This window comes from Ovis aries, chromosome 13, assembly GCF_016772045.2.
Source record: "Ovis aries strain OAR_USU_Benz2616 breed Rambouillet chromosome 13, ARS-UI_Ramb_v3.0, whole genome shotgun sequence".
NCBI classification, from domain to species: Eukaryota; Metazoa; Chordata; class Mammalia; order Artiodactyla; family Bovidae; genus Ovis; species Ovis aries.
In genome coordinates, this window is record NC_056066.1 from 6144173 (window position 1) to 6288351 (window position 144179).

General features: G+C 41.4%; 1 long non-coding RNA gene across 1 annotated transcript; it reads right to left on the bottom strand.

Moving 5' to 3' along the window:
* Nucleotides 1-36326: 36326 nt before the first annotated feature.
* Nucleotides 36327-82940, bottom strand: LOC121816292 (uncharacterized). Its single transcript, XR_006055805.2, has 3 exons — nt 72020-82940; nt 71172-71271; nt 36327-66940 (listed from the first exon to the last, which is right to left on the bottom strand). It is a non-coding gene; the product is annotated as an uncharacterized LOC121816292 (long non-coding RNA).
* Between the last annotated feature and the right edge of the window lie 61239 nt (nt 82941-144179).

Sequence of the window (144179 nt, forward strand, 5' to 3'; positions counted from 1 at the left end):
TCTGCTGCCTGGGATAGGTGAGAGAAATCTTTCCAGAAGATAAAATCTAAGCTGTACTTAGATGAGTAGATGTATGATATAGAGAAGCATCTCAGGCTGCAGCTAAACAACTAGAGAGAATTCTCTGGTTGTTCAATTAGGCAGAAGCACAGGGAGCTTATACCGCAGCAGGAGGAAGTGAGGTCAGAGAGCAGGCAAAGCCAGACTAGAATCTCTAGGCAGTCTACACCACGTACAACAGGAAGCTCAGGGAACTCATGGGCTCTGCTTTATCTGCCTCCTACTTCAAGACGGAGTGAAAAGCGGCAGGGGTTCAGTGTTCCCCAAATTAGTCTGTGCTCAGGGGCCACTGCATTTCTGAAGTTACCTGACATGTGCATATCCCACCAGCCTACAATTACATAAGCTTTCAATTCAGGAGCTAATATCAGCATGCCACAGAGGGGCTGGAGAGAGAGAGAAAGGTGTTACTTTACATGACCACTTTTCAGTCACCACAGAAAAACCAGCCTGGAAACTAGATTTGATGAATTTTAAAAACCTATAAGACAAAAATTTTACTTACCTCTAATTTTTATCTTTTAGTCTACATCATAATATTCACTTTTTGGCTGAAACTGCTGAGTTCTACAAATTATATTTTTGCAAATCATCTTTAAAAAAGGAATAGTTAGCACTTTCAACTTAGGATCTACCCAATGTAAAGCCATTTTTGTAGGTCCCAGATTTTAATCACCATTTAAACAAATCTCTATACCCACACTTCAAGGCAGATTTACTTAATTGACTATCCCTGCTAAATGAGCATGTTTTCATATGTGTGTATGGATTGTGCCCTATACTTCACTGGTGTTCTTCTCAGCACCCAGAAAAGGGATCTTTTGCACATAGTAGGAATTTAATAAATTTTAAAAATGAAGCACACAGTGTTCCAAGTGAAATTAGATAGTTGTATTGAGTTAAATATATGACACCATCTGGATCCATAGTTGGCCACACAGGTAGACACTTTGATGCTCTCAATTACCTGTAATGAGAAGAGGGCTACTTGTTGTCGCTGTTTTAGTCACTCAGTCATGTTCCACTCTTTGTAACCCCATGGACTGCAGCTTGCCAGGTTCCTCTGTTCATGAGACTTCCTAGGCAAGCATACTGGAGTGGGTTGCCATTTCCTTCTCCAGGGGATCTTCCCAACCCAGGAATTGAACTTGTGTCTCCTGCATTTTCAGGTGGATTCTTTACAATTGAGACATCTGGGAAGCCTGAGGGCTACATGAGGACTTGCCAAACCAATTTCCAAACTCTTAAACAGGATTAGTCAGTCCGTCAGTTCAGTCACTCCGTCATGTCAGACTCTTTGCTACCCCATGGACTGCAGCATGCCAGGCTTCCCTGTCCATCACCAATTCCCAGAGCCTACTCAAACTCATGTGCATTGAGTCAGTGATGCCATCCAACCCTCTCATCCTCTGTTGTCCCCTTTTCCTCCTGCCTTCAATCTTTCCCAGCCTCAGGGCCTTTTAATGTTATCAAATCTTGTTGCCCCAGAGTCATATTCTCTCCCTCTTAATTAAGTTTCAGGAGGAAGCTTTAAAGAGAAAAAAAAAAAATTAGAATCAGAAACAAAATTAGAAACAACCCAACCACCCCAAGAGAGCAGAGGCTCTGACTTCCAGTATACTATACACCTCATCATATGATCGCAATAATACATCAGCATACTAAGTGACACACCCACCAATGCCACAGCAGTTGACAGTTGCCATGACAACAACTGGAAAAGTGCACGTATGCTAAGTGGTTTCAATAATGTCCAGCTCTGCAACCCTATGGACCATAGCTCACCAGGTTTCTCTGGCCATAGCATTCTCCAGGCAAGAATACTGGAGTGGGTTGCTATGCCTTTCTCCAGGGGATCTTTCCTACTCAGGGACTGAACTTGGGTCTCCATTATGACAGGCATATTCTTTATCATCTGAACCACCAGGGAAACCCCACAAAAGTCCATACAAGGACTGAGAAGAAGAGTTGCATTAGTTCCAGGTTCAGAGCACAACCCTTTTCTTGGTAAGTCATGAATATTCCTCCCACTCTTTCCAAATTTGGTTTCTCTTGCCCTATTTGGGTTGAGAAATTGATTTGCAAACTGGGTTCTAACTTCTCCATTATTTAGCCATTGAATAAACCTGGTGTCAGTTCCAGACTCAACATCAGTTTTGTTACTGGCTTTACAGATCTGATAAAGACAAAAAAAAAAAAAGAAAAGAAAAACCTCCTTGGCCAAGACAGGGGATCTTGGCCCAGGTTAGCACCAACTGGGTCTGGTTGACCAATTCAGTAAAATGGAGATAGATTTTGTGACTGGAAAATAACACTTTGCAAACCATAATTGTGACTTGCTTTTTCTCAACAAATTACAATCAACATCCACAAGCAGCTGAGTGTGGCTTCAGTAAACATAAGGACGTCACAGAAGAAAGAGAAGCTAACCACAGTGTAGTTGTCTCCAGGTACTGTAGCCACCACCTCCAGTGAGTCTGGACACCAGCTGACTGTTACAAGTCCAGTTAAGTGACCACTTGAGAAGCGATTAAGGATGGCTGATAACTCTCTCTGTGTAGTCCTGTTGAGCTCAGTTAATGCAATTTTTTTTGGAATTAAAATCAAATTGTAGTCTGTCCATTAGGAGATAGGAAGCTAATGTACTTTAACACATTTGTCTGCCTGCTTCCGTCACCCTCACTTGCCGTCTTGGCAGAGACGCCCTTGTGGTGACGGGAAAGACGGCATTTGTTGCTTCAGGCACTGAGTTCAGACTAAATGTCTCTTCCTTTGTCCATCAGGCTGCTTTCATACTTGGAAAGAGCTCTGCCTTAAATCTGTTCAGTTCTCATTTTCCTCTTGGTAAAGACACTGTCTTCTTATTCTATGTCTCTCATTAGACTGTCATCCAAAATTTATACTCATTGTTAACAGAACCAGTGCTGTCTCCTAAATCTTTTCTCATGAACTACCTTGTCTGGTAAAATGCTGATAAACTTTAGGAAAAACCTTAAAAGCAAAAAATGACCCATTGCACTTCATTATTTTATAATGCAGTCGTTATATTACAGTATTTATTATAAAGTTACTATAGCTAATTACATATTTCCAAAGGGTGTCTTAATTAAGGAGAAAATACCATGGTTTTCCACATCAATTATAATAAGAAATGATTGTGAAGATTGTGAATAAAAACAAGTGGTCAAAACAAACAAACAAACAAAAAGTGGTCAAGAACCGGTGCTAAAGCTTGAAACCTTTACAAATGCTTTCATACAAATGTAAATTCCTTGTAGTAGAGTCTATCTGAATGGTCATTAAAATAATGTGAACATGGAAAAAGTTATTACCTCCAGTGAGTAATATATCTGTTCTTGATGCCTCAAATTATGTTTAGCTTTGACTACTGTATGTAGAAAACACTTCTCTACTGTTGTAATGAATATAGCAATTTAATTAGAAAGCATTATTTCAGAAAGAAATTTGATTTGCGAAATTTCCAGCTGTATTAATGTGTTTCATGTAACTCACAGTAAGATCTATAGTTCACTGTAACTGGTAGCATTTGTTGTTTGCTTAGTGTCCTAGGCATTATACATGTATTATTTTGTTTGTTTTTGCATCAACCTGTTGAGGTAGGTTCTATTACTACTTTGCCCATTCTACAGGTGAGTATATTGAGATACAACGGTTTGAATAACCCATCAAGGATAGCAAGTGGCCATGCTGATGACCCCTTGCCCCTCTTTGTTGTTCTATTTCAGGCATTATATAAAGAGCCAGTTTGAGAATATTGAGGTTGGACCATGCATTGGCTGATAGGAAACACTCCAGCTGTGCTAAGATGATCCCATATAGTCAACAAGCACTTTAGAAAGTCTGGTGACTGAATATGAATGAGCCCTTAAAACTTTTCTAATAATGCTGTGCAGAGTGATTCATAAAAGGTCTTATCTAAGCCTTGATTCACTGTTCTTCAAGGATAAATTTTCATGATGGATAGAATCCATTTTAATCTAAAATACCAATTTTTCTGCCCTAAATGAGTTCAATGGGTATCTCATCTCTGGAAATACTTGGTTACCTAAGAATGTAAATTGTAATGCCCCTGTTAACATTCACTGTTGTTTGGTGAGTGGCACATTTAAGATCATTTTTCTACTTGAAACTGGATCCATCCATCAAAATTTTACCTTGGGTTGCCAAGTTTGAAAAGGTCATGTGATATCTCATCTTCTTTGGCTGTGAACACATAAAATAAGTGTGAGATTATTCAACTAGAGTAGGCTTCCCTGGTGGTTCAGTCGGCAAAGAATCCACCTGCAATGCAGGAGACAAGGGTTCAATCCCTGGGTTGAGAGGATCCCCTGGAGAAGGAAATGGCAACCCACTCCAGTATGATTGCCTGAGAAATCCCATGGATAGAGGAGCCTAGTGGCTACCATCCTCAGAGTCTCAAGAGTTGGACACATCTTAGCAACTAAACTACCACCACCATTCAACTGAGTAACAGAATTCCCCAAAGAGACGGGGGTGAAGAGCAGATCTTCCATTTGCTCTTACAGTATCTTTCAGCTGGATTTCCTCCTATAATTTCCAACATATTACTCATTTCTTCTAGCTGTAAAGACTAATACTCCATTCAAAACAAATGCATATCTTGTCATTTTTCCACTTTACTGACCACTGACCAACTCATTAACTATTCACCTTAGACTCCATTCAAATGAAAGATTTCCATATCAATAAGGAGTTACTCTATTCCTAAGAAATAGAGTAAAATGAGTGATATGACATGCCAAGCCTGTAATAGGACTGGAGATGAAAGAATAGGGCCCTAACATGGCACCTTCTGAGGTCAGACACAAAGAGACTAAGCTGGAGTCCAACCACATGTGCTTTAACTTCTGAAAAGTTAGTTTGATATCTAGTCTTGATTTAGTCATTGTGTTTTCTCTTTTGTATACTGTTTTAGACAGAAAGTCACAGGCTAGGGATGTTAAGCTACTAAAGAAGTATCTAGGAATATAGAACTGAAAATGAGCTGGTAAAAAAAAAAAGAAAACACATTATTGCTTCGAGTCTTAGTAAATCATTTCCCCAAATTGTTCTAAATTCTATGACAAACAAGCAATACTTTTGAACCAGTGTTGTTCTCTTTTCTAAAAATCTATCTAACATTTTAGACTGTGAGTAGCTAAGTAGTCTCTGACTCAAGGTGAAATTACCTTCTGTTAGCCTTGACATTAGAGCAGTCGGAGGAAGGAGGCTTCATGTTCTGCAGTCATCCAAGAAGGAAGACAAACCACTTGGTTACCAGCTAGACTCTGTTGTAAAAATTATCATCTTTGGTAAAAATCAATTAAATGCAAGGCATTTTAATTCACTATCTCTAGTCCTCATGGCAACCAATCGAGTAGGTATTATTATCACTGTCTTAAATAGAAATAAAAACTGCAAGAGATTATATGTGCTCCACATCCAAAAGCTAGCAAACACTGAAGTCAATACCTGAAGTCAAGTATTATTGGTTCTCAAATCCATGCTCAGTCTACTACTAACTTTTAGGTTCTAGCTTCAATTTAGAGCACAGTTTAATGAAATGAAATTTTCCTGGAGCCCTAGCATGATAAAAAGTGAGGTGGTTCAGGTTGAATTGAGAAGAGAACATGCGGAACCTTATTACTGAGATCCCTTCCCCATCTCCCACCCTCTCTGCAGAAACTTCAGTGTTTCATGGGAAGCCAGGCATTTGTGGAAGCTCCCTGTTAGGTCTCCTATCAGCAACATCCCCACCATAAACATGAGCTTCCTCATGCATATCAGCAATCTGGCACAGACTCAGAGGCCTGTAGGTTCTCCCAACACAATCTCCCCACAACTGTAAACACAAGTTTCTTTTTCTCCTCCTACCATGAGTTTTAAAGTCATAAGTCTTTATGGATCAATGTGGCTATTTCTCTTTTGGGTTTTAATTTCTGATTCCAAATTCTAAACTCAGAATGGTAAGAAGACTATTACTGAAACACCATGTAAACACAATTGTCCCTCCCACACTGTTGGTGGGAATGTATAACGGTATAGCCACTAGGGAGAATGATTTTAGAAACTAAAAGCAGATCTACCATACGGTCCTGTGATACCACTTCTGGGCGTATATCTGGATAAAACCACAATTCAAACAGATACATGCTTCCCAATATTCATTGCAGCACTGTCTACAGTAGCCAAGACACGGAAGCAACCTAAATGTCCTAAGTGGATAAAAATGATGTGGTACATATACACAATGGACTATTACTCATCCATGGATAATGCCATTTGCAGCAATGGGGACAGACCTTGAAGTAAGCCAGACAAAGACAAGTATCATATGGTATTCATTACCCCCAAGAATTCATGTCTTGATTTATTGGCCTGTAGTGTGAAAAGCACATTTCAGATTTGCATGTGATATCTAAAAAAAAATGATACAAATGAATTTATTTACAAAACAGAAGCAGACTCACAGACTTAGAAAACAAACTTATGGTTACCAAAGGGAGAGAGGGGAGAGGGTTAAATTAGGAGGTTGTAATGAACATATAATCAACAAGGATCTAATGTATACTACAGGGAACTCTACTTAATATCCTGTAATAACCTAAATGAGAAAAGAATCTGAAAAAATAATAGATATGTGTATATGTAAACCTGAACTGTACACTTTGCTGTACACCTGAAACTAATATAACACTGTAAAAAACTAAAGGTCTTATTTAACAATCTGATACAGCACCTAGAAAGGTGACACTATTTATGTTTTTGTACACTTTACATCCACATATGGTGTATATATATATATATTACATATATTTGAAAGTATAGTACATGCACACTCAAATATAAAAAGTGATATTAAACTCCCTTATGTTTCTCTGTGTGTTAAATATGAAATTAGAAAAACTATCTCTTCACTAAGAAATTTTCCCCTGGCAATGCTGCTCAAGGCAGAAAGATGTTATTTTAAATTCTTCTCTCATTAAAAGAAAAAAGAGCTTCTTCAAAGCGTGTGTGTATTTATACCAGAGCTTAACTGGCATTTTCATCGTGGTGTTTATGAATCGTAATATAGTTTCCCTGCAGTTTCTGACACGCTCATTAATTTGCTCCCAGCGGCTGTTCATTACCAACATCACAAGCAAAACCTGCTCTCTCCACGGGCACTGAGGGTCCACCGGAAACGAAGCAGGCAGGGCTGCAGAGCATCTGAGAGCTGAGCCGGCGACGTCACCTCCTGCAGCAGGCTGAAAGAGAAGAGAAGCACCAGAGCCTTCCAGGGGCCTCGACGCCCTCTGAGTTTTGAGCTGACATGGAGCAGTGATGTCCCGAAAAGGACGGGACTGTGCTGTCTTAGTGATGTGCCTCCTCTGATCAACCTGCTCAGGATGGATTACTGCTACAGTTTCAGACTTTCCCCTGCCAAGACGACTTGGGGACCTGCCGCTTCCTGTGCTGACTTCTCCTATCAGTGGGGAGTTCTGCTAAAACCTCTGAGACGTGTCAGCCAACCAGTGCCACAAGAGACAGAGCCTCACTGAAGTTTGCCCTCAGAAAGTCCTATTTTTGAAAAAGCTCGGTGTTTAAACAAGCTGGCTTGAAAAATAACAAAAAATGAAGCATTGTCTGTTAATTCTTTGTGGTTGTCAGCAGTCCCCTGGGCCCCTAGATGAGGCCACACAACACCAGACAGTCTTAGATGAACAGAATTTCACCTTTCATACTTCATTTTACTGTTTGTGGAGCTGTTTCCATCTACTCCACACCGGTAAGGTCATTGGGAAGCGTGGATGAGGCAGGACAAGGGGAATGATTTGTCAGGTTCACATGAGACCATGCATGTGAGGGACACAGATCAGAGGAGCTCAAGTTAGAACCCTGTTACACTGGATAAACCACTTAACCCTTGACCTTGAGATGTTGCATCTACAGAATTAACAAGTTTCAGGATTAACAGAAGACCACACGGTCCTTCTGAATAGCAAAATTTGAATGTGGTCCACTCTTGTTCAATTCTAAGGTGAGATATTGATAGAATATTAATATATTAATATAATGTTAATATCTAACGTATTTGGTGATTAGCTTAGAGCAAAGCTGGAGGGCGGAGGCCTAGTGCCAGGTGCAGACACCAGGAGGCCCGCCTCCTCCAGAGCTCACCGGGAGGTCTACAGCGCAAACTCTCCATCACCTTCTCATTGAGGAGATTCCACGGTACAGATCAGGAGGTTAGAAAGAACAGTGAAGGGAGCTCTTTCAGGGGCTCATCCCAAACAGGGGGGTCACCTTGAACTCCTCTCTCTTGCCTCACGTCCGGGCTGTCTGCAAACTTGGTCAGCTCTATCTTCAGAAAATCCCAGCTGTTCACTGCCTCCACAGCTTCCCATCCCAGTGTGAGGTGCCATCATGTCCCCTGCAGCTCTGAAGAGCCTTTGAGTCAGCTTCTTGCTTCCACCTTTGCTTTTTCCTGTCCATCCTCTTCGCAGCAGCCAGACCCATCATTGTCAAAATGTTAAAAGGTATGTCATCAGCCTCCTGCTCAAAAACCCAGGTTGCTTTGGGCAGAGTAAAATTCAAAATCCTCATCACAGCCAGAGGGACCTTGATGACCTGGTCCCAGGCCACCCCCATGAAGACATCTCCTTCACTTCCTACCAGCCCCTCTCCCTCTGCTCCAGGGGCATTGGCTACTTCACTCTTCTGGAAATATGTACACACACATGATCCTGCCTTTCTAATCAGAAAGAACAAATCTGACTCCATATTGGATCTCTTTTGTTTAAACTTTGTATTCTATAGCTTGTGTTACAAGAACATTGCCTGTAGCTTGAAATACACAGGATAGCCCATTCTCACGGCTCTGACCTTTAAAGGTATAGCAGTTTTCCATTCATACAGAGATATAAAGTTGCAGAACAGAGAATAACATTTCTCTTATTGGGGTTTACAGGAACATTGTGACTCAACTTACCTCTGTGGACAGCTGCAAGAATGAAAGAGCCCAACACCAAGACATTTACTGCAACCAAACACTCCCCTTTTAGTATAAAAGAAACCTGAACTCTAACACTGGTAAGATGGTTCTTTGGGACATCAGTTCACTATCTCCTTGGTCTTCAGGCTTTCTGTATAAAGGCACTATTCATTACCCCCAAGAACTCATGTCTTGATTTATTGGCCTGTAGTGTGACAAGCACAATGAACCTGGGCTCAGTAACACCTTGGAGCAGTTTATCTGTTTCCTCTACTAGAAACACTCTTTTCTGGGAAGCTCCAAGAGTCCATGTCCTCCCTTAGAGTCTTACTGAAATGTCAGCTTTACAGAGAAGTGCAGCCCTAATTGTAAGAGTGTGGGTACATGCATGTACACGTACGCATGCCTACATGCACACAATGTATGTTCACCCTCCACTCCTTACCTTCTTTTTCTTCATACACTTACTGTCACCTTCTATATATCATTCATTTATTTTTCTACTGTCTGTTCCCACCTCCTCCCTCAATCAGAATACAAACTTCCTAAGAGCATAGTCTTGATGTACTTGATTCATTATTCTATTCCCCTTGTCCAGAATACTGTATGATACATATCACGTGTTTAATAAATTCCTATTGTAGAAATGACAGCATGAATGAATTATTTCAGACACTAGAAGTCATAAAAGTCATGAAGCTGTTTTTAAAAAAAGTGATTCCTGTCTAGAGAATATCCTTTGCTAAAGGATGTTCTCTAGACAGGAAACACGAAAAGGGTGTATAAACTCAAGTTCAAAACAACAAAGTAAATGCCAATGGGATCACCCTTATCAATAATTACCTTAAACGCAAATGGGTTGAATGCCCCAACCAAAAGACAAAGACTGGCTGAATGGATACAAAAACAAGACCCCTAAATATGTTGTCCACAAGAGACCCACCTCAAAACAGGGGACACATACAGACTGAAAATGGAGGGCTGGGAAAAGATTTTCCACTCAAATAGAGACCAAAAGAAAGCAGGAGTAGCAATACTCATATCAGATAAAATAGACTTTAAAACAAAGGCTATGAAAAGAGACAAAGAAGGACACTACATAATGATCAAAGGATCAATCCAAGAAGAAGATATAACAATTATAAATATATATGCACCCAATATAGGAGCACCGCAATATGTAAGACAAATGCTAACAAGTATGAAAGGGGAAATTAACAATAACACAATAATAGTGGGAGACTTTAATACCCCCACTCACACCTATGGATAGATCAACTAAACAGAAAATTAACAAGAAAACACAAACTTTAAATGATACAATAGAACAGTTAGACCTAATTGATATCTGTAGGACATTTCACCCCAAAACAATGAATTTCACCTTTTTCTCAAAGGCATATGGAACCTTCTCCAGAATAGATCACACCCTGGGCCATAAATCTAGCCTTGGTAAATTGAAAACAAATTTGAAATCATTCTAAACATCTTTTCTGACCATAATGTAGGAAGCTTAGATCTCAATTACAGGAGAAAAACTATTTTAAAATTCCAACATATAAAGGCTGAACACCACGCTGCTGAATAACCAACAAATCACAGAAGAAACCAAAAAAGAAATCAAAATATGCATAGAAATGAATGAAAATGAAAACATAACAACCCAAAACCTGTGAGACACTGTAAAAGCAATGCTAAGGGAAACGTTCATAGCAATACAGGCATACCTCAAGAAACAGGAAAAAAGTCAAATAAATAACCTAACTCTACACCTAAAGCAACTAGAAAAGGAACAAGTGAAGAACCCCAGGGTTAGTAGAAGGAAAGAAATCTTAAAAATTAGGGCAGAAATAAATGCAAAAGAAACAAAAGAGACCATAGCAAAAATCAACAAAGCCAAAAGCTGGTTCTTTGAAAGGATAAATAAAATTGACAAACCATTAGCCAGACTCATCAAGAAACAAAGGGAGAAAAATCAAGTCAATAAAATTAGAAATGAAAATGGAGAGATCACAACAGACAACACAGAAATACAAAGGATCATAAGAGACCACTATCAGCAATTATATGCCAATAAAATGGACAACATGGAAGAAAGGGACAAATTCTTAGAAAAGTACAACTTTCCAAAACTGAACCAGGAAGAAATAGAAAATCTTAACAGACCCATCACAAGCATGGAAATGGCTAATCAGAAATCTTCCAGCAAACAAAAGCCCAGGTTCAAACGGCTTCACAGCTGAATTCTACCAAAAATTTTGAGAAGAGCTAACACCTATCCTCCTCAAACTCTTCCAGAAAATTGCAGAGGAAGGTAAACTTCCAAACTCATTCTATGAGGCTACCATCACCCTAATACCAAAACCTGACAAAGATGCCACAAAAAAGAAAATTACAGGCCACTATCACTAATGAACATAGATGCAAAAATCCTTAACAAAAATTCTAGCAATCAGAATCCAACAACACATTGAAAAGATCATACATCATGACCAAGTGGGCTTTATCCCAGGGATGCAAGGATTCTTCAATATCCACAAAGCAATCAATGTAATTCACCACATTAACAAATTGAAAAATAAAAACCATATGATTATCTCAATAGATGCAGAGAAAGCCTTTGACAAAATTCAACATCTATTTATGATAAAAACTCTCCAGAAAGCAGGAATAGAAGGAACATACCTCAACATAATAAAAGCTATATATGACAAACCCACAGCAAACATTATCCTCAATGGTGAAAAATTGAAAGCATTTCCCCTAAAGTGAGGAACAAGACAAGGGTGCCCACTTTCACCATTACTATTCAACATAGTTTTAGAAGTTTTGGCCACAGCAATTGGAGCAGAATAAGAAATAAAAGGAATCCAAATTGGAAAAGAAGAAGGAAAACTCTCACTGTTTGCAGATGACATGATCCTCTACATAGAAAACCCTAAAGACTTCACCAGAAAATTACTAGAGCTAATCAATGAATATAGTAAAGTTGCAGGGTGTAAAAATCAACACACAGAAATCCCTTGCATTTCTATACACTAATAGTGAGAAAATAGAAAGAGAAATTAAGGAAACAATTCCATTCAGCATTGCAACGAAAAGAATAAAATACTTAAAAATATATCTACCTAAAGAAACTAAAGACCTATATATAGAAAACTATAAAACACTGGTGAAAGAAATCAAAGAGGACTCTAATAGATGGAGAAATATACCATGTTCATGGATTGGAAGAATCAATATAGTGAAAATGAATATACTACCCAAAGCAATTTATACATTCAGTGCAACCCCTATCAAGCTACCAATGGTATTTTTCACAGAGCCAGAACAAATAATTTCATAATTTGTATGGAAATACAAAAAACCTCAAATAGCCAAAGCAATCTTGAGAAAGAAGAATGGAACTGGAGGAATTAACCTGCCTGACTTCAGGCTCTACTACAAAGCCACAGTCATCAAGACAGTATGGTACTGGCACAAAGACAGAAATATAGATCAATGGAACAAAATAGAAAGCCCAGAGATAAACCCATGCACCTATGGACACTTTATCTTTGACAAAGGAGGCAAGAATATACAATGGATTAAAGACGATCTCTTTAACTAGTGGTGCTGGGAAAACTGGTCAACCACTTGTTAAAGAATGAAACTAGAACACTTTCTAACACCATACACAAACATAAACTCAAAATGGATTAAAGATCTAAACGTAAGACCAGAAACTATAAAACTTCTTGAGAAGAACATAGGCAAAACACTCTCTGACATACATCACAGCAGGATCCTCTATGACCCATCTCACAGAATATTGGAAATAAAAGCAAAAATAAACAAATGGGATCTAATTAAACTTAAAAGCTTCTGCACAACAAAGGAAACTATAAGCAAGGTGAAAAGACAGCCTTCTGAATGGGAGAAAATAATAGCAAATGAAGCAACTGACAAACAACTAATCTCAAAAATATACCAGCAACTTATGCAGCTCAATTCCAGAAAAATAAATGACCCAATAAAAAAAAAAAATGGGCCAAAGAACTAAACAGGTATTTCTCCAAAGAAGACAATCAGATGATTAACAAACACATGAAAAATGCTCAACATCACTCATTATCAGAGAAATGCAAATCAAAACCACAATGAGGTACCATTTCACACCAGTCAGAATGGCTGCTAACCAAAAGTCTGCAAGCAATAAATGCTGGAGAGGGTATGGAGAAAAGGGAACCCTCTTACACTGTTGGTGGGAAGCAAACTAGTACAGCCACTACGGAGAACAGTGTGGAGATTCCTTAAAAAATTGGAAATAGAACTGCCTTATGACCCAGCAATCCCACTGCTGGGCATACACACTGAGGAAACCAGAATTGAAAGAGACACATGTACCCCAATGTTCATCGCAGCACTGTTTATAATAGCCAGGACATGGAAGCAACCTAGATGCCCATCAGCAGATGAATGGATAAGAAAGCTGTGGTACATATACACGATGGAGTATTATTCAGCCGTTAAAAAGAATACATCTGAATCAGTTCTAATGAGGTGGATGAAACTGGAACCTATTATACAGAGTGAAGTAAGCCAGAAAGAAAAACACCAATACAGTATACTGCCAGGAGCCAGCACAGGAGATCCCACCCATGACAAGGTCATGCAGGACTCGAGGGAATCCCTGGGCCATCCGACCCATGACAAGGTCATGTGGAAGAGTCCTGATGAGCAAGTCCTCAGGACACGACGGATCCCCTGGACCTGCTCGAGCATCTACCCCCGAACCAGAGTCTGTCTGTCTTACTATTTTATGTCTTTCACCAGCTCTTCTGACAGTAGCAGGGGGCTGTCTCTGACTAAAAGAGTTAACTTAGGGCTCTAGTTGATAAATCTCCTGGGCATGAAAGGAGTGTTTCAAACCCTCTGTTAGCATTCTAGCTTACTTGGCAGATTTATCCAGACTCTTGCAACATTGTTGAGCCTATGCTTGCTGCCAAGTTCTCACATCCCTTATCCATTGTGTTCCTGGGAGTGCATATAGTTAAGATATAGAAATAGCAAGCAGTCACTTTAACATTAGCAACATTAGACTTTGAGTTAATAAGTTCTTTCTTTGCTGTAACCTGCTGAATCTTTGCTCCATAAAAATGTAACTCTGTACTTTAAGGATGATGCAGACTAAGAATTTAAGAAGAAACTCTTTAATGGAAGATTATTGTTCTGGCTGACCAACATTTATCAAAAAGAGGTCATGGAATATCAACAGGCCTCCGGAACAGAAGATGATGTACAGAGAATAAGACTCTTACAAGAAGGAACCTGATATTGATAAAAGTTATTACTGATAGAATGTTGAGTTGACTCTGCATTTTTCACCTTGCTGTATGTATAATCAGGGTATAAAAGCCCTGAAAAGAATAAAGTAAAGGGGCCTCGCTCACTGAAGCTTGGTCACCCCGTGTTGTCTCTTTCTTTATCTCTTTATCTATCTTTCTTCATTCACCGACGTCATCCATCCTGAGGATATCCCTGGACTCTGCTGGGGCTGGACCTCGGCAGTATACTAACACATATATATGGAATTTAGAAAGATGGTAACGATAACCCTGTATGCGAGACAGCAAAAGAGACACAGATATATAGAACAGTCTTTTGGACTCTGTGGGAGAGGGAGAGGGTGGGATGATTTGGGAGAATGGCATTGAAAAATATATAATATCATATATGAAACGAATTGCCAGTCCAGGTTCGATGCATGATACTGGATGCCTGGGGCTGGTGCACTGAGATGACCCAGAGGGATGGTACAGGGAGGGAGGAGGGAGGGAGGTTCAGCATGGGAAACACGTGTATACCTGTGGCAGATTCATGTAGATGTATGGCAAAACCAATACAATATTGTAAAGCAATTAACCTCCAATTAAATAAATTTATATTTTAAAAGTTTTTTTTTTAATTGACTAATTTACTATAACAATGCAGAAAGTAGACATGACCTTAGCCAGCAGGTCCCAGGGTATAGACAGCCACATTAACCTTGATGTCACAAGAACAACTCTATGTTATGTAGCTAAATCTTCCACTGTCAGGTAAAGAGGCAACCATGACCCCTACCCCCACCCCCGCTGCCCATTAGAAAGAACCACCGCTTAAGATCATTAGGAAACAACCAGGCTAAATTTATATGCAGCCTATGTTCTACTCCATGCTAGAGTTGATACTTTTCTGGACACTTTCCCTGAGATTTCACCCTCCTGCTTCCTTAACTATGTCTCAGGCAGCAATTTCATGCCACACAGAATATGAATCTAACAGGTGAATTTCCATCCTAGGGACAGTTCTCTTACTACTGATGTGGAAGAAAATGTAAACAAGGCTACAGTAAAGTCTTCCTTTTGAGGCTGAGAACAGTCAGCAGAGAAAGCAAGAGAGAATTGTAACAAAAAAAAAAAAGGCTATTTGGGACATGGAAAAATAAATAAACATCCCTAACTCATTTCTTTCAAAGTTGCATAATGTTCAATAGAATGTATGTATCATAATGTATTCAGTCTTTACATTGTTGATCATTTTTTTCAGCTTACTTTTCATTCTCTCCCTCTGCAAAGCTGCAGTAAACAATTTGCTGCTGCTGCTGCATAATATCATTATTTTCTTGTGCTTTTATTTCTGTAGGGAAGAGTCCCTGAAGTGGGATTTCTTGAGCAAAGGGTAGCAATACTTCTGTTTTCTAATTTTTGTCAGTATTTCCAGTTTCCCCAAATGTGGTAGCAATTTACTCTCCCACCAGAAATATATCAGAGTCTCCTCTTTTGCCTCCCCCTAAAATCTTACCGTATGAGATTGCCAATGTGATGACTGAAAAAAAAAGGGCTATTTCAATTTTTGATTACATTTTTCCAGCATGTGTTTGAGCATTTTTTCTAAATTTTCTGACTTTTTGCAGATCTTCTCCTATTTACTGGAATGATTAATCTTTCATGTCAATGTTATCAATTGAAAGAGTTATTTGAACAGTTGAGACTGTACTCTTTTCTTGGAATTTGTTGTAATTCTGTTAGTAATATACAGAGAGTTTGATTTTTACTTTACCAGTGCTATGTTTACCATACTGTTTTAGAAATACTTATGTAGTTAAATGTCTATTTTATGATGGCTTCTGAGATTCCTGCCTTGTTTGAGAGTGCTCCATCATCCCAGAGTTGTAAAAATATTCTCCTACAGTATGTTCCAATACCATCATATTTTTATTTATGTCCATAATGCATCTGGAATTTACATCATGTATAGAGTCAGGAAGCGATGTCACATGTTCTTCCACATAGGTAGCAATTATTACAGTAGGATAGAGTCAAAAACTATCCCAAATTAAAATGCAATCTGATCACATGATAAACTTCCAACTATAAACCTAGATGCAATTTCTGTTTTTTTTTTCCTCAGGTGTGCTGATGTAAACAGCTCCCCTGAAAGCCATTATGATCACCTGAAATAAGATGTGTTTTGCTGACAGAATTGGTCAGATATGGGTCCACATACTTTGTCAAATTTTCAGGCAGCAGTTCTCTTACTTTAGTTGAAGTTTTCCACTAATTCAAGCCCCCTGATGAGACATCCATTGGACCCTCACATGCACCAAACACACTCCTAAATAATTTTTATAGATTTCTTCTTTTATTCTTTATATTAACCTTATAAGACAATTATTACCTTAAAGCCCATCTTGCATATTTAAAAAACTGAAAACTAGAGACATTAGTTGTTCAGGCTTACAAAGATGATAAATATTGGGGCTGAGATTTGGAGCTTACAGTGGTATTCCAGCGTCTGTGCTCATAACAGTGGGACTCTATCAACCATGCACTTTTGCTGTTGTATCTTTTTCACCTTTTTTACTTTTTAAAAAAATTAGAGTATAATTGCTTTATAATGTTGTTAGTTTCTGCTATCAAACAGTGTGAATCAGCTATATGCGTACATAGAGTCCTGCCCTCTTGAACCTCCTCACCCCAGCCCCATCTCAGCCTTCTTAGGTCATCACAGCGCTGAGCTGACTATGCTATACAGCAGCTTCCCACTAGCTATCTATTTTACATAGGGCAGTATACCTTAGACATTCCACTTATCATAATACAGAAGGTACACAGTGACTATCTGTTTGACTGGGTGGAGCTGAATTCTTCTCCCATAGCCCCTTAGAATAAATTTGGCTCCATCAACCAAGGTTAATGAAGGCCCAAATGGCCTCTGCTTTGATCATGTGCCTGCAAAAAATTCCATCAGAAAACAAAGTATGAGTGGAATATAGATAAAAAAATAAGTGTTCAAGACCTCATGATTGGACTAAAAAAAGAATAAAACAATTTTTTCATGCTACAGTCTTCTAGCATTTGGAACTAAGAACTTGAAATGAGTTTGTTTCTTGAAAACAATGACAATTTCAAAACAAGGTAATTTCAGGAGCTGCAAAGGAACAGCCATAATGAGTTTGGCTAGAGACTATTCTTCTCACCCGGAAATGATTGAAGACAAGGAGATAACCTCTCATTAATTCCTTGTTAACTATTTTAATCAGGATTACATCACTGTCTCTCTCCCAGCACAGACAGTTGCCAGCAGGTTTTGGTGATCCAATCCATTAAGCTGAACCATGGAACGGTCTGGACAGAAACAGAGGTCACGTTTACGCCCCCAACCCCATCGCAGGAGCCATATTTGATGAAAATGTGACCCCCCCCCCGCCCCATTTCTCACAGCAGCAATTTCTATTTCCAGTTTATTGCCACACATTCCTCAAAAGCTGGACACAAATGACTTCTCGTGTCACACAAAGGCTCACATGGCTGTCCTGTGGCTAAGAGCAAGAGAGCTGTGCCAGGAGTCCTGGCAGGCAGACGCCAGCAGCTCCTATCTCGGGATCCAGACCCATTCCCCACCGGGCAGAGCCTGCCCCCACTCCCAGGGTGACGGAGTATCCAGCCTCCTCAGGTTCACCCCTCTGGGACAGACACTAGGCCACGTCCACCGGCCAGGGCTTCAGGAAACCTGCTGCGCTTGTGTGAGGGGCAGAGGTCATTCTGCAGCCATGAAAACCACCAAGAGAGAACAGAGCCATGGGGCTTGGGATTCCCCTGTGGTCAACACTGCAGCTCTCATTCAACTCGAGTCACGGCCCTGCGGAGACACACCTCTTCCCGATTTTTAGTGCATGTCGGGTGAACAAGACCCATGCTCCTACTTCAGGCTGCCACACATGACTGGGGACCAAGCAACCGACCGCTGTGGGGACCGGCTCAGGGACCTGTGCACGCGGCCCAGTCACAGCCAATGAGCTCCACCTGCAGGGCTTTCGGGCAGCCACATGGGGTAGTAACGCCCAGCCCCCCTTCAGCTCGCACACCCGCCGCCAGCCGCCCGCTGGGAACAGCTGAGGAGTCCGCATCTCCAATCAGCTGCCTGCTGCTGCGTGTGGACTTGGCTTGTTATCTCACCTGTCTGGACCCCAGTTTCTTTATTTATAGTGTAGAAATATTCTAAGTGTGGGTCTCACATGGAAAATGTAAAGATTAAAGAAGTTACTGTGTGTAAAGTAATAAAATGTTAAGTAGCAAATTAAAAGCTGATTGAAGTGTTGTCTTTCTTTTTTTTTTTTTTCCTTCCCCAGGATCTTCTAGGAAAGAAATTCTCATCCTTTTCCATGGGATTTGAAGCCTGGAAAATGTACGGTCTAGAAGTGTCATTTCAACTTCAGGAAGCAACTGTCTGAAAATAAAGCCTATGTGGAGTTTCCTAATTTAAGAAAACTTAGGAGAGTGAAAACTGGTCCTGCTGATGTCATTTGAGGCTCAGATCAAGCTGTGCCTAAAGCCAGCCCTTTTCCATGGCATTCTCTTTCTCTTAAGCGGGTTTGATTTGGTTTTTCAGGTAATTTTACCCTAACTCTTACTTGCTTTTCTCTGTGGGGTGCAGCTGTGACTGTTTCTGGCTTTGCGTTCTGTGTGACTCAGTGGACCAAAGCCTAGGAAAGAAAAGCTGAAGGTGTCCTTCATGCTCATATAAAGCTACAGTGCCTGAAAGCTGATTCAGGAGGGAGTGAACTTTTGCATATACCCAGAGTTGCCGGGATCTCCATTCCTTCAAGTTGGAAGAATAATATTTCACAGCATCTAAAATTTCTACATGAATTGGCAGGTGGGCAGAGTACATACTGATGAGATTAAAAGAAGTAACCTACAAGGAACAGCAAAGCCCTGAGCCCAGATGTTCACCTAGAGGAGCATAACTGTGGACAGTAATGATACGCAAAAAGCACATAGACACTCAGATGGTCTCAGAGGATGGGGAGAAGAAGAGGTTGCCAAATCACCTTTGGATTGATTCAAGGATCATGGCACCAGGAAGACACATGTGGATTCATATACATTGCTTTTGAGTTGTGGTGCTGGAGAGGACTCTTGAGTATCCTTTGGATTGCAAGGAGATCAAGCCGTCAGTCATAAAGGAAATCAACCCTGAATATTCATTGGAAGAACTTTTGCTGAAGCTGAAGCTCCGATACTTTAACCAGCTGATGCGAAGAGCCGACTCGTTGGAAAAGACCCTGATGTTGGGAAAGAGTGAGGCAAAAGGAGAAAAGAGTGACAGAGGTTAAGATGGTTAGATAGCATCACTGACTCAATGGACATGAATTTGAGCAAATCAGGGAGATAGCAGAGGACAGAGGAGCCTGCCATGCTGCAGTCCTTGGGGTCACAGAAAGTCTGACATGACTTAGTGACTGAACAACAGCATGCATTAATCTGCTCAGATACCCAGAGATGTGCTAGAATCCCAACATCAGCCTACAGAAATCTATCTTGTCCTTCTTTACCTTTCTGAGCTACAAGTGGTTCCATTTTCAGACCCAAATTCACTTTAAAAGTATCATTTTTAATTTCTTTATTCATGTGGTTGCTTTGACCAACAATATACACACATGAACATACACACACACACACACACACACACACACACACACATCCCACTCTTCTCTGATTTCTAAATATTTTAAGAAATATTTCACCTTATTTGAATCTCAAATAACTTCAGCCTACAGCATTCTGCTTTCCATGAAATTTCCTTTCCATGAAATTCCCTTTCCATGAAATTCCATCCATTAAACTAATATTTCTCCAGAAACGTGTGTGCTAGGTCCTGTTTCTGCAGACACTGGAAGAACAGCAGCAAAAGTACAAGATCTTGCCCAACAAAATGATGGTAGTGCTTAAGGATTTCCTCCATCCTCTGCAACAGAGAGCCCAGATTGGTAGCACTAGTCAGTTTTCATGGTGTAAAGACATCTACTATGGCCAATTTCAAACTACTGACATAAGTTGCTGAAAGATGGGTAGTAGTATACTGTCATGTAATATTTCAACTCTAAAGACACAATAAATACAAATAACATCTAGAGCATGAATAAGAATGTTAAAAAGCAAGTAGAAAATGATAAGGACTAAGTATTTATTTCCTTTGTTTTCAATGTAATTTATTTAATCATGAGTTCATATACTTTAATTTCAATAATGGCTGTATTTCAAAGCCAGCTCTCAAAATTCCTGGAAATTTAACAGGTGGCTCTCATGACCCAGTACAAGCTGGATACAGCATACCACTGTCCCTTCTCTATTGGTACATGTCTTTTAGAAGATATTTGAAATAAACAGGCAAACAACTGCTAAATAATTAAAACAACATATAAAATAAATAGGCATTAAAATATATGATGGTATATCTGAATCTAATATAATGTTATGTGTCATTACGTGTGTTTGCTGTGTTTGCTCAGTCATGTTCGACTCTTTGAGGCCTCATGAACTATAGCCCTGCAGACTCCTCTATCCATGGGATTCTCCAGGCAAGAATACTGGAATGGGTAGCCTTGCCCTCCTCCAGGGATCTTCCCAACCAAGGGATCAAACCCAGGGCTTCTACATTGCAGGCGGATTCTTTACCATTTGAGCCATCAGGGGAGTCTGGTGTATGCCATTGTATATCAGTTTAAAGTAATTGATAAATAAATTATTCTTTCAGCATATTAAAAAGGAGAGATATCACTTTGCCAATAAAGTTCCCTGTAATCAAAGTGGTTTTTCTAGTAGGCATGTACGGATGTTAGAGTTGGTCCATAAAGAAGGCTGAGAACCAAAGAACTGATGCTTTCAAACTGTGGTGCTGGAGAAGACTCTTAAAAGTCTCTTGGATTTCCCTGTAAGGAAATCCAGCCAATCAACCCAATCCTAAAGGAAATCAACCCTGAATATTCACTGAAAGGACTGATGCTGAAGCTGAAACTCCAATACTTAGGCCACCTGATGCAAAGGACTGACTCACTGGAAAAGACTCTAACGCTGGGAAAGATTGAAGGCAGTAGGAGAAGGGGGCAACAGAGGATGAGATGGTTGGATGACATCACTGACTTGATGGACATGGGTTTGAGTAAACTCCAGAAGACAGTGAAGGACAGGGAAGCCTAGCATGCTGCAGTCCATGGGGTTGCAAAGAGTCAGATACAACTTAGCGACTAAACAACAGCAACAACAAAATATATCTGATGACAATAAGTATTGTGTTGGCCAATAAGTTTGTTCAGGTTTTTCTGTAAGATACAATGAAAAATGAACTTTTTGGCCAATCCAATATTATGGGAAAAAAAATCAGGATAAAGAGATATGGAGCATCAGGAAATGGGAGTTTATTTTAGGTAGAGTGAACAAGAAAGACTTGTCAGAAGAATGGCAAACCTTTTCTTAAATCAGTAAAGGAGTAAACAGTGTGTGCATAGGCCTCGAGGGAGAGGTAAGTTTCGGGTATTCAGAAATAGCAAAGCTAGTATGACTAGAGAGGAGTACACATGTGAAGGGTGCTAAGAGAGGCAGTTGAAGAGACAGTCAAGGTCTTGGTCACATGCAGCCTTGTAAACCATGAGAAGGAATTGCCCTTTCAATATGAATAGGCCGAGAATCCACTGGAAGGATGTCCAGTGGGAGTAACTATCCTAGTAACCATGTTGTTCAGTTCAGTCGTGTCCCAACTTTTTGCGACACCATGGACTGCAGCACACCAGGCCTCCCTGTTCATCACCACTGGCTCAAACTCATGTCCATAGAGTTGGTGATGCCATCCAACCATCTCATCCTCTGTCGTCCCCTTCTCCTCCTGCCCTCAATCTTTCCCAGCATCAGGGACTTTTCAAATGAGTCAGCTCTTCACATCTGGTGGCCAAAGTATTGGAGTTTCAGCTTCAGCATCAGTCCTTCCAATGAATATTCAGGACTGATTTCCTTTAGGATGGACTGGTTGGATCTCCTTGCAGTCCAAAGGACTCTCAAGAGTCTTCTCCAACACCACAGTTCAAAAGCATCAGTTCTTTGGTGCTCAGCTTTCTTTATGGTCCAACTCACATCCATGCATGACTACTGGAAAAACCATAGCTTTGACCAGATGGACCTTTGTCGGCAAAGTGATGTCTCTGCTTTTTAATATGCTGTCTAGGTTGGTCATAGCTTTTCTTTCAAGGAGCCAACATCCTTTAATTTCATGGCTGCAGTCACCATCCACGGTGATTTTGGAGCCCCAAAAATGTCTTTTACTGTTTCCATTGTTTCCCCATATTTGCCATGAAGTGATGGGACCAGATGCTATGATATCAGTTTTTTGAATGTTGATTTTTAAGCCAAATTTTTCACTCTCCTCTTTCACTTTCATCAAAAGGCTCTTCAGATCTTCTTTGCTTTCTGCCACAATGGTGGTGTCATCTATCTGAGATTATTGATATTTCTCCCAGCAATCTTGGTTCCAGCTTGTACTTTATCCAGCCCAGCATTTCACATGATGTACTCTGCATATAAGTTAAATAAACAGGGTGACAATATGTTTAAAAAAAAAAAAGGCAAAGACAAATAGGTAAAATTATTTTAATTATACTTAACCTAGTGTTTCCAAAATATTCTTATTTCAGCATTATTATAAAGTTGGGTCTTGACAAATATTAACTGAGTTTTGAAAGAGAAATACATCTTTAGCTACTTTATAAATGATACCCTCTTTCCTTCATGCAGAGAATTTCAATTCTCTGCAGGGGGTGTCAATTCTACCAGTTAATCCTCATTGGAAAACCTGTATTGATTTTATTCAATATATTTGTACCTCCAGATTCTGTGAAACACTTCAGAGGTACTATCTTCTGCCCATATTGTACCAAAATAATGCAGTTAGCAGTAATAAAACTCTGTCGGGGGGAGCACAAAAGCATTAGGCACTTTTAGCCCCCACAGTGAAGCAGGCGATAATGGATAGTTAGATGTCCCTCGGTCTCTGATCTTGGCATAATGCCCCTCTCTTGGGGTTCCACTCTCTCAGGGTCTCATTGGAACACAGCTCATATGTGGCAGCCTGAATCCTGCTTTTATGGTGTATGACAGCAGATGCTTAACTTAACAGCCTCTTTTTTCTCTTCCTTATACAAACGCAGTGCCTTGGCACCCATCTTTCTATTGAATTGCTGTCAGGTAAGGCTTTGCCCAAGGTCAACATAACAAGACCCTGCCAGCTACCACAGCCAACGTTAATATATTCGGAGGATTTATGTCAGATTCCAACTGCTAAAGATTGAGCTGATAATCGTAGGTATTTGGCGGAGGCATTAGCATTTCTGTCTGTGCAGATTTCAATGCCTTATTAACTTTTCTGAGAAACGTTTACCCAGTGGGGGAAAGTACTGAGTTGAGTTAGGGATTCCTCACTGCCCACCACAGGCAATGTCATAGAAATCTCTATTGCTTTCTGCATGGAGAAATTAACCAGGGTGGCACATCGTTATGGCTCCTAATGAATATGAATACCCAAACATGAGGAATCCAAAAATCATTAGAGCTAGAGAGAAAAAACATGCTTCCAAGTATGATCCCTCTGTGGAGGCACTCAGGAATGATTTTCTTGGAACACAGTGAATGATGGTTTTCTGTATACTTCCAAAGAACGTAAAATCTGGCCCATTCTCCAGAATGCATACCAATAGTAGCTACAGGATAGGCTGTCTTTGGGAAACTCTCCATTTAAATGCAAACAGCTACAAAAAGAAAACCAAACTGTGGATAAGTAATAATTCAGAAGAAGGCCTGAGGCAAAGGAGTTCACAGAGGTCAATTTTTTTTAATGCATTTTAACTCTTTGAACAGAAATACAGAACCCTTTTTAAGTACCAGAGATGAAAACTGATCACACTTGGTTTTCTGACTCCCAATGTGCTCTATGATTGGCCTTCCCTGGTGGCCCAGACAGTAAAGAATCTGCCTGCAGTGCAGGAGACCTGGGTTAGACCCCTGGGTTCAAAGAGCCCTGGAGAGGGGAATGGCTACCCATTCCAGTATTTTTGCCTGGAAAATTCCATGGACAGAGAAGCCTAGTGGGCTACAGTCCTTGCTTTATGATTATCAAATGATGAAGCTTATGTTTAATTCTAGCCCCTGAATTCTACCAAGGAATTAGAGGTAGCTGCTACAGTAGTAATTTTATGGTCAATAAATACATGACTCTTCTTGGGAAAAAATAGTTAACTCTTTTCTTAATAATGTCAAATAACCATCCATTACACTAGAAAGAACTAGCGTACTTGAATTGGCACCTTTTGGAAGGTGGGTACTTATAGGTCACCAGCTGACTCCCTCAGTGGGGTTGTACATTCCCTGATGAACTTTATGCCTCATGAGACCCTAAGCTTCTAGGAGATGAGAGTAAGAACTATCTACCATGTTTTTGTATCCTTCAAACCTCCCAGCACATTGCAATGCCCAGAGTTAATCCTCTCAAATAAGTCTAACAGAATTACTGTTATCATGAAATTTCCATTATAGGCATTGTAAGAAACATAGATCAGACTTTTAATGATTGAACATTTATTAAAGCCTCTTGTTTTCACTCACACTCATAGTTTCTTTTTAAAAAAAATTATTTTATATTGGAGCATAGTTGATTTAATAAGGTGTTCGTTTCAGGTGTAGAGCATGGTGATTCAGTTATATAAACACATGTATCTATTCCTTTTCGAATTCTTTTTCCATTTAGATTATTACAGAATACTGAGCAGAGTTTCCTGTGCTGTGCTTGTTGCTTATCTATTTTAAATATAGCAGTGTGGACATGTCAATCCAAAACTCCAACACTCATAGTCTTCATTCAAGATTTCTATTTAAGATCCTGAGCCTGTCTGTGAATGTTTTCTACCCACCCGTTGTTGGAGATTTTGAAGGATATAAGGAGTTGGCTGTTCTTTGCCCCAGAAGTATAGCCACTCAGAGGATGTCTTTAGGAGTTCACTCAGCTCCTTCTTTTGTTAAAAAAGAAAGAAAGAAAGAAAAGGCAACTGTGAAAAGCCGATACTTATTATATACTCCTACCAAATATAGAACTTTAGAAATGTTACTCTGCCTCTAATTTCAACCCAGCATTGCACAACATGTAAAATATATTTTCTTCTAATATTTCAGATTCTCTTAGGAACTCTGCCTTCCACTTCATCAAATGCAAATTGAATCCCTATTATGAGTAAGGCATCAGAGATGTTCATGGCAGAGCCCCAGCCTCATAGAGTTCGTCATTCAATGGAAGGAACAAGGCAAGAACTCACGTAACTTGTCAAAGGCCATTTGACAAAACACTTTTCTGAGCAAAAGAAGACTGACTCAAAAATCTTTTATATAAGTCCATTAATGTGATGTTCTAGGATAGTCACAACTAATCTATGGTCACACACACAAAAAATGAGAGCAGTGGCGTCCTCTGGGTACAGAAGTGACTGGTTAAAGGCATAAGGTACTTACTATTTTGGAAGGTTTGGTGGTTACACAGTGGTATGCATCTGTTAAACTCATCATATTATCTACTTTAGATGGGTGCCGCCCATTGTATGCAAATTTTACCTAAAATAACCATGAATAAATATGGAACTCTGGTTAATGATATGCTACTGCAGTATTTAGGGAGAAATGTGCAAATGTCTGCAATTCTCTTTGAAATGCATAGAAAATAAGATGGGTTGATGTATGGATGCAGGATGGATGATGGATGAATGGATGGTAGATATATGATAAATCAAATACCATAAAGTATTAATGGTAGATAGTAGGTATAATATAAGAAGCTTCACTATAAAATTCTTTCAATTTTTCTTCATGTTAGAAAGTTTTAATAATAAGTATTGATGGGGGGAAATAGCTTCTTATATGAGGAGAAATTGACAAATGTTTCTTGAAAAACACATGAAGGATTTGAATGGTAGAACATCAATAAAGAACATCCACCTCTGAGTGAATAACAAAAGCAGAGGGCTAAAAAAGTGACAAGCATGGTCAGGAAACATGAGCTTGCTCACGTGTAGAATATAAAAGGAAGAGATGGAGCCAGGAGGAGTGTAGCTGAGGTCATACCATGGAAGAGTTCATGCCAAGCTGGGAATCATGAATTTCTGGATGCAGTGAACAGCCCCTGTTGAGGTCTTCTGAGCAAGAGGATCAGGGGGATCATAATTTCCATTTAGGAAGGGGCTTGAGTAATGCAAGAGGAATAGGGGCAGAGAGAGTCATTGTTGAGTGATGGCAGTCTGAACCAGAAAGGAAACAGGAGCTAGAAACGTGGTGTCCTGGAGTCACAAAACACTCAGTATGTGGAAGAAGTGTGGTTGCAACTTAGAACACTGAGCGGCCTTGCTTTCACCTCTAATGACCCATGTAACATTTGGCCAGTCCTTCCATTTCACTTCTCTGATAGATTGATTAGGAAATTGTTCCCCAATTCCCACTTCTCCCTGTTTTCACATCTGAGCCTTTCTGCTCTTTCCATTAGGAATCTGATCTGGCCTTGTGGCTTGCTATTGCCAACAAAATCCAGTTGAAATTATAGCCTCAAGGGGATTCCATGCTTCCACTCATTTTCCTGGCCCTCTATCACTAGTATGTGATCCAGCCCCAGGCAGTCTTCTGGAGAATCACCAGTTCACAGCCCATCTGGTAAATAAGGACATCCTAGGCCAGCTTACACCTGTTGACTCACAAGCATAACCAAATATGCATGAATGAACCCAGAATCCAGTATGACTGAGACCAGAAAAATCTCCTAGCTAGACTTGTAGAGTCGGGAGGATAAAAAAAATATATATATTTAAAGTTACTGAGTTTTTGAAAAGTTTGTCATGCATCAAAAGCTAACTGAAACAATATCTTGAGACCTTGAACTTGTCATCTGTAGAGAAGGGAACTAAATGAAATAAATTCTAGAGATTTTATAATTTTGTGTGGTTTCCCCCTAGCTTCATTATTCTATGGTTTTAAGATGAAATGAGAGACTTCATTGTCGTGTTAAATCCATTGATCTCTTGGACTCTAGAGAGCTGGTGGGTGCTAGCTGCACCATATGTGCGCATGAACAGGTAGGCACTTGGAAACATACATGCACGCATAGGTGGGGGTGGAGGAGAGGAGCAGAGGCCGTGCTTAATAGTGCAGGATCCACAGAAAAGGTTACCTGCCAGATTGGGGTCCATTTATACTCTGGTCCCATACTCTAACCCTGTCCTCACTGCAGGTCTTCCTAGACTTCATTTGAGAACTGCGTTTTCATTGCTTATATTGATTTTAGACCCAAATTTCTCTTTTGTAGAAATGGACCAGACTATTGTAAATGTTAACAATTGGTTGGGATTTATATGGTCAAATGGATTAAGCCTGTAGAGAAATCATTTGGCTTTCTTTAAAAATAAAGCAACAACAAAAAAAATCCTACTGTTTGCTTAATGGAACAAAATAGTCTCTACCCAGAATATCTCTCGGGGTCTAAAATAATGCATATTATAGTATGGGGGATTCTATTGATCCAGCTGAACCCATCTATAAGTGCTAAACCTGCCTTATTCTTTTTTTTTTTTTTTTCTTTTGCTAATGATGAGCCGTTTAAGGAAACTGAACCATTTAAAGTTTCAAATTGCACTAAGTTGGAGCAAGTTACTTAACCTTTCTAAATACTTGACAGGGATAAATAATTGGAGAGCAAACAGCTAGTGTTATACGGTTATTGTAATAATTAAATGACACATACATGGAACAGTTTGAGACATTCTCTGTTGCTCAGTTAATATCCATTTTTCCTACTCTGCATATTAATTCATTTTGTATATGTCATTTAAAATCTAGCTTAGATAAGGCTCCTTTGTAAACTCTTTATTCGTAAGGTCAGCTCATAGTAAACCCTTTTTCCCCCTCTTATTTATATATACATATATGGGACCTCCCAGGGGGCGCCAAAGGTAAAGAACCCATCAGCCAATACAGGAGACATAAGAGCTGGTTCGATCCCTGGGTCGGGAAGATCCCTTGGAGACGGAAATGGCAACCCACTCCAGTATTCTTGCCTGGAGGAGCCTGATGGGCTACAGTCCATAGAGTTGCACAGAGTTGGACACAACTGAGGTGACTCAGCACGTGCACACACACATATACATGTATGTGTATATATGTGTGTATATATACATATATATCACTTTGCTATACACCTGAAACATTGTAAATCAACCAACTTCAATAAAAATTTTCAGATAAAATTTAAAAAATAAAAATTGACTAACCAAACAAAACAAAAAAGAAAGAGGCAGAGTTTATTTCTGTCTGTCTGAACTCCAACCAATTTTTTTTTTCCATACATACTTGTTGGTGCTTCAGTTTTGTATTGACCTATAGAATTTTCTAATAGGTTCATGTGCTTTGTCTCCCCAGTTAGCTTTTACATTCACTTGGGGCTTATGAGTTGTACTTTTTTAAAAAATTGTTCTTCTAAAGCTTAACAGAGCCAGTCAAATGCTGAAGGTTAATAAAGCGTAATTGATTGATAACAAAAGATAATAAAGTTACTTAATCTGACTGCCATTGATTATAAGGCATCTCAAGTGCCCTACAATAAGTATCACTTTTTAATAATTTGTTGAGGTATAGCATACATAGGGTTTCCCAGGTGTTTCAGTGGTAAAGAATCTGCCTACCAGTGCAGGAGGCTCAAGAGACATGGGATCGATCCCAGTAGGAAGTGGCAACCCATTCCAGTATTCTTGCCTGGAAAATCCTATGGACAGAGGAACCTGGTGGGCTCCAGTCCATGGAGTCGCTAAGAGTCAGACATGACTGGGAGACAGCATGCACGCATAGGATACATACAGAAAGGAGTACAAATCATACATGTACAACTCACTGAGTTTTCACAAAGTGATCATATCCAGGTAAGCCCTCCACCATTTCAAGAACATAGAAGTCCCCCAAAGCTCCTTGAATCCCCTTCCAGTTAATACCAAAGATAGCCATTACTTACTCTGACATCTAACAACAGGTCTTCGTTGGTTTCTTGAAGTTGATAAAAAGTGTGTTCTCATTAGTACCTGATTTCCTATCAGTTCAGTTCAGTTAGTCACGTCCAACTCTTCGTGATGCCACAGAAGGCAGCACACTAGGCCTCCCTGTCCATCACCAGCTTCCAGAGCTTGCTCCAACTCATGTCCATTGAGTCGGTGATGCCATCCAACCATCTCATCCTCTGTCATTCCCTTCTCCTCCTGCCTTCAATCTTGCCAAGCACCAGGGTCCTTTCCAAGGAGTCAGTTCTTTGCACCAGGTCACCAAAGTATTGGAGTTTCAGCTTCAGCATCAGTCCTTCCAATGAATATTCAGGACTGATCTCCTTTAGGACTGATTTGTTTTAATTTCTTACAGTCCAAGGGACTCTCAAGAGTCTTCTCCAACACCACAGTTCAAAAGCATCAATTCTTTGGTGCTCAGCTTTCTTTATGATCTGACTCTCACATCCATACATGACTACTGGAAAAACCATAGCTTTGACTAGATGGACCTTTGTCAGCAAAGTAGTGTCTCTGCTTTTTAATATGCTGTCTAGGTTGGTCATAGTTTTGTTTCAAGGAGCAAGTGTCTTTTAATTTTAAGGCTGCAGTCACCATCTGCAATGATTTTGGAGCCCCCCAAAATAGTCTGTCACTGTTTCCATTGTTTCCTCATCTATTTGCCATGAAGTGATGGGACCAGATGCTATGATCTCAGTTTTTTGAATGTTGAGTTTTAAGCCAACTCTTTCACTCTCCTATTTCACTTTCATCAAGAGGCTCTTTTGTTCTTCTTCACTTTCTGCCGTTAGGGTGATGTCATCTGCATTTCTGAGGTTATTGATATTTCTCCTGGAAATCTTGATTCCAGCTGTGCTTCATATAGCCCAGCATTTCGCATGATGTACTCTTCATAGAAATTAAATAACCAGAGTGACAATACCTTGACGTACTCCTCTCCCAATTTGGACTTTCTATAGTTAAAATTTTGCTTTTGAAATTCATCCATGTCTTTGGAAAGAGCTGAAGTTCTTTCATTCTCATTAGCATGGAATAGTCCATTGTAAGAATACAATCTATCCATTTACTCTTTTGTTTTAATTGAAGTATAGTTGATTTACAATGCTGTGTTAGCTTCAGGTATACAAAAAGTGATCCATTTACTCTTGATGGACACTGGGTGTGCTGCTCTGAACATTCACATGCACATCTTTTTGTAAAGACATGGAGTTAGTTCAGTTCAGCTCAGTCTCTCAGTCATCTTGGATTCTGTGATTCCATGGACTCCGGCACGCCAAGGGTCCCTGTCCATCACCAACTCCTGGAGCTTACTTAAACTCATGTCCATTGGGTAGGAAATGGCAATCCATTCCAGTATTCTTGCCTGGGAAATTCCATGGACAGAGAAGTCTGGCAGTCCATGGGGGCCACAAAGAGTGGGACACGACTGAGTACATGTGCGCACACACACACACACACATACACAATGCATTCAATAAGTGCTGATTGTATACCCAGAAGGAGAGTTGCTGGGTCATAAGGCATATCTATCATCTACCTATCTATATCATCTGCCATGTCCTGTCTTTAGAAGACATACTGCTAAAAAGCTTTCCAAATGAATTGCACTAACTTTGCTTTCACCAGCAATGTACCAAAATATTTATCAAATCCACCCACATTATACAGCAGAGTAGCAGAGTCTTTGGTGCCAAGTGGTTAAAAAGATACTTGTGCACATAGAGATCTGAGGATTTACCCAGTCAGTTCCTTAGCTCCCTTGTCCTACCCACGTCTTGGTAAACTTTGGTGGAGAAAGGTCACAGAGTCTCATTGGACAGTGCATGTTCTCCAATAGGTTTTAAAAGGAATCACTGTTCCCTGGTGGGACTTGTACAGACAGGTTCTTTCTCTTTCATCTCTCCTATGTGTTCTGTTAAGAGGGAAAAAAACTTGTTTTCAGAAGATGGAAAGATAAAAAAAGTAAACAGACTGAGAAGACAGACTCAAACGTGTATGTGATATTTCCCACAATTGTGAGGTTTTCTTTTCATTCTGTCTCTATTTTCATACAGATGCTTCAGCTCAATTTCTCTCATCTGGGCCAGGGACAGCCTATACTCCAGAGTGGCCTCCTTCACCCATAGCAGGCTGTGAATCAAGAGACTTCTGGCTCAAAATGATGCTTACTGCCATCGTCAGCAACTTCTGTTTGCTGGCAGCCCATGTCAGCTGAGTTAAGATCATAGTCAGTTATTAAGAAAGAAACTGATTGAGGAAAGAACAGATTGTGAATAATGGCTTTGTAGCCCTTGAATTTTAGCCCATATATTTAGAATTCATATGTTTTCATAGTGCCTTACACACAGTAGAAACTCAGGAAGAATTAATCTCACTGGGGTCTTGCCCTTTGCACTTGGGAACCAGGTTTATAACATGATGACTTGGGTAAGAGGCTACATGTTCCTCCCCTAGACCATCAGCCTTCTGTAAGCAGTGCCCCATGACATTCCCGGCACATAGCAGAGTGCCTGGCAGAAGTTCTTCAGATATGCTTCACATCTTCAGTGACAGATGTAATTAATGCCAAGGAGCAGGAGAAAATATAAAATAGTCCAGATAACTGATAGCTAAACAGAAAGCCAACTGATGAGCTGTTTAAATGATCCTCTCTCATTCAACATAGCTGGCACTCAGCCCTTGGTTCTAACAGGGACACACAGTTTATCTCCATGTGTACATTCTGAAATTGAAGCACACTACAGCAGGCATTACATCTATTATAAAAGACCCTTCTTAAAACAATACTGTGTCAGGCAAGCCTATTTGAGCTTCATATATGCCAATTAGACAGGCTTATATAAATCTTTGAAGGAAAGAATTTTCCCCTGATTAGTTTCTCTCCACTATCCAATAGAACCAACTTACTCATACTCCAAAATGATCGTAAACCAAGCCACTGAGGGTTCTTTGACATATTTAAAAGTGATAACATAATCATTGTGATTTAATCAAGTTCATTTCAAGTTTATTGCTAAGGGATACAAGGACTGGCCATGCTCCCCAGGCAGATTCTAAAAGTTTTTGGCTTGTGGGGAAAAAAACAAAAGCAAAGACAGCTTGGGATGTCATCTCTTGAAAAAAAAAAACAAAATTAAAATGTGCCTTAATTTGGATTCCCATCTGAACATTCTATTGATATCCTTTTTCACCACCCAGATGTTCTGTAAGCGACTGTCATCAGTACTTGTTTAAAAGAGACTCAGAAGTATTTTTCACTTCCAATACCTAATGCTCTGTTTTCCCTTTAAGATGAATTGTAGACTGTGATGTTGAAATTATTCAATCTAGCAGCACCTCAGAATAAAGACAGTTGTGATAATATTGCTCTAGAAGAACACAGGGGCTTTAACCCCCATGTCTCCTTATTGGTTTGTCATGAGCTATTGACCACCTATCACCTCTTTTTCGAACCTTGTTTTGCAGAGTGATTTATTCACATTTATTTATTAAGGATATTACATTATTTACAGCTTGTTCATTGACAGTCTGTCTCCAAAAGTGACAAGGAAACAGTATAATTTGCTATCCTTAGTAAATATCTAAGGAGTAAAAAAGAAGATATTATGCAAAGCTTCTTGAAATTCACAAATGAGGCAAGATAAGAATCTCAGCAGAATTTATAACATCTGTACTATGCCTGATCTTAATATATTGTAGCCCCACCCCCACTCACCAGTCACAGTGATGTCTTCAATATTTTACTCTGCTGGCCTAACACACAGCTCACAATTTTAAACTGATAAATCTGAGGGCATAAATTTTATATGCCTTTTGCAAAACAGCAAGGCTGAGGACAGACTGTACATTCAGAGGATTATAGCCTGTTCTAATTCATGCCATTTCCATACTTCTTCCCTCCTTTTGGAGGCTTTCAGGGAATATTTCAAACAAATATCAGACCTTTGTGTTTATGCCATGTTATAAAGAATATCTGAAGGACAATGTCTGTTTTCCAAATCATCTCATTTATGGAAAGAAAATGGATTCTACTTTGAGTCCAGATGTAAGAGTAGCCCCACAAATGAACATTTAAAATCTGTCTGTTTGGGATTTGCTGCAGGACTTCCAGCTGTTTGTTACTAACATAGGCTCCATCCACAGGTGGATGCAGCGTGATGGGGCATCCAGGGAAAGGTTGATTGCCTCCAGGTATTCTCTTCTCTTCTCTTCCCATTCCCCCTTACCTCTCCCCTCACTCCAGTCCTGTGAGAGTCCATGACATTTAACTGATAGAAAAAGCAATCCCACTCCTGGGCATATACCCTGAGAAACCATAATTTAAAAAGACTTGTGTATGGCAATGTTCTGGCACTATTACAATAGCTGGAATACGGAAGCAACCTAGATGTCCATCAACAGATGAACGGATAAAGAGTTGTGGTATGTATATACAATGCAATACTACTCAGTCATAAAAAGGAATGAAATTGGGTCATTTGTAGTGATGTGACTGAACCTAGAGTCAGTCATGAAGAGTGAAATAAATCAGAAAGAGGAAAACAAATATCATATATTAATGCATACATTATGGAATCTAGAAATAGGGTAGTGAAAGTGAAGTTACTCAGTCGTGTCTGACTCTGTGACCCCATGGACTGTAACCTGCCACGTTTCTTTGTCCATGGGATTTTTCAGGCAAGAATACTGGAGTGGGTTGCCAGGTCCTTCTCCAGGGGATCTTTCCAATCCAGGGATTGAACCCAGGTCTCCCACATTGCAGGCAGATTCTTTACCATCTGAGCCACCAAGAAAGTCCCTAGAAATAGGGTAGTGATGAACCTATTTGCATGGCAGGAACAGAGAAGCAGAGGCAGAGAGTGGACTACACTCCTGACTGAAAGGAGAGGGGGTGACAAACTGAGGGAGTAGCACTGACATATAAAAACACCACCATGTATAAAACAGACAGCTAGCAGAGAGCTGCCGGATGGCGCAGGAGCTCAGCTTGAGGCTCCGTGATGATCTAGAGGGGTGGAATGGAGGGAGGGGGAAGTGGGCAGGAGGCTGGAGAGGGAGGCGATGTATGCATATATACAGCTGATTCATGCTGTTGTACAACAGAAACTAATGCAACATTGCAAAGCAACTATAGTCCAGTTAAAAAATAAATTAAAAGAAAGAAAAGGTAGATGAGGGAAGACCATCCCTGGAGTTAATTCCCTATTATAAACTCAGCACCCCTGGGGATTGTGCCCCACTCTTCATTGTAACGACTTAAATTAGTAGGAAAGTAGATTTCTTTTAAAAGAGATAGGAAGATCCAGAGCATAAGTTGTGGGGAGGGGCAACCAAGGAGGACAGACTCAGTGATTGGAGACCTCTGAGTTGTGGGAGTACAGTGGGCAGAAGACAGAAATGACAAATGTGACACCATGTCACCAGCCCCTCCTGTGCTTCTGGGAGATTTCCCAGTCAGCCAATGCACTCCTTCTCGCCAAGTTTTCACGTGGACTCAGGCTCTGCCAACATTTCAGGCAGCCCCAGTGGACCAGAGGGAGCTGCAGGTATTTCAAATTATGTACCACTTCTGGTTATCAAAATGGACAATTGAGATTAAGAGTGGCCTTGGAGGTTGAGGAGATGGGGAAAAGAGATTTGGAACTGGGCTTACAGGCCAGCTTTCTCTTTGGGCACTGTTAATAAGAACAGTGACCATCATAGTTACTAAAGGCTACCATGTATGAAGTCCTTACTATGTGCTTCATAACCTACTGGATTCTTTACTTAGCGCAATGAAGTGTAGTTACTAAATTGGGATGCTCTAGAGTCATGTCTCAGAATTGGAATCTTAGCATAAGAAGATACCAAGAGATTTCAAGCCTCAGTCTCTCATCTGTAAAAGGGGGATAAAAACGTCACCATAGTCAATTCCCTTGGCCTGTTTCCTATATTACTCTTGACACGTGATCATCATTCTATAAAAGATCACTATGTAGCAACATTATTTCTTAGACTATAAATCAGAATATTTTCTGTGTTTTTATCCTTCCCCTCTCCTCTCATGGGTATCTTGAGAGCAGAGATTCCTTCCCCAGGCACAGAAAACAGGAGCAAGATTTAAAGGCCTAAGGGCCTACTGAATATCCTATTAGTCAATTTTTCATCTCTTAGAAACAAAGTAAGCACGAGGTTGCTGTAAAGTCAGAGGAGTGAAGCATCTGTGGGTCTTTCTGAGCCAGAAGAAAGATGGGCCGGGGGGTGGGGAGCTGCACTCAAAGTGGAAAATAGAGAAAGAACCTTCCATGATGAGGTCCAGGACAAGGAGTAAAAGGGTTAATGCCAATGGTCTTCTCTTGATTCCCTAAATGTCCCTGAAGAGAGGGTGGGTGACGTGGAATTTTTTCCTGGGAGATGGGGATGTGAAGCCTCCCTCCCTTCCTCTGTTCCCTAACAGTGGAACAAGCAGAATCTGCCCCTCTAAGTGGGATAGTGGTAAACTCACAGCCAAAAATATGGCTCTTATAAGCCAAAACCTAAAGGATGCTGTCCAATAGAAATATATTATGAGCCACATACATAAATAATTCAAGTGCTTCCCAGGTGGCTCAGTGTTAAAGAATCTGCCTGCCTATGCAGGAGACACAAGAGACCCTGTGTTTGATTCCTGGGTTGGGAAAATCCCCTGGAGGAGGAAATGGCAACCCACTCCAGTGTTCTTGCCTGGGAAAATCCTATGGACAGAGACACCTGGCAGGCTACATCCCATGGGGTTGCAAAGAGTCAGACACGACTGAGTGACTGAGACCTCATATAATTTAAAATTTCTCTAATAGCTGTGTTTTAAAAAGTAAAAAGAAACAGATGATATGAAATTTAGTACTGTATTTTATTTAACACAAAATATACAAAGTAGTATCTTTTCCATGTGTAATCTACATGAAACCAATGACACCAAGTCTTTAAAATCCAATACATTAGTTAAACCTACAATGGCAACCCACTCCAGTGCTCTTGCCTGGAAAATCCCATGGATGGAGGAGCCTCATGGGCTGCAGTCCATGGGGTCAGTAAAAGTCGGACACGACTGAGTGACTTCACTTTCACTTTTCATTTTCATGCATTGGAGAAGGAAATGGCAACCCACTCCAGTGTTATTCCTTGGAGAATCCCAGGGACGGGGGAGCCTGGTGGCTGGCCATCTTTGGGGTCGCATAGAGTCGGACACGACTGAAGCGACTTAGCAGTAGCAGCAGCAGCACAGCACATCTCAGTTTGGAGGAGCCACGGGTGCTAGTGGCTATCTTGTTAGCCAGTACAGATCCATAATCTTCATCCTGAAAACTGAAGGCATCATCTCTATTTTCACAGACAGGGAAAATAGAGAAGTCATACAACTTGATGAAGAATTAATATTTTTAAAACCAGTCCTGTCTCACTCCAGCCTCTATATGAGTTTGTTGACTTACACTGATTTCTTGGGCATCTTTATGAAGAAATGTGAATAATAACCTCTCAGAAGGTCAACATGAGACCAGAGAAATTAAGGAAGTATAATTCCACACACATATTCTACCACAATCACCACTTAAATTTCATTTTTGCTAGGATCTTCTTTTCACTTTTTAAAATAATCTATTAAGCAGGCATCAATACTGTTGTAGATGCTTATTTTGGCAACAATATGATAGAGGTCAGCTTCTTCAAGTCAAGCAGGAAATAGCCAAGGCCACAAGGTAAAATGTTTAAGAGAGACTCCAGTGAAGCAGAACTCAGAAATGGTCATTATCATCAGACATGTGAAGTAGATTTTCCCTCATGGGAATTCCTTCCCAAGTACAGAACTCTCAAAGCTACTTCCTACATGGCTAGAGATTTAGAACAGGGGGAGGAAGGGAGCAGGTTAGTGTGTTTTGCAAAACTGCCACCTGCGTCCACTGTAGCTCTTTCCTTTCTCCTCATCCAGTTCGAGCCAGCTGAGAGGAGCCTCAAAATCTTAATTTACAATTGTACTCAACCTTTGCAAAAGGATGTATGCAATACAGGCTCAATAGAAAAGTAAAAATCAAGAAACTGAGTTGTCATTTTACTGATTAGAAGAAGGAAATGGCCACCCACTCCAGTACCTTTGCCGGGAAAATCCCATGGATGGAGGAGCCCGGTAGGCTACAGTCCATGGGGTCACAAAGAGTCGGCCACGACAGAGTGACTTCACTTTCACTTTCACTGATTAGAACATTTTGATCAAGAAAATAGGTAAATGGCCCAAGACCACAGAGCCTATAACCATAAGACTCGGAGTAGGAATCTCCTGAGTTTCAAAAGTTGTCAACCCAGAGAAGAAGAGAAGTTATTCACAACTTGTGTGTCTAATGCAGGACTCATGTTCAGGATCTAGAACAACTCCTATTCATCAACTTGAAAAGGACAGATCACCCAATAAAAGAAAAATTGGTGAAAGGCTGAAACACACACTTCATACATATAAATATACTAATTACCAGTTAAAAACTGTGTGGACTGTGTTCACACATAAAATTCCATAGAAACTTTTTTAAAATTGTGTTTATTTGACTGTGCCAGGACTTGGCTGTGGCACGTGAACACTTCGTTGCAGCATGCGGTGTATCATTCCCTGACCAAGAATCGCACCCAGGCTCCCTGCTTTGGAAATGCAGTCTTAGTTACTGAACCACCAAAGTCCTGATAGAAGTCTTTTCTGATAAGTGCTAAAGTCTGGAAACAAATCAAATGTCCATCGACAACAGAATGGATTGAAAATCAATGCAATGTGTTCACACAGTGGCAATGAGAATAAATGGCCTACTGTCATATGCAACACAGATGAATCTCATAAACACAATATTGAGCAAGAGAAGCAAGAAACAATGAACAGCTGCACAATTCTATTTATTTAATACTCCAAAACAGGCAAAACTAATCTGTAGTGTTAAAAGTCAGAATAGTGGTTAGCCCGATGGGAGGACCAGGTGGGTAGTAACCAGAAGTGTGTGTGTGTGTGTGTGTGTGTGTGTGTGTGTGTGTGGTCCTAGAAGGCTGAAAATGCTGTGTTGTTGTTGTTGTTGTTGTTGTTGTTGTTCATCGGGTGCTGGTGTCATGAGTGTGCTTGATTTCCGAAAGTATATCAAGTTATACACTTATGATAAGTGTATTTTTCTGTGTGTATATTAAGTTCAATGAAAGCTTTTATAAATCGTAACTAAAATTGCTAGAATTATCCCCAAACTACTTACTTGCCCTAGATAGTGGATTTGGGGAATAAATATTTCAACATTGCCCCACTTCCTTCACCCCCACCTCTGTCAGCCATGGCCATGATCCAGGAAAGTATCTTCTGGGTGATTAGAAGCTCGATTTAATCAAATACTTCAGTGAAATTTTAGGATAGGAGTTAGATTGAGGTCACTCAAGCCTCAAAGTTCTTTTAAAATAGTATCAAGGTGATGTTTATATTTAGAACACTTTTTTCTTTCCTCTCCTATAACCCAGAGCTCTCCCCAGGGTTCTCATGCTAAAGTTTGCACCAGGAATTTTGCACTAATAAACCAATAAAGATTACTTTTATCACTCAATTTTCTAGACCTTATATATAGAGGAATGTCAAAATGGCATTTATAAAGGAGGCCAACTTCTGCTTTGGGGATTTATAATTGTAGCAACACTCCCATGAGGCTGCAAACACAAACTGTCCTTCCGGCAAAATTTAGGAGCGCTCCCATCCCAGAGGAAGTTCTGTGGTGCTAAGGCAATTCTCAAGGGTCTAGTTCTGGAGGCTTCCAACAGTGACAGAGCCTTGATGTTGTTATTAAAGAAGGTTTAGCAGCTTTCCTCGACCTTGAAGAAAAAGTCAGTGGCGGCGGAATAATATCATCAAAAATAAACTGACTTGCTTCCCTCTTCTTTGCTCACCATCTTTTTCCCCCCATCCCTGGTACTTAAATCATTTCTGCCTCATCAATATGACTATAAAATAAGGCAACAAAAAGAGAAAAGGTAATTCTTAGTCTTTGTTTTTCAAAACAGAGCTTGGAGGAGAAGGTGGAGTGGAGCCAGGGGCTGCACATCAACCTAGAGCTGCTGGCACACGTCTTCCAGGTGTGTGCCGACTCCTGCTTGTCCCCTGCATGGCTATCCACAAAAGCAATGCAGTCAATGCATATCACAAGCTGCCCCATCCCCAGCTGTGGGTGGACCAGTGGAAGGCTCTACTGAGCCTTATGAGTCCATAAGGGAGGATATGGTTGTGGCCTCCACGGCCACTAGATTGGGCAACTGGAAGACCCAACAGTCTCTTCATCAACAAAAGATGAACGAGAAAGTGTGACCCTGTTTCCCAAGGCTGTTCAGAAAGACGCAGCACACCTACCTCTTCACCTCCAGGAGAATCCGCAGCTCACGATGATGACACTTTCTGAGGTATAAGTGAGAGCTGGATAGACCTGCCCTCTGCACAACCCCACAACCTGGTAGATGACCAACAAAGACCCCGTGGTCTCCATGGACCAGCTGTCACGGAGGGTGTGGTTCACTGCACCAAACCTCAGCCCAGCAGACCCTGCCCCTGCAGCTGGCTGAGAAGCTGGGCATCATTGGATTTGGGTAGAGTGGGGTTTTGAAGCAACCAGAGAGTGCTGAAGAATTGATGCTTTCAGACTGTGGTGATGGAGAAGACTCTTGAGAGTCCCTTGGACAGCAAGAAGATCAAACCCTATCAGTCCTACAGGAAATCAACCCTGAATATTCATTGAAAGGACTGATGCTGAATTTGAAGCTCCAATACTTTGGCCACCTGATGTAAAGAATCAATCCACTGGAAAAGACCCTGATGCTGGGAAAGATTGAGGGCAGGGGGTGACAGAGGATGAGATGGCTGGATGGCATCACCAACTCAATGGGCATGAGTTTGAGCAAACTCCAGGAGATCGTGAAGGACAGGGAAGCCTGGTGCTGCCGTTTGTGGGATTGTAAAGAGTTGGACATGATTAAGCTGCTGAATAACAACAGGGCATTCACAAGGCACTGAGCAGGACATGAAGGATGGATGGCCTTCACAAACACGAGGACCATGAGTGCTGGGGAGGTGGCAGGGCAGCGAGTTCAGACAATTGATCTCTCCATCTGCAGTCCCCACAGCCCAGACCTCTCAATCTGCAAGCACAAGACAATATATACTCTCTCCCCTCCATCTTCCAATCACTAAAGTTCATGTAGAATTGGAAAAAAAAAAAAGAGTTCTCCCCCATGGAGTCCATTATAGATGAACTAGAGCCTTGAGATGTAGACATCATGAGACAGGTCTTCATGGCTCCTGGGTTGCTACTCAAAATCATACAGTTGCCCTAAGAAGGTGCCTTTAAAGTATTCAATTTGTAATCACTTTATTATCATTGACATGCATATACTGCATATATTTCAATCATGACATTTTATGTGTTAACATATGTAGACAATCCATAAAACTATCATCACAATCATAATAATGACCATCTCCTTCATCCCCCCAAATTTCCTCATGATCTTTTAAAATCACTCCTTTCAGCCTCATCCATGCACAAATAGTGATCTGAAGTCTGTTCTATAGATTAGTTTGTGTTGTCTAGAGTTTTATTTAGGTGCCATCCAACAGGATGTTAGCCTACTGTCTGGGGTGGAATTTATCCATGGTGTTGCTTTTATCAGGAGTTTATTCCTTCCGTTGCTCATTGGCATTTGATATATAGGTATCACACACACATGCCTGCACATACATACATGGAACTTTGAAGGGTGTGGCAGAGATATAAAATATTTTTTAAAACTATTTAAGTTTCCTTTCTTCACCAGTCTGGATAAAATTTCCATAGACAATGATGTGTAAAACTCTCTAGGAAAATTGGGAGAATAAAACCAGTTGTTTCTCTCCACCCAGGGACAATGTCCAGGTGAGATGGACACAGATGGGAAAACCCTCTGATAGGCGGAGGACCCAGAATATAAGAGAACAGTGTCCGAAGTCTAGATAGGAAGGAAGATATCTTAGTGATACTAGCATGAGCGGAGAAGGCAGTGGCACCCCACTCCAGTACTCTTGCCTGGCAAATCCCATGGACAGAGGAGCCTGGTGGGATACAGTCCATGGGGTCGCTGAGAGTCAGACACGACTGAGTGACTTCACTTTCACTTTTCACTTTCATGCATTGGAGAAGGAAATGGCAACCCACTCCAGTGTTCCTGCCTGGAGAATCCCAGGGATGGGGGAGCCTGGTGGGCTGCCGTCTATGGGGTCGCACAGAGTCGGACACAACTGAAGCGACTTAGCAGCAGCAGCAGCAGCATGAGCAATCAGTGACAGCCAAGAACATCCCAGATAATGCAAGTACAGGGGGAGGAAGGTACAGCAGGAAATACTGTGAGAAGAAGCAGGCAATTTCCCTAAATGGAATGAGAAAGCCCAGACCCACCGGGCTGTTTAAATTTACCTTGGGATTAAATTTAACTGGGGTTAATGGTTCCCTAACTGGAAATTAAACTGAGTTCCATAAGAGAACAAATTACGGCTTGCACAAGGGAGCACTTCCCTCTGAAGTCACACCTGCTGTAGAATTGGGTGGATGATTCTAAATGCTTACGTGCTGGATGTTGATTCCTAATGATGAAGTCCATGAGATATTGATGTACAAAGTCAACAGATGAAAACAATTTTCCTTTACATTCACCTGTCTATCCCAGGTATCATCCTGGCTTTGTAACAGCTTCATCTCTTGCTTTCCCACCTGCACGTCACTCTCCTGCCTCTGTACAGACAGAAGGATCCTGAATTCGGCTAAACCCTCAGGTCACATTCTTTAACTGTTTAAAATCCTCAGATAGAAGTACATGCCCTGTTAGTGGGTGCCCACCTTAGCTGGTGCCGTGCTCAGTCACTCAGTCAGGCCCAACTCTTCTGCAGCTCCGTGGACAGCAGCCCACCAGGATTCTGGAGTGGGTTGCCACTTCCTCCTTCAGGGGATCATCCCACCCAGGGGTTGAACCTCCATCGCCTGTGTCTCCTGCATTGGCAGGCAGATTCTTTACCACTTAGCCTCCAGGTTCCCATCTTAGAGGGGCTGCCTGTTCCACTCTTCCACTCAGCCCCAGTTCCCAGGCACTCCTGCCGCAGCCCAGGCTGCAAACTCTGTGTTCCCTCCACTTGCATCTCCTCCAGAAACTCCCCAAGCCACCCTGCCTCACTTCCTAGAGGCTTTTTCTCCAAAAACCTCTTCTTTAAAAAACTGTTCTGGCCAGTCTTAAAATTTCAACCTCAGCCAACACCAGTCCCCAAATCAATAGGTGCATAGATGACTTATTCCAGGCTGGGATAATTCCCCTAGTAGGTTTCTTTTTGTTTTAATCACATTTTTAAATTTTTTATTTTATATTGAAGTATAGTTGGTTAGGGGCTTCCCAGGTGGCTCAGTGGTAAAGAATCCACCTACCAATACAGGATACTCCTGTTTGATCCCTGAGTTGGGAGAATCCCCTGGAGAAGGAAATGGCAACCCACTCCAGTAGGTTTCTTGCCTGGGAAATTCCATGGACAGAGAAGCCTGGTGGGCTACAGTCCATGGGGTCGCAAAGAGTCAGACACAACTGCACACATGCAGAGCTGGTTACCAATGTAGTTTCAGATATACAGCAAAGTGATTCAGCTATACATATTTTTATTCTCTTTCAGATTCTTTTCCTTAGTTTATTACAGAGTATCGAACAGAGTTCCTTCCCTGTGCATTAACAGTTATGTCCCTGTTGGGTATCTATTTTAAAAATAGTAGTGTGTATATTGGAGAATCCCTGATGGCTCAGCTGGTAAGGAATTTACCTGCAAAGAATCTGCCTGCAATGCAAGAGACTCAGGAGACTCAGTTTCAATCCTTGGATCAGGAAGATCCCTGGAGAAGGAAATGGCAATTCACTCCAGTATAACTGACCAAAAATTTCCATGAGCAGAGAAGCCTGCAAGGCTAGAGTACAAAGGGTCCCAAAGAGTCTAATACAACTAAGTGACTAAGCGGGCAGTCAGTATGTATATAGCAACCCCAACTCCCAATTTATCTCCCCCCCACCACCACTTGCACCTAGTAACCATAAGTTCATTCTCTAAGTCTGTGAGTCTGTTTCTGTTTTATATGTAATTTCATTTGTATGGTTTCTTTTTAGATCCCACGTATAAGGAATGTCATATGATATTCCTGCTTCTCTGACTTACTTCACTAAGCATGAAAATCCCTAGGTCCACTGAAATCTCCAATGATAGATGAATGGACAAGGAAGATGTGGTATATATATATATTCAATGAAATATTACTCAGCCATTAAAAAGGAGATAATGCCATTTGCAGCAGCAGGGATGGACTTACAGACTGTCATGCTGAATGAACTCTTTTTCTGATACTTCTGCAATTGAGCCCCTCTTCCCTGGTGGGTAAAGTCATTTAAAAAAAATACATTTCTGTGTTTCATCAAGTTCCAGACAGATCTGGGGGCTCTGGATATCACTACAATGTCTGTACCCCAGTCCATTATAATTAGAGTTTAATTCTGAAAAGTCTATTAATTTTCAGCTTGAGGGGGAATATCACTGTAGCTCTAGAGAATATTTCCTTTCCCAAGACACATACTTGCAGGTGATGTATGGAAGCAACTACTTGGGCTAATGAAAATATAATAATTGAATTTAATCAGTTCCAACCAAAGGGCAGAGAGTACCTAGACTTTTTACATACAGTAATTTCATTCAATAACCCTAAGGGGTACATACTATCATCCATGCCCTTTTATAGAATAGGAAACTACAGCATAAACATATTAGGCAACTCACTAAAATTGTATAAGAACAAGTGACAGGCCTACTGTAGTGTTATATATAAAGTGATAACTCAAGGATAATATTTAAAACCTTAACAACCAGCACTGTAATATAAATTACAATGTAAATCTATCTATAAGTCAAAACATAAAGGAAAACATTTCTTTTTATTTCTAAACTAAATAAATTATAAGCATAAAAAATGATAAAAATGATAGTTCAGTGATATAAATTATAACACAAATCATTCATCAAATTAACCTAATAGTTCCCTAATTGTGTGTTAATTCTAGGAAATGTTGTATAATCTTTTGCGGGAGGGGACCATCCCTAGCTAAATCTCTTTGACTCTGAGGTGACAGGTTGCTGCATCAAGCTCTCCCAGTGGTTTCCTTATTAAACCAAAAGTGAGGACTTCTCTGGTGGTCTAGTGGTTAAGAATCTGCCTGCCGATGCAGGGGACATGGACCAATCCCTGGTCCAGGAAGATCCCTCGTGCCAAAGCAGTGACACCTCAAGCCCCCAGCCCAACATGCCGCCACCAGTGGCTGCACAGTAGCAGGAGCGGGGATGGAGCAGTACCCTGGGGGGAGTTTCTGTAGATCACCATAGAGGAGGACCACACAAGCAGAAAAATCTAGAAAGAAGCACAGAAAACTTGATAACAACCTTTACCTCTGGAGCCTGCGGAAGATGGACAAAAGAGATGTCAGACCCCACTAAAGACACTTAAAAGCAAATGCTTTCATGTGTTACTTTCATAAATAATATTTCATAAAATAAAATTCCATTAAAATTAATTTTATAAAACTAGTTAGCTGGAGGAAAATAGATTTTTTAAAACTACTATCCTCTGTCTTAAACATTACATTCTTTCCATTGACCCCCATTTTCCTCTGCTAATCTAATACACTTTACTCCAATTTAATATTAGATTATTATCTGGATAATGATTGAGCTTCAGCTCCCAATATTAATGTGTAAGGTTCTTTGCTATACTCCATTACTGATTCATTTAAAAGTATTATTTTAATGAGCACCCTCTTTCTGCCAGGTACTGTGGTAGGTTGTGTGGATAAAGAATGAACACAGCACGTATGGCCCCTGCTCACAGCACTGCAGATGGAGACAGGAATTGTAGAAATGGAAAGGAATATATCTGATGCCTTCACTGGCGACGCACAAGCAAAATGAATAATAAAGTTAAGAATTAAGGGAAGACGACAAACCCAAACCTGCTGTTCACTGCTGGCAGATAGAGGATTCTAGACTGGAATTAGTTGAAGCTACTGATGAGTTTCCAATTGCTAAGCTACTAGATTGGATTTGTGTTATTGAAAAAAACAGCGGAGAAAATTGATTTGAAATGAACAATATACAGTTCGTTGGAAGGATGATGTTGAAGCTAAAACTCCAATACTTTGGCCACCTGATGTGAAGAGCTGACCCATTTGAAAAGACCCTGATGCTGGGAAAGATTGAGGGCAGGGGGAGAAGGGGGTGACAGAGGATGAGATGGTTGGATGGCATCACCAACTCAATAGACATAAGTTTGGGTAAACTCCAGGTGTTGGTGATGGACAGGGAGGCCTGGCATGCCGTGGTTCATGGGGTCGCAAAGAGTCAGACATGGCTGAGTGACTGAACTGAACTGAACACCTGGTTTTTCCAGTAGTCATAAGATTAAAATGTAATCCAATGCAATCAGCATCAACCCTCCCCTGGAATGATATAATGCCCAATACATAGAAAATAAGAATGAACAAAGAACAACTTACATCCATAAGGAGCAAGTAAAAAGCCCACCAAGTTTAACATGCAATCATAGTGTTACTAGGTGTGAGTTCAGGTGTCCCTTGCACAGTGAAACCAAAAATACTGAAATGTTGGAATTTGGAGCATAGAAAGGTTTATTGGAGGGCCATGCAAGGAGAACAGATGGCTCATGCTCCCCAAACCCAAAACTCCCAGAAGGGTTTCAGCAAAACATTTTTAGAGGGAAGATGAAGGAGGGGCATGGTTAGTTGTTGCAAACCTCTAGATGTTGGAATCCTTTGTTCTTGCAGCTGTCCACCTAGGTCAGGTCACGATGTTCCTATAAACCTCCAACAGCACAAATGTTATTATCTGTTCTGAAACTTTTTATCTCTACATGAAAGGAAAACTGTTACATCTTCAAAGGTCAGATCCTTGAAGATGGACTATTCTGTGTATTTCAGGCTATAAGTCACATTCTTTTTTTAATTAATTATTTTTTTATTGAAGGAGAATTGCTTTACAGAATTTTGCTGTTTTCTGTCAAATCTCAACATGAATCAGCCATAGGTATACATATATCCCCTCCCTTTTGAACCTCCCTCCCATCTCTCTCCCCATCCCACACCTTTAGGTTGATGCAGAGCCCCTGTTTGGGTTTCCTGAACCTACAGCAAATTCCCATTGGCTATCTATTTAATATATGGCAATGTAAGTTTCCATGTTACTCTTTCCATACATCTCACCCTCTCCTCCCCTCTCCTCATGCCCATTAGTCTATTCTCTAGTCTATTTCTCCATTGCTGCCCTGTAAGTAAATTCTTCAGCACCATTTGTCTAGCTTCCATATATATGCATTAGAATATGATATTTATCTTTCTCTTTCTGACTTACTTCACTCTGCCTAGTAGGCTTTAGGTTCATCCACCTCATTAGAACTGACTCGAAGCTGTTCCTTTTTATGGTTGAATTATATTCAATGGAATATTATTGTGTATATGTACCACAACTTCTTTATCCATTCATCTCTTGATGGACATCTAGGTTGCTTCCATGTTCTAGCTATTGTAAATAGTGCTGCAATGACCAATGGGATACCTGTGTCTTTTTCAATTTTGGTTTCCTCAGGGTATATGCCTAGGAGTGGGATTGCTGGGTCATATGGTGGTTTTACTCCTAGTTTTTTAAGGAAGCTCCATACCATCTTCCATAGTGGCTGTATCAATTTACATTCCTACCAACAGTGCAAGAGCATTTCCTTTTCTCCACACCCTCTCCAGCATTTATTGTTTGTAGACTTTTTGATGAAGGCCATTCTGACCAGTGGGAGGTGATATCTCGCTGTTTTTATTTGCATTTCTCTAATAATGAGCAGTGTTGAGCTACTTTTTCATGCGTTTGTTAGCCATCTGTGTGTCTTCTCTGGAGAAATGTCTCGTTAGGTCTTTTCCCACTTTCTGATTGTGTTGTTTGTTTTTCTGGTGTTGAGTTGTATGAAATGCTTGTATATTTTGGAAATTAATCCTTTGTCATTTGTTTCATTTGCTACTATTTTCTCCCATTCTGAGGGTTGTCTTTTCACTTTGCTTATAGTTTCCTTTGCTGTGCAAAAGATTTTAAGTTTAATCAGGTCCCACTTGTTTACTTTTGTTTTTATTTCTGTTACTATAGGAGGTGGGTCATAGAGGATCTTGCTTTGATTTATGTCATTGAGTGTTCTGCCTATGTTTTCCTTTAAGAGTTTCATAGTTTCTGGTCTTACATTTAGGTCTTTAATCCATTTTGTGTTTATCTTTGTGTATGGCATTAGGAAGTGTTCTAAATTCATTCTTTTACATGTAACTGTCCGGTTTTCCCATCACCACTTACTGAAGAGTCTGTTTTTGCCCCCATTGTACATCCTTGGCTCCTTTCTCAAAAATAAGGTACCCATAGATGCATGGGTTTATTTCTTGTCTTTCTATCTTGTTCCATTGGTCTATATTTCTGTTTTGGGGCCAGTACCGTACTGTCTTCATGACTATAATCTGAAGTCAGAAAGGTTGATTTCTCCAGCTCCATTCTTCTTTCTCAAGACTGCTTTGGCTATTCAGGGTCTTTTGTGTTTCCATATGAATTCTGAAAATTTTCTTTCTAGTTCTTTGAAAAATGTCATTGGTAATTTGATAGGGGTTGCATTGAATCTGTATATTGTGTTTGGTAGTATAATCATTTTTACAATACTGATACTTCCTACCCAGGAACATGGAATATCTCTCCATCTGTTTATGTCATCTTTGATTTGTTTCATTAGTGTCATAAGTTTCTGTATACAGTCCTTTTGCCTCCTTAGATAAGTTTACTCCTGGATATTTAATTCTTTTTGTTGCATTGGTGAACAGGATTGATTCCTTAATTGCTCTTTCTGATTTTTCATTGTTACTATATAGAAACACAAGTGATTTCTGTGTATTGATTTTGTATCCTTCAACTTTGTTAAATTCACTGATTAGCTCTAGTAATTGTCTGATACTATCTTTAGGGTTTTCTATGTACAGTACCATGTCATCTTCTTTACTGAGAGATTTACTTCTTCCTTTCTTATCTGGATTCATTTTATTTCTTTTTCTTCTCTGATTTCTGTGTCTAGGACTTCCAGTACTATGTTGAATAATAGTGGTGAAAGCGGACACCCTTGTCTTGTTCCTGAACTTAGGGGGAATGCTTTCAGCTTTTCACCACTGAGAATAATGTTTACTGTAGATCTATCATATATGGCCTTTACTATGTTGGGGTAGGTACCTTCTATGCCCATTTTTTGAAGTTTCATTCATAAATGGGTGCTGAATTTTGTCAAAGGCATTTTCTGCATCTATTGAAATGATCATATGGGTTTTGTGTTTCCGTTTGTTAATATGGTGTATCACATTGATTGATTTGTGTATTTTGAAGAATCCTTGTATCCCTGGAGTAAACTCAATTTGATCGTGGTGTATGAGCTTTTTGATGTGTTGCTGAATTCTGTTTGCTAAAATTGTGTTGAGGATTTTTGCATCTATGTTCATCAATGATATTGGCCTGTAGTTTTCTTTTTTTGTGTTGTCTTTTTCTGGTTTTGCTATCAGGTGATGGTGGCCATGTAGAATGAGTTTGGAAGTGTTCCTTCCTCTGCAATTTTTTGAAAGACTTAGAATAATAGGCATTAGCTCTTCTCTAAATGCTTGATAGAATTCTCCTGTGAAGCCATCTAGCCCTGGGCTTTTGTTTTTTGGGAGAGATTTTTTTATCACAGTGTCTATTTCAGTGCTTGTAATTGGGTTGCTCATAATTTCTATTTCTTGCTGGTTCAGTCTTAGAAGATTGAACTTTTCTAAGAATCTGCCCATTACTTCCAGGCTACCCATTTTATTGCCATATAGTTATTCATAATAGTCTCTTATAATCCTTTGTATTTCTGCATTGTCTCTTGTAACCTCTCCTTTTTCATTTCTAATTTTGTTGACTTGATTCTTTTTTTTTCTTGATGAGTCTGGATAAAGGCTTGTCAGTTTTGTTTATCTTCTCACAGAACCAGCTTTTAGTTTTTATTAATCTTTAGTATTGTTCTTTCATTTCTTTTTATTTTTGCTCTGATCTTTATGATTTCTTTCCTTTTACCAATTTTGGGGGGTTTTGTTCTCCTTTTTCCAGTTGTTTTAGGTGTAAATTTAGGGTGCCTATTCAATGGTTTTCTTATTTCTTGAGGTAGGACTGCATTGTTATAAACTTCCCTCTTACAACTGCTTTTGCTGCATCCCATAGGTTTTGAGTTGTGTTTTCATTGTCATTTGTTTCTAAAACTTTTTTTTAATTTCCCTTTTGATTTCATCAGTAACTTGTTGGTTATTTAGAAATGTATTGTTTAATCTCCATGAGTTTTTGTTTCTTACAGTTTTTTCTTTTCTTATAATTGATATCTAGTCTCATACCATTATGGTTGGAGAAGATGCTTGATGTGATTTCAATTTTGTTAAATTTACAGAGGTTTGATTTGTGACCCAAGATGTGATCTAACATGGAGAATGTTCCATGTGGACTTGAGAAGGTGTATTCTTCTGCATTTGGATAGAATGTCCTGAAGATATCAATGAGCTTCATCTCATCTAATGTATCATTTAAAACTTGTGTTTCCTTATTAATTTTCTGTTTTAATGATTTGTCCATTGGTGTGAGTGGGGTGTTAAAGTCTCCTACTATTACTGTGTTACTGTCAATTTCTCCTTTTATGTTTGTTAGCATTTGTTTTATGTATTGGGGTGCTCCTATGTTGGGTGCATAGATATTGACAGTTGTTATGTCTTCCTCTTGAATTGATTCCTTGATAATTATTTAGTGTCCTTCCTTATCTCTTGTAATATTCTTTATTTTAATGTCTATTTTGTCTGATACTATTTTGTCTAACAAAAATGTCTATTTTGTTTTGATTGCTACTCCAGCTTTTTTTGCTTCTGATTTGCATGGAATATATTTTTCAATCCTCTAACTTTCAGTCTACATGTGGCTTGAGGTCTGAAGTGGGTTTCTTGCAGACAGCACATGAAAGTGAAACTGAAGAAAGTGAAGTCGCTCAGTCGTGTCCAACTCTTTGCAACCCCGTGGACTGTAGCCCACCAAGCTCCTCTGTCCATGGGATTCTCCAGGCAAGAATACTGGAGTGGATTGCCATTTCCTTCTCCAGGGGATCTTCCAGACCCAAGGATCGAATCCAGGTCTCCCACATTGCAGGCAGACACTTTAACCTCTGAGCCACACTCAAATTAGGCAGCACATATATGGGTCTTATTTTTGTATCCATTCAGCCAGTCTGTGTCTTTTGGTTAGAACATTTAATCCATTTACATTTAAAGTAATTATTGATATATATGTTCCTATTGCCATTTTCTTAATTGTTTGGGGTTGATTTTTTAGGTCATTTTTCTTCTCTTGTATTTCTTGACTATATAAGTCCATTTAACATTTGTTGTAAAGCTGGTTTGGTGGTAATGAATTCTGTTAACTTTTGCTTGTCTGAAAAGCTTTTTATTTGTTCATCAATTTTGAATGAGATCCTTGCTGGGTACAGTAATGTTGGTTGTAGATTTTTCCTTTTCAGTACTTTAAATACATCCTGCCATTCCCTTCTGGCCTGCAGAGTTTCTGCTGAAAGATCAGCTTTTAAATGTGTGGGGTTTCCCTTGTATGTTCCTTGTTGCTTTTCTCTTGCTGCTTTTAATATTCTTTCTGTTTAGTCTCTGTTAGTTTGATTAGTATGTGTCTTGGTGTGTTGCTCCTTGGGTTTATCCCATATGGGACTCTTTGTGCCTCTTGGACTTGATTGACTATTCCCTTTTCCATGCTGGGGAAATTTTCAACTATAATCTCTTCAAATGTTTTTTCATACCCTTTCTTTTGCTCTTCTTCTTCTGGGACCCCTATAATTTGAATATTGGTGCATTTGATATTGTCCCAGAGGTCTCTGAGACCATCCTCAGTTCTTTTCATTCTTTTTATTTTATTCTGCTTTTCAGAAGTTATTTCTACCATTTTATCTTCTGCTTCAGATTTTCTGCTATTGATTCCTTCCAGAGTATTTTTAATTTCAGTTATTGTGTTGTTTGTCTCTGTATGTTTATTCTTTCATTCTTCCAGATCTTTGCTAATTGATTCTTGCATTTTCTCCATTTTGTTTTCAAGGTTTTTGATCATCTTTACTATCATTATTCTGAATTCTTTTTCAAGTAATTTGCCTATTTCCTCTTCTTTTATTTGCATTTCTGTGTTTCTAGTTTGTTCCTTCATTTGTTCCTTCCTTCCCTGCCTTTTCACTTTTATTTTTTAACTTATTGTGTTTGAGGTCTCCTTTTCCAAGGTTTCAGGGTTGAATTCTTTCTTCCTTTTGGTTTCTGCCCTCCTAAGTTTGGTCCAGTGGTTTGTGTAAGCTTCGTGTAGGGTGAGATATGTGCTGAGCTTTTCTTTTTAGCTTGTTTGTTTGTTTTTCCTCTGATGGGGAAGGCTGAGTGATGTGGTAATCCTGTCTGCTGATGATTGGGTTTGTATTTTTGCTTTGTTTGTTGTTTAGATGAGGAATCCTGCACAGGGTGCTACTGGAGGTTGGTTGAAGCTGGGTCTTGTATTCAAGTGGCTTCCTCTGTGTGAGTTCTCACTATTTGATACTCCCTAGAGTTAGCTCTCTGGTAGTCTAGGGTCTTAGAGTCAGTGCTCCCACTCCAAAGGCTCAGGTCTTGATCTCGAGTTTTGTGTGTTTCTCTATATTCTTTTCCACTGGTCAGGTACTCCTGTCTGCTCTCAGCTGGTGCTCTGAAGGCACTTCTGTGTCTGAAGGTGTATCCCTAATGTATCTGTGGAGAGAGATGTACTGCACATCCACCTGATCCTCCGCCATCTTGTTCTCTCTCTCTCTTTTTTAATTGGAGGACAATCACTTCACAACACTGTGTTATATCAACACAGATATAAGCCACATTCTTGACTCAAAGCAGAAGAATATGAAAGTTAGAGTAAAAGAAACAGATCCAACATGGAGTCAGAGCTGTTCTTCCCAGTTACAGGAGCAGCACAACTCCACTCCAAACTTTCCCATATTAACCAAAAAATAATTTAAAGGAAAATATGGGTCTCATTTTAAGTAAGTCTTTGCCTTATTTGCTGGGATGTGGCTGATTGCTCCTCCTGGCAGCCCTAGAGTTTCTGTACTGCAGTCCTTCACCTTCGCTTAGTTGGATCCTCTGCACATTCTCATGAATGCTCATGTACATGTGTTTTTGTTGTTGAATCAAATTACCATGATCTTTATTAGAAAATGTTTACCTGATGTAAGTTTCTGATTCCTGGGGTCTTAACATTATATGTCTTTATTTCCAATTCAGTAATTCAGCCAGTTGTCATTTCTCCAAGCTTTTTTAGATTGGTGAGCATTCTGACAAAGGATCTCAGAAGACATCAACTCAGAATATCTTAATTATTCCACAGCCAGCTTATCAGGGGGTGCTACCCAGTGAGATGGAAGTAATGCGCTTTTATTCTGCACCTGACAGGCAAAATATTGTATTTGTTTTACAGTAAACGTCATCCTTCAAACAAGAGGCATTTGCAGCTCTGGGGGCAGTGAATTCTCTTCCTTTAGATAAACCCTGGCGTCCATCTCACATGCTCCTCTGTAATAAGAAAGCTGATCAAAAATTGCCTTGCCTTGCTAAATCAACTACAACTGGAAAGCTGGGGTGAACAAACATATTTTGGTATTTTATTGCTTATTCCCATTTTCATTTTACAAGGTTTAAAAGAGATGAAAACAGTGCAAACAGGAAAGGCACTGAGTAACCCTCAACCCCCGCCCCCCACACAAGCTGGAGTCAGATGCAATAAAAGTGTATTTAAGTCTGATCCCAGACTTGTCTTGGTGGAAGGCCTGGTGTGGCAGCCACAGCAGTTCTGGAAGTTGCCTACAGAGGCAGCAGGTGGTCAGATGGTAGACAGGGCTGGGGGTGGCAGAGGCGGGTGGGGGGGGTGCCCTAGAAGTGGACTGGCTATCTAATCCATGGGCCCTGGATTAGAATGAAATGAAAATGTGGGTCCCTGGATCAAAAATAATGAAGACTCTCATGAGACTGATGGCTAAGCTGTACATCAAGCTCGTGATCCTTGTGGGAATGGACTGCCACCCCATCCTGGCCCTGCCTGGAACACAAGTCCAGCAGCAGATACACGGTGGAAGTCAAGGCTCCACACAGTGTCAGAATGTAGAGGCTGGGACCCTCCATCATAAGAGGAGATTTACAACAAATGGGCTTGTTTAAACAACCTGGTTAGCCTCAAAACCTTTATTTATTTATTTTTGTCTTATTTTTCATTTATGGACAGAGAGGCAGAGATCAAAAATACATTAAAATATAAACAGAGTTTCCATCTAAAGGTATTTATTTCTTGTATAAACTAGAGAGGATTCAGCCAAATGGCTAAAATGATCCCATCTGGGTGGGGGGAGAAAAGAAGGGAGTGACTGTAAACAGCATATTTTCAGTTGATAGGAGGAAAGGGGATAAGCTTCTCTAGAAACAGCTGGTTGCCATGGTAAAATGGGGAGAGAGCAGTTTCTCCAGCTTTTCTTTTCTGATTTAGAAACACAGCTTTGAGGAGAGGGGCTCAGGGGGAACTTTAAGGAAAAGAGTAGCACTTGGCCCTCCTGTAAAGCTATAGGAAATGACCTCAGAGGAGGGGTTAGCTGAGGTGTCAGCCTACCTCCACTCATGCCTCGTAGAAAAAGGAATCAAGAATGTAAGTCTCCCAGGAACCTCCAAATTTGGGAACGGGATTGTAAACAATGCTGATCGAGTATGAATCCTGTACCCAGAGCTGTACCAGGCACCTTCTGGACATCATTTTGTTTAATTAGTATATTCCTCACAGCCCCCTGGCATGACACGTATTATCATCCTCATTTTGCAGAGGAAGAAACTGAGATCAAAAGGTCACATAATTTGGCTGAAGTCATTTTGTTGTTTAGTGGCAGGCTCCAGATTTGAATCTTGACAGGATGTGGTCTGTAAAAAAGCTGAACCAATGCTATAAGATAAAGCCATATCACAGAAATCATAGACTTCATAGCAATAAAACCAGTGTCATAAATATTGAGTGTAATAAATTGGAAGATTAAAAGTTTAATTGGCAATAACGGTTTGGCATTAGTCCCTATGCCTTAAATATTTTGGGATTGATATTTGGCTTTTCTTATATCTTTTGGAAATGAGTTCTATGAGGTAATTAGTAAAAGCTCAGATCTCAGTTTTTCATCAAAAGAGAAACTGTCCACTTTTTTGAATAATGGAAACAACAGGTGTTTGATATAATAGCATCTGAAACAGATGCTAAAGGTGTGTTATCCTTTTGATACCCAGGTGGCAGAATAAGGGAGGTATCAAGGGAGGCTAAGTTCCTTACGGTAAATGTTCAATAAATGCCTAGGGAATGAACGACCACAAAATGGGGAGGGAGAGGGAGGGAAGGTGCAAGTGATACAAAGATTAAAATCTTCTTGTTTCTTCCATATTTGTTATTATTTAACTTCAATAATGCCAATTTGTACTTCTAAGCAGGTCACTGTATGATAAGTAAAAGTTATGAACCTTCATACAATGATATATAAATATAATTATACATCATTAAGTAATTCTCCTCCACCAAAGATATATTTATAAGCCTACGATTGTCATGGGACTTGCATTTTTATGGTAGAACGTAATTTAGTAACCTTGAACACTAACTGCAACTTCATTTCTACAAAGAATTTCCATTTACATTGATTAAAAATTCTGTGTGGTAAAGAAAGATTTTCCATCTTGCTATGCTCTGGGTTACTCTCCTACCCAAAAGTGAAGCAAGGGAGGTGAGTGTCCATTCTTTCCCATTTTGGCCCAACAAAGACCCTTAGAACCACATGGAGTGAAGCAATGCCCCTCTCCTCTGCCTGCCTCTTTGTACCTTCAAGGTTGCCTCAGGAGCCCATCACAATGGCTGATCAGCATCCCTAGCACAGCCATGGTCCATGACACCTGTCCAACAAAATTTCTATTTTTAACACTGACACCTTTCACCACCGTCTCCCTGTCCATCACCTGAGCTTTGTGACTTATTCCCTTGTATTCTCAGGCACCTGTCACAATTGAAAAAAGGCCCATTAAGCTAACCTCCACTGAAATATTCATTGTGGATAACTGCATAATGCGTCACCTGCTCAGAAATATTTGCATGTTGTGTGGGACTTAGAAACAGACAAGTCTTATCTGGTGCATAACCCACTCACTGTTTCATAAATGATATTTGATGAATTGTTTGAATTAAACTAACAAAGAAATAAATCTCTAATCGTAGAACTTTAGACACTAAGGCAATGGCACCCCACTCCAGTAATCTTGCCTGGCAAATCCCATGGACAGAGGAGCCTCGTGGGCTGCCATCCATGGGGTCACAAAGAGTCAGACACGACTGAGCAACTTCACTTTCACTTTTCACTTTCATGCATTGGAGAAGGAAATGGCAACCCACTCCAGTGTTCTTGCCTGGAGAATCCCAGGGACGGGGGAGCCTGGTGGGCTGCCATCTATGGGGTTGCATAGAGTCGGACACGACTGAAGTGACTTAGCAGCAGCAGCAGCAAACACTAATATAGTCTAGTAGGGAATCCATTTTTGGACAAGGATGTTTTCCAAGCATAACTTAAATCTCACATAGAATGAACTTTAATCCTGATTCCCCACATTAATCAGAAAAATATCTGGCGTACATCTGGATGGAATTCCTTCTAGCAACATGTAACCTAAATCCTTTCCTACATGGTTCCATGGAAACTGAGCAAAGTGATTTGCTTTCCTCTGCAAAAAAAACTTGTTCACATTTTTGAGGATTACAGTACTGGGGCAAAGTGGGTTAGGGAGAGACTGAAATGTTAATCCATAGGACTTTTTTCTATGAAGTTATGAAGCAATTCAAATGTATAAAGCTAATATTGTTTCAAATTAACTTGTACCACATATTTAATTGCTTATGCCTTTCCACTAATTAGCTCCTAGTAATTATACAAAAGAAAAATCTCCTAATCTTCATTACAGAATATGTCTTAAGAAGACGTAGGCACTTGGCTCCATTTTTTTTTAATTGATTTAAATGTAACAAATATCACACTGTACTTGGGTTTTCAGTTCCTAAGTGTCTCCATTATATGACCTTAAATTCAAACTTTGCTTTAGTTTCTTGTTGGCAAGATGGGAATTTAATTATTTAGCATTCTCTTGCACCTGTTTTGAGCCAGGCACTGATCAGAGAGCTTTGCAAATGTGAGCTCATTTAATCCTCTTGGAAACCTCAAGGAACAGCACTATTAGGAGAGTTTTTCAGATGAGAGAACTGTGGAAGAGAAAGGTTAGTAATATGCCCAAGGTCATACAACTGGCAAGTCATAGTCAGAACTTGAACCCAGGTACTCAGTAGTCTGAGGTTTTAACCATTGCATGGCAGCCTGCCTCCATAAGCTGGAACCTTGGGTCCTAAAGTAGCTAAGGGTTTGGGGATGACCTGACCATGACTTAAATTGCATGGGGAATGGATCTGCTTGACACACAGAGGCCCTGAAAGACACACGAGGGAGAAGGAGGGTCTCTGTTACATGCTGATAAGCATTCATTTCATTTGGTTTCCCTGGGAAGTGGTCCATGAGACAGGAATACAGTTTACTTAAGAGGTGATCACAGGAAACTGGGCTTCCCTGGCAGCTCAGTTGGTAAAGAATCAGCCTGCAATCAATGCTGGAGACCTGGGTTCAATCCCTGGCTTGGGAAGATCCCCTGGAGGAAGGCATGGCAACCCACTCCAGTATTCTTGCCTGAAGAATCCCCATGGACAGAGGAGCCTGACAGGCTACAGTCCATGGGGTTGCAAAGGGTCAGACACGATTTAGTAACTAAGCACAGAACAGGAAACCATGATGACTGGGGGAGTGGTTGAGCAAGGCAATGAGGAAGAAACACTGGAAAGAGATGGAAATCAGTGAAACAAAACATATATTTATGAGCAGGTCACCCAGGCAAAGGGAGCTCAAACCCATCTCTGACCTCTGGGATCAGGGAACCATTTTTAACATGGTTGAAAATAGTCACTCCCAAGGGCAGGGAAGCTGGGGTGGTTAGCCATCACCTCCCATTTCTCATAATTCCTGGGGACATTAACTCCCTGGAACTTTGAGCCCACGCCTGCTCATGGGTCCTACCCATGCTTCTTTGGGCAGAGAAAGCATTCAAGCAGAGACACAGATGCTGAAGCAGGAAGGCCAGCAAACACCAGGACCACAGGCATGACAGAATGCAAGGTACAGATACCCAATTATGACCATTTCATCCACTTAGGAACCGTGCAGCCACCTTCTCTGTGCACAGATGCTGTCTGCCTTCCAATACAGAGGTGTTCTCTCTTCCTGGGCTTTCCCTGCCACCAGGTATGAGCATCACTCAAACCCAAGAACATGCCAAGTATGAAGTAAGAGTTTCCAGGATTCATTAATTCATTTAGCAGGTTTCTGTGGAGCATCTATCTGAACCAGGAACTCTTCAGTCACTGGGGATACAACAGTTAAAAAAAAATGTGTATATATGCAAAGATTCTTGCCACATGGAGCTTATCTTCTGTTAGGGGAAGATAAGAAAAAATATAATCCATATGTGAATTGTATTATATGCTGGAAGTTCAGTGCTGTGGGACGTAGACAGCAGAATAAGGGGACTGGAAACCACTGTGAGATTGATGCAATTTTAAATATCATAATCAGGGAAGACTTCATGGAGGAGGTGACACTTGCATAGAGATTAGAAGGTGAGTGTGAGCCGTTCAGATGCCTGGAGTGTGGCAGGAGTGGGTAAGGAGTGTGAAGAGCACTCCACTGTTGGGAAACCATTGGTGCGTGGAGATGTGAGGAGGGACAATCAAGGAAAGAAGGGTGGCTGTACAACTGGATGGAAATAGTCACGCGGGAGCTGGTGGGTGGTGGGATCAGAGAAGCAAACCCGGGTCAGATCCTCAGGGTTGGAGGGCATTGCAAAGACAGGGAGAAGATGGGAGACAGTGAATGGAGTGGTAGGTGGGATTTGAGTGAGATCACTCTACTAAGAACGAGCTGTGGAGGGCAGAAGAGAGAGCGATGGGTCATGTGGAGGCTACTGCAGTCAGGGATCCAAGTAAGAAGACCAGGAGGTGGCCTAGGTGGCGGCCACAGGGACAGTGAACAGAACTGTGTCGTACTTTGATCATAAAAAGAATTTCCAGAAAGTCTACGTAAGGCATATAAGAGAACCATAGAGTCCCAGGGCATAAGATCTTAGGGCCTGGACTCAGGTCCTAGACCCTCATGTTGCAGTTGGAGAATCTGAACTCAGAAATTCAGAGAACGCACGTTCCTTTCCCAGCGACACACAGCTGAGCTAGGAGGACATGCCAGGACTCATACTTTCCACGTCCCCTGACCTCTACAGAGTGCGTCCAGTGATGGAGGCCAGCCAATCCCCCAGGGAGAGGCCACAAGCAAATGACCTGGAAGTCGTGCTCCCCTGCCAGGTCTTATCCCTGCCACCACTGCCCTTAGCCCTTCAGAGCAGTGACGTTGTTCTTGGCTGAGCCCAGACCCAGCTAATAGTCCTATTCTCACAGAAGGCTTGCACAATTCAAGGAGAGACAGTAACCTCCTGGTAAAATCTTGGGGTCCTTTCATGACGTCACAATGCCAGTGTTGTTGGAAACGCTCATCACAACGTGCTCCCTTCCCTCTTTTTGTTATCACTTTGACATTTCTCAAAAACACATCTCCTGCTCCTCTAATAATGTCTAATAAGGGGTTGTTTGGCTATCAGCAGCAAAGTTCCCTCGAAAAGTGAAATTGTTAGTCCCTCGGTCCTGTCTGACTCTGCAACCCCATCAACCACAGCCTGCCAGGCTCCTCTGTCCAGGGAGTCTCCAAGCCAGAATACTGGAGTGAGTAGTCCTTCCCTTCTCCAGGTGATCTTCCTGACCCAGTGATCAAACCCAGGTCTCCTGCATTGCAGGCGAATTCTTCATCATCTGAGCCAGTAGTTCCCTTGGGTGATCTCAGAACCTTGGTTCCCTGCTCATCTCACAGTCAATTTGATATCAGTAGGGACCATTGCAAATAACATCCCTGTTTTATATATGTATCATAAAAGAAGCCTCATAACAAATATCTATAGACTGATTTTCCACTCATATGGGGCTGAATTAGGACACTGGCTCTGGAATGAAAGCAAAGTAATTTGGAAGAAAGTCCATTTCCACTGACAACCCCCACCCTGCCCCACCATGCCCTGGGACCGAGACACATGCCCCCCTCCCTTTTATAGACATATTTAACTAATGGGAGCACCAGTGAATCAAATTTGTCTTATATCTGCAACAGAGCACAATGTGTACAATTGTCTTACGAAACATCTATGTTACTGGTTGGCTTTTTCTTCATCTAGTAATAGAATCAGTTTTCATTCTCTGAGCATATATCCATCAGCTAGCAGGGAAGCCTCCAGAAGCCTGCTGAAAGACAGGAAGAAGTCTGTCTTGACACAGAGCCAGCTTGGCTCCTCCTATAAAACTGCTCATTCAGCTTTCATGGTGACTTTAATTTGGGGCCCATCTATGCCAAGTATTATTTTGAATATCATGTTTTATTGTAAAGACTAAGTCAAGCTCTCTCTCTCTCTCACCCAATACTGATAACAGAAAACAACCTTGAACCTAACAGATTTTTCCAATTATTCTTTCCCATTCTTTCCTCTGATACCCTTGTCATCACATTCTTTTCTGAAAACTACAAAGTAACCCTTGTCTGTATCAAGTTATGGGACACTGTATCCAGTGCTCCTGAAATCTGAAGTCATATTTTCTTCTTAAAACACAAATAATAAATTCCCGTCATTGGAAGGACTGATGCTAAAGCTGAAACTCCAATATTTTGGCCCTCTGATGCAAAGAACTGACTCATTGGAACTGACTCATTCCCTGATGCTGGGAAAGATTGAGGGCAGGAGGAGAAGGGGACAACAGAGGATGAAATGGTTGGATGGCATCACCAACTCGATGGACATGAGTTTGAGTAAACTCGGGGGGATGGTGACGGACAGGGAGTCCTGGTGTGCTGCAGTCCATGGGGTCACAAAGAGTCAGACACGATTGAGCAACTGGACTGAACTGAACTTTTCTTCCACCTTTCATTCAAGACCTAGAGATGGGGTTCATATGGAGATGTTCAAGGCAGCTCACATTTTTATTTCTGCTGGCATTACATACAATGGCCAAAATGTGAAAACAAACTAAATGTCCACTGACAGAAGAATGGATAAAGAAGGTGTGATGCATATACAATGGAATATTATTCAGTCGTAAAAAGAATGAGATAATGCCATTTGCAGCAACATAAACCTAGAGGTTATCATACTAAGTGAAGTTAGGTCAGAAAGAGAAAGACAAATGCCATATAAGACCACTTGTATATAGAATCTAAAATATGGTCATAGAACTATCTATGAAATAGACTCACAGACACAGAGAACAGATTTGTGGTTGCCACGGGGGAGACAGGGTAAGAGAGGGATGGACTAGAGTTTGGGATTAGCAGAAACAAACTATTATATATAGAATGGATAAATAAGGTCATACTGTATTGCACAGGGGATGATATTCAGTATCCTGTAATAAACCATAATGGAAAAGAATATACGTGTGTGTGTGTGTATGTGTGTGTGTGTGTGTGTGTGTGTTCCCCGATGGCTCGGCAGGTAAAGAATCCACCTGTAATGCAGGAGATGCGGGTTCAATCCTTGGGCTGAACAATCCCCTGGAGGATGGCATGGCAACCCAATCCATTCTTGCCAGAAAAATCCTATGGGCAGAGGGAACCAGGTGGGCTATGGTCCTTGGGGTTGCAAAGAGTCAGACATGACTGAAGCGACTGGCGCACACACACACACACACACACACACACGCACAACTGAATCACTTTTCTGTACACCAGAAACGAACACTACATTGCAAACTACACTTCAATTTAAAAATAAAAAATCACAGGCCTTCCCTGGTGGTCTAGTGGTTAAGACTGAGCTTCCACTTCAAAGGATGCAGGTTTGATCCCTGGCTGGGGAGCTGCGTCCTCCATGCTGATGCCTGTGCAACACGGCCGAAAAGGAGAACACTAACACCCACCCCCACCCCCTAAAGAAAGATTTTACCTCTGCTGATAAGAAATGCTCTTGGGATAAAATAAATAGTACCTCTGCTCGATTAACTCTTGTTTGCAGGAAGAACACTGGACAGATTCAGACCAGATATGCTTGAAAATGAGAGGCAGGCTCAGTCTCCACACAGAAAGGGATTTTGACAGGAGTTTATGAATATGTGGGGGCAGAATCTGGATTTGAAAGTGACATGCTTACTGGGAGATGAGATGTTCACGCCTGCTTAAATCCTTCTGCGTGGTTATTAATAATCCCCGAACATCACAAACTCACAAGGCATCTGTCTCAGTTACAGCAAAACCAAGCCACCGCATCATCGGGCGGAAAACAGACAAAGCTTAGCCCCGTGGTTCCGTCAGGAAGCAGGCAGCCCTGGACGTGGATGAGCGATGACGCTGCATCAGCTCCTGGCACTGGTACCCAGGAAGCTGGAACAGAGAAAAGGAAATAAATTAGGTCACAGCCCAGGTGGGACTGTCATCCTGTTGGGCAGCAGAAAGGGGTGCAGAAGAGAGCATGTTCCGTAATTCTGCCAAGTCCCTGCAGAGATAGGCTGCGATGCACTCAACACTTTCAATAAGACAAAAGTGTGATTCAAGAGTGGGGTAGCGGCGCTGGTGCTGGTGGTGTTTCAAGATGTTTGCGGTGTATCTGTCCCGTTTGAAGCTGGTCACTTTACCTGCCTTGGCACTGGCTTCACACACTGCCGTCTTAGCTTCCTATCAGTGATTCTGCTTTTGGCTTAGCTTCTTTCACTTTAGAAAGTCAGTTTAAAAGTAAAGATGTTATCTGAAAAAGAGTGGTGTATTCAGCAACTGTGGCCCACTAGAAGGTCATTTCTGATGGGTGGAAGGATCTGGGCATTAATCATGACCCTTGACTCTAAGTCTCTGATACACTAAAGGTGATCCATCAAACAGCACCATCACAATCTCCTTGGAGCTTATTGGAAATGCAGGACCTCATTCTGACCTGTTCAGTCAGAATCTGCATTTTTAAAATTTATTTTAATTTCTTGTCCCTGCTGTGCAGCATGTGGGACCCTAGGTCCCTGACCAGGGATTAAACCCACACCCCTACATTGGACATGCAGAGTCTTAACCATTGGACCACCAGGGAAATCCTAGAATCTGCATTTTAACAAGATCCCCAGGAACTTCATGCATATAGTGAAGACTAAGTGGTGTTTCTAGGTTCCCTGGGATCGCTGGGTTCTAGAAAGCTGTCTTTGGAAACACAATGTTGGAAGTTACAGATAATAAAGTTTCCTTAATTGATTATTTGGCCTTGGGAAACACAATATGCTTATTTCTATTATTCCACTAAACAGTTGTATCTCTCAGGAATATTAAAATACAAAGGATAGGGGATAAAGGAAAAGAATGAAAGAACAAATGAAAAAGAAAAGGAGTAGGAATAAGAGAAGAATTAAACTGGTTAAAGCAAAAGTGGGACTATGCTAGATCATGTCATAAAATGTCCCTGGCCATGTGTCTTTGGGTCTGGCTGAAGCAGAATCTGTCACTGGGTATTTGTCTCTTTCTGTTGGAACTTTGTTTGAAAACAAACTTTTTCAAAAGGTAATAAGAAATGTGGCCATTAGTGAGTCCAGGTTTGCAACCTGTCAGTTTTGCTGTAGTATCAAAGGTAAAAAAAAAAACAAAAAACAAAAAAACCCTTATCTTCCAATTATTTTATATTAAAAAAAAACAAACTCCAAATCCAAAACTCACTTTAGTAAACCCAACTGGGCCATGGATTCATGGCTGGAGCAATCACTCAGATTGGCCAGGTCAAGTCATACGCATGCTCCTTGGCCAATGCGGTAAGGTCAGTCCCCATGACCTTTGAGTTAGGAAGATGTGATTTCCAAAGGAAAATCTACTTTCTCTTATTTGAAGGAGAGGCAACAACAACAGATACCCAGTACTTTGGTGTCTTACAAATTAATATTTCTGTCATCATTTACTGAGGTCCCACTTTGTGTCAGGAACTACGAATTACATCAAGATGAATAGTGCCAGTCCTGGAAAAAGAGGAGTAGAAAACCCCTAATTATTGTGCAAATAGTTACCGTGCAAAGCCAAGTGGAAGCACAAGTCCTGTGCTATGGATTCTAGAGAAAGGAGTGTTTCACTCTGCACTAGACACATGGAATGGCTCTATTGGGCTTCAAGAATGGCTGGGCTTCCAAAACATGGAGCTGGGAGGAAAGCAAATACTAAGCTTTAGAGACATGTGACCAATTCTTATAGTTTAGGAAGTAAATCAATGGGGAATTGGAGCCAGATAGCAAAGGGCATCTTTGACTGTGAACTTGCTATGAGTTTAAACTTATTAGAAAAGAATCTTAAAAAGATCTAAAGAGGAGAATGACACCCAGAGAGTGTTTTGAAAAGAATGTAAGTTTGAAAACAGTTGTGGAAGGATTAAAATCGTGGATGAGGGATGACTTTAAATGTGCTTAATGACCCTTCAGATGAAAAAATAAAAAAAATCAAGATTCCTTATGCCACACGCAGACATCTAAACTAAATTCAGCTGGCCATCAGTGACCCCAAACAGGCATTAACACACGGGTTAATGCATGCGTGCTAAGTCACTTCAGTAGTGTTTGACTCTTTGCAACCCCAGGGACTGTTGCCCTCCAGCCTCCTCCGTCCATGGGATTTTCCTCACAAGAATACTGGAGTGGGTTGCATGACCTTCTCCAGAGGATCTTCCTGACCCAGGGATCAAACCATGTCTCTTACGTCTCTTGCATTGGCAGGCAGTTTCTTTGCCACTAGCACCACCTGGGAAGCCCACACTGGTTAACAGTTAAAGAATTCTCTATTGGGGAAGAACCGGGTGAGTTAGTTAAAAGTCAATCCTCAGTGCCTGTGGCTGTTAAGTACATTCTGTAACAAATCTGAAGCGTGCTCCTTCTCTAAAGAACTAGACATCCAGGGGCTTGGATTATATTTTAGGTGGGGGCTGCCCTGTACTCTTCCTCCTGAAATATAATACCATAGCTTTTCTGATCTTAATTTTAAAAGACAAAAAGACTACAGAGGGAGGAAAGGAGAATAAAAGAAAAGAAAAAAGGAAGGAAGGGAGGAGAGAGGATGAAAGGAAGGAAGGAGGGAAGGGAGGAAAAAGAGCAAGGAGGTAAGTAAGAATGGAAGAAAACATCCAAGGGGTACAGAGGCCAAGGTGAGCAGGAAAGTCATTTACCTAGTCTGGTCGGATTCTCAGTGTTTTCCTTGAATCGATTTCCCGTCAGAGATGACTTTAGACAATCCTTAAACTTGTGAAGTCAGATGTCACTCTGAGTGCAGGCCTGCTCTGCATTTGACCTTCACGCTCAGTTCTGACGGCTGTCTGCAGTGCATTTAGAACTTTTGCGGAAGGTGCTGCTGGGAAAAGCTGTTTGACAACAGAACGTGAGGCTGTGCTGTGGCTCCTGACTGGATGCCTGGCCTTCTGTTGGGAGAGAGTCTCCCTTAGAGCGTGTTGACACTTCTCTGAGCCTCCACAGGCATCGAGCTGGGCTCTGGGCTCCCCAGGGATCCACCAGCCATTCCCAGGAATCAGAGCCCTTGGTCTCCCAATGAGCAGTGTTCCTGAGCATGCAGGTCTCTCCAATAAAGAGATGCCAGGAGTTTAGGGATCATGCTCAACACACAAACGCCACCAAGCCAAGGGGTGCCGAGCATGAGAGGGTCGTCCGTTCCGGAGGGTATTCCAGGGAGGACCATCACATCCTCCCCAGCAGCGGACAACTACATCTTCAGAGCGAGCTCATAACACATGGCATATCCCCCGTATCTTCTGAAATCAATACCACTCTCCGTCACTTCTCCAAGAGTATTGGTGTGTGTGCCTTGGTGTGAGTGCAGGCATGTGTGCTGTGGTCACATACCTGGATTTCATTTTTGAAGTTTTGTCCTTGGTCACTGGTTTTTCTTGAGAAGAACTGGATCTGAGGTGAGCACGGACAGCACATGACCAAGAAAGGAAAACTGCTACTCGGCCCCCAAACCCTGACTTTCTATAAAGTCACTAAAATGTCTGCAATAACCTTAAATTCCAAAATATTTCCCAATATATGCTCCAATGTCTGTTCCTTAATGTGCGCTTTGTCTTACATTTGTTCACACATTTCTTCACTATTGTTTTTGATGGGGTAATATTTTCCTTCATCTTCATACTGCAGGTTGATCAAGTGTATACGTGGTCTGTGTAGACGTGGATTGCATGTGTGTGTTCATGAATACGTGCATATGCTGTGTTTGGGGGAGAGTGAATGGGTGTGATTACAGGTGTGCACTTGAGTTGTGTGTGTGTAAGCAGTGTGTTTGTGATTGTGTCGGGTGGTACATGTGTGCATTGAAGTATGTGTATCTGTGCTTGGGATGTGTGTGCTTTATAGCTGGGAGACTATGTGTGCATATGGAGTGTGGCTAGGTATACATATGCGGTGTGGAGTGCAGCATACATGGAATTCATATGTGTTGATGTGTATCTATATATATTGTGTTTGGGAGTGTCAAGGGTGTATGTAAAATTTGTGTGTATATGCACTTGTGGGTGCCAGTGAGTTTATGGACTATGTGCTGATGTAATAAAGAAATAGTTTAGGAGAATAAGAGAACATTGTTTTATTACTTTTTTAAAAAAATCTGTGTTTGAAGTAGATTTTGAATATTTGTTTTCATACACAAAGCAGTTATTCTAGTTTTTAGCCAAAGGCAGCTGTCTTGGACACCTGGGAAAATGCCCAAAATAATACTTTCTAAAAGCAATTTAAAATTGAAATGGACATGCCATTTTTTAGGTGTCCAAAGGGATGGCAGAAGATAGTTGATGGTGTGCTATTTGAGACAGAAAAAAACTATTAAAATGTTTGACTGTAGCAACAATAAAATACTAATGAACCAGAAGAACAGATGGAAATTGAAAAGCATGTGGGGTGTCAGAACCCAAAATACAGCGATTTGTTAAATTACAGGGTTTGTTCCCCTGAGAGGGGAGCTGCAGTGTGCTGATAACTTGATGACACCCAGGATTCTTCCTGCAACACAGCAACGCCATTTTCTGCCTGCAACCTGCAAAAACGAATTAATTACGGAGCTTTGGTTACCAGGTTAGGACCAAGTGTTGCTGCCCAATTTCCAAAGACTGAACTTTCTAAATTGTCACAAGAACAGCCTTTTCCTAATTGTCTGCTGACTATTGTAGATGGTTACAGTCTGCTGTAAATTGCTCTTAAGGAAAATGTCTCATGATAAATGGCTTGCTTTTTGACCATTTGGAAAGTCTTTTCTGTTACAGCTTTGAAAATTCTTGAGTCATCCAGACTTCTTTAGTGGACTGAAATTTGTCCTATTGAGTTGTACCTCAAAAGATAGTGTGTAAACCAGAGGGGTGAATGGCTCCTGGGAAGGGTTTTACAATAGTGCCAGCTGGGTGTTCCAGGCTAGGTACGTGATGGAGAAAAAATATTTCTCTCTGTTCTAAACAAAAGACCCCAGGCTACTTCTTAAGAAAGATGTGAGATTTTAGAAGCTTCCTGAGCACAATTAAGTGGGAAGTAATGTTCTGCCCATTGCAGGAAAAAAAAAAAAGTACCCTTTTTGTGTTACTTTTTCCCCCAGAAGTAGTCAGGAGTTGGAAACCAAATTGAATGCAGGGAGCCCAGTGGGGAACCGTGAAGGCGCAGACACTTGTCTTGAGGCTCTGGTGGGTTCTCTGGGCAACATTCCTATTGCCAGAGAAACAAGCCCTCTAGTGGCCAGTGGAAACATGAATGGATAGAGCCACACTGGAGAACAGCTTGCTGGAATCTTCTAAAATTGCAATCATAAACAGTCTATGCCCACAGTATCTTGCCTAGAGAAACATCCACAAACCCCAGGAGGATGGTACTAGAGTAGCCAACAGAGCATTGTTTGCAATAGCAAGGAATTGGAAGGGAATTTCATGTTTGCCAGTAGGAAGGACTGGGAAATAGACAGTGTCTTTAAGTTATTGAATTACTGGCAGCACTTTATATTGGATGGGTTTATATGAGTTACCATATGACTTCCAGTGTATGGCATTGAGTTAAATAAAAGCAAGTAGCAGAAAAAAAAATAAAAAGGAGCAGCTCCTCGTTACTCATGAGTTTCTCATATGCGAATTCACCTATTCATTGAAATGTATTTTTAATTCTAAAATCAGTACTCATGGAACAGTCACAGACATGCATGGTGGTGGAAAATTTAAGCTGCCTGACATACACGTTTTCAGCTGAGTTTAAGCAAGATAACTCTGCTTTCCTGTCTCAGTTCTCATCCTACAAATCAGTGTCCTAGTCAGTCTATCAAGTGTAGATTTTCGCCACACTTTACTGCTTGTCACTGGTCATTTTGCTGTTTGAAACGCCCCCCACCAAGATAGTGCTGAAGTGCTGTCCAGTGTCCCTAGGTGCAGGATAGCTGTGACGAGCCTTACAGAGAAAAGACACGTTAGATAAGCCTCATCTGGATATGAGTGACGGTGCTGTAGACTGTGAGTTCAGTGCTAATCAATCAGCAGACTGGGCCACCCAGAAAAAAGGAGAGGAAATTCACCAGGCTGTTCATAATTCCACTCCAGAAAGTTGTTATGTTAGTTAAGATCTACAGTGCTATGGAAGAGATGGAAAAGTAGCCAAATTTGTGGATTCATGAGCTGATGACCGTTAAAACTGAGGAGTGGACAGCATTGTTGTGAGGCTGAGAAGCAAAAGACATTGATGGTCCTGTCACCCAGGGTCAGGAAAATGTCAAACCCTTCTCAGCAAGTGCTGGGGGCTTGTGAATTTCACAAAGCAACACCACAGTGAAAAGTGTTACATTTGCAGATGCTGTGAAAGATTTCTTTTTTCTTGCTAAGTGTTATACAGGAAAAAGGGTAAGTAAAAGGGTAGATTTTCAGTGATGCTGAGATTGACTTGTTTTATAAGAATATTGGTAAACAAAGCTATATAGCACGAGTGTCCCTTTGGTTGATCATAATGTTGTGAGCAGAGACACTCAGGAATGTCACCCTGCCTTTCCTCTAGGAACAGATATTTCAGTATCTGCTAATTCAGGGCCCTTGACACCTTGGAAGGAAAGTTATGACCAACCTAAACAGCATATTAAAAAGCAAAGACGTTACTTTGTCAACAAAGGTCCGTCTAGTCAAGGCTATGGTTTTTCTAATAGTCATATATGGATGTGAGAGTTGGACTATAAAGAAAGCTGAGTGCTGAAGAATGGATAGTTTTGAACTGTGGTGTTGGAGAAGACTCTTGAGAGTCCCTTGGACTGCAAGGAGATCCAACCAGTCCATTCTAAAGGAGATCAGTCCTGGGTGTTCATTGCAAGGGCTGATGTTGAAGCTGAAACTCCAATACTTTGGCCACCTCGTGCAAAGAGCTGACTCATTGGAAAAGACCCTGATGCTGGGAAAGATTGAGGGCAGGAGGAGAAGGGGATGATAGAGGATAAGATGGTTGGATGGCATCACCGGCACAATGGACAAGGGTTTGAGTGGACTCCAGGAGTTGGTGATGGACAGGGAGGCCTGGCGTGCTGCATTTCATGGGGTTGCAAAAGTCGGACACGACTGAGAGACTGAACTGAATGAATGGAACCTTACAAAATATAACTACGGCAAATGATGAGCATATACTACAAATATCTGTCTCTATGTGTGTTGAAATATCTCATACTAACTGAAAATGATTCCCTAATAAGTGAAGTTCCATTTAATTTATCCTAATTTCTCCAGTCACAAATCTAATACTTTCAGATCAGATAATATTTTCATTACACATCTTAGTTATGTTCTATTTTTATAATTTTTTGTTTGGTTTGGTTTGGTTTTTTAATCTGTTAAAGTGAAATCTCTCAGTCATGTCCAACTCCTTGCGACCCCATGGACTGTAGCCTACCAGGCTTCTCTTTCCATGGAGTTCTCCAGGCAAGAACACTGGAGTGGGCTGCCATTTCCTTCTCCATTTAATCTGTTAATCCTTTGCTATTTTTTAATGTCAGCTGTCATGGGAACTGTGACTGATACTTCTTTTTTTTCTAGTTGTTTTAGCTATTTTTTGAAGTTTTGAAGGGTTTACTTCTAGAAATTGGCTTTTTGTGTAAAAGTGGAAGGTAATTTGGCACTGACTGTATCCCTGTATGAATTATCGTAATTGGGAGGCATACACTCAAGTGTGAAAGGAAGGGATGGCTAAGAATTGTTATTTCCTAAATGAAAACTTGGATTTTTCTTCCTTCTGCAAAAATCTTATAGGGCTGTTTGTCAAAGGAACCATTTGCAACCTTTTTGAGCATTGCAGTGTATGTGTATAATTAAGGCAAAATCTGATAAATAAGTAGGTCTCCTCTAATGCACACAGGTCCCATTCTTTTCTAAGAATCTAAGAATTATTTTTAAATAAACTTGGAATATAAATTGAAAATTGAAGAGTAATAAAAAACAATAATTTCTATTTCACCTCTGCCCAGATTTCCCATCTCCAACCAACTCTGGCTGTGGTTTAGTGGACTGTGAGGCAGTCTAACTGCTTTTCTTGATTGTAAGTTATTGGACATTCAAGGAGACGATGCATCTACCTTGGCAAATATATTATTAAAATCTTTGAAATATGCTTGCACAGAGCAATGGAAACTACTGCACAGATAGGAAGGAGATAACCTTATCTGTGCTGTAACACCAATAGGACTGTCATAAATATGCAGTTATCCTGAGATGCTTGGTAAGCGGATGGGGTGGAAGAACAGTGGATGGACCTTCTGGAAAGAGAGCAAGGGTTTCAAATGCGTAAATGAAAAGTGATATGCTGCCATCTCTCTGTATTGATCCTATAGGAACTAGGATTCTAGGGACTAGAGACCTGGGAGAAAAAGGGGACGGGGTCATGTAGCAGCCAGTCAGTGCCTCACTTGTACTGACCTCATCTTGTACCACTCTACTGCTTGCCTTCCAGTTTCCAGCATCTGAGAAACCCTCAATCTCCAAAGCCCGCGTGGCTTGCTAGTGCAGCTGGCCAGAAGTCCTGTGGAGTGGATACCACCCTACCCCAGCAGTCCTTAGGCAGTGAGTGAGGGCTGCCCACCTGCACTCAAGGGCAGACCTCTGGAGTATATTCCGCACTGGCCCCCAGGGCTCCCTGATTGGATGGAGCTCAGATGCCCACACTGAATCTCTCTCTCTCTTTGGCCTCTTTTTCTCCCTTGTCTCCCTTCCCTATTCACAACCTCGTTTCCTAGGAATCACCTGTCCCCCTGAAAATAAACCATTTGCACTCACATCCTTATCTCAGTGTCTGCTTCCAGGAAAACCAAGGATATAGGTTTGCCAGGTTCCAGAATCCTCTAAATGAATAGATGCAGGCCCCTTATATTCACAGCTGGTGTCACAAATGATACAGAAAACCAGAAACAGAGATCAAAAAAGTATTGTCAGTGAGGGGAGTAATCAAAAAAGTATTGTCAGTGTCACAAATGAAACAGAAAACCAGAAACAGACATCAAAAACGTATTGTCAATAAGGGGGTACTGGGTGAGTCCCAGCTGCAACTAGCTCCAGCCAGCTTGATGTCATTTGCCAATGGGACCTTCGGTTTGCCAGATCTTCTAATAGGAAATCTGATGTTTAAATGTTCAAAACTCATTCAAACTTTTTAAAACCTCAAAGCACAATACAAGTTTGGAAAACTATGAGGTCTGTCAGTGAAAGCAGAGCATGAGCACAACCTCTGACAGAGCAATTTCACTCCTGGGTAGTTAAGAGAACTGCATACTTGGAAGCATGAAAAGACATGTACTAGAATGTTCATGGACGGACTTGAATGTTATGCTATATTCATAACAGCTCCAAACTGGAAAGGGCACAAATGATCATCAACCGTAGGGTGGATAGATATACTGTGCATATCCATACATATCCATGTGATGGGATACCATGCAGCAAGGGAATGAGTGAATCATTACTACCCACCACAATAGGAATACTCTCAAACATCACATTGAACAAGTTAGAAATAGGAACACTCCCTGAATGATTCCAATATATAAACTACATAAATAAACAAAATTAGTCTATGATGCTAAGTGCCAGAATAGGTTTCTCAATTCCAAATCAGTTCTCCTACTCACCAGCCCCACGGTCCTCATGCATAAGGATGGAGACGTTCTTCATAGTTAAATTCTTCCTGCCCCATTTAAGGTGTAATTCTTCCTGGGATGGGTGGTAACATGAATCTATAAGTCATTACACCTTCACATGAATTAGACCCCAACATTGACAGAAGACCTGCTACTGAGCTCATAGTTTTGCTAGGAACTGTAGGCATGGGAATGGAAAAGTCAAATCCCCACTCTGTTGGATGTGCAATGCCTAGACAAGCCACCAAACCATATTCTAGTACGTAGGTCTTAGTTACTGCTCACCCCTAAATCAGTTGATGACGACAGGGATCATGCTCATGAGATCACACTCATTTACTTGTGTCATTCAGATGGTACCTTTGAAATGGAAATTGGAATTGGAAATTGGATGCAAACCTTTAAGACTACTTCCATATTACTTTGAGTTCCCTTAGAAACATACTCTGAAAACAAAGATTTAAATGTAAGTAGCCTATCTTGGGAGAAGGCAAAGGCACCCCACTCCAGTACTTTTGCCTGGAAAATCCCATAGACGGGGGAGCCTAGTGGGTTGCAGTCCATGAGATTGCTAAGAGTCGGACATGACTGAGCGACTTCATGTTCACTTTTCACTTTCATGCATTGGAGAAGGAAATGGCAACCCACTCCAGTGTTCTTGCCTGGAGAATCCCAGGGACAGAGGAGCCTGTAGGAGGCCGTCTATGGGGTCGCACAGAGTCAGACACAACTGAAGCGACTTAGCAGCAGCAGCAGCCTATCTTGGGGGTTTCCTAAGTGATTCAGAGGTAAAGAATCCACCTGCCAATGTAGGAGATGTGGGTTCAATCCCTGGGTTGGGAAGACCCCCTGGAGAAGGAAATGGCAACCCACTCCAGTATTCTTGCCTAGGAAATCCCATGGGCAGAGGAGCCTGGCGGACTACAGTCCATGGGGTTGCAAAGAGTCAGACATGATTGAGCAACTAAACAACAACAAGAACCTTATCTTGGAAGGAATTCTGGAAAATTCTAGTAAAGGAGTGAAGAATGAGGCAGACAGGGGAAGGCTGAAGGGCAAGGGGCTGGGATATTTATACACCCTTCCTATCAGTGTTAGATGAGGACTGATTATGATTCAGTGTTAGATGAGGACAATTGATTCTCTGTAATTTTCTGTATGGCAGAGAAAGCCCTAGAGGTTAAAGAAAGTTCTCAGAGTAAGGAAGGCAGGAACCGACAATCGGAGTCAGATGAAATGAAATGTTGGACAAAAGAAGCCAGAACCCAGAGTACATACTACACATTATAGGGGCAGAGCATTTACAGCCTCTGCTCTGACCACCCATTCGAGGGAGTTTTTCAAATGAAAATCTGGGTGCAGTTAAACGGAAAGAGACAAAATGAATGTTGGACATTCACCCAATAAGTGTCACTATGTACTCAAGCTACAAGTCTGTCATTAAACAATGAAACAACCACGTGTGGAAAATAGCACCCTTCTGCTTGTCTTGAAGTGCTCACCAAGGTCACCATGCCACGTGTCTACACTCGCCCTTGGGCAGCTAGCTTCCTGATCACACAGTCAATGCTCAGAACAAAAGTGACCCCAGAATCTGCCTCACTGTGGGATGTCAACTCAAAAAAATCTTCACCAGGGCAGGAATCCAACTTCAGTGCGCCTTGCAGGTGGCCTCCAACCTTTCCCACCAGTGGGGGGCACACTCTCTCTCAAGGCAACCTCTCCCGTCAGTAGAAAGTCTTGCCTGTTACATGGCTGGCATGATGACTGAGTTCTGCATCCATATGACTTCCTCTGTGTTTCTCTCTGTTGCTCTCTGACCCATCACCCCGCCTTATACTTGCCTTGGTCTCTGTTCCCACCTCTGGAATGGCATCTCAGGTCCACGCACAAGGGCCTTGGATGGGCACTATGTTCACAGCATAGACGTCGGCAGGGGGGTGGTATTTCTCTTTCATTTGATCTTCATCATGAGGATTTTTAGATGAGGTCCATGAGATTCAGAAAGTTTAAGTAACTTGGCTGGGATTCTACAAGTGAGAGAAGTGAGATTCAAACACAGAAGTATCTGACTCCAGTATAACACTTCACTCACAGAGTTCCTGGGGGGGGAGGGGGGTGAAGGTGTGTGTGTGTGTGTGTGTGTGTGTGTGTGTGTGTTCTGCCTACCACTCCCAATCCAGTCAGCCGCACTCTGTTTCCCACACCCATCACTGACTCCAGATCTACAGTGAAACCAACCTCACATCAGCAGCCCTGACTCTTCCCTTCCCAGCCATCAACATGCTTTTTTGGGGGTCCCAGGCTCCAGAGCCGATGACTTGCCACCAAAAGAGCAATGGGTCTTCCTACTCAAATATTTGGGGTCCTTAGTGGCTGGATGATGCAGAGAGGCAGCTGTGGAGCCATAGGAGAACTAAGGTTCTCTATGGGATTCGTGGTGCTACCCAATCACATCATGTAAACACAGGCCCACTCACTCAGCCTGTGGCTGCACTCAACCTCAGACCCCACCTACACTGAGACTAGTCTGCCCCAAGGAACCAAGACCTCTGGCCCACAGTGAAGACCAGCATTGCCCCAGGGTCAGAGACCCCTGCCACGACTCCTGTTTCAGATTCTGCGTGTCCTTCCTCTTTTACTCATTTTTTAAGAAATATTGTTTTTATTTATTTGACTACACCAGGTCTCAGTTGTGGCATCAGTTCAGTTCAGTTCAGTCGCTCAGTCATGTCCAACTCTTTGTGACCCCATGAATCACAGCACACCAGGCCTCCCTGTCCATCACCAACTCCCAGAGTTCACTCAGACTCACGTCCATCGAGTCAGTGATGCCATCCAGCCATCTCATTCTCTGTTGTCCCCTTCTCCTGCCCCCAATCCTTCCCTGCCAGGAGCCAGCATGAGGAATTCCACCCGTGACAAGGTCATGCAGCAGAGCTCTGATGGCAAGGCTAATCCAACCTCAGGTTTTCCCCCTGGAATTTCCTGAGCATCCACTCCCCAAAAAATAAGAATCTGCCTGCTTTTCCACTCTTCTGACATTCTCTGGAAAAAGTCAATTCAGGGCTTTAGTCTTCTGCATTTGAAAGAGTGTTTCCATCCAAAAACCCCTCTGATGGCTTTCTAGCCTGCCTGCAGGACTCGTACAGCTGCGCATGTGATTGTTTGAGGCCTCCTGACCACAGGAGGAACAGGAAGCTAAAAACATCCTAGGAATGTAGGGGCTTCCGAAGAGTCAAAATCATTAGAATAGGACTGATTAAAGGTTTCATTTGTTGAGCCAATATTTGCTGCCAAATTTTCATATCCTTTATTTTTAGATATAGTTGGTATATAGAAAAACAAGCAGTAGACCTGGTATTAGCAACATTAGATCTTTGAGTTAAGTACCTTCTTTGTTATAACCCACTGCACCTTTGTTCTATAGAGATATAACTTTAGTGCTTTAAGGAGATGCAGATTAAAGAAAAACACTTCAGGGGAAACGAGATTAACATTCATTAAGAAAGAGAGCCAAAAAAGTGTTAGCAAGCCTCCTGGCCAGAAGATAATGTAAATCACCTGAGACCTTTTGCATACAAAAAAGATATACAGAAAGGGTCAGGACTGCTTGACTCTGTATTTTCCATTTAGGGTAAAATTTAGGGTATATAAACACCTTTTAAATAATAAAGTTGGAGGGGGGTTTTGCACAAGCCTGTCGATTCTTTCTCTTGCTCCCTCCCTCTCCTTTTCAGGCTGATCCCTTGGAACATGGAGGCTCACTGTGTCTACTTACTTGTCCTGGCTTCTAAGATCCGTAAGAGTGAGAGCCCAAGGCAGGGCACTCTCCGATATTCAAACAGACCCTGGCGGCCTAACGTAGACGGTGCAAGCTCCTTGTCTGGGACTTTATTGGTTTTCCACGTAACCCAAGTTAATCAGCCTCTTCTCTCCACTTAATTTGTCCTACTTCACTATTTCTTCCTAATCTAATCTTATATTAATAAATAGATAAGTCTTTCCTCGCCGACTCCGTCCACCCTTCGAATTCCCTGGATCCACCAGGGCTGGACCCCAGCACCTCCCAGCATCAGAGTCTTTTCCAATGAGTCAACTCTTCGCGTGAGGTGGCCAAAGTACTGGAGCTTCAGCTTTAGCATCATTCCTTCCTAAGAAATCCCAGGGCTGATCTCCTTCAGAATGGACTGGTTGGATCTCTTTGCAGTCCAAGGGACTCTCAAGAGTCTTCTCCAACACCACAGTTCAAAAGCATCAATTCTTTGGTGCTCAGCCTTCTTCACAGTCCAACTCTCACATCCATACATGACTACTGGAAAACCATAGCCTTGACTAGATGGACCTTAGTTGGCAAAGTAATGTCTCTGCTTTTGAATATGCTATCTAGGTTGGTCATAACTTTTCTTCCAAGGAGTAAGTGTCTTTTAATTTCATGGCTGCAGTCACCATCTGCAGTGATTTTGGAGCCCAAAACAATAAAGTCTGCCACTGTTTCCACTGTTTCTTCATCTATTTCCCATGAAGTGATGGGACTGGATGCCATGATCTTTGTTTTCTGAATGTTGAGCTTTAAGCCAACTCTTTCACTCTCCTCTTTCACTTTCATCAAGAGTTGCGGCATGGGGAATCTTTAATTGTGGCATGTGGGATCTAGTTCCCAGATCAGAGATTCAACCCAAACTCCCTGCATTGAGAACATGGAGTCTTAGCCACTAGACCACAAGAGAAGTGCCCCTTTCTTCCCCTTTTAGTATCAATAAAGTCACAGCCCTGCCTTATGGATTCTGCAGACAGATGTGCTAACCAGACTCTACAGTCCAGTTGTCTACGTAGAGAGTTTTCATCCTCCCTGGAAAGCGATGGGACAATCAGAGCTATTTCTGGAAGAGGTTCTTCTTTTCAGGGTAAGAGTGAGAAGTTTTAATCAGACACTATGCACTCTGAGGCTCTGTCTTAAACTATTGATGGGGCAAAGGGTTTATGTCTCAAACTCTCTGAGCATCAAGCCCCATGTGGATGTGAGGATGACTTTCACCACTTGCCAGGCTGCCCTGAGGATTAAGTGTTATGATACCTGCAGAGGCTCCTTGCATACTCTGCATGACCACTGAAGTCATTTTTCTTCTCTTGCTCTCAAAACAAGTCCCCACAATCATTCCAGTACAGAAAAAAGAATGTTGAGATCAGGGTTCTCTCTCCCTCAATCTATCTTTCTGGCTTACACATTTTTCAAAAGTATTGTATGAGACAGTGACACTAAGCTTCTTCGGCAGAGTCTGCGGGTAACAGGGATGTGTTTTATGAAGGACAGAGAACACCTCTGCTCCCCCTCCTTGTCCCCTGCATTGGTCTTAGCCATTGCTCAAAAGTGTGCTCTATCTACCCATTTGCGGTCTGTTAGACTTCGCTACAAAAATCTGCCTTCGCCCCTGCCCAAAATGATCATTTTCCCTTTCCTTGCTCCCTTCTGGACTCTCTTTTTCTTTCCTGCTGTCAAACGAAGGCTTGTCTTTCCCTCCCCCAATCTATTGATCTTAAATTCAGTCTCTCACTGCTATGATTTTCCTTGAGCATGTAGGTTGTTTGACTTACTGCATGCCGTGGGGGATACAGATACCCCCCAGATGTGAGGCTAAGTGGAAGGTGTATTGTGTCAAATGGAAAACGCCTCCCAGTTGTCATGGGGATGGGAGTGTTATTTTCCTGAAGACCTCTGGCCCTGAAACTTGGTTAAAAGTTAAGATTTTTTGAGCATCTTACTGAAGCAGGACTCTCTAGAAGGAAAAAAAAAAAAAAAGGGCCCCATCAGGAACTCGTGGATGAAATTCACAAAGTGAACACACCTGGGTAATCAGAACCCAGATCAAGTAACAGATCACTGACAGAACTCCACTTACCTGCCCATCATTACTCTCACAAAAGTTACCATCATCTGACATCTGGCAGCATAAATTAGGTTTTGAATCTTGTACAAATGAAACCACACATTGATGTACTCTGTTCTGTCTGCCTTCATTCCTTAAATACTGTTTACGAGATTTATCCATATCTGTTTTATGTCATCCCCTGGAGAAGGAAGTGGCAACCACACTCAGCCAACCCACAGACTGGGTGGCTTCACTTTCACCTTTCTATGTCATAGTGGTTCACGTTTTCTCATTGCTGGACCATGTTGCACTGCATAAACATGACATAATTCATTATCCATTCTATTGTCAGTGAGCATTTGGAAAGTCTCCAAAGCAAGGCTTTTATGAGAAGTTATGTTGTGAAGATTCTTGCACATGTCCTCTGTACACACACGCGTTTTCTTGGGTACACAGCTAACAGTGGAATGGCTGGGTCCCGGATATCCCCATATTCAGCCATAGCAGACTGCCAGTTTTCCAAAGTGGGTGGATCATTTTATCCTCCCATTGTCATGACATAGGGGTTCCAGTCACTCTGTATCCTGACTAACACTTGGTATTGTCTGGGAATGTTTTCTTATTTGCTTTTTTTTTTGCATTCTGCTGGATGTTTAGTTGTTTCTCATTATGATTTTAATTTTCATTCTTCAAATGAAAAATGAAATTGAGTACCTTTTCACATATTTATTAGCCACTTGGATATTCTCTCCTGTAAAGTGAAAGTGGAAGCGTTAGCTGCTCAGTCGTGTCCAACTCTTTACAACCCCATGGACTGCAACCCGCCCAGCCTTCAGGCAAGAACACTGGAGTGGGTTGCCATTTTCTTCTGCAGGGGATCTTCCTGACCCAGGAATCAAACCCGGGTCTCCTATGTTGCAAGCAGATTCTTTACTAGCTGAAACACCAGGTCTATTCAAATCTGTTGTATATTTTTTAAATATTGTTACTGTCTTTTTCTTACTGATTCAAAGATTTAACATGAGACTAAAGTGAAAAGAGTTGGTCACCCTTTTATGGGTTTTTCTATCACTCACCCTAACTTTACAATAACTATAGATGTCTTCAGTCATCTCTAACGGTGTCTCAAGTTGTTAGACATTTCTAGAAGCAGTTTATTTTTTATTTTTTTTAATTTTATTTTTTTACTTTACAATACTGTATTGGTTTTGCCATACATTGACATGAATCCAACACAGGTGTACATGACTTCCCAACCCTGAACTCCCCTCCCACCACCCTCCCAATATCATCTCTCTGGGTCATCCCAGTGCACCAGCCCCAAGCATCCTGTATCCTGTATCGAACCTAGACTAGCGATTCATTTCTTACATGATAGTATACATGCTTCAATGCCTTTCTCCCAAATCATCCCACCCTCTCCCTCTCCCACAGAGTCCAAAAGTCTGTTCTTTACATCTGTGTCTCTTTTGCTGTCTCGCAAACAGGGTTATCATTACCATCTTTCTAAATTCCATATATATGTGTTAGTATACTGTATTGGAGTTTTTCTTTCTGGCTTACTTCCCTCTGTATAATCGGCTCCAGTTTCATCCACCTCAGCAGAACTGATTCAAATGTATTCTTTTTAATGGCTGAGTAATACTCCATTGTGTATATGTACCACAGCTTTCTTATCCATTTGTCGAAGCAGTTTAATTTTATTCAAAAAATGTACTCTGAAGCACTCTGAGAAGTATGGAGAATCAGAGACCTGGCTTGGCTGTTTCACTTACTAGCTCTGTGACCAAGGGTAAATCTTTGTATGTCCATCTGAAAAAAATAAAAAATTTGGGTTTGATATCTTTCAATCCTAGGACTCTATTAAATAGTAATAAGATCTATAGTTTTGGGGGGTGAGGAACAGGAGAAAAAGGAGACTAGAAACTTACAAAACTTCCACAAAATTGGCCAGCCCTGCTTTTAAGTTAAAAGGACACTAAACACTCTAATCTTAATAATAGTTTCTTCCATGCTCTTGCATATTTTAAATTTTACCAGAATTGTAAGCTTTCCATGTTAACAGAAGAGAAATTATATATCAATATGCTCTGTTTATCCTTCTCCTCTTTTCTTTTACGGAAAATAATACCTAGATCAGAGTTAACTAAAAACAAAAAAGTCAAAAAAACAAAATTGTGTTTTTCTGCGTGTGTGTCTGAAATGGAGCTAATAGAAAACACACTATCCCCCATTACCCAGCAGTATGCACTCTCCTAAGACCAGCCTGTGGCATCTGACCTCCATCCTCCACACTTTTACTTAAGACCCTTGTAAATATCTAAACCACAAGCCTGAAACCTACATCTCCTTCCTCCCGCTTCCCACTAGCAGCTTAACTCCAGCTGCCAGATGACGAGCTCTGTTTTGGCCTCACTCTAACCATCAGTGTATAGAAACTAATATTTAAAAATGTCTTCACAATCTCAGAGAAAAGAAAGGTTACATACAATAAGATACAAAAAGCCCTAAGCATAAAGGAATTTACTAATAAATTAGACAATAAAATTAAGAACTTGGGTTCATGCAAAAATGTATTAAGAAAATGAAAAGGCAAGGCACAGTGTGAAGAAAGATATCTGATACATGTGTAACAAAGGGCTTGTATCCAGATTATAAAATAAAAAAATATTATAAATCAATGCTCCTTGACAGATAACCCAAAGGAAAATGGGCAATAGCTTTGAACAAAGACTGACAAAAAGAGGATAAATAAATTCATAAGCAGATACGGCTTCATTAGTAATAGAAAAGTGCTTATTAACACTTCAGAGACATATGTACACCAGCCTAGTTAGTGTTTAAACATATCACAGTACTGAATGTTGAAGAGGGTATAGAACAAAACAAAAATCTCATTCTTTATTGCTGCTGCTGCTGCTGCTAAGTCGCTTCAGTTGTGTCTGACTCTGTGCGACCCCATAGACAGCAGCCCACCAGGCTCCCTGGTCCCTGGGATTCTCCAGGCAAGAACACTGGAGCAGGTTGCCATTTCCTTCTCTAGTGCATGAAAGTGAAAAGTGAAAGTGAAGTCGCTCAGTCGTGTCCGACTCTCAGAGACCTCATGGACTGCAGCCTACCAGGCTCCTCTGCCCATGGGATTTTCCAGGCAAGAGTACTGGAGTGGGATGCCATCGCCTTCTCCGCATTCTTCACTAGTGGAAGCACAAATCAGAACATCCACTAAAAAACAAACAAAACAGCTTGGGAGTATCTACTCCAGTTAAAGATTAAAGATACATACAATCTGTGACTTGGTAATTCTGCTCAAATAGCCTATAGAACTGCATACATATGTGCTCCAAAACCTGTGTACCTGCTAATAGGTTTATCATTTACTATTCCCTGCATTATTCTCTGCAGCAAAAGGTTAGAAACAGCTTAAATGCCTGTCATTAGTACAAGATAAGCTATTCAATATTATGTATTCATACTGTAGAGTACCATACAGTAATGAAAATGAGTGGCTAAAGTTATATGGGAGAAGACAGATGAATCTTTAAAATATGAGAGTAGCTAAAGAAAACAAATGAGGAAGAATACACATTACTTGATTCCACTGACACGAAATTCAAAAAGAGGCAAAATTTGACTCTTTAGGGATTTAGTGACTGAATAACATCAAAATATTAACAAAATAGCACCTGATACAAAGACCCAACTGATTGGAAAAGACTCTGATGCTGGGAAAGATTGAGAGCAAGAGGAGAGAAGGGGACGACAGAGGACGAGATGGTTGGGTGGCATTATCGCCTCAGTGGATATGAGTTTGAGCAAACTCCCAGAGACAGAGGAGGACAGGGAGGACTGTGTGCTGCAGTCCATGGGGGTCACAAAGAGTTGGACATGACTTAGCTGCTGAGCAACAAAAACACTAAAACAGTGGCGACCTCTAGCCGGAGGAAAAGTTATGCAGGGCAGTTTCTGGACCGCTGGCAAAGTTTTCATTCTTGACATGATGGTAACCTTCATGATGAATTCTTACATTGTTTAACAGTATTTTAGGCACTTTTCTCCCTATATTTTATTCCATTACATTATATAAATTAAAATAATGTTTTTCATGTTTGGCATTTAGTAAGCACTCAATAAATATCAATTACTATCATAAACACATGACAATACTATATTTTTATCCTACTTTGTACTTTACAAAGTGTTTTTCATGAAAATCACCTCATATGAAAATCACCTCATTTAAACCCAGGCATTGTTATTATTGCTGTGAGAAATCTAAGGCTTAATCTTCACATGCGAGTGCGCACACACACACACACACACACACACACACATACACAAACGACCATAGAGCATAGCTGGAACCACAATTCTGGTCTTCTGGTTTCAAATCTGACCCCTGCTTTCTAAGCCATGTTGGTTAAAGGGAGAAAGATGAGTAGAGAGCTTGACAATTTAAACTCCATCAAGAGCTAGTACTTTTTGACTGTGTAACCTGAGTCAAAGACCTTGATGTGTATGTGTTGGTTTTCCCATCTGTCAAAGGGACATAAAGACTTCCTACTCTGCACAGAACTTCATGAGAAGCTGAGATGGCAGAAATGCATTTGTGTTGTGATGTGTGTAAAAACGCTACACAAATGTAATGGGTGTTATTTGGATGTACTCTGGCCTATGCTTTGAGGCTGAGCTGAATTCACTGTCAGTGCTAAATCAGCACTGATACAAGTATCTCTCTCTCTCTCTCTCCTCTCAAGGCTTCCACCTATCTGCCTACCAAAATAAATAAATAATGGGGAGATTAATCTAATTGGAAGGCTTGCACATTGGGCCCAATTGAAACCAAGCCACCCATGCCCAAGCCAGGCAAATGTAGCTGGAAGCAGCAGAAAGCCTACATCTTTTCTTTACTAAAAGTGGATACAAGGCATTTTCTCAATGCATCAGCCTGAGGTTAAAGTGCACAGTCTGGGAAATTAAGCTTATTCTCAGCCAACTTTCATGGAAAACAATCTCTAGGACTATCTCATGTGTCTGCTGATAGAGGGGCATCAATTGGGAAGATTACGTCTGTTATCAAGGGAAGCAATGAACTTTCCATTTACATTGAACTTTTATAATCTGATGAGAGAAAAGGTGCATTTATCTAGTCTTTTAAAAAGGAAAAGGAAACCCTACAGATTTGTCCATTATACCTGCCAAGAATCTAAAGTGAGGTCAAGACAAAAACAGATTACTTTTGAAAGTGTTAATAAGAGTTTATTGAGAGGCCTGCAAGCCAGATCTCCCTCTGTGGGTTTCTGAATGGCTTTGGGAGCTGGGCTATTCTTAGAGTAATGAGAAAGAGCCTTATCTCAAACCATAGGAAATTCAAAGACTCCTACGGCTTCAAAAGTCTTATCGATGCACTTTAGTAGAACTAAAAGCCAGCATGGTTACTAATCACAAAAACCTGTCCAGTGTGGGGCATGGGGAGAAGCCTTAAGAAGTACAGACATGCAATTTCCAGTACAGCTTATTAACAGCACTGAAAAGGACCCTCTAATTGTTCATGACTAAATCGTGTTCTAAGGCAGTACCAGCAATATAAGTACTAGTGAGTTAGAGTTATGGGTTATAGGTAATAGGTATCAGACACTGACTCTGACTTATTTAAGTAATGGGGAATATATTGGGAAAATATTGGGGATTCAAAGAATGAGTGAGTGGTTGGGTTTTAGAGAATGTAGGAGCATAGTTCAGGAAGCAGGAAGCAAGAGGCACACCAGTGGTTTCCAGTCGGAAAACTCTAGTCAAGACACTACCTTATCATGTATGATCTGTCCTCACCGTGTTCTTGGGTCACTGCCTCAAGATTAGCCCCAGAAGAGAACAACTGGTTATCTGAGTCATAAGTAATCTCCCTCTCCCCTAAACAACCCTATAGAAGGCACAAGAGAGATGGAATATGGCTCTACTCAGCTTAAAAACTAGGCACTGGATACCTGAGCTTGCTCTCCCACTAAGACTATACATGGACTCATAGGGGAAGAAATGGATGCTGTATTGGTCAGTTTTTTGCTTCAGTTATGCTGAATAACAAGCATTCCAAACTCCAATGGTCTACAGCAACCAACATTTCTTTTTCTTGCTCTTAGGTCTGTGAGTAGACTAGGATGGCTTTGCTTTAGGTAACAGACTGATGGGGCTGCCTCCAAACCACAGAGCAGAGTCACATCTGCTCCATGTCTCTGCCTCCTCCTTGGACAAATGGCTACTCCAAGCATGTTACTTTCTCATATTAACAGAAAACCACAATAGCACAAAAGGATAAGTTGCTGCTGGCCTCATCTCTGCTCATATTCCTTTGGTCAAAGTCCATCAAATGCTCAAACCCAAATTTAGTAGGGCAGCCAAATCTACTCCACCCCAAGGAAGCACAGAAGGAAAGTGAATAATATTGTTAACAATAATGCAATCTCACACGGATACTAAATAAGCATCCTCTACACATACGTCTTAGTCACCTCACTAACAACTCCCCAAAGCTTCCATTCTGTGTCTAATCCAAGTCATCAAATAAATATTCATGAAAAAGATCCTGGTCACTGTTGCTGGAGGATACACGCTAATTGTCCCTCTATGTGTCCTTCAGATCTCAGTCCTGCTTTCTTGGTTAATTATAAACATGCTCTTTTTTCCCCCTTTTAGATAATGAATGCCTTTAGGGCAAAGCATGTAGCTTTGTGAGGATCTTTGCAGATGCTTGGCTTGTCATTGTTTCCCTTGAGTCGCTGGTGAACGAACCAGGGTGACTTTTGCCAGTCACTGTAGTTGCACAGAGTCCCTCAGCCTGAGAAAAGGGTGGCATCTGTGACCCAGGGAAAAACCAGTGATTTGGATAAAAGTTAGTTTAGACTTAACACCAAAGTTTCATAGCCAGCATGGAGGAAAGACAAGTCATTTACCCCCTCAAATCTCATGTCTGGCTCCTTATCATCCCAAATCCTGACTCCACCCACTGCCAGTCAAGGTCGAGGGCACTTCAGCAAATGAAGGAATTGCCCAAACCCGCATTTAAGGAGGCACTTCAGGTCTCTCCTCCTTTGTACTCTGTCTCAGCATCCTGTCCTCACCAAGTGGCTTCCTCCTTCTTGAAGTCGTACAGCATTCTTTTAGGTCCTGTTCACCATGAACACTATCCCAGGCCAGATACTCACTTTTACACCATTTACCATATTCAGTTCTTACAACTTCTACATTAGGCAAGAACAATCGACATTTTTGACTGCTTCGCTTGGCAGCTCAGCCTGGACTTTACCTGTTCTGCACTGCTTACATTGTTGGAGAGGCACATAAAAGTCTGAGTGTTAAAAGTGCAAATTCAGGAGTCGAACAGCTTGAATTCAAATCCGATTCTCAACCCTTACTATGTGTGTGAGCTTGGACCTGGTTCTTAATTTCTGTGTGCCTCAGTTTCCTTTTCTACATGGACACTGTAATAGTACTGAACTTATAACGTGTTGTCAGTATTGGACAGGCAAAAACACCCAGAACAGAACAATGCTTGAAACATTACAGGTGTTTGATAAATGTTTGATAAATGTTTGGAAGACCCATTGACCCTTCATCCATCTGCTTGGCACCTTACCCCATGACCAGACTCCCCCATTAAGGACTGAACCCCACAGCTGGGACTGACACATGATTCTGGTAGATGGGCCCAGACAGTTGGATCTGTACCGTGTCATCCAGAATGTTTGTGCTCCTTCCCACCTTGATCAAAAGAAAAAAATCCTTTGTCTCTTCTGTTCAATTTTTCTCTCTCACATTGTAGCATTTTTTGTTCATTCTCCTTCAGCACCTGTCTAGAGGTTAGCTAGTTTTTGATTATGGATTTGATGGCTTAAGCCAGTTTATTATTTTTATTATGAGTTTGACAGCTTGGAATTTTTGTTCTTAATTGGGACATTTATATCTCATTTTCTTTATGAGAAAAATCTAGGAATTATAGTTTTAACATCATAATAAATAATATTAAAATAAATGGCAAGCCATGAATTGGGAGTTAAAACACCTAATAATTGGGCTGGAGAAATATAAAAATGCTGGGTTCAGTGAACCAGCACCAGTCTAATTTAAATGTCTAATTAAAAGTTACTTGAAGGCACAACATACACAAGCTGCATTGCAATCTTCTAGGGCTGGGAAGGAAGCTTGGTAACCAGAAGAAAAATCAGAATTGCATGAAGAAATGGGGATGGACTGCAATTTTTAAGCAGGGTGCTCCATTTTAATCAAGGCATGTCCTACTCTACATCCCATTACCACTTCATTAAAATACTCTGTCCCCAGTGCTGAAACTGCTGTTAGTTGTTTAACAGCAGAGAAACCATGCTTCAAGCCAGGAAGGGAGGTAGCAATACCCGGCTGCAGGCAGGAGCTTTTGTTAGCTGAAGCACTATTTATCCAGAAATGCCTGAGAGTTACAGAGGAAGAAAAAGAAGAAGGACTGTGATTAGGCAAGTTTAGATGAGAACTGATTTGACAAGAACAAGCCTGCCGGTCTGCAGGCTAATTCACAAAGAGGGCTATTCATAGCAGCAGGCTATTTAGCACGTTGTCAGATATGACATTCTAGAAATGCAGCATGATCATTGGTACAAATAACTAATGAACAGTGACATATTTAGATTGCCTGTGTAAAGGTGGCTGGATGTGTGCAGCTAGACAAAAAGAACTCCATCACCACATGAGGGGATAAAAAAGAAGAAGAAAGCCCAAAAATGTCCGAAGTAAACTTCTGAAGTTGGGTTTGTTTTCAGAAGTTGCCGATTCTGGCACTGTCAGTTTGTCATTGTCACCTCTGTCTCTCGGTCTTCTCATCCGTAGTTCAGGATAATAATTGCACCTACACTTTCTAAGACTCAACCTGAGATTAAAGGGTAAATTCTCAATAAATATTGCCTATCATCATTAGTATTTTTATTGACAAATATTTTTCACTCTTAAGGAAGTATGAAGTGTAATCATTTGTATAGATATCGCTAAACTGAACCTACATTCTAAACTGAGCACCATTTATAGTTAAATGGTACCTCTACTTCTGAAGGAGGTAATTTCTTTCTCTAAATATTTTTCCTATGTTTCAGAGGTCAAAAATAGATTCCTACATTCCCTCAAAGATGTCTCATGTTTTCTTTTCCTCCCATTTTTTTACTGTCATCAGTTTCCTCATTCATTCATTTATGCATTTTTAAAAATATATGTTTATTTATTTATGTATGCTGTGCTGGGTCTTCATTGCTGCACAGGGCTTTCTCTAGTTGTGATAAGTGGGGCTACTCTCTAGTGGCTGTGTGCAGGCTTCTCATTTCAGTGGCTTCTCTTGTTGCAGAGCATGGTCTTTAATGCACTCAAGCTTTATTAGTTGCTGCATCTGGGCTCAGTAGCTATGGTGCACGGGCTTAGTTGCTCCTCCCCATGTGGAACCTTCCCAGACCAGGAATCAAACCTGTGTCCCCTTCATTGGTAGGCAATTCTTAACCACTGAACAACCAGGGAAATCCTTCATTCATGTTTTTAAAAGCCATTTTTTTGTGTCAAGCTCCTTTAATGAATCAGGCATTGTGCTAGGCTAGGTTGCTAACACATGTAAATCAAAGAGTTTAAAGATCTGTCATGAATGAAAAGAACTGCCTTAAATACAACAATCTCCAATATATCTCACATTAACAAGTGCACATACATGTTAAATAGGTTTGTTATTATCTCCATGTTACAGATGAGTAAACTGAGGCTTAAAGGAGAGAGGAGGAAGGATCTGTCTTTAAGCATCTGTCTTCAGGTCTCAGGGCAGATACTGCAATGTCCAATCTGTGCTTACACCTCATTCAAGGGGTTCCCTTTCTCAGGACCCTACAAAGGGAACAGTTTGGGGAAATGGAGTAACTTTGAGACTATGAGTGTCCAGTAAAGGACAAAGTCCCAGCTCCTCCTCCTTCCCCACAAGACACTGCCAACAAAAAGAAAAATCTCTGCAGTCAAAATGGGGTGTACACAGCAGATGAATTATCCCTTATCTTTACTTCAATTCCTTTCTTAATGAATAAATGAGTAAATCAATAGATCCCTAGGTCTTTGGCACCCCTTCTTATTCCATGCAAGTCTTGTTTTTCTTTTTTTAAGCTGAGCAACCCAAACAACCAGAGGCCATTTTCACGGTTTACCATCTAACAAAACACAGCAGTGGTAATTAAAACAATCTGGGGGTAGGGAAAGGAAATCTGTCACTGCTGAGACTATCAAGTCAAGAATAAAGTGCTCTGGGAGTGAGGCAGAAACACTGACAATTTGTTAGATCTAACCCCAGACTGACAGAGAATAAAAGGATGAGGCAGAGACTGTTGCTGGCAAATGTCAGCTTTGCATGAACAGCCCATGGAAAAACTCTGAAAAGCCACCCATAGTTTTCATCTTCTGCCAAAGTCAGGAAGGAACCAGATTCCCTTTGCACAAATAAGAATTAGCTACTCTGTAGTCACTGGTTAAGGTCAGCTTTGGAAAGAATGACCATATCCCCAAGCCAACTTAAAATCAAGGGTTAATTAAAAAAAAAAAAAAAAAAAAAACCCTTATATCCTGACTTTAAAGTACTGTAACTTTAACTTTTACTAGATTTTAAGAATTGTGCAAGTCTTTCAGGGGCACAGTCTCCTTTTCCTTATTCTAAGGTATTTCATCAAGTCAGCATCCATTGGCTGAATCCTTTTAACCCTCCAGTTGGGGTGAAATTGCTCAATAGCTCCCACCTCCAAATTGAACCCCATAAAGTAAAATCAGCAAGAACTACCTGGCAAGACTCCCTACTGCTCTTGATTCATTTTGCAGGATAGATTTCCCCAACCAAGTAAAAATCATGAAACCCAATGAATAATTTTTGGTCCTCTGTATCTCACACAGCTGTAATCTTATGGCAAGGAGATCACCAATGATTTGAGAATGCTCACACAATAGGAAAAATAATCATTGAATTTGGAGCAGTTCTTCTAATATCATTTATTTTGTCATGCTGATTGGCTAAAGGATATAGATTGGACAAATTACAACAATAGCAACAGCAATAATTGTAGATAACCACTATGAGAAAGGCTCTGCTATTTATGATAAATATTGTCATTATTTTACCTCAAAGCACTCCTGTGAAGTAGGGACATTTATTACCTCTATTTAACTAGTCAGAAAATATCCACATTGATTTAAGATGATGGTGGCATTCAATGCACAAAACAACTAAAATTAAAACTTTGGTTTTACTGCCTTCACAAAATTTGAATCATTTGATTTACTATAACAAAAATATAAGCATAGTATCAATAGGCAGTATAGGCTACTTGCGTATACAGAGGATTTCCAGTATTTAGAAATTCAATAGTTTTTAGCCAGATAGAACTAGAGCAGTTAATTACCTTTGTCTAGTTCCATGTTGAATAATTTTTGAAGAAAAGCAGTTCTAGTCACAAGAAAACCTTCTCAATAGCATCATTAGATACAGATACTGGAGAACAGAAAATGTTAAGGAATGGAGCCAGATAAATATGCACTGTAAAATTGGCAACTCTAGGAGAGTGGAAGGTGGAATTACATATGCTTCTTTTCCCACACATTTGCTAAATCTTTATTTTATAAAAAGACTAATAAAAATGCAAGAAGCTATTAACTTTGCTAAAGAATTGCAGCTATTTTTGCATAAGCAGTTTGTTCCTTTAAATTCAAGAGTCTAGAGTAAGTGCCTACAAAGACATGCTTCTTAGATCTCTGCTTTCCCTCCTTAACTGTTCCTCCTGGTAATTTAGCCAGAATCTGTTGTTCTTATTGGCACTGTCCAGCCAACCAGTCCAGAGTCAAGGGGAGCAATATCTTCAGAGAACACAAGACAGTTCTAGGCAGGATAACCCCGGATGTACATTTCAGAGCAAGAGGCCCCAGCCTGAGAGGGAGAGAGAGAACAATCCAAGGAGGAAGAATGAGTCAGGAAAAAGAGAAAGCAACTCAAGACAGAGAGAAATGAGGTACAAAGTAGGGTAGAGGCAAAGAGGCTCAAAGCTGTCGGACAAAAGTAATTCAGAAGCAAATCTTGCAATTATCAGAGTCTAATCAATAAGTCTTGTATAGACCTAGTTGGCCTCATACTCATTGTGTAGACTATGGGTCATGCTGCCTGTGTAGGGCACCCAAACGGACGGGTCACAGTGGAGAGGTCTGACAGAATGTGGTCCACTGGAGAAGGGAATGGCAAACCTCTTCAGTATTCTTGCTTTGAGAACCCTATGAACAGCATGAATGGGCAAAAGATAGGACACTGAAAGAGGAACTCCCCAGGCCAACAGATGCCTGATTTGCTATGGAGATCAGTGGAGAAATAACTCCAGAAAGAATGAAGAGACAGAGCCAAAGCAAAAGCAGCACCCAGTCATGGATGTGACTGGTGATGGAAGTAAAGTCTGATCCTGTAAAGAGCAATATTGCATAGGAACTTGGAATGTTAGGTCCATGAATCAAGGCAGATTGCAAGTGGTCAAACAGGAGATGGCAAGAGTGAACATTGTCATTTTAGGAATCAGTGAACTAAAATGGACTGGAATGAGAGAATTTAACTCAGATGACCATTATATCTACTATGGTGGGCAAGAACCCCTTAGAAGAAATAGAGTAGCCCTCATAGACACAAAGGAGTCCGAAATGCAGTACTTGGATGCAATCTCAAAAATGCCAGAATGACTTCTGTTCATTTCCAAAGCAAAGCATTCAGTATCACAGTAATCCAAGTCTATGCCCCGAGCAGTAATGCTGAAGAAGCTGAAGTTGAATGGTTGTATGAAGACCTACAAGACCTCCTAGAATTAACACCAAAAAGATGTCCTTTTCGTCAGAGGGGACTGGAATGCAAAAGTGGGAAGTCAAGAGATACCTGGAGTAACAGGCATATTTGGCCTTGGAGTACAAAATGAAGCAGGTCAAAGGCTAACAGAGTTTTGCCAAGGAATGCACTGGTTATAGCAAACACCCTCTTCCAACAACGCAAGAGAAGACTCTACACATGGACATCACCAGATGGTCAACACTGAAATCAGATTGATTATATTCTTTGCAGCCAAAGATGGAGAAGCTCTATACAGTCAGCAAAAACAAGACTGGCAGCTGACTGTGGCTCAGATCACGAACTCATTATTGCCAAATTCAGATTTAAATTGCAGAAAGTAGGGGAAACCACTAGACCATTCAGGTATGACCTAAATCAAATCTCTTAGATTATACAGTAGAAGAGACAAATATTCAAGGGATTAGACCTGATAAACAGAGTACCTGAAGAACTATGGATGGAAGTTCATGACATTGTACAAGAGACAGTGATCAAGACCATCCCTAAGAAAAAGAAACGCAAAAAGGCAAAATGGTTGTCAAGGAGGCCTTACAAAGAGCTGAAAAAAGAAGAGAAACTAAAGGCAAAGGAGAAAAGGAAGATATGTCCATTTCAATGCAGAGTTCCAAAGAATAGCAAGGAAAGATAAGAAAGCCTTCCTCAGTGATCAATGCCAAGGAATAGAGGAAAACGATAGAATGGGAAAGACTAGAGATCTCGTCAAGAAAATTAGAGATACCAAGGGAACATTTTGTGCAAAGATGGGCACAATAAAGGACAGAAATGATCTGGACCTAACAGAAGCAGAAGATATTAAGAAGAGGTGGCAAGAATACACAGAAGAACTATACAAAAAAGATCTTCATGACGCAGATAACCACAATGGTGTGATCACTCACCTAGAGCCAGACATCTTGGAATGTGAAGTCAAGTGGGCCTTAGGAAGCATCACTACAAACAAAGCTAGTGGAGGTGATGGAATTCAAGTTGAGCTATTTCAAATCCTAAAAGATGATATTGTTAAAGTGCTGCACTCTAAATGCCAGCAAATTTAGAAAACTCAGCAGTGGCCATAGGACTGGGAAGTGTCGGTATTCATTCCAACACCAAAGAAAGGCAATGCCAAAGAATGTTCAAACTATGGCACAACTGCACTCATCTCACACGCTGGTAAAGTAATGCTCAAAATTCTCCAAGCCAGGCTTCAACAGTATGCGAACCATGAATTAGCAGATGTTCAAGCTGGATATAGAAAATACAGAGGAACCAGAGATCAAATTGCCAACATCTGTTGGATCATCAAAAAAGCAAGACAGTTCCAGAAAACCAACTACTTCTGATTTATTGACTACACCAAAGCCTTTGACTGTGTAGATCCCAACAAACTGTGGAAAATTCTTAAAGAGATGGGAATACCATACCACCTGACCTGCCTCTTGAGAAATCTGAATGCAGATCAAGAAGCAACAGTTAGAACTGGACATGGGAAAAAAAAAAAAGAACTGAACATGGAAAAACAGACTGGTTCCAAATCAGGAAAGGAGTATGTCAAGGCTGTATATTGTCACCCTGCTTATTTAACTTATATGTAGAGTACATCATGCAAAATGCCAGGCTGGATGAATCACAAGCTGGAATCAAGATTACTGGGAGAAATATCAGTAACATCAGATATGCATATGATACCACCCTTATGGCAGAAAGCAAAGAAGAACTAAAGAGCCTCTTGATGAAAGTGAAAGAAGAGAGTGAAAAAGTTGGCTTTTTAAAGCTCAACATTCAGAAAACTAAGATCATGGCATCTGGTCCCATCACTTCATGCAAATAGATGGGGAAATAATGGAAACAGAGGCAGACTTTATTGGGGGAGGGGTGCTCCAAAATCACTTTAAATGGTGACTGCAGCCATGAAATTAAAAGACACTTGCTCCTTGAAAGAAAAGTTATGACCAACCTAGACAGCATATTAAAAAGCAGACATTACTTTGCCAACAAAGGCCCATCTAGTCAAATATATGTTTTTTCCAGTAGTCATGTATGGATGTGAGAGTTGGACTATAAAGAAAGCTGAGCACTAAAGAACTGATGCTTTTGAACTGTGGTGTTGGAGAAGACTCTTGAGAGTCCCTTGGACTGCAAGGAGATCCAACCAGTCCATCCTAAAGGAAATCAGTTCTGAATATGCTGAAGCTGAAACTCCAATAGTTTGGTCACCTGATGCAAAGAACTGACTCATTGGAAAAGACCCTGATGCTGGGAAAGATTGAAATCAGGAGGAAAAGGGGACAAAAGAGAATGAGATGGTTGGATGGCATCACTGACTCGATGGACATGCTTTTGAGCATGCTCCGGGAATTGGTGATGGACAGGGAAGCCTGGCATGCTGCAATCCATGGGGTCACAGTCGGACATGACTGAACGCCTGAACTGAACTGAAACATTAAGTCTTGTGTAGACCTAGATGGCCTCAAGGACAAATCATAGTCCTTGACCAAAGAGGCAAGAGGTCCTAACATCTTTACCACCCTCATTTCCCAAAGGGAATCATTTTGACCCTTGCACTGATTGATATTTTAGTAAACCATGTTCTGCCCTGGAAGTCAGTGAAGACTTTGCATTCACAGACAGAGTGACAAAGACAGGGCTTGTAAGTAGTAATAGTGATAGTAATGATAATAATAGTAATAGTTTCAAAAGTAATAATTGTAGTTTTAATAATCATATTTAATGAGAGTTTATGGCGTGATTTCACTGTGTTGCATGCTTTTACTAGCATAATTCACTTAATCCTGACAACTCTGCTGCTGCTGCTGCTGCTGCTAGTCATGTCAGTCGTGTCTGACTCTGTGTGACCCCACAGATGGCAGCCCACCAGGCTCCAACGTCCCTGGGATTCTCCAGGCGAGAACACTGGAGTGGGTTGCCATTTCCTTCTCCAATGCATGAAAGTGAAAAGTGAAAGGGAAGTCGCTCAGTCATGTCTGACTCTTAGCGACCCCATGGACTGCAGCCTACCAGGCTCCTCCATCCATGGGATTCTCCAGGCAAGAGTACTGGAGTGGGGTACCATTGCCTTCTCCCCTCAAAACTCTGTTTCACCCATTTTGTAGAAAAGGAAACTGAGCCACAGAGTTAAGTTCCTTATCTAAAAATCTACAATTATCATAGGCTGGAGTCAAGATTAAAATCAAAAACCACAAGTCTGTCTAAATATGGGGACTTTAAAAAATATAGGATGGAGTTCCAAAAGATGGCGGAGGAATAGGATAGGAAGACCACTTTCTCCCTCACAAATTCCGCAAAAGAACATTTCAACGCTGAGCAAACTCCACAAAACAACTTGTGTAGGCTGGCAGAGGACATCAAGCAACCAGAAAAGCAGACCATTGTCTTCAAAAACAGGTAGCAAAAAATATAAAAGATGAAAAAGGAGACAAAGGAGGTGGGGAGGGAGCTCCGTCCTGGGAAGAGAAGCCCGTCCTGGGAAGGGAATTTTAAGAGAGGTTTCCAAACACCAGGAAACACTCTCCCTGCCGAGTCTGTGGCGAGCATTGGAAACACAGAGGGCAACATAACAGGAAGGAAAAATAAATAAATAATTAAAACCAAGAGATTACAAGCCCACCAGTAACTCCCCGAGCGGAAAAGCAGCACAGACGCCTGCATCCGCCATTGGGAAGTGGGGGCAGGGCAGGGACGCACGGGAGGCGCGGGCTGCAGTGCTTTGTAAGAATTGGGCAGGAACGCCCCACGCGCAACCAGAACGATCTAACTTGGGCTAACAAACCAGACTGTGGGATAGCTACCGCACGAAAAGCTCGAACATAAGACACTGCCAGGACCAAGCACAGAACAAAGGACGGAACGGAAAAAGCCGGCTGCAGACCATTCCCCGCCGGGGACAGGCAGCCAGAGCCGTAAGGACTGGAAAGGGGCAACTGCAGACCCGGAGAGACTCTACTTACCTAACTGCAAGCAGGCTCCTTTGCTAAGACTTCTGGGGGTGCTGGACAGTCACCATCTGCCTCATGGGGGGCGCCAGCGGTCCACCCAGAAAGCTGAGCAGCAGCGGCAGAAAAGGTGACAAGTCGCAGCGATCGCGCTCGCCAAACTCTTGAGCTACTCGGACCTGGGAAGGGCACAAAGCGCAATCCCAGCCGAATCTGTGCCTCTGAGGGCTGCCTGAGCGCTGAACCTGAGCGGCTTGGACCGGGGAAGTGCACGCAGCCTAGGGCCGGCCCCAGACGGCTCCCGGCTGAACATCGTAGAGCCGGAGCGGTTTGTGCGCCGCGAGAAGGGACAGGTCAAGCGGAGCAGAGATACTGTGTGCGCACGACAGTGCTATTTGTTTGCAGCATCCCCCCTCCCCACAGCGCGACTGAACTAGTGAGCCTAAAAAACCGGCAAACAGAAGAAGTTAAACAGAGGGAACCACCTTGGAAGTGATCCCACACGGCCCACAACATCAGAGAAGGGTCAGATATATTTTTACTATTTTTAAAATCATTCCTTTTTTTTCTTTTTTTTTTCTAACTTTTTAAAAATTGTTAAGTCTTCTATTTATCTTCTAATTTTTATTTCTATAACCTACTATTACTATTTTTTAAAAAAAAGACTTTTTTTTTTTTTAAGGCAAACACCATATATAGTCTTTGGATGGTTGATGGTGGTTTTTGTTTTTTTAAAAATAATTCCTGTTTTTTTTCTTTTTTTTCCTCTCTCTCTTTTTTTTCTTTTTTTCTTTCTTCCTTTTCCTTCTGCTTCTTTTCTTTAATAATGTATTTCTGAAAATCCAACCTCTACTCTAGATTTTTAATCTTTGCTCTTAGGTTTTTGTTGTCAATTTTGTACATTTAAAAACCCAAACTTCACTACCCAAGTTTACCTAAGAGCGAGATTACTGGCTTGACCACTCTCTCCTCCTTTGGACTCTCCTTTTTCTCCACCAGGTGGCCTCTGTCTCTTTTCTCCCCCATCTCTTCTCTATCCAACTCTGTGAATCTCTATGTGTTCCAGACAGTGGAGAACACCTAAGGAACTGGTTACTGGCAGAATTTGTCTCTCTCCTTCTCATTCCTCTCTCTTATCTTCCTGGCCACCTCTGTCTACTTCCTCCCTCTCCTCTTCCCTGTATAACTCCATAAATACCTCTGAGCGGTCCAGACTATAGAGCGCACATAAGGAAGTGACTACTGGCTAGCTTGCTCTCTCCTCTTTTGATCTCACCACATCTCATTCCAGTTACCTCTAACTACCCCCTCCATCTCCTCTTCTCCTTGTAACTCAGTGAACCTCTCTGAGTGTCTCTCAATGTGGAGAAACTTTTCATCTTTAACCTAGAAGTTTTATCATCAGTGCTGTATTGATGGAGAAGTCTAGAGGCTACTGTAAAAATAAAACTGAAAACCAGAAGCAGGAGGCTTAAATCCAAAGCCTGAAAACATTAGAGAACTCTTGAATTCAGGGAACATTAAGCAATAGGAGCTCATTAAATGCCTTCATACCTACACTGAAACCAAGCTCCACCCAAGCACCAACAAGTTCCAAAACAAGACATACCACGCAAATTCTCCAGCAACACAGGAACAGTCCCCTGAGCTTCAATATACAGGCAGCTCAAAATTATTCCAAAACCTTTGATGTCTCATAACCAATTACTGGTCACTCCATTGCACTCCAGAGAGAAGAAACCCAGCTCCACCCAGCAGAACTCCAACACAAGCCTCCCTAACCAGGAAACCTTGACAAGCCACTGATACAACCCCACCCACAGTGAGGAAGCTCCATAATAAAGAGAACCCCACAAATTACCAGAATATAAAAAGACCACCCCAAACACAGCAATATAACCAAGATGAAGAGACAGAGGAATACTCAGCAGGTAAAGGAACAGGAGAGTTGCCCACCAAACCAAACAAAAGAGGAAGAAGTAGAGAATCTACCTGAGAAGGAATTCTGAATATTGATAGTGAAAATGATCCAAAATCTTGAAATCAAAATGGAATCACAGATAAATAGCCTAGAGACAAGGATTGAGAAGATGCAAGAAAGGTTTAACAAGGACCTAGAAGAAATAAAAAAGAGTCAAAATATAATGAATAATGCAATAAATGAGATCAGAAACACTCTGGAGGCAACAAATAGTAGAATAACAGAGGCAGAAGATAGGATTAGTGAAATAGAAGATAGAATGGTAGAAATAAATGAATCAGAGAGGAAACAAGAAAAATGAATTAAAAGAAATGAGGACAATCTCAGAGACCTCCAGGACAATATGAAACACTCCAACATTCGAATTATAGGAGCCCCAGAAGAAGACAGAAAGAAAGATCATGAGAAAATCCTTGAGGAGATAATAGTTGAAAACTTCCTTAAAATGGGGAAGGAAATAATCACCCAAGTCCAAGAAACACAGAGAGTTCCAAATAGGATAAACCCAAGGCGAAACACCCCAAGACACATATTAATCAAATTAACAAAGATCAAACACAAAGAACAAATATTAAAAGCAGCAAAGGAAAAACAACAAATAACACACAAGGGGATTTCCATAAGGATAACCCCTGATCGTTCAATAGAAACTCTTCAGGCCAGGAGGGAATGGCAAGACATACTTAAAGTGATGAAAGACAATAACCTACAGCCCAGATTACTGTACCCAGCAAGGATCTCATTCAAATACGAAGGAGAAATCAAAAGCTTTACAGACAAGCAAAAGCTGAGAGAATTCAGCACCAACAAACCAGCTCTCCAACAAATGCTAAAGGATATTCTCTAGACAGGAAACACAAAAGGGGTGTATAAACCCAAACCCAAAACAATAAAGTAAATGGTAACAGGATCATACTTATCAATAATTAACTTAAATGTAAATGGGTTGAATGCCCCAACCAAAAGGCAAAGACTGGCTGAATGGATACAAAACAAGACCCCTCTATATGCTGCTTACAAGAGACCCACCTCAAAACAAGGGACACATACAGACTGAAAGTGAAGGGCTGGAAAAAGATATACCATGCAAATAGAGACCAAAAGAAAGCAGGAGTGGTAATACTCATATCTAATAAAATAGACTTTAAAACAAAGGCTGTGAAAAGAGGCAAAGAAGGACATTACATAATGATCAAAGGATCAATCCAAGAAGAAGATATAACAATTATAAATATATATGCACCCAATATAGGAGCACCGCAATATGTAAGACAAATGCTAACAAGTATGAAAGGGGAAATCAACAATAACACAATAATAGTGGGAGACTTTAATACCCCACTCACACCTATGGACAGATCAACTAAACAGAAAATTAACAAAGAAAGGCAAACTTTAAATGATACATTAGATCAGTTAGACCTAATTGATATCTATAGGACATTTCACCCCAAAACAATGAATTTCACCTTTTTTTCAAGTGCTCATGGAACCTTCTCCAGGATAGATCACATCCTGGGCCGTAAATCTAAACTTGATAAATTCAAAAAAATCGAAGTCATTCCAAGCATCTTTTCTGACCACAATGCATTAAGATTAGATCTCAATTACAGGAGAAAAACTATTAAAAATTCCAACATATGGAGGATGAACAACACACTTCTGAATAACCAACAAATCACAGAAGAAATCAAAAAAAGAAATCAAAATATGCATAGAGACTAATGAAAATGAAAACACAACAACCCAAAACCTGTGGGACACTATAAAAGCAGTGCTAAGAGGAAAGTTCATAGCAATACAGGCATACCTCAAGAAACAAGAAAAAAGCCAAATAAATAACCTAACTCTACAATTAAAGCAACTAGAAAAGGAAGAACTGGAGAACCCCAGAGTTTGTAGAAGGAAAGAAATCTTAAAAATTAGGGCAGAAATAAATGCAAAAGAAACAAAAGAGACCATAGCAAAAATCAACAAAGCCAAAAGCTGGTTCTTTGAAAGGATAAATAAAACTGACAAACCATTAGCCAGACTCATCAAGAAGCAAAGAGAGAAAAATCAAATCAATAAAATTAGAAATGAAAATGGAGAGATCACAACAGACAACACAGAAATACAAAGGATCATAAGAGACTACTATCAGCAGTTGTATGCCAATAAAATGGACAACGTGGAAGAAATGGACAAATTCTTAGAAAAGTACAATTTTCCAAAACTGAACCAGGAAGAAATAGAAAATCTTAACAGACCCATCACAAGCACGGAAATTGAAACTGTAATCAGAAATCTTCCAGCAAACAAAAGCCCAGGTCCAGACGGCTTCACAGCTGAATTCTACCAAAAATTTTGAGAAGAGCTAACACCTATCCTACTCAAACTCTTCCAGAAAATTGCAGAGGAAGGTAAACTTCCAAACTCATTCTATGAGGCCACCATCACCCTAATACCAAAACCTGACAAAGATGTCACAAAAAAAAGAAAACTACAGGCCACTATCACTAATGAACATAGATGCAAAAATCCTCAACAAAATTCTAGCAATCAGAATCCAACAACACATTAAAAAGATCATACGCCATGACCAAGTGGGCTTTATCCCAGGGATGCGAGGATTCTTCAATATCCGCAAATCAATCAATGTAATTCACCACATTAACAAATTGAAAAATAAAAACCATATGATTATCTCAATAGATGCAGAGAAGGCCTTTGACAAAATTCAATATCCATTTATGATAAAAAACTCTCCAGAAAGCAGGAATAGAAGGAACATACCTCAACATAATAAAAGCTATATATGACAAACCCACAGCAAACATTATCCTCAATGGTGAAAAATTGAAAGCATTTCCCCTAAAGTCAGGAATAAGACAAGGGTGCCCACTTTCACCGCTACTATTCAACATAGTTCTGGAAGTTTTGGCCACAGCAATCAGAGCAGAAAAAGAAATAAAAGGAATCCAAATTGGAAAAGAAGAAGTAAAACTTTCACTGTTTGCAGATGACATGATCCCCTACATAGAAAACCCTAAAGACTCCACCAGAAAATTACTAGAGCTAATCAATGAATACAGTAAAGTTGCAGGATATAATATCAACACACAGAAATCCCTTGCATTCCTATACACTAATAATGAGAAAGTAGAAAAAGAAATTAAGGAAACAATTCCATTCACCATTGCAATGAAAAGAATAAAATTCTTAGGAATATATCTACCTAAAGAAACTAAAGACCTATATATAGAAAACTATAAAACACTGATGAAAGAAATCAAAGAGGACACTAATAGATGGAGAAATATACCATGTTCATGGATCGGAAGAATCAATTTAGTGAAAATGAGTATACTACCCAAAACAATTTACAAATTCAATGCAATCCCTATCAAGCTACCAGCCATATTTTTCATAGAACTAGAACAAATAATTTCAAGATTTGTATGGAAATACAAAAAACCTCGAATTGCCAAAGCAATCTTGAGAAATAAGAATGGAACTGGAGGAATCAACTTGCCTGACGTCAGGCTCTACTACAAAGCCACAGTCATCAAAACAGTATGGTACTGGCACAAAGACAGACATATAGATCAATGGAACAAAATAGAAAGCCCAGAGATAAATCCACACACATATGGACACTTTATCTTTGACAAAGGAGGCAAGAATATATAATGGAGTAAAGACAATCTCTTTAACAAGTGGTGCTGGGAAAACTGGTTAACCACTTGTAAAAGAATGAAACTAGATCACTTTCTACCACTGCACACAAAAATAAACTCAAAATGGATTAAAGATCTAAATGTAAGACCAGAAACTATGAAACTCCTAGAGGAGAATATAGGCAAAACACTCTCAGACATAAATCACAGCAGGATCCTCTATGATCCACCTCCCAGAATTCTGGAAAGAAAAGCAAAAATAAACAAATGGGATCTAATTAAAATTAAAAGCTTCTGCACAACAAAGGAAAATATAAGCAAGGTGAAAAGACAGCCTTCTGAATGGGAGAAAGCAAATGAAGCAACTGACAAACAACTAATCTCAAAAATATACAAGCAACTTATGCAGCTCAACTCCAGAAAAATAAACGACCCAATCAAAAAATGGGCCAAAGAACTAAATAGACATTTCTCCAAAGAAGACATACGGATGGCTAACAAACACATGAAAAGATGCTCAACATCACTCATTATTAGAGAAATGCAAATCAAAACCACAATGAGGTACCACTTCACAGCAGTCAGAATGGCTGTGATCCAAAAATCTGCAAGCAATAAATGTTGGAGAGGGTGTGGAGAAAAGGGAACCCTCCTACACTGTTGGTGGGAATGCAAACTAGTACAGCCACTATGGAGAACAGTGTGGAGATTCCTTAAAAAATTGCAAATAGAACTACCTTATGACCCAGCAATCCCACTTCTGGGCATACACACTGAGGAAACCAGAATTGAAAGAGACGCATGTACCCCAATGTTCATCGCAGCACTGTTTATAATAGCCAGGACATGGAAACAACCTAGATGTCCATCAGCAGATGAATGGATAAGAAAGCTGTGGTACATATACACAATGGAGTATTACTCAGCCGTTAAAAAGAATTCATTTGAATCAGTTCTGTTGAGATGGATGAAACTGGAGCTGATTATACAGAGTGATGTAAGCCAGAAAGAAAAACACCAATACAGTATACTAACACATATATATGGAATTTAGGAAGATGGCAATGACGACCCTGTATGCAAGACAGGGAAAGAGACACAGATGTGTATAACGGACTTTTGGACTCAGAGGGAGAGGGAGAGGGTGGGATGATTTGGGAGAATGCCATTCTAACATGTATACTATCATGTGAATTGAATCGCCAGTCTATGTCTGACGCAGGATGCAGCATACTTGGGGCTGGTGCATGGGGATGACCCAGAAAGATGTTATGGGGAGGGAGGTGGGAGGGGGTTCATGTTTGGGAATGCATGTAAGAATTAAAGATTTTAAAATTTAAAAAAAAAAAATGGGCCAAAGAACTAAATAGACATTTCTCCAAAGAAGACATACGATGGCTAACAAACACATGAAAAGATGCTCAACATCACTCATTATTAGAGAAATGCAAATCAAAACCACAATGAGGTACCACTTCACACCAGTCAGAATGGCTGCGATCCAAAAATGTGCAAGCAATAAATGCTGGAGAGGGTGTGGAGAAAAGGGAACCCTCCTACACTGTTGGTGGGAATGCAAACTAGTACAGCCACTATGGAGAACAGTGTGGAGTTTCCTTAAAAAATTGCAAATAGAACTACCTTATGACCCAGCAATCCCATTGCTGGGCATACACACCGAGGAAACCAGAATTGAAAGAGACACGTGTACCCCAATGTTCATGCAGCACTGTTTATAATAGCCAGGACATGGAAACAACCTAGATGTCCATCAGCAGATGAATGGATAAGAAAGCTGTGGTACATATACACAATGGAGTATTACTCAGCCGTTAAAAAGAATTCATTTGAATCAGTTCTGATGAGATGGATGAAACTGGAGCCGATTATACAGAGTGAAGTAAGCCAGAAAGAAAAACACCAATACAGTATACTAACACATATATATGGAATTTAGGAAGATGGCAATGACGGCCCTGTATGCAAGATAGCAAAAAAGACACAGATGTGTATAATGGACTTTTGGACTCAGAGGGAGAGGGAGAGGGTGGGATGATTTGGGAGAATGGCATTCTAACATGTATACTATCATGTTAAGAATCGAATCGCCAGTCTATGTCTGACGCAGGATACAGCATGCTTGGGGCTGGTGCATGGGGATGACCCAGAGAGATGTTATGGGGAGGGAGGTGGGAGGGGGGTTCATGTTTGGGAACGCATGTAAGAATTAAAGATTTTAAAATTAAAAAAATAAAAGAAAAGAAAAAGAAAAAAATAAAAAATATATATGAGGACTTCTACTGGCAGGAAGAAGGATAAGACACACTATGCCCCATTTCTTATGCTAGATACAACTAAACTCCCTAGATGCTATACATTAAAATAATTTTAAAAATTAAAGTACTCTGAAATGCAGAGAGAATAAGGCAGATAAAAAACGAGAAATCCAAAAATGTTAATGAACACAGGCCAATAAAATCCTCCAATAAAAGCCTACTCTTCTAGCCAAAGGACCAGGAAAAGAGAAGCCCAGTAAGACAGGAAACTTTGAAACAGTAACCACATTCCTGCAGCCAAACAACGAAACGGAGGAAAAAACAACCTGTAAACCACTCATGACAGTAAGTACATTAAAAGTAAGCAGTCCAGATACATCAATTAAAAGATGTAGACTGGCAGAGTGGATTAAAAGTATCACCCAACTATGTGATGCTCTCAGCAAGGAAAAAAAAAAAAAGACACTTCAACATGTCTCACACTTGGTACAAAAATTAACTCAAAATGTGTCACTAACTTAAATATATAACATAAAGTTATAAAACTTTTAAAACAATAAGAAGAAGACAAAATCTTTCAAGTTTAGGGCTAGGAAAGAGTTCTTAAAATTTTGACAAAAGCATGATCAGTAAAAGGAAAAATTGATAAATTATACCACATCATAATTAAAAATGTCACTCTGTAAAGGACAATTAAGAAGACAAGCTATGGACTGAGAAAATATTTGCAATTCACATATCTGACAAAGGACTCTAACTAGACTTTAAAAGAACTCACAAAAATCAACAGAAAAAATCCAATGAGAAAATGGAAAAAAAGACATAAAAAGATGTATTTCTGGAAAAGATAAGTAGATGACAAATAAGCACATGTAAAGATGTTCAATATCATTAGCTTTCAGGAAAATGCAAATTAAAATCATAATGCGATATCACTATCCACACTGCAGAATGGCTTTAAAAATGACAATATATGCTAGCAAGAGTGTAGGTATATTGGATCACTCATATACTGCTGGTACAGCCATGCTGAACAACAATTGTCCATCTCTTTAAAAAGTAAAAATGCAACTACCACACAACCCAGACATTGTTGTCCTGGGCATTTTATTGCACAGAAATGAAAACATGTTCACACAAACACCTGTAAATGAATATATATAACATTTTTAATCATAGTACCTCAAAAATGAAGACAACTCAGGTATCCTTCAATGGGTGAATGGTTAAAAAAACTGTGGTACATCTATACAATAAATACAGCTCACTAATAAAAGGAAACAAACTATTGATATGTCCAGCAATCTAAATTAATGTCCAGAGAATTGAACTGATTGGAAAAAAAAACCTGATCCCCAAAGTTATATACTCTATGATTCTATTATAGAAATGGAACACATGATACTCATTTTCAGAGGTTAAGGAGTGGTTGGAGACTAGAAGGAAGCGGACGTGTCTATCAAATGGCAAAATGAGGGATCCTTTGGTGTTGGAAATATTGCGTATCTTCACTGTATCAAAATCAATATCTTGACTATGCTATTTTACTATAGTTTTTTCAAAACATTGCCATTAGGGAAAACTGAGTAAAGGGTATATGTACATGTGGATTACCTCTATGTATTATTATCATAGGCACAAATTCATATGCATCTTATATCAAAATTAAAAGTTTAATTTCAAAAACCTCAACATAGGCTGCTCAGAGTTCTGCAGCTTAGTCATCAAAATGTGCATGCTCAGCTCTACCACAACCTGTCAGGAGAAACTGCTCTTCTGCAAGCCCGCTTGGCATGTGAAGCCAGTCTCCCGCTATCTGTACAGACACCACCCCCCAGCCTGCCCACATTCTCATCTTCCTTTGAGACACAGAAGGTTCTGACTCACCTCTCTATTTTGATCTTCCACTGATCCTAAATATACATCCGAACACTAAGTCATGCATACATATGTATAAGTGCTAAGTCATCACAATTCCTATTATCTACTCAAAGCTTTAAGTCAAACTTATGACACTGCCAAACACTGAGCAGCTACAGCAGCACATGTTCCACAGATGGCTCACAGGTCATGGCTTTTGTCCCCAGAGTTCTGCCTAGTACACCTAGCAGTAAGCATCTTACAAACAGGTACTGTATGGAATAGGAAGCAAAAGACATCAAGTTTGCTTGGATAATAGGACCACAGAAAAAATTCCAAAACGTTCCAAGTGAGAGTCAGTTATACAGCCTTCATTATATGGATTAAGAAACTTTAGGTTTTGTCTGTCTGTCGTTATTGTTGTTCTTGTTGTTTGCATGAAGGGAGAATAGAATGAAAGTTTTGGGCCCTGTACCCTGCCCAAATACACATATGCACTTTTGTCAATTGATCAAAAGAAATCATCACTGCTGAAATTCTTTTCTCTAACCTGTATTAAAGAATGCTTAAACATTTAAGATATGTTCCTATCCAAACTGCAAATGTCAAATGCTTGAGCCTGTGATTACCAGATTTAGTGTAAGGATCTTTAGGGATACTTGTTAACTATAAACATCTCCACTTTATTGTACTGTTTTATTCTTATATTCAAATTGCTAATATTCCTTATCTAACTGTTAGTCTTTCAGTCATGTCCAACTCTTTGCAACCCCATGGACTGTAGCTCACCAGGCTCCTCTGTCCATGGAATTCTCCAGGCAAGAATACTGGAGTGGATCACCATTCCATTCTCCAGGGATCTTCTTGACCCAGGGATTGAAGCCAGGTCTCCCGCATTGCAGGCAGATTCTTTACTATCTGAGCCACCAGAGAAACCCCACTTTTTGTGAACCCCATGGACTGTAACCTGCCAGGCTCCTCTGTCCTCCACTATCTCCCAGAGTTAGCTCAAATTCATGTCCATTGTGTCAGTGATGGTATCTACCATCTCACGCTTTGCCACCCCCTTCTCCTTTTGCCTTCAATCTTTCACAGCATCAGAGTTTTTTCCAATGAGTCAGCTCTTCACCTCAGGTGGCCAAAGTATCAGAACTTCAGCATCAGTCCTTCAAATGAATGTTCAGGGTTTATTTCCTTTAGGATACACTGGTTTGATATCGTTGCAGTCCAAGGGCCTCTCAAGAGCCTTCTCCAGCATGACAATTTGAAAGCATCAATTCTTTGGCACTCAGGCCTCTTTATAGTCCAACTCTCACATCCGTACATGACTACTGGAAAAACCACATTCAAATACCTAAACCAACAGGTCAAAAAGTACTGTTAAAACTAAGATCAATTTTTCTGGTGTATGACTTGGAGGATGATTTCTCAGCCTTGGCATTACTGTTGTTTTAGACAGGATAATTCTTTGGCAGAGGACCTGTTTTGCGCATTGCAGGATGATTAGCACATTCCTGGCCTCTACCTAATAGACATCAACAACATCCCCAAGTTATGAATATCAAAAAAAGATTCCAAACATTGTTAAATATTCCCTTGGGATCAAAGTTCCCAGCATTCAGTACTATTGCAGACAAACAGTCAGACATTCAAGGCATGGTAAACATTATAATATGGCCAAATAGTAAATATCAGTAACATAATATTTTCTATATTGATATAAATAAATTTGCACTCAAATTAATTCAATTTCATCCTTTTATGCAGTAGACATTAGCTAATCATGCTCTAATTCTTAGAATTACTCTGCCAGGTGGGTGTCATTCTTTCATGCAAACTGATGTTGAAATTGGGCTGCAGTTAAGGAACTGTTCAAAGGCTCAAAGATAAAAAGACACAAAATTGATTTTTTTAGTTAGCTGGATCTTTACCCACTGCTTTCTGTTTTGTAATAGCAGTTGAAAATATCATTATATAGTGTTTTGTGTGTGTGTGTTTTCAGATACACCCTTGAAGCCATCAAAACAATCTATTCCATAAACATATCCATCAGCTCTAAAGCTTTCCCACTGTCCTTTTTATTTATTATTTTATTATTTATCTTTCTTTCTAGTGATCTCCTGTACACGATAGTGCCTATAGTAAACAATACCCTGTTGTATACTTAAAATTTTCCTAAGAAGGCATTACTTGTTGTTGTTCAGTCTCTAAGTCATGTCCAACTCTTTGTGACCCCATGGACTGCAGCATGCCAGGCTGCTCTGTCCTTCACTATCTCCTGGAGTTTGCTGGAATTCATATCTATTGAGTCAGTGATACTATCTACCCATCTCATCCTCTGCCATTCCCTTCTCCTTTTGCCTTCAGTCTTTCCTTGCATGAAGGTGTTTTCTAAGAAGTTGTATCTTATATTAAAACTGATATTTTAACTGAGATTCTCCAACTTATAATCAACCTTGAGTATTAACACATATCTTTATAGCAACTATAAAGATTCCTAATTATTGTAATCATTCCCCTTCTTATTTATTAGATATTTGTTTTACATATAAACTTGTGAAAACCAGACTCAATAGAAATACATCAACATTTATATAATATTTTAACTGAGGACCATTTACTATTCATAATACAAACATTAAATAATAAATTACTCAGAAAGTCTTTAACTTCTAAAAGAAATATTCAGATCATACATACATTGTAAAAAGTAATTTTTTCTTTCTTTTATTGAATTATAGTTGATTTATAATGGGTTAGTTTCACATATACAGATTCAGTTATACATACAAATATATCTATTTTTTCAGATTATTTTCCCTTATAGCTTACTACATAATACTGAGTATATTTCCCTGTGCTATATTGTAAGTCTTTGTTGGTTATCTACTTTATCTAGAAAGTACTTTTGATTTTGTAAACTACATCCTGAATCATCACCATCGTGAAAAGTATAATTTTCAAGTGAAAATCATGCCGATTTACCTTTTCCTTACCAACTGACTTACAGAATCATCTCAAATCAAAACTCCCACCCAAGTGATTCTCTTTGTATGACACTTGGCCCCTGACAGCTGCAGTGCTATGCTGGATTTCTCTACTGAGTCCTGCCAGATCACCTTCATAGCAGAGCTTGGGTCAGACAGCGTCTCACTGTTCCCACCATCACAATCTTAGCTCAGGCCACAGTCTGTCTCCTAGACAACAACGGTAGACCTAGCCCATCTCCTTCTCCACCTTTGCTCCACACAGACTAAGTTCTATGTAGCAGCTAGAGCAAGACTTAAGATAGGTTAATCTAAGAGATGCTCATCACACTCCTACCTAGAGCCTTCCCATCACACTCAGGATTAAACTCAAGAGATCTTTCCGAGAGCTACAGAGCTGTAACAAGTTGGCCCGGAGCCCTGTCTCTGCCCTCACCTACAGCACCCCTCTCCCCCGACTCCGGGCCTTGCAGCCAGCCTGGTCTAGCTGCTCTTCTTCAGACACATCAAGCAAACTCCCAACTCAGGACTTTTAGTTCTGGCTATTTCACTGGCTCTTCCCCTAGTATGATCCTCCCCAGATCTCTTCAGGCTCTGCTCTAGTACTACTTCCTCTGAGAAGCCTTTCCCGTTCACCCTGTGTGAAACGAAAGGGGGTCACATCTCCTAAGTCTTGACTTATTTCCCTTGCTTTATGTCATGTGACACTTCTTAATAATTGATATTCTATTGCATCTGCTTTCTGCTCTTTTGTTGAACCGCCTTTCCCTGTAGAATATAAGCTCTACACAGACAGGGAACATAGCTTGTTCTTTACTCTGGCTCTGGGATCTAAGTTTATTGTTCATCCTCAATAAATATCTGGTGAATAAGTGAATGAATGAAACCTGAATATTGACAGGGGCCTCAAAGTCTTCTGAGATTTAGGTGAGGCTTTCTTAACTGCCCTTCCTACCCCTGCCCCCCCCACCCCACCATCACCACCTACACGTACTCTCTACGTTACAGAGCTCTCCTCAAGACTTCCAGGAATTTCCAAAGCCACCTCTTGTCAGGGCACCTGTAGTTCCAACCGCTTGCATTCTTGGTTTGTGAATCATCTTGCCATCTTGTGTGCTCCATCTCTGCCCCACAAAAAGCCTTCTCCCAAAGGGAACCCTCCTACACTGTTGGTGGGAATGCAAACTAGTACAGCCACTATGGAGAACAGTGTGGAGATTCCTTAAAAATTGCAAATAGAACTGCCTTATGACCCAGCAATCCCACTTCTGGGCATACACACCGAGGAAACCAGAATTGAAAGAGACACATGTACCCCAATGTTCATCGCAGCACTATTTATAATAGCCAGGACAGGGAAACAACCTAGATGTCCATCAGCAGATGAATGGATAAGAAAGCTGAGGTACATATACACAATGGAGTATTACTCAGCCGTTAAAAAGAATTCATTTGAATCAGTTCTGATGAGATGGATGAAACTGGAGCCAATTATACAGAGTGAAGTAAGCCAGAAAGAAAAACACCAATACAGTATACTAACACATATATATAGAATTTAGAAAGATGGCAATGACGGCCCTGTATGTAAGACAGGAAAAAAGACACAGATGTGTATAACGGACTTTTGGACTCAGAGGGAGAAGGAGAGGGTGGGATGATTTGGGAGAATGGCATTCTAACATGTATACTATCATGTAAGAATTGAATCAGTCTATGTCTGACGCAGGATACAGCATGCTTGGGGCTGGTGCATGGGGATGACCCAGAGAGATGTTATGGGGAGGGAGGTGGGAGGGGGGTTCATGTTTGGGAACACATGTAAGAATTAAAGATTTTAAAATTAAAAAAATTAAAAACTAAAAGAAAAAAAAAAGCCTTCTCTCTTAAGCCAACTTGCTGCTGCTGCTGCTGCTAAGTCGCGTCAGTCGTGTCCGACTCTGTGCGACCCCACAGATGGCAGCCCACCAGGCTCCCCTGTCCCTGGATTCTCCAGGCAAGAACACTGGAGTGACTTGCCATTTCCTTCTCCAATGAATGAAAGTGAAAAGGGAAAGTGAAGTCGCTCAGTCTGTCCAACTGTTAGCGACCCCATGGACTGTAACCTACCAGGCTCCTCCATCCATGGGATTTTTCAGGCAAGAGTCCTGGGGTGGGGTGCCATTGCCTTCTCTGAAGCCAACTTGGGTGTTTGGCAAACTAACTGAAGTTTTATGGATAGTAAAAGGCAAGGTTTTTACAGAGACTTTATAAAGAAAAACTCTGAGGTACACGTTAAAGTGAAGTGTGAAAGTGTTAGTTGTTCAGTCCGACTCTTGCGGACCAACTCTTTCACAACCTCATGGACTGTAGCCCACCAGGCTCCTCTGTCCATGGGATTCTCCATGCAAAAATACTGTGGCTGTTGCTGTTCCCTTTTCAGGGCATCTTCCCAACTCAGGGATCAAATCTGATCTCCTGCATTGCAGGCAGACTTTTTACCAAGCTACATATTAAACATCCTTCTTTAAAATCCTTCAGTCACTACCTCCTACAAAGGAGTTTTTCATAAGCACACTACCTTGTAAGTTTTCCTAACCCCACACCGACCTCCCTGTCCCTGCTTCACTCCATCGCTCCCTCACGTCACACTCTCCAGAGTAAAAACATGCTCCTCTCCTCATTTTACACAGAAAGCTCATGCCTTCCTTTCTTACATTTGCTATTTATGGCTTCATGCTTAAGGATCTCTCCTTCCATCCCCCAAAGCCCTTAAAGGCATTTTCCAAAAGAATGTCAAGTCAACTGTTAAGATGATACATCTACGGCTTCTTAAGCTATGAGAGGCTCTATTGTTCCACATAAAAACCACATATTGCCACCTGAATAAACATATCTCATCCTTATAAACACTAAAAATCTTTCATATAAACATACACATGTATATATATGTACATGAAGATAAGCATACATATAAACACATATGAACATATATACTACATTTGAAATATATAGGTATATATATCATAAAGGAAAGATTATCAGAAAGTATAAATAAATTCACATGAATTCATAGAAACTATCACTCATCTGGTATTTTTGTCAGTTAGTTCAAAAAAGAACAACTTTAATCAGGCAGATGTCTGTAAGCCTTTCTGATGTTAAAAACAGTTTCCTCATACTTGAAAAGACTGAGAGTTTATCACCTATCCAATATCTATTTTTGGAAACAGCATTTAGAGTGAAAAGGGACAAAGGTAGCCATATTTATAGATTCCCTTCATGCTTGTCAAGTATTTTCACCAGCAATTTCCACAGGGATGGAAAAAACACAAACACTCTTCATATCTAAATTACATGGACATATCATTAAGTGAAAAAAAAGCAATATTTAGTGTGTCCTCTAAAAGTAAGAACATATTGCTTTATCATTTGATTGTGAGACAGGTCTCACTTACTGGAGAGAAGAAACCCATAGCCCTGTCGGGTGAGAATTACCTGCAACCTCAGGTAGTTAAGTGATGCTGGTGGTGAAAAGACTGGCGCCCACCAATCGTAGTACCCGAAACCCCTGGTAGGATTGTCATCCAGGTCACCTTGCATTTTTTATTTCATTTCCAACAGTTAAAGACCTCTTATCTCTCATGTTGTTGTATCTGCCATACCTTGCTGGGTCTTGGGAAGAATTGGTAGCCGTTACTATGTCCCCTAAAATACTGCTTCTAGTACCTCCAGTATCCTGGCATATTCTAGTGAATTATATCACCCAGTACTCGCCAGTGAAGCTAATTGCCTAATAGGAATGCTAGGTCCTAAGGCCAAGTATACTATGCTGGTACAATCTTCCCCTATTCTAAGATGACAGCATCTTCATTGTTAGTAGGAGAGTCTGGGGATCCATTCTTGAGGCCTGGATTAGATATTCTTGGCCCTTGAACTGCACCCATAAAAGCCAAGTTTGACAATTCCATATGCCGCTTATACCTACCTCTGGGAAGAAGGGCTACTTACTGACCATTTAACTGCAATGACTGTATATAACTAGATGTGGACAGGGGTAGAAGAGAGACTTCTCAACATACATATTTGATGTTTGAACATAATAAACATATTACCTATTTTTTTAATATAATTAAAAGGAGAAAAGGTTAAAGCAATAATTGCTAGAAAATATATATAGAAAAAACTGCATAAATTAATGCCACACAGTTTCCCTCTCTACTCCAAAGCTTTTACATGCATTTGAAAATGACATTTTAAGCCACAAAAATAAGAGCACAGAGTGGACAACAGGGAAAGCATCCCCAAAGTAAAATAATATCGTGATGGCAAAAGAGAGTTTTACAGCTTTTCTCAAAGAAGACATTAGGATTCAATTTTAGTTAAACCTAAAGAAATGTTTAAAATCCAGAGAGGAAAATTAAAAGTACGGGAAATTTGTACTGTTTAAGAGTGGTGAAATCAACATGACACAGATGGTTCCCCCACTGGGGGTTAGGAAAGCACTATTGATATCCTTTTCCCTAGCTCTTCACGGCCTCACTGGGGAGACAGACAACTAAATGGATAATTAAAATACAGCGTGACATTATACATAAAAAACATTTCCATGTAGATTGCTGATCCAAATATGAGAAGGAAAGCAAGAAAACTTCTAGAAGAAAATATCCAAGACCATCTTCTCTACTTTAGGACAGAGAAAATTTTCTTAAACACAACAAAAAAAGAGAAAAATAATAACCACAGAGGAAAACAACTAATACTTTGGGTGACATTAAAAATAACTTTCATTCATCAGAAAACACAGTTAAAAGGTGAGAAGGTGGGTCACATGGTGGGAAAAGACATTCTCACCATGTGTAGCTGGCAAGCCACTTCTACAAATTAATAAGAATAAGAAAGACACTCAAGTAGATGAGCAACTGACATTTAGAAAAGAGGACACCTACAGAACCAGTTAACATCTGGGAAGCTTCCTTGGTGGCTCAGTGGCAAAGAATCTGCCTGCCAATGCTGGGTCACAGGTTTGATCCCTAGGTTGGGAAGATCCCCTGGAGAAGGAAATGGCAACCCACTCCAGTATTCTTGCCTAGGAAATCCCACGGACAGAAGAGCCTGGTGGGGTACAGTCCACAGGGTCACAAAAGAGTCAGACGTGACTTGGTGACTAAACAACAACAACACATGACCATTAACAGCTATGGAGTACCAAAAGGAAATTATGACCATGATAAGATACCACCATGGACCGCGCAGAAGCACGGCCAAGAGGAGCTACCCCTCGCCCAAGGTTGGGGTGGCGACCAAGAGTGCCAGGCTGCGTCAGCACAGCAGTGGCCGAGAGGAGCTACCCCACATCCGGGGTCAGGGGCAGTGGCTGAAAGGAGCTGCCCCCCACCCGAGGCCAGGGGCTGTGGCCAGGAGGAGCTACCCCACATCAAAGGAGCGGCGACTGTGCAGGCAAGAGGGCCAAGAGGAGCTACTCCACAATCAAGGTCAGGACGGGTGGCCGTGAGGAGATAACCCTCGTCCAAGGTATAAGAAACCCAGGTAAGATGGTAGGTGTTGCGAGAGGGCATCAGAGGGCAGACACACTGAAACCATAATCACAGAAAACTAGCCAATATGATCACACGGACCACAGCCTTGTCTAACTCAATGAAACTAAGACATGCTGAGGGGACCACCCAAGAGGGACGAGTCATGGTGGAGAGGTCTGACAGGATGTGGTCCACTGGAGAAGAGGAATGGCAACCACTTCAGTATCCTTGCCTTGAGAACCCCATGAACAGTATGAAAAGGCAAAACGATAGGATACCGAAAAAGGAACTCCCCAGGTCGGTAAGTGCCCAATATGCTACTGGAGATCAGTGGAGAAATAACTCCAGAAAGAATGAAGGGATGGAGCCAACATAAAAACAATACCCAGCTGTGGATGTGACTGGTGATAGAAGCAAGGTCTGATGCTGTAAAGAGCAATATTGCATAGGAACCTGGAATATTAGGTCCATGAATCAAGGCAAACTGGAAGTGGTCAAACAAGAGATGGCAAGAGTGAACGTCGACATTCTAGGAATCAGCAAACTAAAATAGACTGGAATGGGCAAATTTAACTCAGATGACCATTATATCTACTACTGTGGGCAGGAATCCCTTAGAAGAAACGGAGTAGCCATCATGGTCAACAAAAGAGTCCAAAATGCAGTACTTGGATGCAATCTCAAAAATGACAGAATGTTAAAAAAAAAAAAAAGACAGAATGATCTCTGTTTGTCTCCAAGGCAAACCATTCGATATCACGGTAATCCAAGCCTATGCGCCAACCAGTAACGCTGAAGAAGCTGAAGTTGAACGGTTCCATGAAGACCTACAAGACCTTTTAGAACTAACACCCAAAAAGATGTCTTTTCATTATAGGGTACTGGTAAAAGTAGAAAGTCAAGAAACACCTGGAGTAACAGACAAATTTGGCCTTGGAATACAGAATGAAGCAGGGTAAAGCCTAATAGACTTTTTCCAAGAGAACGCACTTGTCATAGCAAACACCCTCTTCCAACACACAAGAGAAGACTCTACACATGGACATCACCAGATGGTCAACACCAAAATCAGATTGATTATATTCTTTACAGCCAAAGATGGAGAGGCTTTATACAGTCAGCAAAAACAAGACCAGGAGCTGACTCTGGTTCAGATCATGAATTCCTTATTGCCAAATTCAGACTTTAATTGAAGAAAGTGGGGAAAAATACTATTCAGGTATGACCTAAATAAAATCCCTTATGATTATACAGTGGACATGAGAAATAGATTTAAGGGGCTAGATCTGATAGATAGAGTGCCTGATGAACTATGGACAGAGGTTTGTGACATTGTACAGGAGACAGGGATCAAGACCATCCCCATGGAAAAGAAATGCAAACAAGCAAAATAGCTGTCTGAGGAGGCCTTACAAATAGCTGTGAAAAGAAGAGAAGCAAAAAGCAAAGGAGAAAAGGAAAGATACAAGCATCTGAATGCAGAGTTCCAAAAGAATAGCAAGGAGAGATAAGAAAGCCTTCCTCAGTGATCAATGCAAAGAAATAGAGGAAAACAACAGAATGGGAAAGACTAGAGATCTCTTCAAGAAAATTAGAGACACCAAGGGAACATTTCATGGAAAAATGGGCTCAATAAAGGGCAGAAATGGTCTGGACCTAACAGAAGCAGAAGATATTAAGATGAGGTGGCAAGAATACACAGAAGAATTGTACAAAAAAGAGCTTCACAACCCAGATAATCACGATAGTGTGATCACTCACCTAGAGCCAGACATCCTGAAATGTGAAGTCAAGTGGGCCTTAGAAAGCATTACTATGAACAAAACTAGTGGAGGTGATGGAATTCCAGTTGAGCTATTTCAAATCCTGAAAGATGATGCTGTGAAAGTGCTACACTCAATATGCCAGCAAATTTGGAAAACTCAGCAGTGGCCACAGGACTGGAAAAGTCAGTTTTCATTCTAATCCCAAAGAAAGGCAATGCCAAAGAATGCTCAAACTACCACACAGTTGCACTCATCTCACACGCTAGTAAAGTAATGCTCAAAATTCTCCAAGCCAGGCTTCAGCAATACATGAACTATGAACTTCCAGATGTTCAAGCTGGTTTTAGATAAGGCAGAGGAACCAGAGATCGAATTGCCAACATCTGCTGGATCATGGAAAAAGCACGAGATTTCCAGAAAAACATCTATTTCTGCTTTATTGACTATGCCAAAGCCTTTGACTGTGTGGATCACAATAAACTGTGGAAAATTCTTCAAGACATGGGAATACCAGACCACCTGACCTGCCTCTTGAGAAACCTATATGCAGGCCAGGAAGCAACAGTTAGTACTGGACATGGAACAACAGACTTGTTCCAAATAGGAAATACTCCAATAGGAGTACATCAAGGCTATATATTGTCACCCTGCTCATTTAACTTATATGCAGAGTACATCATGAGAAAAGCTGGGCTGGAAGAAGCACAACCTGGAATCAAGATTGCCGGGAGAAATATCAATAAACTCAGATATGCAAATGACACCACCCTATGGTAGAAAGTGAAGAGGAACTAAACAGCCTCTTGATGAAACTGAAAGAGGAGAGTGGAAAAGTTGGCTTCAAGCTCAACGTTCAGAAAACTAAGATCATGGCATCTGGTCCTATCACTTCATGGGAAATGGATAGGGAAACAGTGGAAACAGTGTCAGACTTTATTTTGGGGGGGGCTCCAAAACCACTGCAGACGGTGATGCACCCATAGAATTAAAAGACGCTTACTCCTTGGGAGAAAAGTTATGACCAAACTAGATAGCATGTTCAAAAGCAGAGATATTACTTTGCCAACAACGGTCCATCTAGTCAAGGCTATGGTTTTTCCAGTAGTCATGTATGGATGTGAGAGTTGGACTGTGAAGAAAGCTGAGCACCGAAGAATTGATGCTTTTGAACTGTGATGTTGGAGAAGACTCTTGAGAGTCCCTTGGACTGCAAGGAGATCCAACCAGTCCATTCTGAAGGAGATCAGCCCTGGGATTTCTTTGGAAGGACTGATGCTGAAGCTGCAACTCCAATACTTTGGCCACCTCATGCGAAGAGTTGACTCATTGGAAAAGACTGTGATGCTGGGAGGGATTGGGGACAGGAGGAGAAGGGGACGACAGAGGATGAGATGGCTGGACGGTATCACTGACTCTATGGACATGAGTTTGAGTGAACTCTGGGAGTTGGTGATTGACAGGGAGGCCTGGTGTGCTGTGATTCATGGGGTCACAAGGAGTCAGACTCAACTGAGCGACTGAACTGAGCTGAACTGATACAACCACCAAAATGCCTAACTACTGACTATGTCCATTTGGGGTCAATGATGGGAAACTACACACAGTGCTAGAGAGAGAAAATTGGTTAAGATCAAAACTGATCTTAATGATCCAAAAGAAAGGACTTTTCTGGTGGTCCAGTGACTAACAGTCCATTCTCCCAATACAGGGGAACTGAGTTCAATCCCAGGTCAGGGAACTAGATCCTGTATGCCACAACTGAAAAGATCCTGCATGCTGGAACTAAGACCTGGCACAGCCAATAAATAAATATTCAAAAAATGAAATAACATATTGAAAACTTTTGGAAGTACTGAGGCCAAACATACATCTACTCAGTAACTCCTAGATAAGCACTCCTGAGAATGAGTGCTTATTTCCCCAAGACAGGAGCGAAAACATTCATAGCATGATTTTACTTACAATAACCCCAAATTGGAAATGACCCAAATGCTTATCAACAATAAATCAATATACATATAACTATGGTTATATACATATACAATGGTACACTATACTGTAATGATTATAAAATGACTACAGCTATATACAATGGGGCTTCCCTGGTATCTCAGATGGTAAAGAATCCACCTGCAATGCAGGAGACATGGGTTCAATCCCTGGGTTGGGAAGATACCCTGGAGAAGGCAATGGCTACCCACTCCAGTATTCTTGCCTGGAGAATTCCATGGACAGAGGAGGCTGGCAGGCTACAGTCTGTGGAGTCACAAAGTATCAGACATGGCTGAGTGACTAACGCTACTACTACCATACACAATGACATAGAGAAATCTCATAGGCATATTGACAAGAACATGAGATATAAGAAATCAGGCACAACATTATATGTACTACATGATTCTACTTTCATAAGTTCTGAAATAGGCAAAGTAATTGTATCAAAAGCCAAACAATAATTACCTTTGGGAGGAGGAAGCATACTGATTGGACGGGAATATTAAGAGGGTTCTTGCATGCAGTTATGTTCAATTTCTTGGCTTCAATGGTGGGTTTATGAGTATATTTACTTCAAGATAAATAAACTGTACACTAGGAGTGTTGTGCACTTTTCTGCACAAATCTAATATTTCAATGAGAAAGTTTTTAGAAATAGAATGTTTCAGAATCCACTGAGGGAACACATTAAAGGAAGCCCCAAAACTGGTTTAGATAGTTGAGGAAAGCTCCCTGGAAGGCCACGCTGAACTCTAGAAGATGTGTTGGAGTGAGCTTGATCAATAGCAGGAAGAGAATGTTCCAGAACAAAAGCTGGAGATGAGAGAGAATTGCAGTGCCTTCTAGGAACTGTAGCTATTTCTTATAGCTGAAGCACAGTGTTTGGAGGTTGAGAGGGAGGAGAGAGAAGAGATGGGAGAGCTGAGAGGGTCCGGGTTAGATGGAGTTTCAAGCCCTGCTGAGAAATTTGGACACTGTTCTTGGAGCTGGTTTAAAGGGCTGGTTCTAAATAAGGAATAATGTGATTAGATTTGTATTTAAAACCAGGACTACAACAAAGTATTGAGACTAGGAGATAGGGATTACTGGAAAAATCTAGACTACAGGATATGGAGTGAGAAAGATGGAGAAAAGCAAAGGCTGTTAAAGGGTATTTTGATAGCATGAGTTGGCAAATGATTGATTATTTGTGAGACACACAGAGGAGCCAAGTTCAAAGCTTTAGCCTGTGCCATTTTCTGAGAATAGACCATGGAGGATGTACAGTTTGGGTGGGAAAGATGGAGTTAATAGACCAGCTATAACTCACACTTCTGGAGGGCAACACAGTAGTGAGATTCTAAACGGCCCAAGTGGGACTCTTACATTTTATAGCACTTTTCTAATTTCCCTAGGAGTTTCATAATAGTCATCTCATTCTGGTCCCTCTATAGCCTCTGGCATGGTCCACACAGGCATTATCATTCTGCACAGCAAGCTCCCCACCGCAGATCTGAGGGGACATTAGGGCACTCTGTGAGCTTGACATAGGACAGGGAAGGGCAGAGAAGCTCTACCCGTCTCTCAGGACTCTGTGCTTCTCACTCCGTGGCTCTGACCTGGACCTCTGCGATGGTAAGCCAAAGCAATGCATTCCAAATGCTTTCAGTGATGAAAGAAGTGCATGAAGTCGATATTATCATATCTGAAGAGCATCTGTAATCTAAAGAAAACCCTAGATGAGCCCAAGTCATCTTCCCTCACCATTGCTTTCTCCTCACATACTCACCTAAGCCAATCTGAGATTATCCTTCACCCTGACTTGGATTTGTACTCATCTGCATGCCTTCTGAGGTCCAATTATTGATCTTCATAATGAGCAGTTGTGTTCAGACGGGTAGGTGGCCTGGCTATTTGTCCAACGACATTAAGACAAACTCCTGACAACTTTACATCTTTGCCATGAACACCCAGATTCAGGGTCTCATCAAACACTGGGGATGCCTTGGCATCCCATGCTTGAGGCCTCCCATTACCCTCCCAGATACACATTAAGGTGATGAATTCCATGTCAACTCATATTATTTATCACCTTCAAGATGGGCGGTTAAAAACCACCATCGTCCTATTTCTCATATATCTGTCACAAGCCAGTCAGGAAAGTCCACAAATCGCTGACACTTGAACATTTTCTTTCTGGAGGAGACATAAATGAAAGTTGCCATTTCTCTATGTTCAACACAATATCAAATTTAAAACTAAATATTTTTCTGCTAATAAACAAAAAAGAGTCTCTTAAATCGGGCATGTTGGTGTCATCGGGATATTTGATTACAGGTTGATGAAACGAAATGAGCAGAGAGGTAGAGTTCAGAAATCATTTTATCTGAATGAAATTTAAAATGAGTGAGATTCAAAGAACTGAAATGGAGAATTAAAATGTTGAAGCAACAATGTCAGGATCTCAGCGTTTGTGACCAGGTCCTCTAAAACAAAGAATCTGAGGCTTGCCACCAAAATGCATGTTATTTATACATTTCCACTTTCTACATTTCATTCTGTTGTTGGGATTCACACAGACATATGGTACATGAGATAATTTAAGGGAATTAATTGTATCATCTGTCACTTATAAACCAATAGAAGAAGCAAAATGACATGCATAGGAACACCTTTATCTGAGACTCAGAAATTGATAAATGTCAGGCATGATGGATCGTGCATTGCAGGAGACTCAGGGAAGGACAAGGAAAGAGACTATCGTCAGGTAGCCAGCGATCAGAGGGTGGATGTACCTACAAGTGAAACCTGATATTCCAAACAGTAACTAGCATCTTTTCTCGGAGGCTCCCAAGCACAGAATGCAGCCCTATGTCCTCAGGTGGGAAAGACCCTAAGTATTATAGCCTTGCCCTTCGTTTTACAGAAGAGGCTTCAGAGGACTGAGAAATTGAGAAACTGAGCTGGTGTCACACAGCTGTTAAGGGACTATCCTGTGAATAGACCTTGGACCTCTTGAGTCTATGAATGTCCATCTTTCTTCCACCTTGACCTCATGCATTGTATTAACTGATACCATAAGTCTCTATTGAACATTATGTGTAATTAAGGTATTTTTGTATTTTGATCAAACAAATTAACTAGTCTTTACCAAACACTTGCTTATCCACCAAGAATTTAATATCACTGAGAATCATGTTTATTCATGTTCTTCCTCTTCAAAAATGATACTTCGAAGTACCTTTCCATAACAGACATCTGCACTTTCTGGTGTAGCTACTGTTGGCAAACTATCTCCACTGGCACCTCCTACACTCAAAACAGGCCAGCTCCCTTTGCCTTCTTGGAAGCAAAGCTAATTTCCAGCAGGTTTTATGAGGACGTGATGTTTTAGACTGTGTTATCACCAAAGTCAGGTCTTGTCTTTTGTGCTCCTGGTTTCCCCCACTTATGCAGTCATGTCTCAGTCCTGGGCCATCCCGCTCTGTCCTACTTATAAGACAGACGAGAAGGAGGGCGTGTGGCTACAGGGAAGACCCAAGGGGCCACGGTAAGCCTGACCATCCCAATATGTAACAGTTACTGGATCCTGTTATTGTTGCTATTTAGTTGCTAAGTCTTCTCAGACTTTTTTGTAACCCCATAGACTATAGGGCTCCTCTGTCCACGTAATTAAGGTATTGTACTATCTTGACTGTAGCCCACCAGGTTTCTTTGTCCATGGGATTTCCCAGGCAAGAATACTGGAGGGTGTTGTCACTTCCTTCTCCAAGAGATCTTCCCAACCCAGGGATCAAAACTGTGGATCTTGTATTGCAGGCAGATTCTTTACCACTGAGCCACCTGGGAAGCCATCATTAAATAGTAAGAAATCCCATGATTTGATCATTGAATACACCTTTATTGGGGACTTTCCTGGAGGTCCAGTGGTTAACACCATTCTACCCATACAGGGGGTCTGGGTTCAATGCCTAGTTGGGAACTAAATTCCTACATGCTATGCAGTACGGCCAAAAAATAAATAAATAATAAATTGCACATAAAAAATAAATAAATACAATGCATCCAAATATATATTTATATATATATGTATACACCTTTATTTTATTAAGCACTACCCTCTCCTTTTAAATGCAAATACTTTTGAAATGGTTAGTACAACAGATTTGTAGTTTAGAGGATCAGACTGTGTTCCTCTACAGGAGGGAAAAATGAAGCAGAACAGAGCATCCAAGGCAGTGGTAAAGTGATCCCCATGATGACCTCAGATGAATCCAGTCCTGGGAAAGGAGGTGACGATCTAGAGCCATTCTGTGCAGGCAAATTGGCCCCATGCAGTCTTCTCTGGGGTGTTAATAACTGTAATCATCATAATAGTCATTAAAGCAGCTGATATTTATCTGAGGCTTATAATGTTCCAGATATTTAGCTGCAAGCATGATTCTACAGAGGCCACATTCTCCTTTGAGAATCTCAAACCTTCATTCCTGAGCCCTGCTAGTCTGCCAAAATATTATGACAGATCTTAGGATACATCACCTATAAAGTGACTGATGAAATTGCCCTTATGCCCTTATGGAATTGCCCTTATGGGGCAGTATTACAACAGTAATACAGTAATACAGTAATACAACAGTAATACAACAGTATTACATGGTCTGCAGAAGAATCACAGACAGGGAGAACTGACAATAAATTTTATGCAGATTAACCCTTGACTTGTTCAACGATCAACTTTAATTACAAACATGGTTACTTATTTACTAGGTACAAATTTGCCTATAATTTCTAGGTATCCACACGGGAAACAACCACAACTCAAGGATAGATCCTAGAGCTGAAGGGTCAACAAGGTTTGAACCATGGCTCTGTTTCTTCATCAGTAAAATGAATTGTAAAATGTCACCTCATAGGGTTTTTGGTTCCTCTGTCCATGGGGCTTTTCCAGGCAAGAATACTGGAGTGGGTTGCCATGCCCTCCTCCAGGGGATCTTCTTGACCCAGGGATCGAACCTGCGTCTCTTACACCTCCTGCATTGGCAGGTGGATTCTTTACCACTAGTGCCACCTGGGAAGCCCAAATGACTTAATATTTGTGAAGTAATTAGAAGTGTGGCTAGCACATAGTGCCTACAATCTAAGAATCTAAAGCCTCGCTTTATTTGATATGTATAACATATATATGATATATTTATAATGGCACGGTTATCATTATCCCAGTTTTTCCTCTCTCCCCTTCCAAGAGCAAGGAAATTATTTTCTACTCAAGATGGAAACAAGTGTGGAAACTAGAATGCATTCCATTCTAGTCTTCTTTCTTTATCTTGCTGGCAAATCTTCAATTTCCCCCAAGAGGACAGGGTTTTAAAACAGAAAACCTGGGAGATCTATAGACTATCACTGGTCTCCTGGCCTCACCTTGGAAATTGCTTCTCTGAAACATGATTGGAGGGAAAGGGGGAAACCCAGTGAAAGAAGAAAAGTTTTAAAAGCGAGGTGAATATCTCCATCTATCAGCCTGCTTCATGTAAACAGGAGGGTGGCTTTAACCGGAATCGAGAACATCAAGAACTCACAGAATGCTGGGTCCCCCTGCTTGTCTGTCCCTGAGAACCTGGAAACCTCACCCTCCTGCTGTGGTCAGACTCTCATCCTTCGCCCGGCACCGAACCCTGGTGGGCATTCGAGCCAGGAAAGGGGACGCTGGGGCCGCAGGCATGAGTGCAGCTGGCTTCCAGCCCTGCAGATGCCAATGCTGGCTTTCTGCAGATCGGGGATCTAACTCCGCAAGGTGGCCTCTGACCACTCAGTCCCTCTAGTCACCACCAGACAACAGAGGCGGGCAATGACGCGAACAGCTGACTGGACTTTGTGCAGGCCGGGGTGCTTCTAACCTGGGTAGAAATACCACAAGTCAAGAAACCATTTCTCACTTCAGCCACAAAATTGAATTCAAGTGAACTGAAGTCCTTGTTCTTCATTTCCTGCTGAGATACCACCCCTCTTGGGGTATATGGGCAGCCCCGTTGGTTCAGACAGTAAAAGAATCCACCTGCAGTGCAGGAGACCCGGGTTCGATCCCTGGGTCAGGAAGATCCCCTGGAGGAGGGCATGGCAACCTACTCCAGTATTCTTGCCTGAAGAATCCTCATGGACAGAGGAACCTGGTGGGCTGCAGTCCATGCCATCACAAAGACACAACTGAGTGACTAACACTAACACACTCGGGGTGTGTGTGTGTGTGTGTGTGTGTGTGTGTTACACTGGGGGTTGGATTCCACAGGACATCAGGCACTGGGAAGGGAAAAGGTGGCTGTGAGGTGGAACAAAGCAAGCACAAAATGGAGCCCGCAGGTGTAAGCTGCAAGCCGAGAGGATGGATGGAAAGCTGATTGCCTCTGCCCTTGGCAGTCCAATAACCCCCAGAAGTCAGAGCCTTGGTTATGATGCTGGGCACACACACCTGGCCTCTGGGTTAGAGGAGCTGCGGGAGGACCGCTTGACGGTGGAGCAGCCGCCAGCCTGAGTGCCACCTCCACCCGGGGGGGTGAGTGTCTCAGATACGGCGGGCATGGGGCACAGCGCGACTGCTACCTCCCTCCACACCCGCTTCCCACCCGCGAGTCTCTGGAACCATGCAGGAAGGGGGTTCTGAGAGGCAGTTCAGCCTGGTGCATGCAGCTGACACTCTGCTGCACCGCGCCAGTGCCTCCCTCTCCACCTGCATCTCCTGGATTCAAGGATTCCGTCGCTGGGTGTAAAGACAAGGCAGACTTGGAAAGAAAATGCTAGGGGTGTGTGTGCACGTGTGTGTGCGCACATAGATAGGGCTATGACTGGAAGTATGCTTTGAAATGGTGTACTTCACAACCTTCACCCCTATTCTTCCCCAGAACTGTATAACATGGGGTAGAATCACAGCCATAAGTGAACAGTTCTCAAGGGAGCGAGCATCTATAATAACCAATGAAACCACACCTCTCTCTCATCTCATCTTCAAGACTGTAACTACACTGCCACCTGCCCTTTGATATTTTCTTCAGGCTTCAATCCCAGCGAGAATCATCAGTGGGTGGTTTTACAAAACAAAGGTATGAAATTTACAAAGGTGGTACCGATGAGCCTATTTGCAGGGCAGGAAGAGAGACGCAGACATAGAGAATGGATGAGTAGACACAGGGGGTGAAGGGGAGGGTGGGCGAATTGGGAGAGCCGGACTGACATATACGTACTACCTTGAGTTAAATAGCTAGTGGGGAGCTGCCCTCTAACACAGAGAGCTCAGCTCAATGCTCTGTAACGAACTGGGGGTGGGACGGACGCGGGTGAACAGCTCAAGAGGGAAGGGATATGTGTATACATATAGCTGACTCACTTCATTGTACAACAGAAACCAACAATATTGTAAAGCAATCATACTTCAATACAAAAAATAATAAACGCACCAGTGTCTAAAGCATGTATCAAAAAGTAAATCAGTAAAGATAATAATATTCCAAAAAAGAAAAAGCTGAACAGATACTGTCATTAGTGAACATAAAAATGAAATACGAACACTGAACATCTTTATGATTTAGCAACATAAGCTATGTTTTGTATTGTTAACTATTTCTATATCTTCATAATTATTACTGGGCAGTAATATAAATTAGTCTAAAACTGATGGAAGAAGCATAAGATAACTGTTCTAATTACTGCATTAAAGAATACGACTATGGCTGATACAATTAGTGATTGCAAGCCTTAGTGTCCTCAGTTGTTGATTTATATTTACATGGTTATATAATGCCTACACTATTTCATGTCTAATTTTTAAACATAAAATAATTTGTGTGAGAAAAAAAACCACCTATAAATCCAAACGAGAGGGCTTCAGAGGTCTCGGCTGGAGGCCAGGCCCCTCCCCTGTCTCTGAAGCCTTCAGTCTGTTCTGACCTTTGCTGTCAAGTGGACACCACCACGCAGCCCGTTTTCTAGTGGCTCGTCGCTCAGGGTCCTGGAGGACAGGGGAGGATACTTAAGGCAGGAACAAAGGAGGTTTCATGGAAGGACTACTCACTGAGGGGGCGGCTGGTTTCCGGAAGCCAGCTGCTTGGGGAAACAGCCACGGGTTAGAAGCTGAGACCACATGAGGGGGCCCAGTGGGACGGAGCGTGCCTAGCAGGAGGAGGCAGCTGCAGCTGAGGAAGGAGGCCTTCCCACCCTGGCTGGCGGTGTGGCCCAGACCCTCCTGCCCCACCCAGAGATCGCTTACCCGTGCCTGCCTCCAGAAGACCTGGCAGGAAACCAGAAAGCGGCGGCGTCCAGGAGCAGTCATCCATGGGGGTCAGCTTCCTGGAGCAAAGGGCAGGGCAGGGAATAGCTCTGGGGGGACCATTGGGAACCCACTGGCTTCTCAGGCATCACTTCTCCTTGACAGTCATGATTTCAGGGACGAAGGACACACGGTGGCCAGCAGCCCTGCAGAGACACCTGGGGCGGCCAGTCCCAGCATCACAGAGCAGGACACCAGGGCCCAGTCCCCCTCCAGCAGGCACGCAGCAGACCTTACAGCGCTGCCGACGGAGGCTGGGCCCTCTCTGACGCTTCCCCGGCGATCCCTGAGAGGCCATCCCGGATAGGCGTTCCCTGCACCCTGCTATCAGCTTGATCTCTCTTTTTGCTCTAAGGCCTCCTCCAGGGGAAATTGCGAAACAGGAAAAGCTTTAGGCTCCAGAGTCACCTGCCTATCTCCCAGCAGATGTCTTTCCGCCTCCAAGTTGCCACAAAGCAGTAGCATTGATTTTACTCTCCTATTTAGACGGAGAGGCATAAACAGACACAAACGTGAAAGTAGCGCTGTGGTCTATCAGCAACACAGCTCATCTGCAGGGCTAGACCGTCTCTGCTGTCCACCTGCGAAGGCGGCCCCCAGCCAACACGACCAGAAACAAGGCTAGGAGGAGCAGCCGGGGGTCTCTAGCCTGGACACAACGGCCAGGACCTGCCCAGGGGATAAGCCACTTCCTGCCTCCAGGTAGAGGACCTGCTATGGCAGAGAAAGCGATGCTTCTAGGCCTATGAAGGCAACTGGGAATAGGAGAGAAAAATACCGAAAAGCATGCCACGTACTAATTAAAGAATTGTGTATATATACATAAATACATTTATATATACACATATATATACATAAATATGTTTATATATATACACATATTTATACATAAATACATTTATATATATATACATAAATACATTTATATATATACACACACATATATATTTTTTTTTATATATATATATACATAAATACATTCCGTCCATGGGATTTTCCAGGCAAGAGTACTGGAGTGGGTTGCCATTGCCTTCTCCATAGACATATGTATATGTATATACATAAATACATTTATCTATATACACACATATTTATACATAAATACATCTTTATATATATACACATATATGTACATAAATAGAAGACAATGGCACCCCACTCCAGTACTCTTGCCTGGAAAATCCCATGGATGGAGGAGCCTGGTAGGCTGCAGTCTATGGGGTCGCACAGAGTCGGACATGACTGAAGTGACTTAGCAGCATATATATATATTTTTTTATTTATATAAAAATACATATATATTTATATATAATACATTTATGTATACATACATATATGTATGACATTCAAATATATACACATATATATAAATAAATATATATATATAAATGTATATATACATATATACACACAGATAAATAAAATGCAGCATAGTAAACCTAAGAAATGCTAAAGAGTACAGAGTCCTAAGGATCCCAACTCAGCCTTGGAGGCATATGAATATATAGTGGCTGGAACATAACAGACTTTCAGTAAATAATTTCTGACTTGTCCCTCATACGCTAAGTATAAAATAAAGTACTAAACTGAACATCCCCAGGTGTCGGTCACTGAGTAGGCAGAGCCCGTTGCCTGCAGGCATTGACCATCTAGCCAGAGGTGGCCTGAGCAGTATGGCCCGTAGGTCCCCAAACACAACCACAGAAACAAACGTCTAGCTCGTCCCTGACAGCGCTCTCAGGTGAGAGGCTGGACAGGGGCATGGCCCACACCATAAGATCAGGGTTCAGTCCTGCTATAATGTCCCATCTCTGTTCCCAGAAGTATATGGAAGGATTGACCACTCTGATTCCATCCTAGACACTGATCACCTGAACTCTAGAAGCTCAATGTTTTACCAGATCGGCAAATCTCTGTCCTTATCCTTATTTATTTATTTTTGTCTCCTAGGCAAACCCCTTTTCTTCTGTGAAAATCAGACCCAGACTGAGAGAAAAAGGGAAGACTTAACTTTTCACTCAATAATTACCTCTTTTTTCAGATTTGGTTTTTTTGTTTGTTTTCACTCCCCACCGTATGCATTATGACCTTTTCAATTAAAAATTAACTTAAAAAGACCAATCATCTGCGTGCTGCCTGCCACCATATTCCTGCCATTATTAGTAGGTGCTAGCTTTGGAGAAGGCAATGGCAACCCACTCCAGTACTCTTGCCTGGAGAATCCCAGGGACAGAGGAGCCTGGTAGGCTGTAGTCCATGGGGTCGCGAAGAGTCGGACATGACTGAGCGACTCCCCTTTCACTTTTCACTTCCATGCATTGGAGAAGGCAATGGCAACCCACTCCAGTACTCTTGCCTGGAGAATCCCAGGGACTGGGGAGCCCGGTGGGCTGCCGTCTATGGGGTCACATGGAGTCGGACACGACTGAAGCGACTTAGCAGCAGCAGCAGCAGCTTTGCAGGAACTAAAGAGACTCTTGGGGTGAAAGAAGAAAGTGAAAAAGCTGGCTCAAAACTCGACATTCAACTTCTTGGAAGAAAAACCAGGACAAACCCCCGTGTGCTGTCACATCAGTCGCGTCTGACCCTCTGTGACCCCGTAGACTATAGTCCTCCAGGCTCCTCTGTTCATGGGATTCCCCAGGCAAGAATACTGGAAAGTGAAAGTGAAAGTCGCTCAGTCGTGTCCGACTCTTTGCAACCCCATAGACTATACAGTTCATGGAATTCTCCAGGCCAGAATACTGGAGTGGGGAGCCTTTCCCTTCTCCCTTCTCCAAGGAGTAGGTTGCTATTTCCTCCTCCAGGGGATCTTCCTGACCCAGGGATCAAACCCACATCTCTTATGTCTCCTTCATTGGCAAGTGGGTTCTTTACCACTAGCAGCACCTGGGAAGCCCTATGACAAACCTAGACAGCATATTAAAAAGCAGAGACATCACTTTGCCAACAAAGGTTCGTATAGTCAAAGCTATGCTTTTTCCACTCACGGATGGGAGAGTTGGACCATAAAGAAGCCTGAGCGCTGAAGAAATGATGCTTTTGAAATGTGGTGCTGGAGAAGACTCTTGAGAGTCGTTTGGACAGCAAGAAGATCAAACCAGTCAATCCTAAAGGAAATCAACCCTGAATACTCACTGGAAGTACTGCTGCTGAAGCTGAATACTTTGGCCACCTTATTCAAAAGGCCAGTTCATTAGAAAAGACCCTGATGCTGGGAAAGATTGAGGACAGGAGAAGAGGGCAACAGAGGATGAGCTGGTTAGATGGCATCATCAACGCGATGTACATGAGTTTGAGCAGACTGGGAGATAGTGAAGGACAGGGAAGCCTGGCATGTTGCAGTCCATGGGGTTGCAAAGAGTCAGACACGACTGAGTGACTGAACAACAAAAACTTTGTGGTAGCAAAACTGGCAGCAAGGGAGAAAAATCTTCTTTGATCCCAGCCTCGGACTCAGTCCCCTTTCCTGCAACAAGTTCATCAGTGAGATACAGTGGCAGGACTGATCTCCTTTGCTCTGTGTACTTAAGTGCTGCAAAACCCTGAGCTCCTTGAACTGCTGAAGGACCAGTGTGCACAAAACAGCTCTCTGTGGCCTCTCTGCTGAGTGACTCCCTGACACTCTGTGAGAGGCTGGCTCAGAGAGACAGATGTCAAAAAAAAACTCATTTTGGCCTATGCTGCCAACACCTGTGTTGTGAACCTCTTTCCTGATAGATTGGATAGAAAGAAGCCAAATGATACCAGGTAGTAAATTACATAATGATGACCCACTCTTTCATCTAATCCAGAAGTGTCTCTGCTAACATCCCAGAACTTCAAATTCTTCCAGAAGCCCTTTTGTGTGGTTGCTTCCTGACTCAGCACCCAGCTATGCTCCCTCAGTTGTCCAAGCGCATCTTCCCTGGTCCTGGTTCACAGTCTCTCTGCTCACTAGACTCCTTCTTTTCCCCAAATCAGCCATGGATCCAACTCTTTCATCCCCCTGGATGCTCAGTTGCAACCCCTGCATTAAGAACACACATGGAGTCAAAGGAAGCAGATGGGTTGTTCAGCATTTCTCACAAGAAGCCGGATGAGAAAACACAGGAAAAAGAAAAGTGGAGGAACATGAGGCAAATGCTCTTTCCTGCTGGCCAAGATACTTTAGGAAAATGGGCTCTAATTTTGATGGTGTGAAGCCAGGTCTTGCCTCCTGCTATAAAATCAAGTCCATCTTCTGAGTGTCATATCGGTTGAAGCTGGTCTCTCTTGAAATTGAGACCTTGTGTAAGCTCATTTTTATATAAATATTTTAATTAATAGATGCCTTCACCAAGCATGAGAAGAATTAACACTCACCAGAGACCATGAAATTAGATTGATTATCTGCATCTTAATTTGCTTTCTTGACACCACTAATTTATTTTTAATAGGTCTGTAATTTAGCTTTATCTATTTCTTATTCTACTTGGCAGACTCAAATGCCTGCAGTTTCCAGTTAGCCTCTATAACCTTTAGGCACTGCTATCTGTTCAGTGGATTAATTTTAAAATTATGCAACCCAGCGCAGGGAAGAACTTCAATTAATTTCCATATGGGAACCAGACCAACACCCCATCCTCAGCCAGAAATAGTGATATTTAAATGAAGGAGAAGGCTGGTTATAGGGGTAATATAGATAAACACAGTACATTCTCACTCTTCCATTACAGAATCTGATGTCCTTGAAATATCTTTCCACTTGAATTAGTGGCATTGATACTATTATTATGGTGAAAATAAATGTTCCACTGTTGACACCCGTTACTGGCAGACTGATTTATGGAATATTGGTGAACAGAGGGCTGGGACCTTTCAAAAGTCTTTTTTGAATTCTCCCCATTTTTAAGTACATGCACACTTTAGTATTCTGGAAAAAAATCACCAGAATTTCTCTCAAGCAGGAAGCTGTCTTTGTTTCAGAGATCCTTTGGTAACTTCATAGGGTCAGAAGTAAGATAAAAAAGTAGAAACCCAAATAACAGAGAAAAATGATTGTGTCTCTGTGTGGAAAAACCAGTTAAACAATACATTTTGAGGGGTAGATATAAGAAAGCATGCCATTGGAGGAACTTGTGTAGGGTGAAAAAGCACTGTGATATTTGCACACTAAGATAGCTGCCATGAGGGTGAGCAGGAGGGTGGTTGCATTAATCCAGATAAAGGTCACGATGATCACAGCTGAAAGGCAGGCTGAAGGAGGGGGCGAGAGAGGGCCAAATTCAAGACACTTATTTTAAAAAATCTGCTAGGATCACTAATGGGCACATGTGGGAAGAGGGCAGGTCATGGGTGAGCCTGCACACTTCAGGCTCAAGAATCTGAGTGGCTGGCTGTAAGAGCCAACACTGAGAACAACAACAAAGGTGAGCTGGGAAATCCAGCATTCCACTTTAGGCCAGTGTGTCTCAGAGGCTCATGAGATATCCAAATGGAGACAGCACACAGACAGCTGGGAAAGCACAAATAAAGGCCAAGGGAAAACTCTGGCTTAGCGCGATATCTGGGCACTGCCATTGTAAGACGGCATTTATATTATGAAAGTGGATTAGGTCATCTAGAGAAAGGGAGAGAAGAGGGGGAAAACATGCCCAGTCTATGTGCGTGAGTGCTCACTTGCTTCAGCTGCGTCCTCCTCTTTGTGACCCCATGTACTGAAACCTACCATGCTCCTCTGTCCACGGGATTCTTCAGGCAAGGATGCTGGAGTGGGTTGCCATGCCCTCCTCCAGGGGATCTTCCAAACCCAGGGATCGAACTCGCATCTCTTATGTCTCCTGCATTGGCAGGTAGGTTCTTTACCTGGGACGCCCTCTTAGTCTGTAGGAATCTCAAAATTGGACTGGGTGAAAACAGGAGCCTCCAGTGGGGAGGGAGAAAAGGTAACTCTCAGAAGGGGCGTTTTGGAAAGGAAATGTCATCGTGGTTAGGAGAACGCTCCCTGGAGGGGTGCCATGTGCATCCAGGGTAGCGGAAGAACCAGATAACACAGGAACAAAAAATCAACTTTACCGCTGTTACTCTGTTAAATATTTTTAATCCTTTTGAAGGTACGAGGAGAGTGAGTGCTGAACTCCGAGGCAGGACTGGGCCTTTGTTAGCACAGCCATAAAGTGAAGTTGCTCAGTTGTGTCCAACTCTTTGGGACCCCATGGACTGTAGCCTACCAGGCTCCTCTGTCCATGGGATTCTCCAGGCAATAGGTCCTGGAATGGATTGCTATTTCCTTCTCCGGGGGACTTTCCCAACCCAGGGTCCGAACCGGAGTCTCCCACATTGTAGACAGACGTTTTACCGTCTGAGCCACCAGGGAAGCCAGCCGTAAGAGGAGTACAAGCATGCCTGACAGAGACTCCCGAGTGTCCGCAGGGAGTAGCATCCCTAGGGGCAGCCGCTCTCTGAGCCCGGAAACAGCTAATGATCTCACCTGCCTGCACTTCAGACACCTGCAGTCCCCTTAATTCTGAACCCCAGGGACTCCATATTAGCATTGTTCTCAGGGCAGCGCTTTGGGGATTTGTATAAAAGAATGTTAAATTCTTTTAGGGGTTAAACAAGGCTTTATTCAACTCTGCGTTCTGTGCAGCGCCAGCACAGGACCTAATGCAGAGTTAAGTCTTTAATTCGTGCTTTTCAATTGTGGTCAAGATGTAAAAAAAAAAAAAAAAAAAAAAACTTCTGGAAAGTTTTTAGCATTGTCCAACTCTTTGTGACCCCATGGACTCTACAGTCCATGGAATTCTCTAGGCCAAAATACTGGAGTGGGTATCCTTTCCCTTCTCCATGGGATCTTCCCAACCCAGGGATCAAACCCAGGTCTCCTGCATTGCAGGCAGATTCTTTACCAACCGAGCCACAAGGGAAGTCCAATAACACTGAAGTGGGTAGCTTATCCCTTCTGCAGTGGATCTTTCCCACTCAGGAATCAAACCGGGGTCTCCTGCATTGCAGGCTGATTCTTTACCAACTGAGCTACTAGGGAAGCCTTTTTAGGATTGTCAGTGCATTATAAAAGATGGAAGAACCTGGCCCTGAAACTAGCAAAATCAAAAATGAACTAATCTACAAACATATTACTTTTCTAATTTAAAGGAAGATCCTCACACAGGCTAAGTAATTAAAGAAAAAATGAAAAGGGTTAATCACACAAGAGACAGGGTTGTCTGATAATATATTGGTAGTTAGGTAGGAGAAAAGCTCAAAGCCCAGCTCAATATTTCTTCCAAACTGAAAAGCATAATTGGAGTGGGCCAGGAACCAGAACCCACAGTGTCTTCAGAAAACGTGCTTTAAAATAATTTACTCCATTTTTAAATTTTAACATTTTTTTGGAGTATAATTACTTTAAAATGTTGCAACCATTTCTGCTGCATAATGAAGTGAATCAGCCGTGTATACATGTGTCCCCTCTTGTGCCTCCCTCCCTCCATCCCGCCCCCAGGCTGTCACAGAGCACCGAGCTGAGTCCCCTGTGCTATATAGCAGCTCCCCACTAGCTACCCATTTTATACATGAAAAGTGAAAGTGTTAGTTGCTCAGTCGTGTCTGACTCTTTGGGACTCCATGGACTGTAGCCCACCAGGCTCTTCTGTCCATGGGATTCACTAGGCAATAATACTGGAGTGTGTTGCCATGCCCTTCTCCAGGGGATCTTCCTGACCTAGGGATCAAACCTGGGTCTCCCACACTGCAGGCAGATTCTTTATCCTCTGAGCCACCACATGAGAGAGTACATGTGTTGATCCTCCTGTCCCTATTCATCTCATTCTCCACTTCAGCCTTTGTGTTCACATGTCTGTAGCTCTATTGCTGCCCTGAAAACAGGCTCGCCTGTAAAAAGAAGTTCAATCAACCACCTGGACATTTAAAAAAATAAAAAATTAGAAGTAATATAATCAAGTGAATTCCCCTATCTGGCATACACTTTTTTCAGCCGAGAAAAAAATTAAAATCTTGAGTGATCATAATCAATATTGGATAAATAGTTGCTCAATGAAAAAATAAAATAATTTGCTCCAGAGCTCTCATTTGTAACACTTACTCACTCACATGGACTGGAGACTGGGAGAAGGCCATCTCTATGTATGATGTTGCTTTTATGTCTCACACAGAGTAACTAGCCATGGCCCTTCATTCCCAGCATATCACCCAGTTTATCATCTTAAGAGTAGCAAAGCAGTCTTGGAATTTGTAGGAGAGGTTTACATGCAGAGAATGAGGAACAGAGGGAAGAGGAAGATTTAGTGAGAAGCCTGGAAAGGACTAAGAAATGGTGGGGATGAGGTAAGCAAGATAAAGCCATCTTAACCATTTTCAATAAAGCAGAAGAATATAGCACCCTGTGCAGCTAGAAAAGGGAGTCAGGAACACCTGAGAAGTGATCAAGACAAGACTTCAGCTGCTGACCACAAGTTTCGCATTTGTGTTTTCTGAGCAAAGCACCATGCAGTCCCTTAATTCCTCACTTTTCAAAAGCCCATAATTTTGAGTCCTCACTTTCTCCAGCCAGAACAAGACAGTGTTCCTCGTGGTCCTAACAGGTCCTAACAGTGGAGGTTCTGAGTGGCACCTTGGGCTCCCCCATGTGGACCTGGTCTACCAGATGCGTTGACAGGCACTGTGGAACTCTGAGAGTCATCTAGCCTGTTCTTCTGGTAAGAGACCACAGAAATTACAGAAAATACTTGGAATATTAGAGTCCAGACCCTTCCTCCCAGAATCCATGAGAATCCTAGAATCCCAGAATCCTAGTCCAACTCCTGGACAAAGGAGAACGTGAACCAGAGATACCCTGCACGTAGGAACAGGGCACACAGTTTCTTAGCTGCAGAACCAAGACAACAACATTGTCAAGGATGAAGTTTCTCACCTTTTGTTTCAATTTGTTTATCTGTAAGTAGGGGTGATCATAGGGCTTCCCAGGTGCTGCTAGTGGTGAAAAAAAAAAAAACAAAAACCACCTGCCTACCAACACAGGAGATGTAAAAGATATGGGTTCAAGCCCTGGGTCGGGAAGATCCCCTGGAAGAGGGCATGGCAACCCACTCCAGAGTCTTGCCTGGAGAATTCCATGGACAGAAGAGCCTGGCAGGCTACAGACCATGGGCTCATAAACAGTTGAACATGACTGAAGTGACTTAGCAAATGCACACACGCACAGGGATGAACATGGTCAACCTGATGGGTGGGAGCGGGGAACAAAATCATGGGTGTGTGTAAAGCATCTGACACAGAGATTGCTGTGATTAGCACACAGCCCCTGTTCAAAAAATTATCCTCTCCTTCTTTGCCCTTTCTTTCTACCTGCAACATGAAGCTGTACCTAATGCTGTTGGAAATAACAGATTAAAGAAAATGCCATAAAGAGTGAAATAAATCAGAAGAGAAAAACAAATATCAAATATTAATGCGTACATGTAGAACTCTAGAAAAATGGCATTTATGAACTTATTTGCAAATCAGAAATAGACACAGACATAGAAGACAAATATATGGACACCCAGGAGAGGAAAGGGGGGAGGAAGAATCGGGAGAATGTAACTGATGTATAGATAACTAATGAGAACCTACTGCGTAGCACAGAGAATTCTACTCAATGCTCTGCGGTGACCTAAATGGGAAGGAAATTCAAAAAGAGAGGGGATACAGGTATACACATAGTTGATTCACTTTGCTGTAGAGCAGAAACCAGCACAACATTGTAAAGCAACTGTGATCGATTAAAATGAAATTTTAAAAAATGAAAAATAAAGGAAACCCAAACCCTTTTCCACTTTTAAGGGCATCTAGGGGAGGGAATTTTCACACACTCCCCTCCATACTTCAAATGAAGTCTGTTTCTCTATGGCTCATCCACAGAGTGTTGAATAACTTGGAAGCTGTTTATGTTGCTTCCCAAATACTGCTTTAAAAGTCCACTTTTCTTTCTTGGTTGTGATGCCCTCAGCTTGGGTCAGGAAGCTCTAGGTAAGAGCTCGTGGCTCTCAGACTCTCAACAGACGCTTCAAGCCAACCCATTCTCCACAGACTAAGCTAGGAGAGATTGCAGCTCCCCAGAGGAGAGCTGAATTCACTTCCTTCTGCAGCTCTGCAGGGGCCAGAATGAAATGAATTTCGTTGATTTGATTTTTCTCCCTTTGTTTCTTGATGAGTCTGGCTAATGGTTTATCAATTTTATTTATCCTCTCAAAGAACCAGCTTTTGGCTTTGTTGTTTTTGCTATGGTCTCTTTTGTTTCTTTTGCATTTATTCCTGCCCTAATTTTTAAGATTTCTTTCCTTCTACTAACCCTGGGGTTCATGATTTCTTCCTTTTCAAGTGTAGAGTTAGTTAGATTATTTATTTGACTTTTTTCTTGTTTCTTGAGGTGAAAGCTCAGAGATAAATCCATGCACCTATGGACACCTTATCTTTGACAAAGGAGGCAAGAATATACAATGGAGAAAAGACAATCTCTTTAACAAGTGGTTCTGGGAAAACTGGTCAACCACTTTGAACTAGAATGAAACTAGAACACTTTCTAACACCATACACAAAAATAAACTTAAAATGGATTAAAGATCTAAATTTAAGACCAGAAACTATTAAACTCCCAGAGGAGAACATAGGCAAAACACTCTCCGACATAAACCACAGCAGGATCCTCTATAACCCACTTTCCAGAATATTGGAAATAAAAGCAAAAATAAACAAATGGGACCTAATTAAAATTAAAAGCTTCTGCACAACAAAGGAAACTATAAGCAGGGTGAAAAGACAGCCTTCAGAATCGGAGACAATAATAGCAAACAAAGCAATGGACAAAGAATTAATCTCAAAAATATACAAGCAACTCCTGCAGCTCAATTCCAAAAAAATAAGTGATCCAATCAAAAAGTGAGCCAAAGAACTAAATAGACATTTCTCCAAAGAAGACATATAGAAGGCTAATAAACACAGGAAAAGATGCTCAACATCACTCATTATCGGAGATCACTCATTATCGGAGAAATGCAAATCAAAACCACAATGAGGTACCATCTCACACTGGTCAGAATGGCTGCGATCCAAATGTCTACAAGCAATAAATGCTGGAGAGGATGTGGAGAAAAGGGAACCCTCTTACACTGTTGGTGGGAATGCAAACTAGTACAGCCACTATGGACAACAGTGTGGAGACTCCTTAAAAAACTGGAAATAGAACTACCACACGACCCAGCAATCCCACTGCTGGGCATACACACTGAGGAAACCAGAATTGAAAGAGACACGTGTACCCCAATGTTCATCGCAGCACTGTTTATAATAGCTAGGACATGGAAGCAACCTAGATGTCCATCAGCAGATGAATGGATAAGAAAGCTGTGGTATATATACAAAATGGAATATTACTCAGCAATTTAAAAGAATACATTTCAATCAATTCTATTGAGATGGATGAAACTGGAGCCTGTTATACACAGTGAAGTAAGCCAGAAAGAAAAACACCAATACAGCATACTAATGCATATATATGGAATTTAGAAAGATGGTAACGATAACCCTGTATGTGAGACAGCAAAAGAGACACAGATATATTGAACAGTCTTTTGGACTCTGTGGAAGAGGGCAAGCGCAGGATGATTTGGGAGAATGGCACTGAAACATGTATATTATCATATGTGAAACGAATCGCCAGTCCAGGTTCAATACATGATACAGGGTGCTCAGGGCTGGTGCACTGGGATGACCCAGAAGGATGGGATGGGAAAGGAGGTGGGAGGGGGCTCAGGACGGGGAACACATGTACATCCATGGCAGATTCAAGTCAATGTATGGCAAAACCAATACAATATTGTAAAGTAAAATAAATCAACAGAAAAAATTAAAAAGGCAGAGCCAACCACCCCCCCCCCCAAATAAAACAATGAATTTCGCGTGCGCCATCCGTGGTGAGCGGTAGAGATGGCAGAGCTGCGGCCCTGGCACTGGGGCGCCAGGACGGCAGGGACGCCGGCTTCCTTAGTGTGGCCCACAGAGGAGGCCACAGCCCACCCAGGCCGCCCTTATGCTGAAAAAAAAAAAAAAAAATGAAAGTAGCCTAGGGAATGATGAAGGAAATACAGTATAGAGGATGGAAAGTTTCTCCAGTATCTATGGCATCGGATAAAGTAAAAATACCTTCAGCCGTAAACAGATAAAACAACTTCCTAAAGATAAGCCTGAACGTGTTGGTGAGAAAGTCAGTGTCTGAACCAGGGTTTGAAATGACATTTCTTACACTTTAGAGTATACAAACACAAAAGGAGACTCTGACGCAGAAGTTATTCAAGATGGAGTCAGAGCGTTCATCCAGAAGAAAGCACAGCTAACACTGTCAGGAACAGAAATGGGCTATGTCAAACCAAATGATCCAGTGAGTTTGTGTTCAGTAACCCAAATATCAAAGGCACGTGTGGCTGTGGAGAAAGCTTGAACATTTGACTCCTCAGGCATGCTCTGGCTGTAGGCCCCTGGAGAGCTGTGGTAGCTCTAGGGCTTTTTAAAGAATCACGTGACTGTCACGTGCTTAAGGCGTGTAAGGTACGGCTGCCTTACACTGAAAACAAAGTGATGCATTTGAATATGCAAAAAAAAAAAAAAGAAGAAGAATTTCACAGACTCTCAATAGCCATATGGACCCACTAGTCATTTGCATATTTCTATGTAGCCAATTCAAACAGCAACTAATGAGAAATATGTTTTATGTCCATAAATTTTGGCAGGAGAAAAATGAAGGAAAGAGATACAAGGTGCAGGAATGGGGGATAACACAGGTCTTGGAATCCACACAGGATGCAAAGAGTTGAGTGTCATCCCTCTTGACCTGATTACTCCTCTCATATCACAAATATATATTGTTCCCCAAACTTTGGTCATCACACTGATTTCCCTTTAAATCTTGCTCACCACCTGCCTCTTCTTTCTTAATCTTGAAGAATAGAAAAGCTAAGCAAATGCAAAAGAATAAAATATGACTACATGTGTATAGAGTTTAGCTCAACTCAAGCATGTTTCCTATGAGGAATCCTAAGAAAGTTGCATTGTAGGGATCCAAGCACAGAAAGTCCCCCAAAGACAAAAGTTAAAATAACTTACTCTCAGCTTAGCTATAAATCAAAAGAAGAAAGAAGAGAAGGTTTTACGAAGGTTATTTAAGTTTCAGGGAAGACATGTTGGCTTTAGGTACATCTGGTCTTTATCTAACTTGAAAAAGGCTTAGATTTCAAAAATGAAACTATGCAAATGATTAGTCAGTCATTTTGTAAAAATGTTTTGGACTTCTGATGTTACTATGGAAAAGGAAAATAAAACAGCTTCAGCACAGCCCCAGTAAGCTTAGTCCATGGACAGCACATTAAATCCTGAATTACATACTCCACCAAACACTTCCTAATGAGCCATCCAACTCTCTGATGTATATAATATGCCTTTTTAAAAATGCATGAATGCGTATTCTACCCACTGATTTGGATGGCTCCTTTGGGTTATTTAAGTTTCAAAGGAGTCCATCAGTCTCCTAGGTATAACATTCTGTGAATGCCTTAAAAGTGAAAATTCAGAAATTAGAAGCTCAGAATACCTTGAAGGGGAACAATATATCAGCCCCTAAACCAGGCTATATTCCAAGGCAAGGTTGACAAGGCAGCCACCTCCCCGAGTTTCCCATCTTTTATCAGTCTGGGTCACAGTCTCTAAAGCAGCTGTAAATCTGTTCAACTTCATTATACAACTCCAGCTTGTTTTATACATAATTAGAATCCAGTGAGCTCCTCTGCTTCCCAGGTGGCACAGTGGTAAAGAACCCACCTGCCAGTGCAGATGACTCAGGTTCTATCCCTGGATCAGGAAGTTCCCCTAAAGGAAGAAATGGCAAGCCACCACAGTATTCTTTCCTGGGAAATCCTATGGACAGAGGAGCTGGTGAACCACAGTCCCTAAGATTGCAAGGAGGGGGACATGACTGAGGTACTGAGCACGCACAACCTCCTTTGACTCCTGTCTATGATGCTATTATCTGACTGTTTCTTGAATTCTGGGAGGTGATTGGACTGAGCAGGGACAGAGAAAATGTTCAAACCCCCAAGATTGGGTCCCCATGGGCTGTTCTGCAAGGACTATGAAGATTGGGGCTCCCCAGCCTAAGGAAGATGGTGGATCCAAAAAGGAAATACTTGTGGGTAGAAAAGAGAGAACAGATCGCATGAAGGGCTTGCAGATACAGAGCGAATACAACCCTTTTTCTGGGGAAGCGCAGGAAATAAACAATACACAGCTCACCAAGCCAACGGATCCAGATGGGAGAAGGGAGAGGGAAGGGTGAAGATGTGGGTGTAAAGCAGGAAGGAAGGAACTTTACCTTGGAAACTTCACTGTGCCAGACACTCTCATTCAGCCCCCCTTGCAATGCGACAGGTAAATGGAAAGACCTTCATTCTACAGAGAAGGGAACTGAATTTCAGGGAGGTTCAGAAATGTACCAGAAATCACACAGCTCAGAGTGGAATCAGATCTCACACCCAGCAACAGGTGGCCACAAAGCCTTTTGTGCTCCACTTGGCTTAAGAAGGATGAATCCCAGGTATTGCAGAGATAGAAGGGTATGTCTGGAAGAGCCCAGAGGTATCATTCAGCACAGCCTAACTGCCTGGGTCATGTTTCCTCAACTGTAAAAGACAAAGCTCACTTCGTAGGGTCATTGTGAGAGTTGAGTTAATATAAATTTAGCATACAACATGTGTGCCCAGCCACTGAAATTCTCACATGAGTGGAAGCTAATTGCCATTATATTGCTTGGTTAATGATTTATTTCTCTAATCTGCTTATGGAGGTTTATATTAGACTGGCCAAAATGTTCCTTCAAGTTATTCCTTAAGATCTTATGGAAAAACCCAAATGAACTTTTAAGCCAACCCAACATTATGGGCCCATAGCTGTGTATACATTCGAGCAAGTGTTTGAGGCTGTTTCAAGTTTCTATAGACATCACTCATATTATTCCAACAGTATGGAAATCATAAATTAAGATGATCTGGATATGATTTGAGTAGGACAGGCTGGTTGGAAATTTTTAGATTATGACCCCTGTTCGAAAAAGTAAGACCAGGAAAGCTGCTTCTTTCCTAAGGTTGAGGTATGACAGAAGTGCATCTGCCATCTCCATATAATTTAGATTTATAAAGAGCTGATGTAAACCTCCACACTGATGGAGCAGGAAGGGGAGAAGGAGCTGGTCTAATCTGATGCCCTCATTGGACACGAGTGGCCTGGCAGCTCAGAAGAGTCCGGTGTGTCATAGGCGAGTCTTGACAGCCCTTTCCAGGGTCTGGACACTGATAGCTGCACTCTGCCGGTGTCCCAGAGGTGCTGTAGTCACCCTAAAGCACAGTCAGGAATGACACACTGTCCGTGAAGTCACCTATAAGACAGTGCAAGTATCATGGTGTCAGTGGGTGGACCAGATGACATCAGTGAAAACAGACCTCGTTGACCTCAAGGATCATCCTGTCTAAGATTACTCAGACATAACAAAGAAGCAAGACATTTCCACCACAGCCTCATAGGACACACGCACAGACCCCAAGAGTGCAGGAGGAGACCTGCCCAGGGGCAGCTCTGTCTCTCCGTGCTGAGAGATGACTTCCCACCATAGCCCAACCCTCCTGGATGAGACCACAGGGAAAGTGTCTACGTATCCTCTGTCAGTGGTAGTGCTGCTAACCCCCTCAGAGTGCCCATCAACCTGTGAACGCCCCCCTTTACTTTCTTCCCAATGGTTCCTCACTTTTCCATGATACTCCGCACTCTAAAAATTTTACCTTGAGATACAAAGATGAGAAGGAAAGAAAAATGGAAGTGCCTTCTCTGTATTTTGTTGTTGTTTTTCCAGATCCCAAGTCCTGGACACAGGCTAGGGTACCATTTCTTCAAGTCGTCCACACAATCTCGAATTTTGTCTTGCCCAAGCTGGAAGCCACAGGCCATTCCCTGCATCCTAGCACTTTGTATCCATCAGGCCACTGTATGTCTTGCCTGAGCCATCCTGGAGATGCGGCAGGCATTACAGGTAATCAGAGAAGCCCAACAGAGTCACAGCTGGGTTGGGAGACAAGAAAAAGCAGCTCTGATGATTTTCCTTGTAAGGCTGATCTGACGTAACCACAAGATTCTGACACAAAGAAGCCCAGGTTGTAAGTGGTGTGCTTTAAAATGAGAAAAGGGGAAATACTTTCCTTAAATTTGTCCATAGGGCTTCCCAGGTAGCTCAAATGGTAAAGAATCTGCCTGCAGTGTAGATCATCTGGGTTCGATCTCTGGGTTGGGAAGATCCTCTGGAGAAGGGCATGGCAATCCATTCCTGTATTCTTGCGGAGAATTCCATGGACAGAGGAGCCTGGTGGGCTATAGCCTTGGACTTACAAAGAGTCAGACATGACTGAGTGACTAACACACACAATGTCAGTAGGATTAACTGAAATCATCCTAACTGCAGATGGCAGTCTACTTTCCTAGAGGCTGTACATTTCATGTGGGCTCACATTGCTGCTGTCCCTGCCTTGCCCCTTGGGCTGTAAGGCCCCTTAACATGCGCCTGATAATAGCCCAACTCAGGGATGATTTCCTGTGTTCTGAGAAGTTGACTGACATGCAGACAAAAGTTTGCCCCAACTGTTTCCTGGTGCTTCTTCTATCAAGAGGATGAAGGAAACTTATGCACAAATGTCCCCAGGAGCAAAGTCCAATGACTATAATTCATAAGGTAAGAATGACAGAGAGAAAAGATCCCTGCAGACAGAATTTCTAGGGGGATCAGAGGAGGTGGTAGAGACAGGAAGTGATGGAGATGGAGAGGGAAAGACCCTTCAGAGAAATTTCCTCTAACAGCTAATGCAACCTGACCATCAGCTGGCCTCAGGGTACTGACTAGCTCTCCCCTCTGCTTTACTGCCCAGAATCCTGCCCTGGGAGACACTGACTTAGCCATTTCCTTACTCAGATCCTATTATCTTAGCAGCGTTCCTGGCACCAAGTCCACTTTCTGAGTGGAAAGGTCTTAAGAAAAAAATGGGAAAGAAGTTGAGCTGTCAGTCAATCTTCTTGACACTGTTTCTCTGTTTGTTTGTTGTCAGCTTAGTTTGGAATGAATTTTCTTTCTCTTTTCCTTTTGGGCATAAGATTCTCTCACCCCAAATGAAGTATTTTGAAGCTCAGTCCGGCCTGTTCTGAACTGCAAAAGACTGAGTTAATTAACACTTCATGGGCTGATTACTTTCAACCTTTTCTGTTGGCACATTGAGGAAATATATTAGTGGTTACTAATTAAAGGTATTGATATACCTTTACACTTCTTCAAATTCTTAGATTCCTAAAACTAAGTTAAGGAAAAAAGGGAGGATATCTGTTGAATTTATGAAAAAGTGAAGCTCTGACCTTATTCTGTAACCTATGTTTGTAATTGAGTTTTTGGAGCTGAGACCATTTTGTCAGTATAATGACAGCTCAGATTTACTGTGTGTTTTTCATGTATAAGAAATATGATAATTTTTCATGTGCCATGTTACTTAGCTCTCATAATTCTGTGAGATAAATGTGAGTATCAATCCCATATTAAAGGTGAGAAAATTAAAGTTTAAAAGTCAAGAAAATTACACAAGATCACAAAGTTAGTGCACACCAGAGGGACTTAACATGAAAATCTGTCTCTGAAGACAATGCATTTAATCTCATCAATGCTGACCTAACCCTATGACAATGCAGTCAATATTTCTGGAATACAAAGGCGGTAAAAGAAAAATCCACTTGCAATTCCAGGGTGCATTTTTTTTTTCTCACGATTACCCCAAACACTTATTATCTCCACCCAGGAGCAGCTAGGCTGGATGGGCTGGCTCTGGTGTCTTCACACGGTGGCAGTCAAGCTGGCGGTTGTGTCTTGAGACAAACCGGGACCTGGGACCTGGGATCCTTTGTTGCAGTCTTGCACCCAGACCAGACAGATGCCTCTTCCAGTGAAAAAAACCCCACAAATTATATGGGACTAAAAACAGCTGTGTGCATGTGCAGTTGGGGCAAATTATGGACAAGAGTATACAAAAAGACCAAAAGCCCAATTGCCACTTCTGAAGAGCCAGAAGCAAAAATGGGGTACTGTGCATGCCCCTTGCACACAACACCACCAAAAGGGTGGGCAAACCATCTAAAGCCTGATCCCTGGACACACCCCTACCCTCACTCCTTGTAAGGAAACAGTTTGCCCCTACTCCTCGGGGAGTGAACTAGCAAGGGAACCTGTTACTTATTTTCACTTCTTCCTGCTGCAGCAGGAGCCCTAGTAAAGCCTAGCATGAATTTCTGTTGATTGAAAATGAAAGTGAAAGTCACTTGGTCGTGTCCGACTCTTTGCGACCCCGTGAAATTCTCCAGGCCAGAATACTGGAGTGGGTAGACTTTCCCTTCTCCAGGGGATCTTCCCAACCCAGGAATCAAACCCAAGTCTCCCTCATTGCATGCAGGCAGATTCTTTACCAGTTGCACCACAAGGAAAGCCCTCTGTTGTTTGAGGAAGGCCAAAAACCCTGGTTGGTAACAGACTGAAAGCGTGACTAGGGCTACGACACTTGCTCACTCATGTTACTGTTGAGAGTTTCTTGCTGACTGACAGCCAGAGACCCCCGTTTCTCAATGCATGGTCACTCCACAGCCCCCCAAGGATCCTCATGACATGCCAGATGCGTATGACCCAAGAGGGACAGAGTCCAGATGGGAGCTCAAAGTTTTTAGAGCCCAGGAGAAACATACCATCGGCTCTGTCAGATCCTATGGGTCACACAGCTCAGTCCCGGTACAAAGGGGGAGAAGAGGCTATAGGAGAGTGTGAACACCAGGAAGCGGGAGTCCCTGGGGCCACCTTGGAAGCTGTCTATGCTCTTTCCTTTTCTCCACTATTCCCTAAGCGCAGAATGCCTTTACCCTCTTATCTGCCTGGCTTACTTCTACTCATCCTAAAAACTGACCCAAATATAATTTTTCTGTAAAGTTGTTGTTAATCACTAAATTGGGTCTGATTCTTTGTGATC